Below are 144,179 nucleotides of genomic sequence, written 5' to 3' on the forward strand. Positions count from 1 at the left end.
AACAGAAGTATTAGAATAGAGGCAAAGCAATGAAGAGACATGTTTGGTACAGCATGCTTATGAGAGAAGTCAATCACCCTCAGATACACTAAGTTCTTTTTGCTTCGCGATGACTTCTGATTTGAACCCTGAAGAGGACCATGAGATAGACCTGAAAGGCCCTCATTACACACTTCCTTCCTCATTCCCCTTCCTTAAAACCTCTTTTCTCTTCCAAGAGCTACTTCTTATTTTCAAAATCTACATCCACTTAGTCCCACAAAAGTATATATATATATATATATATATATATATTTAAAATTAGAATCTAATATTTCAATGTGAAAGACATGTAGTATTTCTCTTTCTCAGAACGGGTTACTCCATTTAATGTATTTTCTATTTCCATTCATTTTCTTATGACTAAAGAAAATTCACATTTCATGCATTAATTTATTGCTTCTTGTGCTGGCTGGTTACATTTTCTTGCAACTGTGAATAATGCAGCAATAAACATGGATGTGTAAGCATCTATGTGATAAATAAACTCTTTTGTAGATACCCAGGACTACTATAGGTCAGAGGGAAGCTATAGTTTTAACTTTTTTGAGAAACTTCTATACCAATTTCCATTATGTTTAAATTAGCTTGTACTCCCACTGGCAGTGAATCTTTACTTTTAGGGATATTCTTCCTAGCATTTGTTACTCTTTGTCTCTTGATATGGTTAAAATGGTATCTCAAAGTATTTATAATTTATATTTCCATAATGACTAATCATTTTTGTACTTTTAAAAATATTTGTAATTTGATTTTCTTCTTTTTGGAGCTGTCTTTTAATTTCATTGACTCATTTATTGCTTACCATAGAATTATTTTAAGCATAGAATTATCTGACAGTTTTTTTTAAGTTTTATTTCTTTTCTCTACACTGTTCTGCCTGCATTTATGCCTGCAGGCTGGAAGAAGGCATCGGGTCTCATTATGGATGTCTGTGAGCCGCCATATGGTTGCTGGGAATTGAACTCAGGACCTTTGGAAGAGCAGGCAGTGTTCTTAACCGCTGAACCATATCTCCTGGCCCCTATCTGATAGGATTTTTTTTTTGCCATACAAATAATTCAGCTGTAGTGCTTGAAATAAATTATGGTTTGCCTGAATTAACAGTGATGCTACTTGTCATGTATAATTTATAGTCACAATTTTAGTTAGATTTACATTATCTTAAATATCATCATTCATTTTCCTTATGGCACTAGTATTAGGTCCAAGGCCAAGTATATACCAGACAAATGCTTTACCAATGAACTAGCTTCTTAGTTAACAGTTACTTTAAAAATCAAGATTTTGCTGTTGTTTGTTTTGAACTATTTTTGTTTTATTTTGATTAATTTTATGAAATTTTTATATATGAGTACTTTATTTGCATCATTTATTATTCTTCTTTCTCTCCTCTGAGTCTTCTCATCCATTCCATTACTATGACTATCATTTAGACAGGGTCTCACTGTATAGCACTGGCTGTCCTAGACATCACTATGTAGGTCAGGTTGGCTTTGAGTGGACAGAGATTTACCTCCCTCTGCCTCCTCAATACTGTATATATGCTTTACTAGTTATGTTAAATAGGTATTTTTCTTAGCCAAAGATGCTTAAAATATGACTCTAGTACATCTTATACTATGTCAAACAACATAATGCAACTTTGCTTTTGATATCATTTTAGATCACTTATCAGAAATCATTGTAAATATTTAATATTTTATATAGATATGAAAATATAAAGCTTCTAATGGCTACATTTTATTTTAAGTAACTTTAGTCTTCCAAATTCAATTTATATCACTTCTTCCAAACAGAGACTGAACTAAATTACATTCATTTCATTAGAACAAGAGACATGAATAAATTCACCAGGGAAGAACTATATGCCAAAGTCTGGCATTGAGGTAAAAGACACAGTTATTATTTTATTTTTATGTGTTTTAAATTAAACAGTGCTAAAAAATATGTACAAACTGACTGAATGTAAAGAACAATGCTAGTAAGCCCTGGACTTGTGTGTGTGTGTGTGTGTGTGTTTGTGTGTCTGTGTGTTTGTGTGTACTATTCAAATAGAATTTTCAGTGAGTTAGATACGTTCAGGCATACTATATTTTGTTCTACTGTTCCATAATAGTTTTACTTTGTTTTCTTAAATTTAAATTTAATGTTTTTTGTAGTCCTGACTTGGGCAAATTAATTGGTACATGTTTCCCAACAACATGCACTTCATGGCTGTTAATATTATGGTAATTCTCATAATATTTTAAATATTTCAGCATCATTATTTGATATTGCTACTGTCATTGTGTTAGGGTGCCACAAGTTGTGCCCTTATGAAAGAGTTAATCCAAAAATATTCGCAGTCTGAATTCCCAACCAACATTAAGGTCCCTTTACCAATACTCCATGAAAAATGCTGAAGTTACACAGGTTAATAATCCCACAGTGACCTAACAGTGAAAAGGAAAGTCACATATGTCTCATTTTAAGTCAAAATATTGAAAACAATTTAAGATTGATAAAGAAGACAGATGGAAAGTAACAGTAAGTCAGGAACTAGTCCTCATGCACTGAACAAGGAAAACAACAACCAAACCAAACCAAAACTTAACAAACTTTGAACAAAATAAAGCTTCTGCTTTGGGGAGACCACAAGAGAGATAAGAAAGTGAAACTGCCCAGTTGCTGAAAGGCAAGGTATTAGTTGTCTGGAGAGAGAAGCCAGCTACAACATTGCCTTAGGGTAAAGCATTACTCATAGCAGAGCCTCGTATCCTCTAGGAAGTGTGACAGGGGTGTGGGAGGAAGCAGATGAACAACATGGTGAAAGCAGAAGAGATGTTTTGTGAGATTTTGCCATATCCATAACAGAAATGCAAGCACTGATACAGAAACTCTGTCATGCTATCCAAAGATATGAGTTAAGGTATAAACAGGGGTGCACACTTCCCTAAAATCCCAGCATTAGGGAGGTTGAGGCAGGAGAATTCCAAGTGTGAGGAGAGCTATGTAATGAGCCCTTCTCAAACAACACCACTATGTACAGAAAAACCAAAATATAATGAAAGGCATGACCGAGATTGATCAACAATCCTATCTTAAACACACGCGTTCCATGGCGACAACAACACTGAGTAACCATACCTCATTATCTTAGACCAATCCAGAACTTTCCTAGCTATAGTGGAAAAGACAACCTTAACATACCTCTCACTGGATTAGAAGAGCTCAGAGCTTTCCTAGCTAGAGTAGAAAACTCACTGCCCGTCTTTAAACCTTCAAAGTCCAGGTTGACTCTTGTCAGATGACTTTGTCTTAAGAGTCAAAGATAACTTCAATTGCTACAACCACTCAAACCTACATCTACCATGAGTAAGCATCAACATTAAAACAAGATCTTCCCCAGTACAAACATTCTGTCCATTTTACCATTAGCGTTTTCCTTAGCAACAAAGGATTTCTCCTTCCATTAACATATACGAATTATACAAAACCAAGGATTTTTATGCCGATTGAATACATGTGTGTAATGCATTTTGATCACATTCAGTCCCCAGTATTCTTTTCGCTCTTCTTTTTATATCTTCCTAAACCTTGCCATTTTTGTTACTCCAATGGATTTTTTATAACAGCTATTTCTTTAATCTTACGTGCATGTGTGCCTGAGTGTATGTCTGTGAAATACATGCATGCAGGAGACTGAGCAGGTCAGAAGAGAGGTCAGATTCCCTGCCACTGGATTTATAAACAGTGTGAGCCGCAATGTAAGTGCTAGGAATCCAGTCCAGGTCTCTGCACAAATGAAGAGTGTTCTTAACCCCTGAGCCCTCTCTCCATCCCTGTAGTACCTTTTGAAAACTCAATATTCTGCCTTTGACATAAAAACACAATGCTTGTGTTTCTGAGTCTGTCTTATTTAACTTAACCAAGTCATTTTTAGTTCTATCTAGTTCTGAAATAATATTTTTCTGACTCATAGATGAATAATATTACACTGCATTTATATATCATATTCTTTCCACTTACCATGAATGTGAATAGGTTAATTACCTAACTTGGCTAACATATATCAATTGCAGTAAGGTTTTGACTCACTTTAGTATATACCTGAGTACATATATGAATTATGATTCAATTGTATTTCTTAGATTTGTAAAACTTCCATACATATTTCCAATTTGGATGTGCTAATTGACACTCTCTTAAGCATTGTTTAGGATTTCTTTGTCCTCCAAGACTTTGGCGTTTGTTTTAGAGGCTTGAGTCATTTTTTTTTCCTTTGAGGTGCAAACAGGTCAGATCAGAAAGAACCTTTTGATGGTTCATTCTTCTCTTATATTTTTGCAAGTTTACAGAAGCTAGTATGACCACAGTTAGGTTCAGTTCTTACTAGTGTTTTCTGTATGTGAATGTGTCAAATGAAGTACCAGTCCTCAAGGGGCACTTACCAGGGGAGAATATGAACTGCTCTGTTCCACACCACCATATAATAAAGATTCTCTTCTAGTATGTGTTAAGGTTTGAAAAATGAAGCAGGGATTACTTTTTAAACAAATATCTCAATGGTCTCGACAATGTCCAAATTAGTCCCATAAAAGCAATCTACACTGTGCTGGGGATGAGGCACAAGCACTGAGAAATCACGGTTGCCATGGACACATTCATATCTGTTGAGCCTTCAGGTCATATCCACAAACAGCTAATCTTGTTCCTGCACCCACAAGTCAGGCTTACATTCCCAAATGAAATCAGTTTCTGTTTTTCTCTGCTGAACAACACAGAGAGCTGAATCTCTCAACCTGTGTCCTTCACATTTTCTGTTCCAACACTGATTCTAGCCATTGTCACTCACCTTAACAGTGAAGAAAAGGCTTTGAAATATTTAAACGAAGGTTCTTCCCTTATGAATTGTTAAAATGATTATCTGCAATACCCTCCAAGATGATTTTGTACACATAACACCAGAGAGTAACCTGTGGCAGTCACCAGTATCTGATTGCTACAAGACCATAGATCTTAAATATATTTTTACAGCATGTTGTACTGTAGATCTATGGAATTTATTGAGCCTTTCCTTTTCTGTTTTGTTTAAATCCTCACTAACGTGGATCTTTTCCTTTTTATGTCATGTAGCCTACTGGCTAAGGTTTGGATCTTTTGTTTCTTTGACAGTCTTAAACTTGGGCGTTTGGGGAGATGATCTGTATATTTCTATTATATACCATTGCTCTCCTGCATTGTCCCAAACCACCCACTTCCTGCAACTCTAAACCTGTTTTGTCTTAGAATTATGAAGCTGCAACAACATGTTGGGTATATCTTAACTGACATGTTACCTCATATTTAGTGTTAAACATTTACATATTTTATGTAACTAAGTTTCAAATAGATGCCATTAGTTTTCAAACCAGATTTGCTATTTGACATTTCTACTATACATCCTTGTGATTCTGGCAATCTAAAACAAAACTTAGGAAATGTGTCTTATCATATGCTGTTGGAAAATAAATGGAACAGATGCTAAACCATAGAAAAGACTCATTAAATGCATTTGTTTTCGATTCCCAACTGTCTCTGGCTCAAAAAAAAAAGTGAACAAGTACCATAATGGATTTATCTGAGCATAAGTTTTCAACCTGTGGGTCACAACCCCTTTGGGGGGGGTGTTGAATCAATCTCTCAGAGGGTTTGCATATGAAATATTCTGCATATCAGATATTACATTATGACTTATAACAGTAGCAAAATTACAGTTAGGAATGAAACAAAAATAATAACATTTCTAACACTGTTAATTTGAATATTCTTTCTCTACTTATTAGTTAATCTATATAAGGATTTTGTAAATCTTAATGACAATCTCAAAGAATCAACTCATTTCTTTTTTTTATTGAAAGAAAAAAAAATTCCCACCTCCTCCCAGCCTCCCATTTCCCTCCCCCTCCTCCCACTCAACCTCCTCCCCCCACTCCTCTCCCCCCTCCTTAAATTGATTCTTTGCAATATTATTGTTTTTAGTTTATTTATTTCCGTCCCAGAGTCTGATTGTTTTTTACAGTTTGATCCTTTTGGTTGTTACTTCTTCATTTTGCTCTAGAGCTTTCAGATATGCTGTTAAGTAACTATGAGTTCTCTCCAATTTTTTAATGTAGACACTTAGCACTAAGAACTTGTCTCTTGGAACTGTCTTCATTGTGTCCTAAAATTTTGGATTGTTTGGATATATTGTGTTCTCTACATTTTTTTCTTGACTCATTTTACATTCAGTAGTGAGTTATTCAGTTTCCAGGAGTTTGTAACCTTTCTGTTATTTCTTTAATCAATGTTGATGAGATATGATGCAGGGTGTTATTTCAATTTTCTTGTCTCTGTTGAAACTTGCTTTGTGTCCAAACGTATGCTCAATTTCTAAGAAAGTTCCATGATATGCTGAGAAGGAAATATATCTTTTTGAGCTTGAATGAAATGCTCTGTAACTATTTGTTAAGTCAGTTTCACTTTTGATGTCAGTTAACTCCAGCATTTCTGTTTGGATGACATATTTATCGGTGAGCGTGATACCCCACTAAGTAATATGAGAGTAATCCTAGTTACTCTCAGTGTGTGAGAGTCAATATGTGATTTAAACTGTAGCAATGTTTCTTTTACAAACCCCAGTGCCCTTGTCTTTGAAGCATAAATATTAAGAATTGAAATATCATCTTGGTGGAATTTTCCTTTGGTGTATGTAGTATCTGCCCCTATCTCTTCTGATTAGTTTTGGTTTGAAGTCTATTTTGTTTGATATTAAAAAGCTATGCCAGCTTGCTTCTTACGTCCATTTTCTTGGAATATATTTTTCCAACCTTCTGCCCTGAGGAAATATCTATCCTTGGTGTTGAGGTGTGTTTTTTTATATGCAGCAAGAGGGTGAATTCTGTTTTAGCATCTGCTCTGTAGTTTGAGTCTTTTTATTGCAGGATAGATACCATTGATATTGATAGAGATCAATGACCAATGATTATTGAATCCTGTTATTTTGTTGTTGGTGGTGGTAGTAGTGGTGGTGGTAGTGTGTGTGTGTGTGTATGTACACGTGTGTGTTTTATTTGTGCTTCCCTTTTTTGTTTTTCCTTTTACTACTTTCTGTGGGGCTGGATTTGTAGAGAGATATCATTTAAATTTTACTTCATCATGGACTGTCTTATTTTATCTTTTTATGGCAGTTGGGAGTTTTGCTAGGTATAGTAGTCTGAGCAGGTATCCATGGTCTCTTAGCATCTGCAGAATATCTGGCCAAGTCCTTCTGGTGTTCAGAGTCTTCCATTGAGATGTCAGATGTAATTGTAATAGGTCTGCCTTCATATATTACTTTTGATAATCTTTTAATATTCTTTCTTTGTTCTGTATGTTTACTGTTTTTATTATAATGTTATGGGGATTACTTTTGGGTCCATTCTATTTCATGTGCTGTATGTTTCTGGTATTTTCTTTTTCTTGGTTTTTCAAGACAGGGTTTCTCTGTGGCTTTGGAGCCTGTCCTGGAACTAGCTCTGTAGACCAGGCTGGTCTCGAACTCACAGAGATCCGCCTGCCTCTGCCTCCCGAGTGCTGGGATTAAAGGCGTGCGCCACCATCGCCCGGCTTGTTTCTGGTATTTTGATAGGCATCTTTTTCTTTAAGTTAGGAAAATTTTCTTCAATGGTTTTGTTTAGAATACTTTATGTACCTTTGTCCTGTGTTTACGTTCCTTCCTCTATTTCTAGTATTCTTAGATTTGGTCTTTTCCTAATATCTCAGAATTTCTGTAGGGTTTATCCAGGAATGTTTTAGAGTGAATTTTTTTGACCAAGTTATCCATTTTTTATATTGTGACTTTAATGCCTAAGATTCTCTTGGTGAGCCTTGTTTCTGAGACTCCTGTCCTAAAATTTTCATTTCCAGATTTCCCTTTCTTTGGGTTTTCTTTACCAATTTTATTTCCACTTTTAGGTCCTGAAATGTTTTATTCATTTCCTTCTACTGTTAGTTTGTATTTTACAGGTTTCTTTAAGGGAATTGTTTCTTCTTTAAGGACCTCTATCACATTCATAAGCATCATATTAAGGTCTTTCTTATGTACTTCAGCTATGCTGTAATCCTTAGGTGCTACTGTGGTGAGTTTGCTGGGATCTAGAGGAGACATTTTTTCCTGGCTGTTTTTAAATGTGTTTTTATGCTAGTATCTAGGCATCTGGGTTTGAGGACATGGTAGCTCTAGCTGATGATATCTGTTCTTCTCTTTGTGTATGGTATTTTCTTTCTTGGTATCTGTTGCCTCTCAGATCTTAGGTGAGTATAGTAACTGTTTGTTTCCCAGTAGAAATTTCTTCTAGCATCCTGGTAGTTATGGCAACTGAGAGTTCTAGGTAAAATATTTTCCTAGGTATTAGAAACTAACATTGAAAAATGAGGATGGGCTCACAGGGGGACACTGAGAGTGTCCAGAGGAGGTAGGAAAGTAGAATGTTCTACTAAGATCTGCTTAGTCCCCTGGGAATAGAGACAGAGGATTAGACCAGGCCACAATTTGTAGTTTGTTACAGAGTTGGGCATGAGATTGAGGAACTGGATATAGAGGAAAAGAGCAGGAGAGAGAGAATATTTGAATCTAACCTACCTTTTTCACTGACCTACATACATCTCTGTCATGCTTGGCTGGTGGGTTTCCAGGGTATGACTGCTGTAGTTTGTGTCTGAGAGAAACAGATGAGCCAGGAGGAAGACTGAAGGAGTACATCTGTGAGATCCATTGCAGATGAGGACAGAGAAGAGGCAAGTCCACAGCAGGTTATCTTCCATAGACCCAGGGGCAAGATCACAGCAGGTTATCTTCCATAGACCCAGGGGCAAGATCACAGCAGGTGATCTTCTATAGACCTAGGGGCAAGAGCACAGAAGATGATCTTCTATAGACCTAGGGACTAGGGCACAGCAGGTGATTTTCTATAGACCTAAGGGCAAGGGCACAGCAGGTGATCTTCTATAGACCCAGGGGCAAGAGCACAGCAGTTGATCTTCTATAGACCTAGGGACAAGATCAGGGAATCAAATTTGAGGAAAGAAGGACAAGGTGAAGAACTTCAATTAGCCTTCCTGCTTCTCCTGCCAGAAGTGCAATCAAGCAGCTTCCAAAACATACAATAAACAAGCGAGAGAATTGGCTACTTGAGTAATCACCCAAAGTATCATTTGCAGCATTGGAGCTACCAACTTTAGCTAAGGCCTAGAGTAACTGACAAACCATTTTCAGAGGTAGGAAAATTTTCAAAACCATCTTACCCTGTCTTGGCAAGATTTGACAGTCTTTCCTGTATCTTTCTTATGCTGTCTGGACACCATGCATTTTGTCAGTGGTTGAGGGAAGGCCAGTTTTATCAAGAAGAAAACAACTTCCAAGTGGAGTGTCTTCAGTGCTTAAAATTTTCTCAAGAATAGATAGGTGCTGCTGGGAGCAACTGTGTCTCATGTTAACAGAACCCTAAGTTATTCAAATGCAATATTCTACAGTTTGTTGAAGTTGTTGCAGATTACCTATCTATGCAGATACAATCTCTAAGTATCTAAAGAACCTGATTAGTCAAATGGCTAGTGACCTATAATTCTTAATAGCTATGTAAATAAAAAAATTAAGACTTCATATTAGAATATTAAGCAATCTTTAAACAACTGTGAAACACATAAGGACAGTGATCTCAAAATGTAAACAATGTATAAGTATCTTGATCAGAGGTAGAAATGTACAGTGAAATATAGTAAATACATCCTAAAATTGTATCAATAAACAAAATGTCTTAAGCAGAGGTAGAAGCAGGCATACATACAATATGAAAAAATTAATTTGTCTCAGAGTATAAATATTGTAAACAGAAATAGGTGTATATTCAGTATAACATTTGAATTTGTATCAATATACAAGAATCTATACCAATATATACCTATAATTAATAGCTCACAAGTATTTACTCTATTACTCACTATTATTATTAGTGTGAGTAAACTCATGCTAATCTGCCCATTATCCCATCCAATTTCCCCCTTTTTCTTTTATTCCAAAGATATCCATGAGGCTACATAATTCTCTCCCCAACCCCCAACCCTATTCCAATTATAATCAACCCCTAATTGATGTCCCTAACACTGTGAACAAACTTTGTTGGGGAAGGGGCCATCGTCTTCTAGAATTACTTCCAACTGTCATGGGGACAATATTCTTTCTATGGGACCCTGTAAAAGTAAAATGATTGTTAAGTTCCAAGATTATTGTCTGGTATAATTGCAAATAGTCTCTGAGTATTTGGTAGGTTTTTTTTTTTTTTTTTTTGGTTGCTATTCGAAGTTCTGGCCAGAATGTTGTAAGAAGGTGCTCCATTTCAGCTAAGCAAGTTGAAACCAAAAACTCCAGGAAGTGGTGGCAGAAAAGTGTGAGAGCAAGAAGGGATGGAGCACGTCACAGAAACAAAGTCATCTAAATCAACTAAACAAACCTATGAACACCTAATTTTTGATAAAGGAGCTAAAAGTATACAATGGAAGAAATAAAGCTCATATTAACACACCGAGACTGAAGCAGCAAGGGCAGGACCAGACAGGTCTCTACCAGGTCCTCCGAATATATATTATGGCTTCCAATTCATTGCTTTTATTGAATTTCTGAGTGTGTTAATGGGTGAGTCTCTGATTCTTGTGCCTTCCCTTGGACTCTTTTCATTCTATTTGTTTGTATTGTCCAACTATTATATGTTAGTATTTGTTATATCGATCATATAATAACCCCTGTTTGTTATCAAAGGAGAGACTTCATGGAAGGGGAAGTAGTGAAGAACTGGAAGGAACAGTGAGAGGGTGTTTGTGAGGTATTTGATTACACTGTGTAAGGATATGTTACTGTAATTGATTTAATATAAAGCTAAAGGTCAATAGCTAAGCAAAAAATATAGGCAGGACTTTTGGACAGAGAGAGTTCTGGGAAGATGAAAAGGGAAATCACCAGCTGGATGCAGATGTTGCAGGACTTTCAGGAGGAGAGGTCAAATCCAAAAGCCACATGGTACCATGTAGATAAATAGAAATGGGTTAATTTAAGTTACAAGTGCTAGTTAGAAACAGCCTAAGCTAAGGCTGTGCTCTCATAATCAATAAAGAATTTCTGTGTAATAATCAGATTGATGCTATCAATAATATATGGGACAATAAAAAAGCAATAAATGAGCCACTTGCTTTTACTTGGTCTATGATTACTCATGGGGATAGTATAATAGTCATGGTACTGTAAAATGGGCGCCAGTTCAGTGGTTTGTAGTTGACTTTGCTAATCAAATCATGACAAAGCTTCAGGTGCATATGTATGGAATACATGAATTCTTGGTACAGAAAGTTTATTTTCTGCTGGACTTTGTATTGATGAGATTTTTAATTTAAAAATTAGTTATGAATAAGTTGATTTCCATTAAAAATATATAAGAAGAAGTTGGAAGGTGAAAGTTGGAGAATCAGGAGTTTAAGGACAGCCTAAGCTACATAGCAAGTTTAAGGTAAACCTGGCCTACATGATATCCTACATCAAAAGAACAAGAACAAAAATAAAACAAAATAAAGAAGTATGCATTGAGATGAAATTGTTCAAGACTTTTGAAAGGAGGATCTTAAAAGTAACAAAAAATATTGTAAAGAAAAAAGATATTCAATTCGATTCCATTGGTCAACGTCTCTGTTTTTATGCCAATACCAAGATGTTTTCATTACTATAGCTCAGTAACAGAGCTTGATGTCAGGGATGGTAATGCCTCTGTAAGTTCCTTTCTTGTATAGGATTGTTTTGACTCTCCTGTGTATTTTGTTTTTTCATATAAAGGTGATTATTGTTCTCTCAAGGTCTGTGAAGAACTGTGTTGGGATTTTGATGGGGATTGCATTGAATCTATAGCTTGCCTTTAGCCAGATTGTCATTTTTACTATGTTGATCCTTCCTATCCAAAAGCATGGGAGATCTTTCCATTTTCTAGTATCTTCTTCAATTTTTTTTTCTTATTAAGGACATGTTCAACTTCCTTAGCTATCAGGAAAATGCAAATCAAAACAACTTTGAGATACAATCTTACACCTGTCAGAATGGCTAAAATAAAAAACACCAATGATACCTTATGCTGGAGAAGATATGGAGTAAGGGGAACACTCACCCATTGCTGGTGGGAATGAAAACTTGTGCAACCACTTTGGAAATTAGTTTGGTGATTTCTCAGAAAAGTGGAAGTCAATGTACCTCAGGATCCAGCAATACCACTCTTGGGAATATACCCAAAAGATGCCCAATCATACTACAAAAGCATTTGTTGAAATACATTTATAGCAGCATTATTTGTAATAACCAGAATCTGGAAACAACCTAGATGCCCCTCAATGGAAAAATGGATAAAGAAAGTGTGGCACATCTACACATTAGAGTACTACTCAGCAGTAAAAGCAATGACATCTTGAATTTTGCATGCAGATTGATGGAACTAGAAAACACTATCCTGAGTGAGATAACCCAGACCCAAAAATATGAATATGGTATGTACTCACTCATTAGTGTATACTAGCCATAAAAAAGGACATTGAGCCTATAGATGATGATCCTAGAGAAGCTAGGTGAACCCAAAGAAAAATGTATATAGATCCACCTGGAAATTGGAAGCAGACAATATTGTCTGACAAAATTTGGGAGCATAGGAGCGGGGTGTAGCAGGAAGAGGAAAAGGGGAAGAGGAGGGTAGAAGGGGAATGTTGAAGAGAGCTTGAGGGAATGGGATAGTTGAGATGGAGGAAAAACAGATATTAGAGCAAAGAAAGAGATATCTTGATTGAGGGAGCCATTTTGGGGTTTGCAAGAAACCTGGCTTTAGAAAAGTTCCCAGAAATCCACAAGGATGATTCCAGCTAATACCCTAAGCAACAGAGAGGGTGCCTGAACTGACCTTACCCTGTAGTCAGACTGATGATTATCTTAAATATTACCCTAGAAGCTTTGTCTAACAACAGATGGAAACAGAGACAGAGACCCACATCAGAGCACTGGGCTGAGCTCCAAGGTCCAGTTGAAGAGCAGAAGGGGGTAAAGTATGAGCAAGGAAATCAAGACAATGTGCCTGAGCTAATGGGAGCTCATCAACTCCAACTGGACTGGGAATGAACGACCATGGGATCAAACTAGTCCCTCTGAATGTGGTTGACAGTTGGGACAGACTGAGGGGCCAAGACTGGCACTGGGATTTGTCTCTACTGCATATACTGGCTTTTGGCATCCTGTTCTCTTTGGATGTATACTTTGCTCAACCTAGAAGTAGTAGGGAGGTCCTTGGACTTCCCACAGAGCAGGGTACCTTGCCCTCTCTTAAGATTAGAGGGGGGAGGGGGGAGGGTATGTGGAGGGAGTTGGAGGAAAGTGAAAGAAGGGGAGGAAGTGGAAATTTGGGTTGGTACTTTTTAAAGTAATAAAATAAAATAATAATAATAATAATAATAATAATAATAAAAAGAAAGAGAAAAGACCAAGGGAATAATCAAAATAAAAGAAAACATGAGGAATGAATCAACTTTCAGAGATGATGTCTCCTAATTCTAAAAACTTTCATTTTACATTATCTTCTATAGAAAATATTTCATTATTGAATTTTATATCATTCATGCTACATTTACACCATTTAAATCTCTTGATCTCTAATAATTTTTAATTTATCACAGGAATTTTTTGCATCTATAATCTGATGCAAATCTGTAGATAGACTCATTATCTGCCTTAATATGTTCTTCAATCCATTAAATTATTTAAGTGTATAATTTACTAATGCTTTTCCAAAATAGGCAGCCATTTCCCTATATTATATAATTTTATTGATATGTCATTCAAAAATCAAAGCAATAAACAAGAATTGTTAGCCAATACTGTACTGATAGCAGGCATCTAATATTAATGAGTAAATTATTGAGAACATTGATATTTGTATTTTATATGATATATATGCTAGTATTTTTATTTGTGTTAAATATCTTTGTTTTTTTTTTACTTTTAAAGTTAGTAAGTGTCTAAGGCAAAATGGAAGTTATTAATACCTTTGTCTCAGAGGGAACAAATGACCTTCACTGCCTGCCTTCTCTCTAGGTTCTCTTTTCAACTTTCAATTTCTGAAAACACTGTTATGTTTGGACTTTTCTCTCATACCCACCCATTATTTTCCTAGATAAAATTATTTTCTTTCTGTTTAATCTGTGCAGAAGCTTTGAAAAATAGAATAAAATATAATTATCTTTGAATATCCCTGCATCTAGTGCTGTTATAACTTTTTGTTTTATATGAAATTCTTCTGTCAAATATAGTAGATGTACATAAAGTATGTGATATGTGATGCTTTTGGGTTGATAGGATTAAATAGAAATAAAGCAAGTAATAATGTGTTGTATATAAAGACATATGAAAGACCAAGAGGAAGAAAATGTCAGCTATCTCTTTGTATTTTTATTGATTGCTATAATATAGAAATTAATCTTGAAATAGAAAATAATATGACACTTCTAAGTATGTAAATCAATACTTCCTTTGTCAAGATGATAGGTATACTTATCTTTATTTTGACATATCTAAATATGTACTATGGAAACCCTGTCATGATTACATACCTTTAAGCCACTATGCAATAAACTCATATATCTTTCATTGAGATTTAATAAATGTCAATTTGTTGCCTGTTGATCATTGCTTTACTGGCAGAGTTCAATGCTTCCTAACCAGTGTTAAAAATAAAATTCAGTTCACTTTATTGAATCTTGCCTTGAACCAGTGTTACATCTCACTTTGAGCTTTTATGTTTTATTTTTCATTTATAAGGGAATTTTGATTTTTCTTAAGCATTTATCTTTCTTTCCAAACTAGTTTGAAAATTATTTTGTTTAATTTACACAAATGATTTAAAATATTAAATTCAGGAGTAAAATATAGTATAAATATTTTTAAATACCATCTACCAACTTAAAAACACAATAAAATATTTTTAATAAGGAGGTGAATTATATCTAAATATAACCTTTAAGTCTACACAGAAAGAGATTTATAAAGACACTAGAAGAAGGAAAGAGATTACAGGACTGGTTGAATAAATAGTGTGAAAACAACCATTTTACTAAAAAACAATTTACAAACTCAATGCAATGTAAATCAAAGACCTCATGACATTTTTCACAGAAAGAGAAAAAAAGCATTCCAAAAATAATAAGGAATAATTAAAACTCTGAACAGCTAATGAAATCCTGAGGAACAAAGACAAGCTTTGTGGGAATTTGATTTATAGTTTCAAGGGGAATTACAGAGCTGTAGTAATAAAAACAGGATAGTGCTGACACAAAACCTGACATGAAGATAAATGCAACAAAGCAGGAAAACAAGGCATGAGTGCACTTCACTATATCCATCTGCTATTTGATAAAGATGCCAACATTATGCAATAGAGATAAGAGAGCATCTTTAAAAAACAATGCCTGGAAAATTAGGGGAGAACATATTAAAAATGAAATTGCATGTGTGTGTCTATGGAGATATATATGTCTATATGTATATATGAATGTATGTATACTTATAATCCTGCATAGAAATTTAATCCAAAAAATCAAAGTCTTCCATTGTAAAGTGCTAAATGCTGAAACCTCTAGAAGGAAACATACACATGGCTCTGTACGATACAGGTATAGGAAAGGACTTTCCAAATAGGACTGTATTTGCTCAGAAATAAGGGATAGCAATTGGAAGTAAGACTTCCTAAAACTCAAAAGCTTTTGACATATGCATATATGCATTGATAACAATTAATGGAAAAAGAGTTCATGAAACTGAAAAAAAGCTAGGAGGGTTTGTCAGGAAAAGGGGAGGGGCATGGTGAGTGAAGCTCCTTGTTATTTCTAAATGATCCAATCTCACAGCATCTTTCCAGGCTCTCTGGCTCTTATAATCCTTTCACCTTATTTTCTGTGATCATAGCCCTTGTTTATATTGCATTATATTCATTTTATAATTATTTGACTTTGATGTCTTTGTATATCCTGGCTATTAATTCTCTGTTGGATATAGAGCCTACCAGGACTCTCTAATACCATCTGGGCTTCCTTTTCACTTGACTGATTTTTTACTTTTTAGTTTTTATTTTAATTTTCAAATAATAATACAATGAACTCTCCCCTCCGCTTTTCCTGACAAACCCTCCTAGCAAATACAGTCCTATTTGGAAAGTCCTTTCCTATACCTGTATACTGAGGTTGGTGTCTTGTTATTTTTTGTTATGCTTTGTTAAATGAGTGAGATAACCCAGACGCAAAAAGAGGAATATGGTATGTACTAACTCATAAGTGGGTTCTAGCCATAAACAAAGGACAGTGAGCCTATAGTTTGTGATCCTAGAGAAACTAAATAAGAAAGTGAACCCAAAGAAAAACATATATTTATCCTCCGGGATATTGGAAGTAGACAAAATCGCAGGGCAAAAGTTGGGAGGGGGGCTGGGGAGAAGGGGAGATGGGGAGAGAGAAGGGAGAAGGGGAGGATTGGGGAGAGCTTGGGGAATTAAGATGGATGAGATGGAGGAAAGGTCGATGTGGGAGCAGGGAAGAAGATATCTTAACTAAGGGAGCCATTTTATGGTTGGCAAGAGACTTGGCTCTAGAGGGGTTCTCAGGTGTCCAAGGAGATGTTCCCAGCTTGTTCCTTGGGCAGCAGAGGAGAGGATGCCTGAACTGACCCCCCATAGCCACACTGATGAATATCTTACATATCACCATAGAACCTTCATCTGGTGATGGATGGAGATAGAGACAGAGACCCACATTGGAGCACTGGACTGAGCTCCAAGGCCCAGATGAAGAGCAGAAGGAAGGAGAACATGAGCAAGGAAGTCAGGACGGCATGGGGTACGTCCACCCATGGACATGGTGTGACTGATCTAATGGGAGCTCACCAAGGCCAGGTGGACTCGAACTGAATGAGCATGTGATCAAACAGGACTCTCCAAATGTGGCTGACAATGAGGGCAGACTGAGAAGCCAATGATAATGACACCGGGTTTTGATTCTACTCCATGTACTGGCTTTTTGGGAGCCTAGTCTGTTTGGATGAACACCTTTCTAGACCTGGATGGATGCGGGAGGGCCTTGAACTTCCCACAGGGAAGCGCACCCTGATTTCTCTTAGGACTGGAGAGAGGGGGGGAGAGGGGAGGGAAATGGGGGAATGGGAAGAGGCAGAAATTTTTAATAAATAAATGAATGAAAAAGTATTTAAAATTCTAATATCAATACATGCATAATTAAATGATCAATGTTTTTGCAAAAGGAAAAAAAATAGTACCATGAGAATGCATGTTACCCTGTAAGAATGGCAATTACCTGAGAACAAGAACAACAAATATTGTCAAGGATGCTGGGAAAAAGATTCCTTTATGTGCTGCTGGTATTAATATAACTAGTTCTGTCACTCTGAAAATTAGAATAGAGGTACATCAAAGCCTAAGAGTGGGCTTATTATATAACTCAGTTATACCACTCCTTGTTATTTAAATGATCGAATCAAAGTCAGAATACAATACACATATTTCATGACCATGTCTATTGTGATACTAACCAATGCCAACTATTGATAAATGTACTTCAGTGGATAAATGAGCAAAGAATATGTAACATAAACAGTGGAGTTTTATACAGCCATAAAGAGGAATGAGCTTTTTATTTTTTCAGAGAAATTGATGAAAATAGAGATCAGCAAGTTAAGTAAAGTAAGCTAGCAAGACAAATATCTTATCCTTTCTCAACACTTGTAATAATAATGAAGGATATGAAACCTCAAAGGAAATTTATTTGGGAAAAGAAAGAAATTGAATGGCAAAGGAAATCTAGAGAAAGAGAGAGCGATAGAAAATGAGTATGAACCAAGTACATGATATGAATATGTGAAAATCTAATAAAACCCAACATGTTGCAGAATGAAGTACTGATAACAATAGAAAACAACAGATGAAGAACTATTGAAATTGCTGGAGATTCTCAGTTTTATCAAAGTTTATAAAATATCACAATGAAAGTTATTATTTGACACATGTTGGTAAAACAAAACAACTTGGTGGCAGGCACGAGGAGTGCCCTCCACATGGCCTAAGACAGGGTGCCCTGTGATCTGCTTACTTAAATCTTGCTAGATACCTTTTATTTGAGGAGCTCCAAGGACAGGCGACTTGTGGCAGGACATCCCCCAACCTAAGACAGGGTCCTGGAAACCCTAGGACGGGTAAGGGGAAAAAAAAACCTGGTCCCCACTCTACCTAAGAATCATAAGGCACCCCTCTGTTCCCAGGAGAGGTAAATTGCTTCACCATTCGAGAGAAGGGTCTCTCCTTGTCCCAGTCCCTTCTCCTTTAGCTCTGACACCATGGTTGACTCTGACCTGGTGCCTTCCACTTAATAGCTGCCTGCCTTTATAAAAGGAAGGGAAATCTGTCAGGAGCCGTTTTCTCCTAGGATTATTGCAGGAACCATCACCCTGGGGAGTCTGCAGAGAACCCCACACCCCTAATTGTGTTAGGAATCGTTCTATTGACAGAGCCTACCCCACACCCAAATTGGCTGTTAATGGAGAGCTATCTGTTAGCGGAACTGCCCCACATTGCAAACTATCTAGAGAACTAGGTGTGTCAACTCATGACCTCCTGGCCTACGTGACCAACGTGAACAACGTGACCAATGTGAACCATGCAGCAAGATTCCAGGCCCCTGTGCCCACCCCCCAACTCCTTATCCTATTTAAGCTGTAACCTGTCTCTAATAAACAGAGGCTCTGAAAAAAAAAGAAAAGAAACAAAACAACTTACAAATATGTTATGATAAAGATATTTTATACCAAGACGTCTTTGTAGTTATTTAAATGATCCTCATTAAATGCATCGATTCTTCACAAACTCCAAAACTTCACAAAATTCTGGGAGAAAGAAGCAAAAACACTGGAAAGGCATTGTTTCTTTTATTATAAACAACAGTCTAAAAATTGGCTTCAAGTCATCTACTTCTGGGGTGAATAGAAGTCATATGTGCTGTTATCTGATCATAAAACTGGCACGTGATTTTTTTACAGAGGTTTCACATTTAAACAAAGAACAGTTTCACATGAACAGAAGGCAATGCATGGTAAACAGAATTCCATATTAAATTCACAAAGGACATAATGCATTCAGTGTTAATGTGTTAGAGTATATTCAATAAGATAATTTTCTTTCAAGTTATTTAAACATACTTTCTTTAGAGTGGACATTACTGTATACAATTATTGACATAATATTATATAGTAGGACTGTTAGCTGCACTTCAAAGTTGAGATCAATTTTGGAAGGTCAGAATATCCCCAACTTCAATGAGTTCATATTCAATCCTAATCATGTGACACACAGTGCATGGTAGCAACCACTAGACTCAGTGAAACATCAAATATTTTATCTCACTGAAGAATAGAATAGTTGTCCTAGGTTTAGGATAGTATGGGGCACAAGAGGTAGAAAGCACCTATTTAATTGGAACAAGATGTATTTGGATAGGAGGAATGACTTCTAAAATTCCATGCTGTAATATAGTAACTAAAAGTTGCTGAATGCTCCCAGCACAATGAAATTATATATATACCTACATACACATATAATTATATATAAGCACACATACACACACACACACACACACACACACACACATATATATATATATATATATTAGGTAGCAGAAATAAAAATTACATCTTTGTAAACTATGAACTGTGTACATGCATTTAAATATCATATAATACTCAATAACTTTGTCAGAGTATTATGTATTGGTTTAAAATATTTAAAAGTAGGGTGGAAGAAGGCAAAAGACTATTTTAACATGACACATAGGAAAGAATAATTGCTTGCTTTAATACTTGAAATATCAAGCAACTATATCCTTTATTTAATTCTCTTGTTTAGTCAGGACATGTAACAAACACATCCTAGACCAAGCATTCTGTAGGCGGCCACAAGATTTTTCTTTGGAGACGCACTTAATCCACGAAGTGATACAAATGACTATGAGGGAACATTTGTGTTAAAAGTCCTTAAACATTTATGGATTCCCAGATGTCATTGTGTACAGCCATCTTTGACTCTATTCTGAAAGATGATTAAATGAAATTGTTTAAATTATAACATGTAAGTAACTACTGAGTAAATCATAAACATCCTTCTCATACATCCACTTTGATAAAGGTACCCACCTGAAAAATAAAAAAAAAAAACCAATCACCTAAATAAATATACTAGAACTCATATTCTGGTTCTGTAAACAGAGAAAAGAGATATCAGGAAATACACATTTGATGTAAAATGTTAATTGGTAAGTTGATTATAGATGTGCATGAATCTATTATCCTCTATCTATAGTAATGCATACAAACTCTCAATTTTTATACTAAAAACTGAGAAAGAAAAATTAATTTTCCTTTTATATTTGTTAACTTTTCAGATTCTCAGGATTTACTTTTCATGGGTGTCAAATAATAAGGGACAAGTTTTTGAGGTATGACAGCATTGTCAAACATTATTGAAGGTAGAGAGGCATTTCTGCCTTTGAATGTTAAGATAAACCCTGAAAGAAACATAATTGAGCTGACCATTAAAACCAAAAAAGATCTGACAGATCTGAAGTCTGTTGTTTTGTTTTTATGCTTGGGATGAGCACGATTCCTAAGTGAGCTATATTAATAATGACACTATTTTTCAGAATCTAAAATAATAGAAAATGAGCTTATACAAATAGATGACTTCCAAATCCATCTGTCACATAGAGAAGTAAAATGATGATAATGAGTAACTCTTCTCTAGAGATGTCAATACCTGCTCACAAATCAACAGAGATTGCTAAGGTCTCTTCTTAATGAATTTAAAAAAAATACCACTCTCAGTGAACTAGCAATTGTCTCCAAAGATTTAATATATTTTCCTTGCTGTTTGAGGGATGGGAATCTCTCAAAAAAAAAAAAAAAAACACAGTTATGCAGAGCTGGTTATGTCTCAGCAGGTAACGTATTCTGCTTTTACAAAGAACTCACGTTTTGTTTCCTGTGTGTACATTGGAAAGTTTACAACCAACTTCAGGAGGAAACCTATGCCTCTGGGCTCCATGAACACATATGCCAACATGTACACAAATGTGTGTGCATGCTCACACACACACATACACACACAGATTTTTACAGTAAAAATAAGTCTTAAACAATTAAAAATCAAATCAAAGAAAAAACAACCAACGGATGACAAAAACAATATAACATTTATAGGAGAAATGAATGTAACACTGTTCCCAAAATGTTTAATATTTGATGTGGTTTTGTTTAAAATTTTGACAACAGACTATATTAATTGATATAATGGCACTGCATTCATAAGTTCACAGGGCTATGTGTTTTTCTAGTCTGTTTTTGATGAGTCAAATTAAAAATTATTGCTTAATATTAAATGAAAATGATTTGAGTAATTTTCTCTGTTCAACATACAGAAAGTTATCCAAATGCTTGTGGAGATTGCTAAATGTATGTAGATTTATTATATAATAGTGGGTCTTTTACTAATAACTATGTCTTTCTGTAAAATCCAGAGATCATCACACCATCATTGATGCTAACAGAAACATATTTTGAGATGAATATAGATGTCTTTTAAGGAAAAAAAACACTGTAGTGATAGATAGATCAGTATCTACATGTCAGTTCCTAGTTTGCTTCTCTGTTGCTGTCATAAACATCATGACTTTAAAAAAAAATCAAGGGAAAGGGTTTATTTTGGTTTACAGGCATATAGCATACTACGAAAGAAAGAATCAGGACTGGTTAAAGTTCAAGGCAGCAGTCCGGAAGCAAGAACTGTTAATAGTTGCACTATACTTTCCCCAAAAGAACCGGTGACCACACAGAAGGGTGATTTTCTTTGATGAAGAATCACCATCATATGAACTGTGTTCATTGTGATGAGCTCATACTATTTTTCTGGAAACTCATCACCATTGTTTGCCATTTGCCTGATTAGTGTAGTCGTGTTCCCTTGTTTATCTCACAATGAGCACTATAAAACACAAATTGTGAAATTATCCTGGAAAAGAATGCTAGGTGTGTTTATTTGTTCAATTCTATCGTGTATGCGTGAAACAAATATGTATAAACACATGGGCTGCCACATTAGGAAAGGACAAATGGAAGAAAAACTTTTTCTTCCTATCAAATTACTAGCTGAAAAATAATACGATGTGTCCCTGGAGCACTGACCAGGTTAGCACCAACATTGAAATTAAATTTGACATTTCATGCATGCAGTTTGTCTCTGTGGGTGGAACAAAACACAAGGAATCCTCGGAAAAGAAAACACCTTGCTGTAAGTTCTGCTCAGGTGGTACTCTGAGTAAACCGTGTTTTCAATATAACTGAGTTACTAAAGAGACTCTTGGTACACAGGATGCTACTAATAGATTTGCCCAGTCCTCTGTGACTGTTAGCAATTCCCTACTGTAGAACGACATCAGTCCTCACATCAGCACCATTTAATCTAGGGAAGCAAATATCTTTTCACTTTACAGAACATCAAAGCACTCTACTTCCTTTCTGGAATTCCAGTGATTAGAGGATGACTTTGTCACTCTTCTGTTGCTGTGACTAGACCCCGTGCCCAAGGTGGCTCTCTACAAGAAAGCATTTCATTAGGAGTTTACTCACAGCTGCATAGGTTTAATCCATTATCATCATGACAGGTAGCTTGGCGGAATGTAGGCAGTAGCTGGTGCTGTAGCTGAGAGCTATATGCTGTTACCAGAAGCAGAGAGCAGGAAATTGAGACATGCTCAGTCTGGCACTGGCCTCTGAAACCACAAGACCCTCCTCCATTGACATACTTTCTCCAACATGTCCACATCTACTCCAATAAGGACACACCTCTTAATCCTTCTAAAATTGTGCCATAACCTGATAACTAAGAATTGGAATATATGAGCCTGCAGGGGCCATTCATATTCACACCACGCCCATTCCAATCATGTCCCCATAGTCTTGCAGTCATATAATGCAAAAACACAGTCAATCCAACTTCAAAAGGCCCTATAGTCTAATACAGTCTCAATGTTGTTTCAGATTCCAAAGTTTAAAGTCTCTTCAGAGACTTGTGGCACTCTCTCAAATGTAACCCCCTGTAAAATCAAAGTAGAAAAACAGGTCACATACTTCCAACATACATTCCCAATTACATTAACTTTGCAAAAGTGGGAAAATGGAGCATAGTGAGGAACAGTGGACCAAGGCACTACCAGAAGCCAGCATGGTAAACTACAAATGTTGCATCTCCATGTCCAATTTCAAAGCAGTCTTCAGAGGCTGGGTGGTGGTGGCTCATTCCTTTAATCCTAGCACTCACGAGTCACAGGCAGGCATAGGCAGGTGGATCTCTGAGTTCAAGGCCAACCTGGTCAACAAAAGCTACTTCCAGGACAGGTTCCAAAGCTACAGAGAAACCCTGTTATGAATGCCCCCCCCCTTACCAAAAAAAAGAAAACAAACAAACCACTATTCAGATCTCCATTTCGTCCCAGATTGCTGACTGCAAAATATTTAGCTCTCTTGGAGTGGTTACACATCAGGACTTCAGCTCTTCCTGACTGATATGTCATGACTCTGGCTTCTCTAACATCTTGGGATCTCCAAAGAAATCAAAACCGTGTAGCCTTAGTGTGTGGGTGCACCCCTCGTGGTCCTGAGTTCCTTGGGCTTCCCACAGGTCAGGGAACCCTGATTGCTCTTCGAGCAGATGAGGGGGGGGGGGGACTTGATCGGGGGAGGGGGAGGGAAATGGGAAGCGGTTGTGGGGACGAGGCAGAAATTCTTAATAAATAAATAAATTAAAATAAAAAAAAAAAAAAAAAAAAAAAAAAAAAAAAAAAAACCGTGTAGCCAAGGCTATGAAGTTCTGCTGCTTGATGGAGCTAGAGCAGGGCTCCTTTATTCAACTAAATTTGTATCAATTTTTGTTGATGTTTTACATCACTGCTTAAGTTTTTGCTTAATTCCTTTTATAAGTTGGTAGCTTAGCTGGGTGGGTTCTTGCCCTGAGGTCACCATTGTCTTTATTTCATTTACTCTCAAGCTATTTTTAAACATTTTATCTCCTCGAGCACTGGACTTAACTCTTTTATACTCCCTAGCTCTTCTTTTCCCCCGGAACTGTACGTTTTATCATTGCTCCTTTTCATTGTAGATCTTCATAAGTGTGACCTGTAGTAACCATGTGATGTGGTCAATTCAACGTAGGCTGTCTTGAAATCTCTGCCAAGGCTTCACCTAGCAACTGAAGGAAACAGATACAGAGACCCACAGACAACTATTAGGCAGGACTCAGGGAATCCTGTGGAAGAGGGCAGGAAGAATTAAGGGAGTGAGAGGTGCTAACACACACCACAAGAAAATTTACAGATCAACTAACCTAGTTTCATAGGCGCTCACACAGACTGAACTACTAACTAGAGAATTTGCATGGGACTGACTTAGGCCCACTGCACATATATTGCAGTTGTGTAGTTTGGTCTTCTTGTGGGTCCCATCACTAACAGAGGGAACAAGGGCTGTCTCTGACTGACTCTGTTATCTGCTTTTGGTACCATTTCTTCTTGCTGGGTTGCCTAGTCCACACTTAATAGCAAAGAAGATGCCTAGTCTTACTGCAAGTTGATATTCCATGGTGGGATGATAGAGAAAGGAAGAGTGGGTGATGGGGGGAAGTTGAAGGGAGGGACTGGAAAGAGACAAGGGAAGGAAAACTGTGATAGGATTGCAAAAAAATAATTAATTAAAAAATAAATCTCCTCTGCAAAATCCATTTATCTAAAACTGCAATTTTGTCTCTGACAATTTTTTTAGGGCAGGGGCAGAAAGCAGTCACATTCTTTGCTCAAATATCACAAGAATGATATTTAGGCCACTTACTAGCATTCTTCTCTGAAACCTCTTGATCTGGGCCATTATAATATCCACGACTCTCAGCACCACTATGTTCTATGATCCTATTAGAATAGCCCATTAAACTGTGCTTAAAGTGTGCAACAGCTTTTCTAATCAAACGTACCAATGTCTTCACATTCCTCTAATAAAGCCTATAGTCAGGCCTGTCACAACAATATCTCAGTCTCTAGTACTAACTCCTATCTTAGTCACTGTTTTATTGCTGTGAAGAGACACCGTGTCCAAGGCAGCTCATGAAAGAGAAATAATTTCTTTAGGGATTGCTTATATTTTCAGAGGTTTAGTATATTGCCATCATGGCAGGAAGCATGGCAACATGCAGTCAGTCACTAGAACAGCAGCTGAGAGCTATATCCTGACCTATAGGCAGGGAGAAGGACAGCAAGACATACATGACCTGGTGTTGACTTTTGAAACGTCAAAGCCTACCTCCATGAGGTACTTTCTCTTACAAGGTCACAGCTCCTAATCCTTCTGCTCCTTCTCAAAGAATGCCACCCCCTGGTGACTAAAAATATAAGAGCCTATGTTGGTTATTCTTATTCTAACCACCACAAATGATATCAGGGTCAATCAATGAATATCAGGGTTCACAGGGCATTTCCGAAGGTCATCTCTGTTATTTTATCTCTGAGAAAGGTGCCGAGAGGAAATACAGTTGCAGAAGCAGCAGGACAGTTTGTAAAGTAAAGATAGAGTTCCAGCTTTGGATGTAGCTCAGCTGGAAGAGTACTTATTAGCACCAGAGGCTGTATATAACCATAAGGAACGAATGTTTCTGGATATAGCAGGGTAGCTGCAAATATGAACTCACAGCAGGTATGACAGCATGCAAGCAACCTGTGAAAGCTCAAGCCAGAAAAATTCCAAGATGGAGAGAAAAACAGGTATGATGTCCAAACCTCACTGAGAAATTGTGGAAAAGTGACAGTTGCTGGGAGAAAGACAGTTTGCTTTAAGGGTATCGACCTAGGTAGGGTGACAGAACTACAACAGAAGGCCACACACTCAAGATTATGTAAGCAGCACGTATTAGTCTTGATGGGGCTATAAAAGCAAAAGAGGATAAAAAGTTTGGTGGATGTTAAGGGGGAGCAGATCTGGGCAGAGCTGGAAGAGGGGGTTAAATGTGACTTAAATATTGGTCATGAAACTCTCAAAGAACTAATAAAAATGAGAAAATGAAACAGAAAATCTGAAGAGATCAGTAAAAAAAAGCAACAATATTAAGTAAAAATTTTATTAATGAAAAATCTAGGAACTACTGGCTTCAATATCCAACCCTATCCCCCATTTGAAGAATAAATACCAGGCCTTTTAAAATTTTTAGAAAATGAAGACAAAATGTTTGCAAGCTCTCTTTAGAAAGCCAATATTATCTCATCTAGAAAGAACTTGCTTATTTTTTTAGTTTTCATGCATGGCATAATAATTATTATTAATTACAGTGAACTGCACATTATGGTTTTGATAAGATAAATCTCAAATGCTCTCACGACAAAAACATGTCAAGCATTTAAGGTGATAAATAGGATAATTAACTTTCTTTAATCACTATACATTGTTTTAAAAGTCAACACATTATTTCATATATCATACATAAAAAATAGCTGGTATGTGTGGGAATTTTGGAATATTAATAAAGAAATATAAAGGAACTTGAGGTTAGAAGCTGCATTAAAATTTTCTCGGTGTCTCAGAATATTTGATTATAATAATTTACTATTACTATAAACATCTACTGTAGCTGTTCTATTTCATGAATACGAGTTCCTCACACTTAAGGCTGGTATCCTATATGATAAACATGAGCCCTCAGCATAAGGTAGGTCTCAGTCTAACACTGAGGCTATAGTCTTGAAAAACCTGGATAGTAAAATGCCAAAGAAGCTCACAAGTCTCAATTAGGTCCATGTCTTGCAAAAACAAAGAAGTCTGAAAGTAGGGAACCAATTGGCCAGTCCTACCAGGGAGGCACATTGGCAATCCTCACTCTCCTTCTTCAGCATGCTCCTTCTATAGCCTATCCCCGTTCCCAGGTGTCACAAATAAAGAGCTCAATAAAAAAAAATTAAAAAAAAAGAAAAAGAAAAACTAAATGAAGAAATAGCCACCATGAAGGAAATCACCACCAGTATTTCTTTTAAAATTTAGTTTGATGTCTCTATGTATATTTTTGTTTTTCTTATTAAAATTCTGTTTGGTCAAAGAGAGAGAGAGAGAGAGAGAGAGAGAGAGAGAGAGAGACAGAGAGAGAGAGACAGAGAGAGAGAGACAGAGAGAGAGAGAGAGAGAGAGAAACTGAGAAACCTTACAGGTAAAATAGGCTTCCTGACCAGTTACAAATTACCAAAACCTACAAACAGAAAACAGAAGTTTTTGTACCACTTGGTTCCACTATAAACACACAGAAACTATATTATTTGCAATACTGCTTGGCCAATAGATTAATCATATTTCTGGCTAAGTCTCATATCTTAAATTAACCCATTTCTATTTATCTGTGTATCATCACATGGATGTAGCTTACCAGCATAGTTCTGGTTCATCTGTCTCCTGCGGACAGCTACATGGCTTCTCCCTGACTCTGCCTACTCTCTCTATGTATCTTTCTCAGTCTGGCTTTACTCTGTTAAGCCATTGGCCTAAAGCAGCTTTAACCAATAAAAGCAGCGCATATACAGAAGAACTTCCCACACCACAAAGAAATACAGTATCAAGTAAGCTGGCTCTGATAAGCTATTGAAATAAGGTTACTTACTTATTTTCTTTGAGATTAAACCTTCCTAAATGTGAATGAAACTCCACAAATATTCAAAAAATGCAAAACAGAAATGAACTTTTATTCAGGTGCAGAATGGGTCTGTAAATCAAGAAAAAGCTAAATTTATCGAGTAGGCCTTTGTTGTTTGTATTTACTATAGTACTCACTTTACGTCATTGCATGGCTCTTTAATTACATTTGTTCTTTGACAATTCCACATGTGTACATAATTTATGCTGAGTATTTACCCCTTCCCTTGTTCATCTCCCTATTTCCTATGCTTGCTCTCTCACCTTCTTCTTGTGCTTTCTCTTAGGGTTCATTTATTTTTCTGTTGTTTTGTTTTGTCCACCCTTGATATGAAGGTTTTTGTTTTATCTCATTATATTTTATTTGGTGATGTTTGCTTGCTATATCATAAAAGCCTGTTCTTATCTATCTAATGATCGACAGAAAGGAAGTGAATCCAGATGGGATAAGAGGTGAGGAAGAACTGGAAGGAGTAGAGAGAGGGTAAACTATATTCAGATTATTATGTATGAGGGAAGGATCTATTTTTAACAAAAGAGAATCACATTCATGTCTATTTTGATTTTTGAATCCACTCTCCTTTAAATTTATTTTTTTAAAAAACACTCTTTCTTCACATTTACATACCAATTCCAGTTCCCATTCCCTCCCCACTTCCCATTCCTTCTACCTCCCCTCATTCCACTCCACATCTACTCCTCAGAGAGGGTAAGACTTCCCATGGGGAGTCAAGAAAGCTTTGAGGCAGGACCAAGGCCCTCCCCACTATATCTAAGCTGAGCAAGGTATTGCTCCAAAGAGAATAGGTTCCAAAAAGCCAGTACAAGCAGTAGGGATAAATCCTGGTCTCACTGTCTGTGGCCCCACAGGCTGCCCCAGTCACCTGTCACCCACATTCAGAGGGCCTATTTTGGTCCTGTGTTGGTCCCCTCATTGTCAGACCAGAGTTGTTGGGCTCCCATTAACTCAGGTAAGCTGTTTTAGTGGACCCTCTCTTCTTAATACTGTCTGTTTGACCATGGGTTAGGAGCTGTGTATTGGGACCTGGTAGGATCATCAATGGGTACACAACTGAAAACAAGGACTCTTCTTCTCCCAGAACCTATTAATTGTTAGTAGTGATAAATGGTAGTGTCTCAATAGTCCCTCCTCCTTGCCTGGTGGATTGCTTACAGGACAAGTCTTGCGCAGGCTCAGTGCAGGGAACTAAAGATGCTGAATTCGTGGTTTCAGTGGCTGAGTCAAATTTTCAGGAATTTCATAGCATTTCATCCTACTTTCTGGCAATTTTGTTGGTATTCATCTATTATAACATTCATTTATTAAAGTTCTGGGATCTTTGGCTTGTACTTAGTTTTAATATTAAGATATAAATGTGTGTGACTTGTTAGTTAATAAAATAGTGTGATGTGGATAGTGGGCCAAGTCTTCAGAACTGTGCTTCTCAACCTGCAGGCTGCAATTCCTTTGAGGGTCACATATCAGACATCCTATGTATCAGATATTTGCATTATGATTCATAATGGTTCCAAAATTACAGCTATGAAGTAGCAAAGAAATAATTTCATCATTAGGGATCACCGGCGCATGAGGAACTATATTAAGTGAGCCAGCATTAGAAATGTTGAGAACCACTATTGTAGAATATAAGGTGCTTAGCTGATGTAGTGTAGGTTATAGTTCTTATGTACTGGTAATGTCACACATATTTCATAGACTTGAAAACTTTTCAGAAGACGAAAACTAAGACTTCAGATGAAAAAAGGTAAGAAAACAATTTTCCATAAACAAAGAAAATATAAGAAGGAATACTGCTCTCTTTTATTGAGATTTTTTCATTAAAAAAGTGGCTTTCTTTCAGTTAAATGAAGTCTTTAAGATTTAGTGCAAAAGCTAAGGATTGACAGAAAGTCTTCTGATACACATTTACTTGTTGCATCTGCTCCGCTGGATCAACCCTAGTGATTAATAGAGGCCTTTGTCCCTTGCACCCTGTGAGTACATCGAAAGAGTGCATCTAAGCACTGAGCTTTCACTTTTCCTTTGCTTCTGAGGGCTTTTGAAAGATTAATCTCTAATCATGTCATAGAAGTGATTGAAACAACGGTTTGTTTGCTTGTTTAAGATCTCTTGTATGGGCTGGAGAGATGGTTCAGCAGTTGGGAGCTCTGGCTGTTCTTCCAGAGGTCCTGAGTTAGGTGCCCAACAACCACATGGTGACTCACGGCCATCTGGAATGGGATCTGATGTCCTCTTCTGGCCTGCAGGCACACATGGAAGGAATGTTGTATACATAATGAATAAATAAATCTTTTTTAAAAAAAGATCTCTTGTAACATGAAATTCTGAGGTCTCCCAGACTTCTACAAGAAGTTAGGTGTCACAGCTGTTGTTTTGTTGTCCAGGCACACATCCTGAGACAAGGGAAGAAATGCCAGCTATGTTTATTCTAACCACAAGCCTAGCTGATTTCTGGGGATTTCTATAAACTGGGTGGTAGCAAGAGCGACAGGTTTCTTTTTCTATATCCACCTCCTCTTTGGCAGAAAGCTAATAAGTGACTTTATTTCCCTCCAATTTGAGACTAAATGACATTGTTTCGGAGGCACATATAACTTCTTACTCACGCTATAAACAAAGCATTATTTGCTCAAGAGGTATCTTTGAGGCTGTCTGTTTGTATTATATTTAATCCAGCAGAAACCTCTGCCTGCCTGTCGCTTGCTGAAGTGCTCTCTGCACTGAGGACAGTGAGGATTCTGTCATGGTATTGCTAATGAGGGAACTGATGTAGCTTCTGGCACTGGGGCACTCTAGGCTGCCTTTGTTGGCATGGTACTCACTGCGTGACACTAGAGATGGGGAGAGACCTTAAACAGTACTGCCCTGTGTTGACACTACTACCCATTTCATATGATGGATAGATGTTGGATTTTATACTCCTTTTCCACCCTTGTTTCAATCACTAAAGAGTAAACATTTTGTGTATGTGTTATAGCATATGCCTCTGTTTGTGTTTGTTTGCATGTGCATGTGTGTGGAAATCCTGTGTGATTTTGCAATTGTTTTTCACCTTAGTTTTTGAAACAAATTCTCTCACTGCACCTGGAAATCAATGGTTGGTTAGGCAAGTTGGACAGTGAGTCCCACAGATCTGCTTGTCTGGGTCCACATCTCCCCATTCCTGTGCCCAGCAGTGAAATTGCATGTATATTCTTCTTTGGTTGGTTTTCAAGTTGGGTTTGGATATTTGAACTCAAATCCCCATGTTCACATGGCAAGGAATTATACCCAGAATAGAAAATTTTATATGCTCCATCTTTTATGAGGTCTTAACAAAAAAAATGAAAGAAGAAAAATAGGACAGAGAATTATGAAATATGTTGTTACTTTGTTATTAGAAAACTTGGGATGCTGAAGCCTAGAAATCTCATAAAAAGCTAGCCAAAAACAAATGCTGCCACAAATTTGGGCTGACAGTCTGCTTCCTTCTTGCTCTGCATCAGAGGTACATAAGCACTTCCTATTTTCAATGGAAGGTTTATGCCATGAAGGACAACCATATTTTAACCTCTGCAACAAAGCAATGTAAAATGTAATTAGCTTCAAAACTCTTTAGATTTGTGAGCCTTCAATTTACTCAAGTAAATTGGCTGAGACTTTGAGACATAAAACATATGACTGGGTGATGCATGAGCTGGGGAACAAAGTAATACCCTGAAAATGAGCACAGAAAACGAATGAATGAGTCCAGGGCTGGAACCATGAAACGGCTTTCTTCATAGGGAGAGTCAGCGTATGTTTCTACCTAACACAAATTTTATGTTAAATGACCTTGCTCTCTCTTCCTATGCAACAATGCTCACATTCTAACTAGGTCAAGGGGAAAACAATATGATAGAAGTCACTGTTTGTGACATATGAGAAGCTCTGCAGTCCTTTTTCTGAATGAGCACTGTATCCACATGTCACTTTTGAACAGGGGGCTGTCCTTGAGTAAAAGAGAAGACAGAGAGCAAGAAAATCAGTTCATATAAAAATGCAGATATAGGATCTGGAGAGGTGACACAGCAGAATTGGGACTTGCTGCTCTTGTAGAGGACTAGAGTTTGATTCCAAACATCCACATTGGGCAGCTCACAGTTGTCTTTAACTCCAGCTCCAAGGGACCTGATGCCCTCTCTGGACTCTGTGGACACTTATGCAGATAAACACACACACACACACACACACACACACACACACACACACACACACACACTATATGTACAACTAAAAATAAAGTCTTGAAAAAATTTAGGTACAGCACTCTATTGAAAAGGCAGTTGCCAACTGTGCCTTCTTATTTAAAAGCACAATGATTGAAACTCACAGTTTGCTTAAAGAGTTGCAAAATCTCAATGTCTTTACATTGAGTTTTATGAGGATTTATTTTCTTCACCATTGCCTTGACCTCCTGAACTTGAATATATTCTTTAATATTTGTGGTGATTGATCCTGAATTTCACCTTGATTGAGTTTGGAATCAGAAAGAAAACATGCTTCTGGGCTGGTTCTGGTGAAGATATTTCTAAGAAAAATGAGTTGAAGGATAAAGATCCTCTATTAGAATGGGCAGGCAGAACAGTTGTAAAGATATTCATTGAAAAAGCAATGCTGCTTGCCTGCCCATTTTGCTTCTTGCCAGTGAGCGTGTCTCCCATCTACTCTCAGGCCTCAGTGTCCAACTGGAACAGCTGAGGCACCTAACTTCATGGACTGAGTACCTACCAGATTCCCAGCCTCTCCAGCATGCTGCTGACCACTGTTGGACAGTTCAGCTCCTATTGTGTAAGTCAAAATAATATATCTCCTTCTACATATGCATTTTATGAGTTCTGTTCTCTGTAGACCTTTGATTAATGTTGAATTTGATGACAACTAGATTGGTTTATTTCATTTAACCTTTCCCTCGGGTTTCATATCAGGACTGTAAAAGAGAAAGATTTTTTTTTGTTTTTTTTATTTATTTATTGCTGTTGTTGTTTGGCCTGTTTGAAGAATGTTTTTATTTACCAGTGTCTGCACCGGAATGAAAATGTGTCCCTGTCTTGGTTACTTTTGCATTGCTATGACTACAGTTTCTGAACAGAAAAGTAACTTAAAGGAGGAAGGATTTTTTTGGGTTCATCGGTTTGGGAAAGTTTCAGTCCATCACGGTGGGGAAAGAATACAGGAGTTCAATGGAGTGGGATTTTGGCAGTGTCTCCTTATCACTGTGGCTCAGAAAGCAGAGAACAACGGAACCAGGGGCTGGGTGTCACCTCTGACTATTAACGGCCTTTCCTACTAGCTATAGGCTGCACCAAATAAAGTATCCAAAACCTTCCAAAATAATTCTACCATTTGTGGGGCATGCGTCCAAATCATGAGCCTGTGGAGAATTTCAGAGTCAATCCACAGTAGGCAGTGCCCACTAGTGATTCCAGGTCTGTTATTTCTAAGTCTGAAATTCTTGGAGAGTCTAGAAAGGCAACCATTGTGCTAGGAATCAGACTATGTACTTTCCCTTTAGAGCAAACAATGATCAGAAAGGAATATTGTCTTTCTTGAACTGTCAAGAAAATTCTAAGGAGAGCACTTCAGGTATAATAATACTCTAAATGCGTCTAATGTATGAAAATATAGAACAAGGTGTGAATTCTAAAAGGTGATTGTGAACATCTAAGAAAGCAATGTAGGAACATAAGGATTTTGTGGCCAAGTTACTAGGGAAACAGCATAAGGCGTAGGATCATATTTAAGATCATTCACAGTAGACCTCCATTATTTGGGAGCTGGAAAAAACTAGTAACACACTTCCTATGGGATGTTAGTTACTGTCTTATAGGTTTATTAATTTGGGGGATACATTTGAACAATCAGATCTTTTGCTCATAAAATCTTGCAGTCTCATTTCCTTAGAATTTTGCAAACAAAACACCTGCAAGACATATTTTCTGCCTCCTGGCAACAAACTAAATGATGAAACAAACTGTACTCCTGATGATTCAGAGGAGACACAGAACATAAGCACATTTGCAATCACCTAGTAGCACATCTGAAATTACCTGTGCTCCTATTAGGTAAAAATACAGGAAATGGAATCTAACTCCATGCTCACACTTCCACTGCTGCTATCAGGAAAATGAGATCTCTTACTAAAATAATGAGAAGAAACTCCTGTCCATGAATTCCATTTTCTTTTTAAATTTAATTTCTTTTGACTTCGTCTAATAGGATAGCTCATTTTATTTTACTGTGCCACTGCAGATACTTCCAGGCAGCATAAATACAATTTTCTCGTCCCGCACTCAAGATCTTTTATAAATTCTCAAAATATTCTAGGACATGTAAATGGGTTTTAGTCTATGCTTTATAATTTCTTCAGTTTTTCATTTTTGGCCTAACCAAGCAGGCAAGCAAGCAAATTAAACAGAAAAAACAAATTTCAAAACAAGGAGCTAATTAAGTTGATAAATGGCTGATTATCTAAAAACACAAGCTTGCCAGTGGTGCTTTCTCTTTGAAAAAAAAAGGTTTTGTATTTTTTAGAATTTTATACATGCAAACAATGAAATATGTTCTTAAACCAGTACTCACTTTCCTCCTCTGACTCCTCCATATTCCCCCAAATTATCCCCTTCCCAACTTCATTTCTCCTTTATTCTTTATTATTGATAAGGCAGTAAGTCCATTGATGTTCCCTGAGATCTGCAAATATCAACCCAGCTAAAATTCTGGCACAGATAAAGGAGACCCGACTCTTACTGAACAGATGTAGTCAGTCGATAGTTGTTGAGAGAGGGAAAATCACTGTCTCCTTCCTTTTGGTCTACGCTGAATCTTAATTTGGAATCAATTTTAGATATATTTTATGTGAAGTATCATAATGTTTGTTAAATTACTCTAACTGCAGTCTCTCCTCTGACACCATATTATAAGCAAAACATGGCTGGAAAGCCCACAGGGAATAAAGCAGAGCTGATTACAATCTTATCTATTTGCCCAGCTGGCCACTTCGATTTACTTCTTTCACAGTGTTTCTAATCTTGTGATGTTATAACTACAGAGCTGTTTTCCTGGTCTATTAAGGTTTTATTTATAGTAGAGAATGTTAAAAGCAAAACGATACACTAGCTGATTGAAAAATAATATTTAAAGATAAAATAAGAATGATGACATGAAAAAATCCCAGATAATCCCAATCATTTTCATTTGATCATCTAAAATTTTTGTAAATATATCTGCAAACACTTGAGGAAGGGGAGGAATGACTCAAATGACATTTTCTTCTAGTTTTTTTTTTTTTATCACTGTGGCCACTTAAATGATGAAATGCTCATTTTGGCCCAAGATTTCATAGGGATGTCCGTTCATCATGGTGGGTATGGCACTTGACAAGGCTCTCAGGTAGGAAGAGTATGTGGTAAAGCTGTTCACATGGCTGCTGTTTAGGAAGTGGAGAATCAACTTGGAATCACAGCAATTATAACCTTCAAAGGTCCACCCTTTGAGATCCACTTTGTTCAACCCAGACTTACCTTTTCAAAGTTCTACAGACTAGAGACCATGCTCTCAAAAGAAGAACGTGTGGATGATACTGCAGATTTAAACCATTCTATCATATTTAGAGATAGTAAGAATGCAGGGTGGTGAGAACTCAATTGTTTTGTTAGGCCAGTGTGACGGTGTTGAAGTAAATGACAGAAATTTGACTACAAAGTGGATATTTTGAAATTTCTAGAGAAATGAACCAGAAGTGAGAAAAGAGAGTGTAAGTCATGCCAATTCTTCTCCAACCTTTTTTGATCTCTCCTCTCCTCTCACGCTCCTCTAGTCCTCGTGAAGTTTGGAAGTTGTGGGCTGTGTATGCCAACGGCTAGGTGTGTAGAAAGGAATAAAGTGTTTACATAGCTACTTCTAAAAGCAAATTGCACAATTATATCGCCTACTTGTGGATAAGTAATATGACAGAATAGTGAAATAATGAGAAGAAAGGAACGAGAAAGGGAAGCAGGGCAAAAAGAGATAAAAAGGAAAAAAAATAAGGAACTTTTCTATTAAATTTAAAACTAATTTGTATAAACAAGAAATAGAGAATTGCATGTTTCACTTATTCATTGTAATTTTACCACCATGAATAACAACACCAGTCAGCATTTAATTTGTAATCAACAAAACTATGTCTGAACCATTTCTGAAATATAAAGACATGTTCATATAAACCACTGCAATTTCAGACTGCAGAAGGGATCTTAATTTGTACATTTTTGAAGGCAATTCCAAACACCATTTCAGTCCTGTTTTTATAAGCTACAGAAAATGTTTAAGATATTTCTTTTGTTTCTTTGAATTTTCACTTATTTTTTTTAAATTGTCAATTTTCTAGTCCTACAATTAAGAAAGCAGGGTATTCACTAGGGTTCCCTAGAGTAACAGAACTTATACAATAAATCTCTCTCTCTCTCTTTCTCTCTCTCTCTCTCTCTCTCTCTATATATATATATATATATATATATGTGTGTGTGTGTGTGTGTGTGTGTGTGTGCGTGCGTGTGTGTCTGTGTCTGAATAGATAGATATCTAGATATAGATATACACATATGTACACATATGCACACATATATGGAGCATTATTCGAATGGTTTACAGACTGTGGTCCATCTAATTCAGCAATTGTTGCTTAAGAACTGAAAACTCAAGAACCCAGTAGTTGTGCAGTTGCTGAGGCTGATGTCTCAGATGGTCTTAGCAAACACTGGAATCCCAAAGAAATAGACTATAATGTCACTGGAGGAATAACCTGCTAGTGGTAGCAAGAACAAACAGGGAGAGAGAAAGAAAAAGAGACAGAGAAAGAAAAAGGGGGAGGGAAGGAGAGAGGGAGGGAAAGGGAGAGAGCAAACTTCCCTCATCCATGTCCTTTCTATAGGCCTCAAGCAGAAAGTGTGAACCAGAATAAAGATGGATCTTCCTACCTCAAAAGGTCTGGATTAAAGGTGTATCTTCCTTCCTCAAAGATTCATATTAGAAGTGGGTTTTCCCATTTCAAATGATTTAATTAAGAACAAATTACTCCCACATGTGCCCAGTTGTCAACGTCTATTTCGTTGGGGTCCCCAAGATTCCTCATAAGACACTCTAATAAAACAGCAGAATCTATGGGAGAAAACTTACTCACTATTCAATTTCCAGTTTGCTTTCCTTCTTCCTTTTCTCCATCCTTGGTTTTTCTCAGAATTCTCATGAGGTAGAAAAAAATCTGACTTTGCATTTTATTATAATTTTCATAAATTCTGAATAACTAATTGAATCAACTGAAAGTGATTTATCCCCAAATCCTGAAAAACTTGTCACACCTTCTGAACTTCTTTGGTACATAGGTGGACTTTTCTGTCCCACCAACCCACTCCCAAATTACTACAAAAGACTTATGATTAGTTAAAAATGCTCAATCATTAGCTTAGGTTTGTTACTAACTAGCCCTTACAACTTAAATTAACTCATCTTTCTTTCTTTCCTTTCTTTCTTTCTTTCTTTCTTTCTTTCTTTCTTTCTTTCTCTTTTTTTCTTTTTTTCTGAGACAGGGTTTCTCAGTAGCTATGGAGCCAGACCTGGAAGTTGACCTGTAGACCAGGTTAGCCTTGAACTCACAGAGGCAAGCCTGCCTCTGCCTCCTGAGTGCTGGGATTAAAGGCGTGTACCACGACTACAACAGTTTAACTCATATTTCTTATATGCACTCTATTGTATAGGAGTAGCTTTTTTCAGAATGGCGTATCCATCCCCTGGCTCTTCTGCATCTGGCCTGTGACTCCACCTCTTTTCTTCTCAGTATTTCTTTTTTGGTTGGCCTCTCCTTCCTAACCTCTTCCTACCTAGCTAGTGGCCAGTTGGCTCTTTATTAAACTGTAGACAGAAACTGTGCTTTCTTTCCCTGCCACCCAGACCCAAATAATCACACAGATGCTATATTAATTGCAACATTGTTTTACCAATGGCTCAGGTATATTTTTAGCTAGCTCTTACATCATTAACACATTTTTTTAATTTATGAATTGTGGCCTCCAGGTAATGTTCTGGTATTTTTTTTCCTTCAGAAGCTACATGGTGACTCTTTGACCCTGCCTACTTTCTCATTATATCACTGTTCATATTGTCTTCCTGGCTTTGCTCTGCTAAGCCATTGGCCGAAACAATTTTATTCATCAACCAATAAAAGCAACACATATACAGAAGGACATTCTACATTGTTAAATCAATAGGAAGAATACATATTCAGAGTATACAAATGGATTATCCCACAACATTGATATCTTGGATAACATTCTTACTTAGTATACTTTTAACCCAAATATGAAAAACAGTTTAAAGCAATGTGTGCATGTGTGTTTATCTCATGAATAACCCCTTTCCTAACTAAAGAAAAGCTTTTTTATTTCTTTTTTCATGTGCATGTGAATATGTGTGTTTTCACATATGTACTTAGGTGTGCATTCATGATCATGTATGCGTTTGTGTAGAGGCCCACAGTTAATGACAAGAGTCCTCTCCACTTTTCACCATGTTCACCGAGACAAGGTCTCTAAATTGAACTCAAAGCCAGTTGCTCAGGATAGTCTGGCAAGCTTGCTCCAGGGGTCTGAATCTGAGTGATTAGTATTAGTAATACACATGATTTTCCTTCCTCTCTACAACAGGCCTGCAGACAGGTGCTCCTGAAGTGTATCTCTTCTCTTTAATGGTTCCATCTGGATACATGATACATTTGGCCATTCGAAAACAGCGCTTGTTTAGAGAATCCAGACAGCTCCCCTCTTTAATATGTCTCTTAGTCACCAAGCCCTGAATGTTTTTCCTTTCTCTTCTTAACTCTATTTTCTTTTAATCTTTAGCATCCATTCTTCTCTTTATTGCTCTGGCTTCTCATTGAGACAACCCAACAGTTAACTGAATCTCCTATATTTAATCTGTTCTTGAAAAGCAATTTCTAGTATACAACCCGTTACTTTTCTAAAATACACATTTATAATGTCATTTTAAATTTCTGAGATTATAATATGATTACAACATCTTTCCTTCTCTTTTTTCCCTCCACAATCTCCCATATGCCCTTCTGTGCTCTACTTCAATCTCATGGCTTCTATTTCATTAATTTTATCATATGCATATATACATATATGTATACATGTATAGTTCTAAATATAACATGTATATATACATGTTTTGAGGCCTAATCATTTAGCAATGGATAAGAAAAATGGTGTTCTCTTTACAGGGCAAGACATTCTCCTATTCTCCCCGCCTTCCTCGTTGCCTATAGTTCTTTGTGTAGGTGTGTCTCTGTCAAGGCTTTCTCCCATCTATTTTGCTTGTACATCGGTGTTTTTTCTCATTCAGATCATGTTTAGGCAGTAGTGTTGATGAGACTTTGTTGGTGCAGCTTCTGACATCACTATGAGACACAATTTCACAGCAAATTCCCTGATCCACTGGATTTTACATTCTTTCTGCACCCTCTTCTGCAATACTCATATCATTTACAGTATAATCTATTTTCTGTTAATGTGATCCTCAAATAAATACTGTGGAAACTCTTTCAGCCAATAGCCTTTATGATTATCGTCCATATTAGGTATGGTCTTATTTACTATAAGTGCAGATGAAAAGCATACACAACCTTCTTGTCTGCTAGATTCAGTTTCACTTCCCAATACATACAGAGGACTGTGGATTGCTACTCTTTCTGTGAGTTTATCCCCAATTATATAAACCTTTGTTATACTCCATTATGGGCTATGGAGGAACTGTTTGGTACACCAACAAAATGGTACTCGCCGTCTGGGGCATGGATCTACATAAGACCAAAAAAAAGAAGCTTTAAAAGTGGGGGGTTCCAAGCCTACAAAAATGGGAGCCAAACACAGCTTCTTGGTAGCCGCATTTTTTTCCCAGATAGGCTCTGTTTGCTAGAAGCAAGCAGAGGCATGATTCCTTTATTTTTATTTATTTATTTTTTGTTTGATCTTTTTTTTTCCATTTTTTTATTGAGAAAAGGAGAAAAAAAACAAATTTCCACCTCCTCCCAGCCTCCCATTTCCCTCCCCCTCCTCCCACCCTTCTCCCCCTCCTCCCACCCCTCTCCCCCTCCCTCCACTCCTCACCCCCTCCCTCTCCAGTCCAAAGAACAGTCAGGGTTCCCTGTCCTGTGGTAAGTCCTAGGTCCTCCCCTCTCTGTCCATTCCTTGGAAGGTGAACATCAAAATTGGCTAGGCTCCCACAAAGCCAGCACATTATGTAGGTTCAAAACCCCGTGCCATTGTCCTTGGCTTCTCATCAGCCCTCATTGTTCGCCATGCTCAGAGAGTCCAGTTTTATCCCATGCTTTTTCGGTCACAGTCCAGCTGGCCTTGGTGAGCTCCCAATAGATCAGCTCCACTGTCTCAGTGGGTGGGTGCACCCCTCGTGGTCCCGACTTCTTTGCTCATGTTCTCCCTCCTTCTGCTCCTCATTAGGACCTTGGGAGCTCAGTCCAGTGCTCCTGTGTGGGTCTCTGTCTCTATCTCCATCCATCACCAGATGAAGGTTCTATGATGATATGCAAGATATTCGTCAGTATTGCCATAGGATAGGGTCATTTCAGGTTCCCTATCCTCAGCTGCCCAAGGAACTAACTGGGGACCTTGGCTTGGGCATCTGGGAGCCACTCTAGGTTCAAGTCTCTAGCCAACTCTAAGTTGGCTCCCTTAACTAAGAATTGTGCTTCTGTGCTCCCCTATCTAACCTTCCTTTATCCCAATCCTCCTTTTTCCCCAAGTTCCCCCATTCTCCCCTTCTCCCTTTTCTCTCCCCATCTCCCCTTACCCCCATCCCACCCCACCCCCAAGATCTCAATTTTCTCCCTGGCAATTTTGTCTACTTCCCATAGCCAAGAGGACAACTATATGTTTTTCCTTTGGTTCACCTTCTTACTTAGCTTCTTTGGGATCACCAATTGTAGACTCCGTGACCCTTGTTTATGGCTAGAAACCAATTATGAGTGAGTACATCCCATCCTTTAAGAGAAGGCTTCCTGACTCAGTGTTAGCAGCAAAAATCCTTTAAGTGCCAGCTTCCTGATTCATGCTGGCAGCAGAAACTCTGGCTCTTTTGGGAGTTCCTACACTTAAATGGGGTCTGTGAGCAGTGTGTTGCAAATTGTTTAATGGCAACATAGACTTGCTTTGTCCCTGGAACTGGGACATTGAGCATGGCTTGCAGAGACAATGAACAGGTGAACATATCTCTGCCCTGTTGGGTGGGGTAGAGTCAACAGGAGGGTCATGGAGTTGGTCCTAGTCATGCCCACTTAAGATTTAAAAAAACAGAAGGTCCTCCTGGTCAGAAAATTATTAGAGATATGCAATAAAGACAGATTCAGAAACAAATAAACCTATGAATGGATCAAAGACTGTTTAAAAAATGTACAGAAGCTTAGGAATAAGAGTAAAAGGAGTATAGGCAGTTATTAAAAGAAATAAGTAGTTTAAAAAATAAAACAAAGTCTTTACAGAGACATAAAAGTAGTATAAAAGAGTACAGACAGTCAAAGATTAAAGGATTAAAAACATAAGCCACGTAAATATGAAATATACACAGAGAATCTAGATTATATTTATTATTGTGTTTTCTTTAAATTCTCTATGTGCTGGGAGACATTTGATTCTGGAGGTTGCTAAGCTAAATCATCATGTATATTTTAAAGGTACCTTGACTTTGAAATTTGATTCTAAGGATATGTTACTTTTCAAAAGAGGTACTGTTTTTCTTTCTACCTGTACATTCCTTCCTGGCTAATGTGGTTTGATGGAACAAGACTCCTGAAAGATCTTTGTGAACCCTAAAATTCTTCAACCAGCAAACTGCAGAGAACAGTTTGGAAAAAACATTGTCAAAATTCCAAAAATTATTGTTTATAAATGTTTTTTCATTTAAAGGAGTTTATGATATATAGAGATGAATATTTTACATTGGTATGAACTTTAGTCTATTGATACAAATTTAAGGTCAATTTGCTACACTCTGTGTATGTATTTCTGCTCTTGTTTAAGGTATTGTGCTTATTAACAGATGTCATCTATAATAGTCAACACTTTGTCATGTTAGTTAGGCTTTCTAGATATAGAGAGATAAATTTCAGTTAGATTAGATAGATAATCTTCAACACTTCAAAGACCTATGGAATAAGGCATTTAAAATGTTCTAATAACATAGACTTTTCTTGATAGTAAGATTATCTCCTTCTGATAGTACAAGTCTACTTTAAGAGTATGATGAGCATGTAAGAAGCTCCTAATGGAGTTTGTTAGCCATTTGTGCAAGAAATTGCTCTTGCCTGGACTGCTTGATGGTATGCTGAATGAACTGGACATGCAGAACTCACAGAAAAGTGGCAAACTTTCCAAAAGATGGGATGGTCCTTTAGGGTTTCTGCTTCACAGAAGAAACTGCCAGACATTCTGTAGGACACTGATGAAAGTGCCTGATGAGCTCTGTCAATATAGGTGAAACAGTCTTTCAAATTTTCTGCTTCATGGAAAAGTCTGCCAGATGCTATGGATCTATATGCTGAAGATGGATGCCCCAATTCTACAGAACTTTGGGTAATTGTTCAGGCAGCAAGATGTCTCTGTCAATTCTAGAGTTTTGTAAGTTGCTTGATTGTACTTCCTGTTTAATCAGGTAACATTATTTCCCTTCTCAGATGTCTGATGGTGTTGAAGACTAGATAGTCATAGTTGCAGTTTTTCTTAGTTGTGATAAAAGATAAATTAGATATCAAACTTTAGACTCACAAAGATAGGATACATGATAGAGTATTTCCTTAATTTACCAAACATAAGTGGACTAAATATTGTAACTACAATTCTTGCTTGAAAATTATTTTATTAGATGTAATTTTACTATGTTAAAGTTTTATATGTAATTTTACCATGTTAAAGTTAAATCTTACTTTTTATTTAGACATAAAAGGGAAGATGATGTAGGATATCACTCTATATATGTGTTGTTCTAATTGTTTAATGAATAAAGCTGCTTTGGCCTATGGCAGGGCAGACTATAGCCAGGCTTGAGAAGAAATATATAGAGAGTAGGTAAAGTCAAAGGATGTCATGCAGTTGCTGAAGGAGGTAGATGCCATGTAACTGCCCAAGAAGCAGGAGGTAACAAACCACGAGCCTCTTGGTAAAATATAAAATGATAAAAATAGATTAATTTAAGATATAAATCTTGCTAGGAATACACTCGAACTATTGGCCTAACAATGTTGTAACTAATATAGTTTCTCTGTGATTATTTGGGTCTAGGTGGCTCAGCCATGAAAGAGAAGTCTCTGTTTACAAATAAATTCTTATGAGTTAAAGAAAAAAGCCCCATGTTCTTTTTGTAGCTTCAAAGTCATGACATGGTTTGGTCCATTCTGTGTCTCTAGTTTCATTGCTTACTATTTGCTCCCATTGATTCTTATGTTTTATTTTGTTTTGAAATAAATGATTCTAAATACAAATACTAAATGTCTCTTTTTGTTATGTTTATTATTTATTTCAAGATGGATCAAGGAATGGTTTATAAGACTTATAAGGAAGGAATTCCTTTTAAATAAATAGTTTGAGAATTCCTTACCTAAACTACTACATTTCTTTTGTGGAGTAGAATTGGGACTGTATTGCATGAGATGCCCCACAGAAAATACTTGGGCATTTTATTTCTTTCTTCCATGGCATTTCTACCAAATTTCCTACAACAACAACAGATTAAACAGGCATGCAATGTATTTTTCATGGTGCCTTGTAAATTATCCTCCAAGGTGCTTTATTTAAGTTCTACCCATTTCCAAAACATTTTTTGCCTCTCACTAATCCATGATCAAAGCTTGTCTTTGTTTCAGCATTCTTGCTTCTCTTTGATCTTTCTACAATGAAAAGCATCCCTCTTGACTAAGCTATGGCAATGTTTATATGTCATATCTCAACATCCTTCTGTCTTCTCCCTACTTTCATAATCATTTCTCATGCATACTCCAACAACTTAACACACTGAAGTTAGAAGGAATATCTACTGTTCCATTGTTTAAGAGACTTTGAAGTCTTCCCATTGTAGTATATTAGTTTGAAACAAAACATCACCGAAATAGACTGAAATAATCAATAAGACTCTATGTCACTGACCCCTTACCTGGTTTTCATGCCTACTGACCTTGCTTAGTTTGCTCACTCTTTTCCAGCTACACTGACCCTCTGACAATTCTTTGACTTTAGACACTTTGCATTATGCACAATTCCTTCCTTTCTTTGTTCCTTCATTCATTTGTTCCTTTCTTCCTTCCTTCCCTTCTTCCTGTCTGGAAATTTGTTTCACTAATCCTTAACATATCTGTGTATAGGATGAAGAGATTTCATAGTGAGTAGGTATTTGCTACAGAATCATGAACATCTGGATTTGTTTTGGAGGAAGGGCCACTTGTTTTATTTCCCAGCTTCCCAGTTTTTCAGCCCTAAAATAATCACTCAGAAACTGTATTAATTAAATCACTGCTTGGCCTATTATCTCTAGTGGCTAATTCTTACATATTAGTTTAACCCATCTCCATTAATCTGTGTATCACCATGTGGCAGTGGCTTATTGGTAAAGTTTTGGCATAACTGTATCTGGTGGCAGCTCCATGGCTTCTCTTGTTCTCCTTCTCCCTCCTTGCATTGAGTTTAGTTTCTCTTCCTACCTAAATTCTCCCCTGCTCTGCTATAGGCTCAAAGCAGTTTCACCAATGGTATTTACAGTATACAGAGGGGACTCCCACATTAGATTTGGATTCCTAGCACCTATGTAGAAACATGAAGTAGTGGCCATTTTTTAACCTAGATGCTGGAAGGATGGGGAGTAGAGACATGTAGATTACTGATCAACCAATCTACCTGAATGTATAAACTTTAGCTTTATACAGAGACCCTGACACAATGAATAAAGTTGGAAGCTTAGAAGATAAAGTTGACCTGTAACTTTCACACAAAGGCACAGAAGCACATACATACATACATACACACACACACACACACACACACACACACATATATATATATATATATGCACACATATTCATTTACTCCCTCCTATACACATACACTTCTCTACATCAATCCCAGACAAAAGCTGCTTGTGATTGGATAGAGAAACTCTAAGCTGAGCAAACAGCTATATGATATGGGTATGAAGGCATAATGAATATTGGCATCAGTGAGTTTTTCATCGAGCAAGTAGAACACAATACCAGCTAATCTCCATACATGAGTTTCTTGCAGATGTACATGACACAGATGGAGTTTCCTAATGTCACATTCCAGATGCTGTTCGACAAGGGAACACTGGGAGATGACAAAGAGAAGACCTTTCATCAGGTAGACAGGATGCTGGTTAATGTTGGTCATGTCCTGCAGGTAAAGAGCCACTAATTTGCATATCACTGGCTTAGTTGCACATACAGAAGAAAGAAGTGGGTCATTTCTCTTGGCAAGGGTGGATAGTGAGGGCACACCAAATGGTGTATCAGGACCAGTTGTTTAAAGCAGAACCTTGGTTCTCCTTTTCTGTCTTTGTCTCCATCATGAACAAGTTCAGGCTAGTCACTGACTGTCCTTCAGATCCTTGAGCTGTGTACTCGGGAGCAGGGCAAGCCTGTATCACTGGAAAGTCCTGGTTGTGGCCCGGGAGGACTGGTGACAACACTATGCCCTCCTGCCCTTTTGAGCGATGGTGAAACAATTAGGAGGGGCATTGTAGAGGGAAGGTAGGTGACTGATGTGCCCTTGAAGGGACACTGATGTTTCTCATTGCATTTTGGCAGCTATGAAGTGAAAAATGTGTTCCATTCTATCTTCCCCTCTATGATACCCTACTTTACCACAGGCACAAAGACAATAGCTCAGTCCACTCATAGCTAGAAACCTTCAGACTAAGCCATATAATTCCTTTTCCTGAAAAAAAATAAGTCCTCTCCTCTGTAAATAATATTCACATTACTATTAATATCTCTCTATATGGTTTGTATAGTCACACAAATACTTTGAGTAGGAATTTATTTATACAAGATTTCCTCAACTATTAACCTAAGTTATACTTTATTATTTTATCGTATTTTCAGTATCTTCTTTGATTATACCCAACATTTTAATTATTTATTTGGTTTGAGGAATTGATAGCAATCTCAACAGAGCAAGGACTTTTCTTCTTGAGCTTCATATAGGCACTTTCTAACTACTAAGTAAGTAAGTAATTATATAAATAGACTATCTCAATATAAGATTACTAATGCAAACAATCAGGATTAATTTCTTACCATAGTAGTTTTTCATTATTTAGAATAGAAAATTCCTTTAGGGTAGGGAGGAACAATCTTTCTATCAGCATTTTATTGCAAGCTATGGTTTCCTGTATATTTTTTCAATATTTAATATTTCACAGTAACAATATATGAAAGTAAACTTATTTGCAATAATATCAATGCTATGAAATTTGCCCAAGTAGCAAGGAAAATGCATATGTTTCTAAATCACAAATAGTATATCAGTCATGGTGATAGAAATCCTAGAAAATCCACTCTGAGTTGTTCAACTTCTTATCTTTTATTCAACAAACTCCCCTCCTATAGTCTTTTGGGGCAATTAAAGATAAGTTTAAGATTTAACGCAGACTGTTATTGTCTAAGGCAGACATCACTGCATCTTGAAGTGATAAAAAATGCAATCCAAACATTGTTTCACTGAATGGCATCACAGGGAAATTGCTTTAGGGAATTTATAGACTTAAAAATATAAGAAGTTTGTTCTAATCTTTGCTATTTTTCCACATCAAAACTTCTTATCTTGACTTATTTTAAAAGCAATATCCTTAAACTATGTTAAAAAGAAACATAGTAAGGAAATTTTCAAATGTATACCTGTTAGAAGAGAACTTTCCAAACAAACATTTTCTGATAGATGGTTGCCAATAATTCTCAAAATGGTTTCCTCAAGTCCTTGTCAGATTTTATATGGCATTTTCCTGAATAATGTGAGACACTTTCAAAACAAAGGTATAGCAGCATGTAAAAAGAGATGCAGTTTCTAGATGCTGTTTCATCTGGGAAGAAGAGTAGTCATCTAAAGTTATTTTAAGTGACTGTAATATTTCACTTTTCTGACATTACTTCCCAAACTGTTAAAATGCAAGTTTTCTGTATACTTATCTGACTTTGATTTGATATTGTTTTTCAATGCCTATAATATCTAACAAAATATTATATCTATGTTTTAATATAGTATATATAATTTAGAAACTCTTACATATTGTAATATTTTATTATGCTTTTGATGTCAGAAGATGAAAGGTACATAGTCTAAATGATCTTGAAATAGCATATATTACGTTCAATAAATAACTCCGAAAAGTCATTGAAATACATAATACTCTTATAAAACAGAGATCTAAGAAACTAAGAAATCAAAGGGGAAAAGTCTACTTATATTCTTGGAGTATTTTGTGATAAATTGTAAACTAGTAGTTTAAAATATCTTTAGACAGGCCTAAATAGTTCAAATATTGGCATATGGATTTAAAAAATAATAGACAGTCTGGGAGACTTTGCTTCTGTTGCTATGGCAATATATAAACAACTTAAGGCTCCAAATTTTCTTTTGGCTTCAGGTTTCCTGTCTTGGTAGCTTGTTCTGGTTTGTTTTTTTTTGGGGGGGGGGGAGGGGGGATGGTAGTGAAGCAAATATCATAACAGAATGCAGAGCAAAGCTAATATTCAGTACATTTTCTCAAAGAAGTAGAGGAAAGAGGGATTTTACATAACAAAGACATTCTCTGCAACCTTTGAATGTTACTGCATTGGGGACTTTGTCTCCACACAATGGGATTTTTGAGGAGATTAAAGATCTCATCACAACAATTACAAAATGTGTTAAAAAAGGAATAATTTTATAGATTTAGCCTTTTATGTGCCATTGTTAAATTTATAAGCAAAGCTAACACGTTTGTTATAATTTCATGTGTTTCTGATCTGTTGTTGTTGAACTAAAGTAACTATATTTTAGGAAATATGTTTATAAGTATAGCTATCTAGAAATTTTATTTAATTATTAAGTATTATTAATATTATTAAATACTACTTAATTAGAAAATATATCAATCAAATAAAAATTAAATTAAAAGCATTAGACATACATGCATGTAAAATATCTGAAATTTAATCGTTTGGCTTAGAAAATAAACAATTTCAAGATCATTGATGTAAGTATAAGCAAAAGTTAATTTTAAGTATTAGAAGAGTTATGAAATGGTCAGTGAACCTACATATGAGTATGGCCCAACTAATAGCTGTGTCATTCAAAAATCTGGACAAAAAAAAATAAATGCCTACATGGCTTTAAAAAAAGAAAATAGTATTCTCATGAAAAATAATTGTAGACACTTTTAAGAGATTACACATAATAGAAAACACTGTAATCTGACATGAACAACTTTCAATACCTATAAAAGATACACACATAACATCTAAAACAAAAATTATGATTTGAGACAAATGTCAAGAGTCAATTAAAAAGGAAGAAAAGTACATGAAGGAATACAAAAGCACTAGTATTTTTGTGTTAGTTCTGGCACACTCATAAAAAGCATAACTTTGAAATTAATGAGATTAGTTATTGATAGTGTATGTCTGTCAGCATGGATTTAAAATGCAGACAGATTAATTTGTAAATATATGGTTTACTTTGGAATAAAAATGCACAAGAGTTTCAGTTTGGGATGCAAACACACACAGAAACAGAGGGAGACAGAGACAGACAGACAGAAAGAGACAGAGAGACAGAGCAAGATCTGAGTGGATTCTCCTGACCTGCAGTTTGTAGAGTAACTATGTGTTCCCTGTATGTTGTTCTGTTTTCTCTCTCTGGGGTAGTCACATACTCTTTTGACAAAAGTAGCTACAATTTGTATTTTTGCCTCTTCTTGTGGAAAACTGGTAGAGAAAAGAGGTGAATTCTACAAGGTTTTCAGGCAGGATATTTCTCTGTTTTGATTCTGTAAGATGTAATCCTATTACTTCAGGTAACACCAAAAGCAATCAAATAAGCAAGCACAGAGAAAGTGAGTCAAACAGTTAAATCAAGCAGAAGCAAAGGAATCTAACTGCATTTCAAATGAAAAATATTTAAAACACTCAAGGAGAAAAGCAAAAGTTATAGATTTTCCATTAATTTGGGTTCACATAAATGAAGTGAAATGCAATATTCAACTTGATTGTATTTTAAATGTGATTGATGATCAATCACATTTAAAATTGCTTTAAAATTAGTGTAATGTAATTGTATTGTAATGAGTTTCTAGGAATTAGAATCCTATAGGAACTGCTATGCTAAGAGTAAAAACTATTCTCTCTCAAACCCCCAAGTATCCTGACACCAAGGCAAAAACCCGAAACAAACAGACAAAACAAACAAACAAAAATACACCTCATAGCTATGCTCTAGAGACAGGGATCACAGCCAAATTGATATCTGCATTAGTTCTTGGTTTATGTTTAAGATTATGTATAAGTTACCACATTGCACTACACTGCAGAGACACTGAAGACTTATCTTTCCCTAAGTTTACACAATAACTTTCTCTGAACATAGAAAACAATTTGGGCTCAGAGTCAGATCTTTGGGCAGGGCCTTTAATACAATGACTTGACTTTTATTTAACATTTCAAATATCAAAGTGAGAAAGAGAGAAAAATGCCAAAAGCTAATTTCTAATACCTTCCTCCGTTGCAATTTCCCCAATGATCAGGAAAGAAATAATGAATTTCTCATAGTTTGTTGTCACTGAGGGTACCATATTATCTTCTTCCTGACAGCCAGATGAAAGGGAAAATCTTTGTTTTCCCAGTGAGGACAGAGTCCACTGGAATCACCACTTTCCATAAAAGTTACAGCTCCATTTATTCTTTCAGGAACATGCTTCCTCCATATTCCTTGTTCCTATTGACTGAGAGCTGGATGTCTATTTGCTTATCTTCTGCCTTCGGTTGGATATTCTGTTAAAAAGAAATGCAGGATCCCTCATATAAATATATGTATTTGTATTCTCAAAACATTCTTCTAAGCTTGGATTATATAAACCAACTTTTTTTCTGTGATGAAACCTGGCTCATCTTATTGGTGTTGAGAATTTATACAAATAATATCTTCCCAGGAATTATCTCACTTAGCAGTCAATATTGTAAGTTGGTGTAGGAGGTCCTTCCGTTTGTGTGTTGCTTTCATTGCTTGAATAAAAAGTCTGCCTTGCCCTTTTGATAGGGCAAACTTAGGTAGGTGGAGTAGACAGAAATGGATGCTGGGAAGAAGAACAGAGTCAGGCAGATGCCATGAAACTGCTGTCTGAGACTGACTCTGGTTAGGATCTTTCCTGGTAAGCCATGACCTCATGGTGAACACAGATTGGTAGAAATGGGTTAGATCAGGATGTGATAGTTGGCCAAGAAGAGGCTAGATATAATGGGCCAGGCAGTAATTTAATTAATACAATTTCTGTGTGGTTATTTCGGGGGTTAAGCTAGCCGGGTGGCAGGACGCAGCCCCCTCCTCCTACTACAGTAAGTTTTACTGAAGGTAAAGAATATATATATATATATATATATATATATATATATATATATATATATATATTGCTTTTTCAAGACAGGGTTTCTCTGTGGCTTTGGAGCCTGTCCTGGAACTAGCTCTGTAGACCAGGCTGGTCTCGAACTCACAGAGATGCTGAGATTAAAGGCGTGTGCCACCATCGCCAGGCTGAAGGTAAAGAATATTTATGCTTCAAATTCTGACACAGCTGGATGAGACCAAGGTGCCACTTTCTCTGTCTTTCTTCTGTCTTGTGACTCTGGCAAAAATCTTGTCTCATTTGCTGTTTTAATTTATACATCCAGTAATAAAGTTGAATAAAATTTTATTAATGGAAAGCATTCCCAATTTTTCCATTTGCCATTTTAACTGTTTAATGTTTTCTTTTGCTATATAGAAACTTCATGTGGCTAATAAACATCTTTGCCTTCAAAACAATACTCAAGTATTTTTTTAAAAAAATCTTCATTAGATTAATGTTATTGATAGAGTATTATTATCATTTGGAATAATAAAAATGCACAAGAGTAGGACACACACACACACACACACACACACACACACACACACCGGAGTTATGTCCCTCACTCTGTAGAGTAAAAGTAAAAGCATTCTAATTTACTTATAATTTCTCAGTATCTCTGAGCTTTATAAATGATTGCTATGGGCTTCAGATTTTTATTATTCAATAAGAGGTCAGTAATTTAATATTTATTTTGTCAATAAAATCATCTTAAAGTTGTGTGGTTTTCAAATTTTCTTGAATGAACTTTTGTTTTTTATTTACTCATTATGTTTCTATATTTACATAGATTTTTGATAATTTCTGATTATGATGAAAAAATCTTTAAATGGGATACTGACTCAACTTGCCTGTTATGTAAGAATTTGTGTTCCTTGTACCTTAAGGAATAAAAACAACATTCAAATACTATTTTTTAGACTAGAAATTGAGCATTAAAATATAAATAAGCAAACTCATGAAAAAATGAATAGTCCCTATGTGAGTATAATTAGTAGGAAAACAAGGCCATCTGGAGCTAAAAGGTAAAACTAAAAGCATTAGGGGGTGGGCAATAGCTCAATTGTCAAGAGCTCTCTTAACTGCTCTTGCAGAAGAACTGAATTCAGTTCCTAGCATCTACATCTAATTGCTCAAAACTACCTGTAACTACAGCTTCAAGGGGATTTGATATTCTAGCCTTAGAAGACATCGACACTCACATGTATGGACCCCAACAAAGACACTCATACACACAACTAAAAACAATAAAAATAAATCCTAAAAATCGAAAGATCCACACTATTTGATTTCAAAATGTAATGTAAATATATAGAAATATAAAGCATTAAGTGGAGATGCCATTCAGCTCAAAAAAAAGCACCTGTATGAATGCAATAAAATAAAAAAACATAGAAATAGATATATATTCTTAAGACCAAATAATTTTTGGCAGAGGAAACAAGATCTTACATCTGGACAAAGACATTCTTTTTGATCAATGTTGTGAAATAACTCCATATGCAGAGTATCAACTATCTTTCATATACTTGATGCATATAAATGGTTTCAAGGCTAAGTAACAAGGAGGACTCAAGATGAATGGATCTCCCTGGGATGAAGAAACAGAATATATTTCTCAGGCAGACTGGGAGGAGGTGGGGATAGGAATAGGAAGAATTAAATGATGGGGTGAGACCTGAGAAGAGAGTACTGGGCAAGACTGCAGAAATTGAATGGCATTTGGGGGCAGCTAGAAACTAAAGGCAATGGAAACTCCCAGGAAATCACGAGGGTGACACTAGTGAAGATTCCTAGTAATGGGGACTATGAAGCCTGAACTAACCATCTTATGTAGCTAGCCTGTGTCTAAAATAATTGTCATCAGAGAAGCTTCTTCAAGCATCTGATGTGAGCAGATTCAGAGACCCACCACAAAAAAATAGGCAAATTTGGGGATCCTGCAGAGGATTGTAAGGAAGAAGAGATTGGGAGCCAGAGGGGTCAAGATCCCACAGGAGAACGGCTCACATAATCAACTAACAGGGTCCATAGAGACTGAACCGACAATCAGAGAGCCTGTATGGGTCTGACCTAGGTCCTATGCATAGATGTTATGGTGGTGTGTCTTAGGAGTTCCTGAGGTACTACTAACAAAGGGAGTGGGGAGGATGTCTCTGATTTCTTTGCCTTCTTTTGAGAGACTTTTTCTTATTCTGTGTTGTTCGTCCAGCCTTAACATGAGGGGATGTACCTTATCTTATTATAACTTATTATGGCTTACTTGTTTGATATCTCTGAGAGGCTGCCCTCCTTGGAAAAGAAAGAAGGAGTGGATCTGGTAGGGAGGGGATATGCTGATGAGAGAGGCTGGGAGGAGAGGAGGGAAGGAAATTTTTGTTTAAGATGTAATGTATGAGGGAAAATAAATAAAAAAAATACAGAAAATAATCTCAAATACAAAGTTTTCAAACTATAAAACTAGTAAAAGAAATCATAGAAAACACTACAACATTCCAAGTGGTTCACATTAAACATGCACACATATGAACAACAATAAATAGACTCAGAAGGCTGTGTATTTATATAAGTGAATATATATGTAGCAATATTTATTAAAGAAGAAGAGGTCATGAATCCAAGAGGCAGGGAAATGAGAAAAGTTGGAGGATAAAGAGGGGAGAATTGGAAATAATATAAATGTAGAGCTCATGTATGGAATTCTCAGAAAAGAAATTAAATTACAAAACAGACAAACACAATTACTCAAACCATATAGCTTTGACTTAGCAACAGGGCAAAAAGACATCACAGAGAATGAAAAAAAATTGCAAACTACTATTTTAAAAGATGTTAATGTCCACAATATTTAAGGAATTCAACTCAGCAATAAAGTAATAATTGGATTTTTTTTAAAAAAAAACAATTTCTGAATAGGAACCTCTTAAAAGCACAGTAGTCAATGTGTGCAAGGAAAAGTTCTTAAGGTCATTCATTATTGGAGAGTTCTAAATGGAAACAACAGTGATAAATCATTGTGCTTCCATTAAAAACCACTCTTAGAAGAAAGAAGATAGAAGATACAGCAAGGCTATGAAAAACTGGGGCGTTTACACTGCTTGAGGGAATGTAAATTAGTGGAGTTGGTGTGAAAAAAGTACAGATGTTTTTGTTTTGTTTGTGTTAGTGTTTTTTAAGAGTACTACAAGATTCAGCAATTTCACTGCTGGAAATAGACCTAAAATATTTGAAATCATGTTGAAAGATATCTGTATTTCCATATTCATTGTAGCACTGTTTTCCTTGGGCAAATACAGAGTCATCCTGGGTGTCCATCTGCACATGAATCATAAAATAGAGTACAAATTCACAATGGAGTGATATGCGTCGATAATAAAAACATTGAAATTCTGTTGGTCATTGAAACATAGAGATCTGGAGAAACAAACCAGGTCCCAAGACATAGATTATGTGATTTCTCCTACATGCCTAGCTTAAACAGTCAAGCTCCTAGAAACAGGAAGTAGAAGAATGCTTAACAGTGGCTGGTGAAAGTGAGGGGGATCAAACCAACTGATTAATGGGCACAAACTTACATTTTGATAGGAGAAATAAGCTCTGTGTATATTATACAGACAGTGATTATAATTAACCATGTTATATGTTTCCAAAAGGCTCGACAATCTATCATCTTCAAAGTTGTTGGACATATCTCTCCATGAAAACAAGGGAGGATTTTTTTTTTTATTGGGAAAAGAAGAAAAAAAAAACATAAACAAAAAACAAGTTTCCACCTCCTCCCAGCCTCCCATTTCCCTTCCCCTCCTCCCACCCTTCTCCCCCTCCTCCCACCCTTCTCCCCCTCCTCCCACCCTTCTCCCCCTCCCCCCACTCCTCTCCCCCTCCCTCTCCAGTCCACAGAGCAGTCCGGGTTCCCTGCCCTGTGTTAAGTCCTAGGTCCTCTCCGTCCATATCTAGGAAGGTGAACATCCAAACTGGCTAGGCTCCCACAAAGCCAGCACATTAAGTAGGATCATAACCCCCTGCCATTGTCCTTGGTGTCTCATCAGCCCTCATTGTTCGCCATGTTCAGAGAGTCCGGTTTTATCCCATGCTTTTTCGGTCACAGTCCAGCTGGCCTTGGTGAGCTCCCCGTAGATCAGCTCCTCTGTCTCAGTGGGTGGATGCAGGCCTCATGGTACAAGGGAGGATTTTTAATTTGCATACTACAAAAAAAGGTTAATTCATTTTGTAGGGGGTACATGTTGAAGCACAATAGAGCATCCCAAAAATGTATGATTATTATTAATCAATTTTAACATTAGTGAATTTTAGGGTTCAAACACTATGCCAAATAGACTCATTTTAATAATGCATGAAAGGTTATGTTTGCTGTGATAAATCAACTGACTTTTCAATTACTGAGAATAATTTTAAAAAGTAGTTCTAGATCAAGAAACTCATTTAGTAAAACAGTTTTCAAAGCATATCATGATCATCATCTTCATCTAATCAGGCCAAGGAAACATGTAAGCTAACAGAAGATTTTCATCTTTCCCTCAATTTCTCCAAATCCAACCCTCCAGTCTTATCCCCAGTTTCAGCACATCTCTCTCCAATGGCAGCTCCATAACTTCTCTTGACTATGGCTCCTTTCTCCCAGCATTCCGTTTAGTTTTCCCCACCTACCGAAGTTCTGCCCTATCAACAGGCAAAGGCAGTTTCTTTATTCACCAATGGTATTCATAGCATACAGAGGGAAAGCCCACATCAGCTTGGAAAAGAAGAAGTCATAGTATCTTTATTTACAAATGATTTCCTAGTATACAAAAGTGACTCTAAGATTCTACCATGAAACACCTACCACAGATGAACACTTTTAACAAAGCAGTTGGATACAAATTACTTCATAAAAAAACATTAGTAGCCCTCCTATATACAAATGACAAGTTAATGGATGATAAAATCAAGGAAACAACAGCTTTTATAATAACATCAAATAATATAAAAATATCTTTAAGTAACTCTAACCAAGAAAGTGAAAGACTTTTGTGATAAAACATTAAGACGTTGAAGAAAGAAATGTAGGAAGATACTACAAGATGTACAGATCTTTCTTGCTCATGGATCAGTAGGATTAATATAATAAATATGTCCATCCTACCAAAAGCAATCTATAGATTCAACTTAATCCTGATCATTAACATTAACACCATTTTTCACTGACCTTTTAAGGCAAATTTTCAGTACTATATGGAAACACAAAGACATATTCAACAATAAAATCAACACTAATAACAACAAAAATCCTAGAACAGATTAGCTATAACAATCCTTAATAATAAAATAACAGATGGATGTATCACTATGCCCATTTTCAAATTATACTATAGAATATAATTATACTATAGTAATAAAAATAGCATGGTATTGGCTCAAAACCCATATGTTAATCAACTGCATCAAATTGAACTTTCCTTACCCCTTCATCCATTGATGGACATCTAGGTTGTATTTAATATCTGTTTATATGAATAGAGTAGCAATGAACATGGTTGAGAAGGAGTCTTTGTGGCAGGATGAAAAAAACCTTTGAGTATTTGTCCAACATTTGTATAGCTGGATTTATCTTCCTAGGAACTGCCACACTGATTTTCATGGTCACTGTACAAGTTTGCACTCTCACTAGCAACAGATGAATGTTTTTCCTCTTACTCCACATTCTCTCCAGGTATACCTAACTGTTGGACAGATACCCAAAGAAGGCTTCACTGTGCCACAGGGACTCCTTCTCTACCACGATCATTGCTGTTCTACTCATAATAGATAGAAACTGGAAGCAACCTTGATGTCCATCAATTGATAAAAGAATAAGGAAAATATGGCACATTTTTACAACAGGGTACTACTATTCAGCCTTTAAAAATATGAAATCACAAAATTCACAGGAAAATTGATGGAATTAGAAAAACAAATCATGGGGCTAGAGAAATGGCTCAGCGGTTAAGAGCACTGACTACTCTTCCAGAGGACCGTGGTTCAATTCCCAGCATCCACATGGCAGCTCACAACCGTCTGAAAATCCAGTTATCCAGTTCCAGGGGATCTGACACTTTCATACCAATACACATAAAGATAAATAAATCATAAAAAATTAAAAAAAAGAAAAACAAATCATCCTCTATGAGTTAACCCACATCCAGAAAGACAAAAATAACATTTGTTTATATGTGACTATTATCTGGTAAGTCACAATAATAAAGCTACAACCCACGGAACCACCTAGGTTAGGTATAGATTAAGGGACTAGAGAGGGATGAGGGGATATAGATCTTTCTATAAAAAGGCAATAGAATAGATATAGGTGCATGGGTGAGGACTGTGACAAGAAGATCAAGTCTCAGGAGGATAGAAAAGGAGGGAGAAGAAGTGAAAACAGGAAGACACAGCTAAAATTAATGGCCATTTGAGGGTAATATGGAAATATAATACTGCAAAAACTTCCTAATACATCCATGCACATTTATGTATGTATTAAGGCAATCTAAATTATATCACCAAATAATGGGGGAGGAGAGCCTCATCTTGTCATCTGTTGATACCAAATGATCTTGAGTACTTGGGTTATATCTAACTGAGTTTGTGGACAAAGGGATACCATGGTATCTCTAAACAACTCAGGTTATTGCCAAAAATATAGTTGTCTCTCCCCAAAGTGACATCAAAGCCCTGTTGCTGACAACACCTACACAACTCATTGGATGTGGAAAAGTTGAATTGGTGCTGACATAGAGCCTTTTGTCTATATGTTAGCATCTTTTGTACAGGAAGGTGTTCTGCAGGCTCCTAAAGAAAAAAATGTAAACACCGACTCAGTCATAAATTGGCTTTTGCTCCGCTATCTTCCTCCTACAGAATGTGGAAAGTAATATAATGACCCATAGCCAGACATTTATGTGGACAGTGAGAGACTTTGGAACACTCAGCCCTAAATGAGATGTCACCATCAAATTTCTATGTTCAGGGCTCAGGGAACCCGTGGATGGGAAGGCAGAAAGATTGCAAGGGCTAGAGAGGGTTGAGAACAGAAACAAAACAAGGTTCTCTAAAACAGCAATAAAGATGCACAGATGAACTAGAGAGACTAAGGCTGCGTGCACAGGGTCTGCATCAGTTGGGCTGTAAAGCTGAAAGAGGAGTGGGAACATGTCCCCATCCCTAACCAAAAAACTAACTCCAATTGAAAACATCTTGCAAATGAAAGTTTAGTTTTCTCCAAGGGACTGTCATCAAATCAAGGGCTTTTTTTTCTTTTTTAAATTTTTTTAACCTTATCTTTTATATGCCATTTTCTCTCTTTTTATACTACAAGTCATATATATATATATATATATATATATATATATATATATATAATGTCTTGAAGTTTAGTGCTTTTATGGGATTTCTAAATGTTTAGATGGGTGGGTCTTTGCTTCTCATGCCTTCTCTTTGACTGTTTTTCTTCTTTTGTACAGCTCCAATGTGGTCTTTTTATATTTCACCTGACAGCATATTATTTTATTTTTTTGTATTTCATTATTTTCCATTAGAAGCCTGTTTTTTTCTAAGACACAGGAAACGGGTAGATCAAGATTGAAGGGAAAGAGGAGAAGCACTGGAAAGAGTAGAAGAGACTATACATTAATGAGGTAAATTACATGAGAAAAAAATATTTTCAATAAATGGAAAAAAAGAAAGAAATTTCATATAATTAGGTGATAAATAAATACGGAAATGATGCTCAAAAGTTATGATATAAACAGTGTCTTGAGATGCTGTCTCACAGGAGGAATCCTCTGCTCAATAATTAACTTCATTTTTCTAGGGACCGATGGAATATAGATTTCTGGTGAAAGAAAAGCTAACCCAGCAAGAAAAAGCACTGAAGAATTACAGCACATTTTTAGAAGACACAATGGTCATAGTGAAGCTAATTCATGAAAAAATAATGAACGAAATCCTTTGGGAGCTTTTAAGGAAAAGAAGATAATGGTAAGGTTTTGCTTGTCAGAACAGCTCTTGTTTTCTGTTTCAATTACCTTAAAAGAAAAAGAAGTAATTCACTGCCTTTTGTGTTTTGCTGTGTGTGTGTGTGTGTGTGTTTATATTGTATTTCATGTTTTGTAGTCTATGCTTTCATTTTAAGAATAAAGTCCCCTTTTGAGAATTTCCAGTCTTGCTTAGGTAAAACTAGGAAAAATTAAACTGACATACACATATCTCATGAAATATAGGCCCCATGAAAGTAATAAACTGTAGTCATTATGGAAAACAATATGTAAATTTCTCAAAAATAAAATAGACCAACCATATGCTGTAGCTATACTACTCTTGAGTATATTCCTGAAAGAAATGAAATTTGTATATAGAAAACAGACCTAAATGCCCTTGTGGTTCAATTTCTTTTTTATGGCTATGGTAAGATGATGCACCAAATGTAACGGGAAGAAGAAAAGATTCATTTTGGCTTGTAGTCCTAGGTTATTCATTCGTGTCAGGAAGTCACCACAGCAGGAGGCTGAGATAGCTGGTTATGTGGCAACCGCAGTTAACAAGTAGAGAAAGTTGAATCCTAGTGCTCAGATCCGGCTTTCTACTTTCTCCAGTTCAGAATCCTCACCCCATGGAGTGTACTTTGTCATCTACCTTTAGGGTGGGTCTTCCCATCGAATCAATCTACTCAATAGAATCAGTCACAGGCATGCCTGGAGGCTACATCCTTCCCAAGTGAAGCTGGAGGATTGTCTCTGCAGGGACACTAAGCATTACAACTCCACCTCCTGTCAACTTAAGACCCTTAGTCCTCATGAGCTTATGAACAATTCATAGTGCCAAAATACACTCAGTCCAATTTTAGAAGCCTTTGTAGTCTTTAATAATTTCAATGCTATGAAAAAGTACAAATCTCATCTGGAATAAAAAAGTAACCATTCTCATTCCAAATTGGAAAAATTGACACATATCCAATAATGATCAAAATTTCAGCATGCAGGATCCCTGGCAACTGCAGTGGCAGAAATGCTTCAGATCCCGAGTGGTGGCAGCAGGCCATGTGGCAGCAGGCAGCAGGTCCCAAGAGCAGCCAGTCCCAAGTAGGGATAGTGCATTCAACAGAGTGATTGCAGCAGGCCACGAGAAGAGACAGACAGATGAGCATGGCACAAGACCATGCTGCAGGTCTCTGAAGGTGGCTGGTCCTGGGCAAAGAGACATGTGACAGAGGGCGAGAGACAGAGACATGGATAGGCACACCATGCAGAGTGAGGTTAGAAACTTATTTAGTGGCTTATGGAAGGGAAGCAGAAGAAGAGGAGAAATAGATGAGAGAGAGAGACAGAGAGAGAAAGAGACAGACAGAGAGAGAGAGAGAGAGAGAGAGAGAGAGAGAGAGAGAGAGAAGGGAGAGACAGAAGCTGCCTCTTCAAGAGGGAGACAGAAAAGGAAGAGATTCAGGCTGCAAGCAGGAAGGAGGATCTGCCTGCCTCAGTGGACGTGGGAGGGAGAGGGCATGGTTTGTCTCTTAAAGTGACAGAACAGATCATTACAGTCAGCCTGAAAGACACACACACACAAGTATCAGTATATGTACCCAGCAGGTTATATTTAGGAATATATATGTATGTACAAACACATATATCCATGCAATAAAAAACAGAAGAAAACAGAATTTCTTCATGAATTTGAAGGAGGGTGAGGAGGGGTATATGGAAGGATTGAAAGGAAGGAGGAAATGTTGATATTAAATTACAATCTCAAAATAAACAAAACAATGCAAGAGAGAGAGAGAGAACAAAAGACCCTATAGAAAGCTTTCTTGTAAAATGCATAACTGTGGACCAAGAGTTATAAATTTTCAGGAATTGAATATATATAATGTTTTGGACAAAGATTAATAGAAATTTCCATTTTGATCAATGTTAACAATTACAAATGCCACCAAAGCTAAGCTTTTTCTCTCACCGAGGCAGCAAATATTGTCTCATGGACAAGTAATGATATAAGCAATGATTCATTTTTCTCTTATATTTCTCACATTTGTATACTTCTCTAGCGAACTAAACTTAACCTTTCTTCTGATTAATACTTTTGATCTTTAAAACTGATAACATATTGTGCAATTAATCATGTTAGTTTGGACATCAATAAATACCTTAAAATTTAATTGTGCATATCCTTTCTATATATGTTAGGATCATTTTATTTTATTTTGTCTTAAGCCGCACCACGTTGGGCTGCCATAGGTCATGGGCAGCCTTTTGGAGGTAACTACTGCTGCAATCTTAGCCACGGCAGGTTTGTACATTGGACCTGAGGATTAGAAGTGTTAGGAGGAACAGAGATAAGAATCACAGAGACATAGGATAGTATATGGAGGGAAACTCAGCAAATCCTGCATGCTGAATTCTTACTTCTGAATTCTGAATTCTGAGTTTGCCTGTGTTTAGTTTTCCAAACACTGTTATACCCCAATACAAAAGAAGGAAGAATGCAAATGACCGCATTAATATGACACAAAGGACAACTAGGACAATTACTTGCTTCAATACTTTGAGACATCAAGCCATTAGTTCTTGAGAAAAGCATTTTGTTGTTTAGCCATTGAACCCACCCTAGACCAAGAATCCTGAAGGAAGCCACTCCCTAGGTCAAACCTCTTATTTCAAAAGGCAAGCAGAAGTATGCTTGAATTCTTGGACCTTATGTCAGGGTGGAGTAGATCTGCCTCTATTGGCCATCTTAATGTCCCAAACACCAAGTAACCACCCCTAGGTCAGGGTGTGTAGCCATAGTTGTTGTCAACATCTTTGAGCAAGCTAAAACTCTCTGACCTTCAGACAAAATGGACAAGGCTCATGTTCTTAGGTCTCCATATTATTTCTCGTTTAAAAAGGAACTCTAGTCATTTATGATACTTCTCAGAACCTAATCCATTGACCAGGTTATATATATATATATATATATATATATATATATATATATATAAAATTTATTTATTTAATATATATATATTTTATTGTGCATATATTTTCTATATATGTTAGGTTCATATTCTATATGTATGTATGCACACATGCATGTATGTATTTCAGGTCTACCTCTCTGTTGAAAATTGAGTCACCGGTGTTCTACAATGATATCTTAATTAACTCTACCATTGACATTAATTCCTTTAAAGACATCCTTTCAAAACTATTTATTGAGATATTTCTGAAACATATACTGACAGCCAAGCATGCATCAAAATTGGTTTATTTATGCAGAAAACTGAGAAAGTATGAGCCCACAAGTTAATACCACATTAAAAATGAGCATGTAGTTATTTAACGTGCTAGTTGGTACTGTGCCTTTCAAACAAAAATAGAGGAGGATAAGTAGGATATGCAAAAGCATGGTAGAGATAGTACTATTCTATGTAAATGATAAATAAACGCCTTCACTGATAAGACTATAATTGAGGAATCAATACAAAGAAATTAAAACAAGTCATGTTTATATACTTCAATAGGTCCCATAGTTTTCTTTTTATTTATTTATTTATTATGTATACAATATTCTGTCTGTATGCCTGAAGGCCAGTAGAGGGCGCTAGACCTCTTTAAAGATGGTTGTGAGCCACCATGTGGTTGCTGGGAACTGAACTCAGGACCTTTGGAAGAGCAGGCAGTGCTCTTAACCACTGAGCCATCTCTCCAGCCCCGGGTCCCATAGTTTTCTACTCAGAGAATCAAATGGCCCCTATGATGAGTGCCTGGCATAGTTACATCGTTGTAAACAAAAGACATATGGTTTGATATTTATTGGAAAGAAACATTGAAAGTCATCATTTATGGCCAAATCTGAGATAAAATAACTACATGTAGCATTGAGGACAATGAAAAAGGTACTTACGGTGGCTTGAATAAAAATGGCCCTCATAGAGTAGCACTAGGACATGTGGCCTTGTTGGAGTAGTTGTGCCTTGGTTGAGGGAGATGTGTCACTAGGGGCTGACTTTGAGGTCTCAGATACTCAAGCTAAGTCAATGTCTCATTGTCTTCCTGCTGCTTGTGGATCCAGATGTCGAGTTCTCAGATATCTCACCAGTAATAGTTCTTGTCATACTGTAAAAAACTACCAAGTCACATGGCAGAGTGTACATAAGAAATATGGGTCAATTTAAGATGTAAGAGTTAGCTAGGAACAAGTTTGTGCTATTGGCTGAGCATTTATAATTAATAAGTCTCAGTGTGGTTATTCGGGAGAGAATGCTGGAGCACAGAGAAACTTTGCTAACGGGATCAAATCTATAGTTGCTTAAATATACTCTACTACTTATCTGAGATCATACCCTTTTTGTACCCATGAAGGAACCATCAAAGTATTAGAGGATTTGTAGGTAAAGTACCATAAGAAAATCTTTTTTCTCCCTTCTCTTTTCTCTCTTCTCTGCTCTGCTCTCTTCCTCTCTCCTCTCTTCTCCCAGCTCTAGAAATTATATGTTTCGTGTAAAATGATGAAAAGTATAACTAAAATTTATAATAATAATAACAATCTGAAAGCTCAAAAACAATTACTAAACAAAATTAATACAAACAAACGTGAGTGGAATTCATTAAATGCTGCAGTGTGTGTGTGTGTGTGTGCGCACGCATGTGTGTGCACTTGCATGTGCACTTGAGTCTCTGCAAATACAACTTGCTCAGTCTGTATAATGTTACTTGTATATATGTTTTCAGTGATGACCATTTGGTATTGGATAATCAATTGGTGTGTTCTTCCCTACAAAAGACTATTTTCTCCTTAGTTGCCTGTAGTTCTTTGTATAGGTTTGAAGCCTCCTGAGCTTTTCCCATTTCATGTTGACAAGTCTGCTGGTGTTGTTCTTGTTTGAGTCATGTTTAGGCAGCAATGCTGATGAGACTTCATGGGTGTAGTTTCTGACATTTCTAGGACACAACCTCACAGTAAATTCCACAGCACTTATAATGATTTAGCCTGATCTTCCTGATATTCTGAAATGATCCTTGAGGCTGAGGAACAGGAAGCTGTGTTTAGATGTATCATTTGGAGCTAAAGATTGCATGTCTCTCTGAACCTGGAGCTCAGTTCAGTAATGCTGGCCAGAAAACGAACTCCAAGGATCTACCTTCCTCTGCTTTCTACCCACCACTGGAATTACTGCCAGAGTTGCTGTACCTTGTCTTTAGGTGCTTAGAACCCCAAATTCAGGTCTTCAAGAATGAGTGGCAAATGATTTACTGAGTCAGTTATCCACTAGTTCTAAATAACAAAAATATTTGAACTTGGAGATAACATAATGAATTTTGGCTAATGTATATGTAATAAGCTAAGGTATAATCATAGTATGAATAAAATACCTTTACTGAGATGTGAATGTAGGGTTAGGATGATTAATAAGTGTTTTTAGTGAAAAGTAAATTTGATTAGAAGGAAATACAATATTAGTATAATATATATTAGGAAAAATGAGTACGTATTCAGATTCTAAATTTAGAAATTAAAGATTGATAGTTACTATACTCTTAGGTTATTTAAAGATGTAGAAGCAGATGAGTTTATTTGGATGACAATAATGAAAAAGTACTCTATGTGTTAGGATTAGGGCATTTTAATTTGAAAAAGATAAAGGGGCAAAGAAGACTAGGTAGGAAGTGCTAGTCTGGAAGTTAATATGAGAACTGTGTGAAAAAGTATGAGAAAGGAGGAAGAGAAGTGAACAGCTGTTCAAAGATGTGTTAATAATCCTTTTGTCAAAATGGACATTGTTCTTCACAGGACAGCTACTGCTATTGGGAATGAGAAGTAGATATTTAATTCCCCTTCAGATCAAGTCCTCTTTTCTCTCCGGATGCCTTAGTGTAACTGGACTGCTCTACACTTCCTTGTTCTAATGCAACAGTGCAGCAATGAGATTTTAAAGGCCCAACTGATCACCCCTAAAACCACACTTCTCATTCTGTATACCCACGACCTTCTTCAGTACATTGTCATCAAATTATTCAGAAAAAAATGTCTAGAGGGAGGCCAACATTCAAAGAAAGGAATTGTGCCTTCTTTCTACTCTAACATAAGCTCTCACGAGCTCCTAATGACAGTTTAAGAGAGAAAAGATTCTTTGAAATCACATTAAAGTTAAAGAACAAAAGCTCGTGGACTAAAAGTTTTAAGTTTAAATGGTAAGCCACAGAATAGAGATGATTTTACCACACCGAGAGTTCTTTTTACTTAAAACATGTCAATTCAATGAGTTTACTGTATGAAAAGAAAAACTGGTAAGGGTTCTGATAAGAAGTTCAATGCTGATTTTCTTGAGGAGTGTCTGTCTGGGAGAACTTTCCTCTCCCCACTGCCTGAAAACCTAGTGAACTCATAGAGAAAGCAATGCATATCATCACAATTGAGGAATTTCAAAACAAGTGCTTTTGGGTCAAGTGCTGGCTGGTAGGTTAGTAATTGGTGAGGACGGGCATCAAATCTGATGAAGCTTAAAGTTTCTTTTCATATAGTGGAATAGAGAATATTACTATACATTACTTATACCTATCAGACATGTGGAGGGAATCTGCAAGCTGGCAGAGGTCTATGGTCATAAGGAAAACATCCCCACTTAAGGTATTGAAATGCCATCTAAAAAGATCTAAGCCAAGATAACAATGTGATATGCCCAATTTCTTATACTAATCCTGGAAGTACACAATCCTCTTTCTACTAAGTTAGATATGGAGAGGTTCTGGGCCACCAATCCTTCCTGTACAGAACAGAGAACACCTTCAGAATATACTACAAATACAGATCTTCTGACTTAAGGACCAACTAATCTAAGCTCTGCTGGAAACTCTTTCTCTCTCTACATCTGGTACTTACAATAAAAAGCTGTAAGAATCTACAGAGGTCTGAGCAGTGATGTGCATGTCTTTAATCCCAGCATTTAGAAAGTAGAAACCAGTAGTTCTCTGAGTTAGTTAGAGGTCAGCCTGGTATACAGAGCTGCCAGGCCTCCTTAGCCTTATTCCCCAGGGGAAGGTGAGTGTGCGATCCACCTGTTCTGTAGCTCCACATGCAGGACAATCAGACGCAATAGGGAGTCAAGTCAAGGCAGGAACTCGGTTTATAACTGTGAGCATCAGCTTATATGGGTTAAGTGACATCGTGTGATGTGGGGGTACCTCCAGTCAATGAAGGATAGCCAAGCCTTCCCTCTGGCTAGAGGGGTGTCTTCTTGGATTTTGCTATTTTATTCTCCACTCAGTAGCTTTAAGACTATCCTTCAAACTCAAGCCAGGCTTTTCTTTAATCCCAGGCCTTGGGTTACAGGCCCTGAGATAATTTTGGTTCAACCCAGAGCAACTTCCAGCACATTCAGGGCTACACAAAGAAACTCTGTCTCAGAAAAATAAAATAAAATAAAAATAAAATCTCTGCAGAGGAGGATCCCTTTACTTTTCTCTCATTTTATCAGATGTCAAAGATTGATATTGGTAGGATCAAGTAGAAGGTGTATTTCTCACTAATAGCTACTTAACAGTGGCAGCCAATATCAATAACACAGGAGCTTAAAAAAGAGACACACCACTACTGATGCCAGATGTAGAAATGAATCGCATACAATTTTAGACCACTTTAGAGGGAAAGGTTGACCATATCTAACCAAAGGAGAAACATTATCATTAAATACAATCTGATATTCTATGGAAAGAGAAATACATAAATTGAGTTAGAATCTGAAGAAAGTATTCTCTCATTGTATAGTTGATTTTTGCAATGGAATTTAAGATTATTGTTTGAAATTGTCATGCATGAACATAATGTGTTTAAATAAAATCCTTCACTGACTCCATTCTCTCTAATTCCACCTATACTCACATAAAAACTTTTTTCCTACCAACTTCGTGTATGTTTTTTTAAAGCCACCGAGTCCAGACAGTGCTGTTGTTAATATATGAATGAATATTGGGCTATACATTAGACCATCAGAAAGTCTTCGGGAACCATATATTTAAAAGCATAAACAAACAAACAAACAAACAAACAACAAAACCCTGACCCTCACCAGGAATCATCCATTTTCAATAACACCTCAACTAAAGGTTAGTCACTTCTCCATGCATGCTGGAAATTTGGTTTGCTTGGTTTTATGTGGACATTGTCCATGCAGCACAAGCTACAATTAAGTTCATGGGTAAAATGGAGAGTTTAAATTAATGTGATTACAAAGATTCTTTTCCCTAAGGAGAGCCTGGTCTCTTCACATTATGGGGTGAGATAATATGTTTTAATAATTAAAAGTTTTTCATGTATTTTACATCCTGACCACAGTTTTCCCTCCTTCCTCTCCTCCCATTTCCTCCTCCTCTCTGCCCTTCCATCCACTCCTCCTTGGTTTCTGTTCTGAAAGGGGCAGGCCTCCCATGGGTGTTAATGAAGCATGGAATATCAAATTGAGGTAGAACTAAGTAAGCCTCTCCCTTTGTATTAAGGCTGGGTGAGGCAACCCAGTATGAGGAATGCGTTCCCTAAAGCCAGTTCAATTGTTAGGGACAGGCCCTGATACCACTGTTGGGAGTACCAAAGGAGACCAAGCTACACAGCTGTCACATATATGTAGAGGGCCTATATTGGCCCTACATAGGCTCTCTAGCTGTTGATCTAGTTTGTTAGCTCCTATGAGCCCAGGTTACTTGTTTCTGTGGGTTCTGTTGTGAAGACCTTTTCTCCCCCTGGCTCCTAGAACCCTTCCTCCCTCTCTTCAATGGGATTCCTAGAGCTCGGCCCATGCTTGGCTTTGGATTTCTGCACTTGTTTCCATCAGTTACTAGATGAAGGTTCTCTGATGACAACTGGAGTAGTCACCAAACTGATTACAGGAGATGGCCAATTCAGGCACTCTTTCAACCATTACTAGGAGTTTAGCTTGGGTCATCCTTGTGTGTTCTTGAAGGATCCTTGGCACCAAGTTTCTCTCTGACACCGAAAAGCACCCTCAATCATGATATGTCTTTCATTGCTCTCCCCGTCTGTCCCATACCCAACCAACACATTCCCTCATGTTTCAACGTCCTCTCTCAGTTTACCTTGGAGAGCTCTTCTAATTCCCCTTTGCAGGGAAATCAGTGTGTCCCTCTTTGGACCCTCCTTGTTATCTAGTCTTTCAGGGTCTGTGGATTGTAGGTTGGTTATCATATACTTTACAGCTAATATTCACTTATGAGTAAGTACATACCATGTTTGTCTTTCTGGGTCTGGGTTATCTCACTCAGGATAATTTTTTTCTAGTTCCACCCATTTGCCATTTTTCTCATGTCATTGCTTAATACTCCATTGTGTAAATGTGCCACATTTTCTTTAGATAATATTCTTAATGATTGCTTATATTCTTTGAGTTTCATACATGCATACAATGATAAATGATTATATTTACTTTATTTCTCCCTACATTTTTTCTATGTTCCCCCAAATTCACTCTTAATTTCTTCTATCCTTTCCTTCTTTCATCCCTTCTTTCCTCTCACTATCCCTCCCTCCCTTCTTTCCTTCCTTCCTTCCTTCCTTCCTTCCTTCCTTCCTTCCTTCCTGTCTCCCTTACTACCTTTCAATAACGCACTATGTTTGTCTAGCAATGCCCATATGGTCATTGGTGTGGGGTATGAGAAACTGAAGAATGACTGCTCCTCCCCAAGCATCTATTTACATCTGGGTCTATAATGAAGAACAATTTGTCAGTAAGGGGTAAGGCCTAGACAACACTCCATCCAGTAATGTTGGAAGCCTGCCTGGTTTGATCTTGGGTTGGGAAAGTTTGTCAAAGCATGTCTGCAACTTCAACTCTTACTTGAGTCATGAATAGGAAAATGTAGTTATTCCACAGAATCCCTAAGATGAACATATCAAGCAGAATTTGGGTATATACGTTCCTATTCCTTGCAGCACAGAATGAAATAAACATCTCCTCCTTTCCTCTTCTATATAATATACATTGGAAAGACTAATAAAAACACAGTGAATAAAAAAACAATTGTTTGTTGTAGGATTCCCCTCTGTATGCTGTGAATACCATCGGTTAATGAAGAAACTGTCTTGGGCCTGTGCAGGGAATAGAGATAGGCAAGGGAAACTAAAATGAATGCTGGGAGAAAGAAGGAGGAGTTAGTGAGAAGCCATGTAGCCCCACCGGAGACAGATGTTGGAACTTTACCTGGTAAGCCACAGCCTCCTGGTGATACACAGATTAATAGAAATGTGTTAAATTAATATGTAAGAGTTAGCCAGTAAGAAGCTAGAGCTAATGGGCCAAGCAGTGATTTGATTAATACAGTTTCTGTGTGATTATTTTGGGGCTAAGTAGCTGGGAATGAAACAAAAGGCCTCCTCCAGAATTTGCTTGCTAGTTTTATATAAACTTGGAACAAGTTAAAGTCATTTGAGAGGAGGAACCTCGCTTAAGAAATGCCTCCATATGATCAGGCCGAATACAAGCCTATAGGGTATTTTATTTATTAATGATTGCTGGAGGAGGACCTAGCCCATTGTAGGTGTTGCCATGCCTAGGCAAGTGGTTCTGGGTCTATAAGAAAAGAGGCTAATTAAGTCATGTGAAGAAAAGCAGCACTCTTCTGTCATTTTTGCATCAACTCCTGCCTCCAGGTTCCTTCCCTGTTTGTGCTCCTGTCCGGACTTCCTTCCTGCAAAGAACAGTAATATGGAAATGTAAGGCAAATAAACCCTTTCCTTTCCAAGTTGCTTTGGTCATGGTGTATTACCGTAACAATAGTAACTCCAAGAAAATATATAAAACAATTATAAAAGATGATTGACACTGTCAAATCTACAACATAATTTTAAAATTTTGTCTACCTGCTTCTCCCACCCAATAATATCTTAGTACTCATTGATTTGGATATCAATCTTAATCCTCCAGAACTTAACTTTATCATTCTATAAATACACATTGACAGGTCAGAGAGCTGCCACAGTATGCAGAAATACTAGCCATGCAAGGGTAATGACCTGAATTTGATCTCCAGATCCCATAGTAGAGAGAAAGAAGCAACTCATCTCCAAACATGCATCATGATTTATGTGAGCCTACACTCATACACACATACCATACATATGCACAAAAGAGTAATAAATTTAAATTTGTTAATATGTATAGAGTTAAATATTCTAATGTAAGAATCATTTTTTATAAGGAAAAAATGATGGCTTGGTACACAAAATCAAACTAAATGATGCTATTTACAACACAAAACAGACTTGAGTTACGCAAAATCATCTTGACATTCATAAAACTGATAAGCAGTGACATCAGTTAGACACGCATGCTGAGTTGGAGATCCCTGGCAGTTGCTCCATATCGCCAAAATTTACTTTCTCCATCTATAAAAAAAAAAGAATCATGTAAATGAACACATTATGTAGAAGATCATATCAGATTACCTTCACAAGTACTCAATTGCTTGAGTTAATGTTGTCAGGTAATTACAGTGTCCACTGCAAGCAGGAAAAGAAATCTAGTTATGTATGCAATTATAAGCTTGCATTTTCCAATTTGCTATCAAACACAAGTAGATGCAAAAAGAAAGGCAAAGATGAGCAATCGTAGGTGATTTTTTTTGTCTAGTTCTTCATGTTTCAACATCAAATAATTTTTAACTATGTGAAATCTTTAAAATGATTTTTCTTATATAAATCTACAAAATAAAAGTAGCAACTAGGCAATGGATATTATAAAATACAGTGGGGAAGGTTCATAAAAAGTTATTAAGAATTTTTAAAGTATGAAATGTGCCCTTCAATAATTCTTTTGTGTATAGTATAAGTATTAAGCTTAATTACACCTTTTTTGCACAGTTTTATAAAAACTTTATCAGCTAAAATGAAAGTCCTTGTCCCAAGTAACTGTTTCAATATTCAGTTTGCATGATTTTGGCATGTATACATATTTCATATATGTGATAACATATATTATTTTTATTGACATATTTCAGTGAGGATATTAGCATAAAATAATTGTTATGATTGCAACATAAAACTAGTGAGGCTTATTTTTGTATGGTACAAGTTAACTGATATTAAAATCTTCTTCAAAATCTGGTGAGTATTTTACACTGAGAGCACATCTCAGTTTAGGACAGTCAACAACTATTCAGCTCTCGGTCGTGATCTGTAACAATATTTACCATGTCTCATGTCAGAATCACTGAGATAGAAGTATTTTTACAAATTTCCAAAGTTAATTTCTGTTTTGAAGTTGCTCAGAGGTTTTATTAGTCTAAGTATTTTGAACTTAATCACTTCTGTTTTTCTAAGGGTTAGTTATCTGTCTGTGTGTGTTTCTCACTTTTGTATGCATGCCATGATACATGTGTGATAGAGGTCAGAGGACAAGTTAAGATAGCTGATTATAGTCCTAGTCTATATGAGTCTCAGGGATTGAACATAGGGTATGCAGTAATGAATCTTTCTACCCATTGAGTCATTTCATCAGCCCCAACATACAACTTTTAAAAAGAAAGCATTCTATTAATTCCTTATTTTCCAATTGACTTCAGTAACATTCTTATAATTCCAGTCAACTTTACATTGGTAGATATCCATAATTTCAAATGTAACACAATCATGCACCACATAAGATGAGATGTTTTCTGAGAAATATACCATTTGTGATTTGTTACTGTGTGATCAGCAATTTCCATTATCCTAAATCAACCAATTTTTATCAATCTTTTAGTACAAAGAAAAATATGGAGAAAACAGAAGATGTATAATACTTCTCTGAGCATAAAATAAGTGCTGTATTTTATTAAATAATTTTAAAATAATACATTTAAAAATAATGACAAAATGTGCCATAGTAAATATTAATAAAACAAAATGGCACTATCAATTTTACCAAATATTTCCTTTCTACCCCATTTCTGAAAAATGCTCTGTGAATTATTTTTAGGTTATTCAACCATTTTCTTACAAAACAACAAGCTATACTACTTGAGCCAACCTAAAATCTCTTTTATAAAGAATGGTTTTAATTCCTTTTCCTAGTATTGTTTCTTTTTATTTGTTTGGGATATATAAGCACCTTAAAATACATCATCAGTCTGCCTAAAATTTGTGTATCCCGAATTGTAACTCTAATGAGCCCAAACAAACTCCTTTTGTTTCCTAATAAATGTGCTTCTTCTCTTAAGAGCTGAGAGTTTCCTGCACTGGAGGCCTACTCAATATGTCACAACGATGAAGCTGAATGAGAGATAAAGTGCCAGGCCTCTTTAGCCTCATTCCCCAGGGAAAGGTGAGTGCACCGTTCACCTGTTCAGCAGCCACACAGTGTAGGACAAACAGGTGCAACAGGGAGTCAAGTCAAAGTAGGAACTCAGTTTATTACTGTGAGAATCATTTTATTAGGTTAAGTGACATCATGTGATGTGGGGGTACATCCAGCCAATGAGAGGTAGCCAAGCTCTCCCTCTGGCCGAATGAGCATCTACCTAGATTTTGCTATCTCATATCTCCTCGGTAGCTTTAAGACTATTCTTCAAATTTGTGCCAGGCTTTTTTCCCTTACAGGCTTCGAGGTACAGCCCTGAAATAATTTTGGTCCAACATCTGCCCTTTTTTTATTTGATACCCCACCTCCTACCCCAGTTACCAAGATAGAATAACCCACTAGGGAGAGAGTATGGGTCAGGGCCACCCCTTTCCAGAGTTTTGGCATGGATACCCTCAAATTGAGAGTTCACCCATGGGGTGAGATGTATCAAGCCTATCATAATATACTCAAAAGGTCATGAGTTGTAACTGCTGTATCTGTTTTTGGAATGCTTGTTTCAGCCTTTGGAGAACTCATGGGCCAAAAAGACAGATTAATAAACAAATGGCCAATAGAACAATTAGGGAAGAGATGAGTGTGGTAAGCCATGGGACCAATTAAACCAGGTCTTATAGGGGGTCCTTGACTTAAATAAATCGATATATTTTCTTAACTCATCTAGGGTTCTTGTAATTATCCTGGAATGGTCCACATAGAAACAATACTCTTCCCCAAGAGCCCTGCAAATTCCTCCCTGTACCATAAACAGCAAGTCCAAGTCTCCCCTATTTTGTAAGGCTACCCTTGCTGAGGAATCCAAAGACTTTTGTAAATAATGTAATGCATTCTCTGTGTTTTCTAAGGTTGCCGTCAATTGTGAGTGAATTATTCCTATGTCTTATCATAAAATCACCAGGGATGAGATGCCCAGGGCAGTCCCGGCCACCACTAGCCCCATCAATGTGGTGACAGCCAGGGCCATTATGGACTCTCTCTTATGCCTTTGGGTTAGGAATTCTTGTGTGTGGTAAAGCACACAAGGGAAAATTAACGCAAACAGGCGAGTATCATTATGTTGAATGAGCAGTGTGTCAGGCAGACAAAAAGTAACCCCTGTCTCTTGGCAGATCCAAAAATACCCATGATCTTTGGGCACCCTCCATGAAGCTATAGACCCATTACAAGTTAAGAAGAGGGTGTCTGCTGTATGAGAAACAAGTTGCGTTCGACATCTGCCAAAGGGGGATAGTCAGTCCCGATTATTGCCCCATTTGGGGGTTTTCCCATCTATAAATATTGGCTTTATCTAGTATTTCATAAGAGCTATTTACCCCAAAAGCTTCAAAGTAGGGAAATAGTGGCTGTAAGAAAAGCCAACAGACCTCAGTGGCTTCAGGGTAGGTAAGGTTTAAAGCCAGAAAAGCCCCATCTTATAAATGGCCTCCATCAAATAAGGTGAGGCTTCTAATGCCCCTACATTTCTAGGTGACTTGGTGAAAGATACCTTAGGGATAGATGATGGGTGGGTAAGGTATGTAAAGACCCTCCTCGGATGGTCCTCAGGAAGTATCTCTATTCGAAGCATGATCATATCCCTTTTGATATAGCCTTAATTCCCACATCTTTATAGATAACCTTTATAGGTCCCTTTTCTTCCCTTGATCTGTAAACCTTAGTATCAGAGGGTTATATCTAAATTGAGTTCATCTTCCATATAGGGCGTTCTGGGATAGGGGTACCTGGGAGACCCTAGAGATCATTATAGCTCCATGTTGTTTTATCCAGTGTTCAGTCCCAGTCTGCTCGCATTCCCAGGAAGAACAATAGCAACCAGGAGACCCCATCCCCAGCAGTTTCTAATAGTGGAGGTAGTCCAGTTGCTTCCTGGGCATGCATAAAAGGGTAATATGCCAAAGGGCATGTCTCCTAAGGAGACAATTTCCTCTCAAGGCTCGTCTGCACATGAACAATAAAGTCCGGAAGTGGCTCCCTGGTTTTTGCATTGTGCAAGCTATAGGTGATTCAGCGGGTCCCTCCTATAGCTTGGCCCAGGCCTCCAGGCCTGCATGCTTAACTTGGTCTCAATATGGAGCCACAATTGCAGCTTGTTGGACCCCAGTGGAAAAGCCTTCCCCCATACCAGTTAGCATGAGATAAGTAATGGAAATTGGGGGAAGAGTCGGCTGCTCTATTGGACTCTGCCCTTGTGCGACAGATCTCCTTAAAGAAGGCCGTCCGTTTAACATATTGGGATCCCCCTGAGTAGCCTTAGCCAGACCATACCAGTCCTTGGGGACTCAAGGATGGTACGCTACCTCTTGAAGAAAGGTCCATCCTCAGCCACTACCTTCCTCAATTATTTCAGGTCCTTAGCTTCCCAAGGATACCAGGTTATAGGGTGATTAGGGCTGGGGGCAACATTGACTGGGAAGGCTCGGGGTATGTAAACCTTAGCCCTATAGGCCTCAGCATAAGTAGGGTTTGGATCCCCAGGAGGCTCTGCCCCATGTTTCTGTGTGAGAGCCCCAACTTTGCAGTTCTTCACGGAAGTTGGTATGTTCATTTCCTCCTAGCAAGAATGTAGTCCCCTTATTTGTCCTCTTCCCCTCTCCCATTTTATCCTATACAGGGTAGCTGGGGGCATAAGGAGGCAGATACTCCTTGTCATAGACAATATCTACTTTCCTTTTTGTCTTTGCCTCTGCCTGCCACTGTATTCCTTCTCCCTGGGACTGTTCTTCAGTTAATTGCGTCATTTTGATCTTCCCTCTTGTCTGTCTCCTTCTCTCCATTCTTTTGGTTAATGGTTACTTTTGGATTCTTCAGACCTCTCCAGATCTTTGACCTTTTCCTGCTCCTTGCCTGTCTCCTCCCCTGCCCTTCTAGCCAGTTGGTTATTTTCAGATTCCTTAGACCTCTCCAGGTCTCTGATCTTTTACTTACCCGTCATTGGGAGAGGCAGAGCAGCAGGGTGAAAACATGCCTTAATGGCTGTAATAGTTGTACAGAATCACAATGGTAGAGATCTGTAAAAGTATTTTTTCCTTTCCCTGGCCAGAGTCTCCACCCAGTTCCACATGTCCCATGAGAAAAGATTCCCTGTGGGTACCCAGAAGGCTAGGGTAATTATATCCTCCCATACCTGAATTGCATTGTGGTCTGACAATTCTAGGCCTCAGAAGAGTAGCATATACCTCAGCACCTTAAGCACTGGATCATTTTGTGTGTGTGTGTGTGTGTGTGTGTGTGTGTGTGTGTGTGTGTGTGATGTTGCGTTACCCATTGTGGGGTCCCACTCACCTTGGCCAACCACTTTGCCTTGGGATCAGTCGCCCCACGTTGGGCACCTGGCAGCCTCCTTAGCCTTATTCCCTAGGGAAGAGTGAGTGAGTGTGCTATCTGCCCATTCTGCAGCCCCACGATGCAGGACAATTAGTTCCGTACCCAGGATGCAGAAGAATCAGACGCGATAGGAAGTGAAGTCAAAGCAGTAACTCAGTTTATTACTGTGAACGTTAGCATATATAGGTTAAGGGAAATCGTGTTATGTGGGGATACCTCCAGCCAATAAGAGTAGTCAACCCCTGCTTCTGGCTGGAGGGGCATCTACCTAGATTTCGCTGTCTCATCTCCCCTCCCCATGTAGCTTTGAACTATTCTTCAGACTCGAGCCAGGCTTTTCTCTGTTCTGTAGGCCTCAAGGTACAAGCCCTGAGATAATTTTGGCCATCAAATGAAGTATATATCATTCTTGGGAAAGTAAGAAAGTGAGATGCTTTCCTTAGAGCCTGACATTTCCAACTGGGTCTCCATGTTCTCCTTATGTTTACTAACAGAAGGCAGGCAGAAGTCTTAGGATAGATTTTTATCTGAGATCCTACAGGAGAAAGAGTTTACATGTGCTTCATTCGGGTTCTGTCTGTAAAGAATGGTTGAAAGTTAAGCTCAGTAGAAATATTATGGAAATATATAATTGGGTGATAAAATTATGTCATTTGTCAGGGCCAAAAGGATTTTGAAAGGGAAGCATTCAATAAAGAATGTACACTTTTTGAAGAAAAGAAGCTTCTTTGATGAGGGGGAGGGGTGAGAACTACACCCAGTTGTGGTGTACAGATAAATATTAAGAATACAGACAGCAATTATACTGGTTTGGTAAGTAGTGGTGCTAGGTTTCCCTGTAAATTGGATAACTTTAGGTCATGATACTCAATCATTTATATAAAGAGTTATAGGTAGTTAATGATTACTGAGAGAGGGAGAATTAATCTTCCCCAGGTGTGAACTCCTTAATTGGATATTTGATACTGTGGTTATCTGAAGGCGTAAGTCATAAACAATGCCACACCAGTTTGGAATTATGATTAATAGGGTGGTATTTATTTAAAGGGGAAAAAACTTACAGATCACCGTCAGACCTCTGCGCAACCAGGAAGGGAGTCTAGTTGCTGGCAGAGCAGGAAGTGAAGAGAGAGAGGAGAGGGAAGTGGCCGCTTTTTTAAAGGGAGAGAGACCACGCCCCAATGGGCTGGTATCTCAGTGGCTATAGGCTGGAGGAGGGAGGACCTCCCTCAACAGTTATCCAACAACTATGGTTTTTATTAACACTAAATGGACTCACCAGGTTGTATTTATGTGTTTATTCATTTGAATATGCCTATATATACATATAAATGTAATAATAATAATTAAAAGAAGATAAATGTATTTGAGTGGGAGCCAGATGGGGATGTAGGAGAAGTTGGAAGTATGACAGGGATATAAGTAATGATGTAAAGACAGTTCATATATATGAAATTAAAAACAAAGAAAGAAATAAGAAAGAACTCCAATCTCCAAAGGACTCAAAAGAATGGCTTTGGGGGAGCCTAGGCAGTTTGGATGCTCACCTTAGGAGACCTGGATAGAGGTGGGCGGTCCTTGGGCTCCCCATAGGTCAGGGAACCCTGATTGCTCTTCGAGCAGATGAGGGAGGGGGACTTGATCGGGGGGGGGGGGGAAGGGGAGGGAAACGGGAAGCGGTTGTGGGGAGGAGGCAGAAATCCTTAATAAATAAATAAAAAAATAAATAAAATAAATAAAAAAAAGAAAGAAAATGCTTGCACTGCCTCAGAAATCAAAAACCCCAAGCCACGGAGTTATACAACTGAATTATCAAATTATATGTGCCTCCCTGCTGCTGAATTTAACACTTAACTGGAAGAAGGAAGCAAGAACAGTTTCTTATCAAATTTGAATTCTTACATCATTCTAGTTACCACACAGAGGTTAATTATAGAGTTAAATTGCTTTTATTGATTAAATGTAAGAAGAACACATTTTCAGTTATCTTATAGTGACCAGAATAATCATGGGCCAAGACTTTCAGTTGAGAGGCATAGGTTGATTACCCCTACTAAACAAACTTATACACAGAAGTAAAATAATATGCTTGCCCCAGATATAAGCAAATAGTATTATGAATATTTTCATTGTTTTTGAAAGTCAGATATTTATAGGCTATTCAGAGAAGTCAACTTGTATTATCAGTATTTTTGTCTAGCCATGGTTACAAGTAATGGATATAGTAAGTTTGCATTGGACTGAGAGTAATTTCTTTGACTTCATGCATGGTTGTGTATGAAAAACTCACATTTAATTTTTCATCTAATAAAGAAATAACCTAAAGAAATTGAAAGAAAAAATAGCCTTATTTATAGTTATAAAAATTGTTCCTTTTTGACTTGTTCCCTTCCTGCCCACCTTTGTGGGCACTCATTTGTGACTCCTCAGGTCCCCAAAACCTCTCATCCAAAAACCTTTCAGTTCCCTCCATGATGCTGGCACCCTTGGAGGCTACCTGAGTTTCTCTTTGCAGTCTGCCTCGGTTAGGCTTTGTCTCAAAACCTTACAGTTGCTTGCTAAAGACAGCCACCTCCTCCTGGACCCTCATCTTCCCTTTGAAACTTCCAAGCCTCCTCCCAACAAGGGATACAACAGAAACTCAATCAAAGTGTTAGCTTGCTCAGAGAACAAAGGCTTACATCCAATGAAAATAAGGATGAGATGGTGGTATTCTAGGTCACATCAACTGATACCTTGATGCTAGCATGACACGCTTTGTGAACTCCTGTTGTGTCACTTGATAGATCTTTGTTATTATATCTAACTGCATAATGGATTTCCCACCGACAAAAATTATCCCCTAAAATAATTTAGAAGGCCTGCTGTTCTTTAGCTTTCTTCTAAATCGTGATAAATACAATGAGAAACAGTTTGGTTTTTAATTTGATCCACTTAGCACTGGATCTCTGCAAATGTCATTGGGATTTCTGAACAATTTACCTTACATCTTGTGAAATCTGTTATAACAAGGCTCTAGTGTATGTGCTATTCAGATCGTACAGTTTTGTACAATTAATAGAACACTGTGATTCTTTTTACACATTGTGATTCTCTGTAGAATAGGCCAGAAACACAGGACCCTTTGGCCTTTACTACAGTGATGGTGGAGAATTTACACAGATCTGGTCTCATAATGAAGATGGGTCCTTTCATATGAATTAGAACTGCATTTTGGTGTTCATCCTGAAAAGGACAAGCAAGATTATACTTTTCAGGTCTTGGTGACATTAGGATCATGCTATTTAGCTCTGATGGAGATGCAACATACAACAATGAAACTAAAATTACAATTACCACATTGTTTAGACACTCCATTGTTTTTGCAGGTTCCTTATGCTTATTTTCACTGGATATATAAGCCTCCATTCTCTGAGCAGGATAACACATTTTACTTAATTTGCTTAGTTCCTGTAGTGTTTTAGAATTTGTTAGCTTGTTGGGATGGTTGGGGAGGTAGACTAAGAAATAAGAGAGATGGTACCTACTGTTCAAGTCAGAGGACTCTCATCTTCAATAAATAAGTATGCAGGCCTAGGTGTCTCACATCATCAATCATCATGTTTTCGCCTTGGACCTCAGCGTCCTAGCCCATGGAAGCATGCTGATGAAACAGTAGACTGTGTGTATACACATATATAACCCAACATTATATGACGTGTTCCATGTAGTAAACCATTAGTAACCAACTTCCTGCTACTTAGGTGAACAACTGCTCCAGTACTGAAAAACTGTATTACAACTCATAATAGCCTATGAGATGTGATAATTTCCTATGCTTTACACATAAGGACTGTAAAAAGATCTTAGGTACTTTGTCCAAACGAACAATTTAGAACATAGAATTGACACTTTTAAAGGAGTAGCCACCCATTCAGAACAAGAGAAAGTAAAAGGGATCTTTTATGTATTGTTCAAGTAGGATGAAAATTTTCCCTATAGTTTCAACATTTTTTATCAGACATAAACAAGAGAATCTCCTGGGTCCCAAGCGGAAACAAAGATATCAGAAGTTGTGTATAGCCAATTATACAAATCAGGTAATGACCACTAAGTGACCTTACAGAGCTAACAAAGTGATAAGATTGGCAGTATTGAGGGCCTAGATGAAGGTGATTCCTATGAAGTTCCATTTCCAAAGCTGTCAACAGTGTTATGAGTTACCTTCAGATGTGAGCAGCCCCGGGTAGGCTTAAGCAATGCAAACAACTTGCTTGTTACAGTATAAGTATTTTGGAAGTTTTCTCCCATTTCACAATGCTTCATTGTAATATTAAAACACATTTGAGAAAACAGAACCTTTGTGAACACAGAGCAATGGTGAGCTAAAAATCCAAGTGATAAGCAGATAGATAGATAGATAGATAGATAGATAGATAGATAGATAGATGATAGAAAATAAAAAAAAACATATAAGCAGATGACAAAATGGCAACCCAAACTTTGAGAGAAACTCTCAACTGTACTTCTCAGACCGTTCCATTTTCTCTCCGATTGAAGGTGAGAGGCATGAGCACAGTGTATGCCACCCACCCCACTAAGAGAAGCCTAGAAAAAGCCTTCAAAAGAGTTTTAGGAAAGGAAGTAGATGGAGGGAAACAAGGAAGGATTTATACGGGAAACCACTGACTCTGAAACAGGTAGGTTTCTCCTACCTTTTCCTGTAAGAAAGTCTTCTTTTGGAATAATTTATTTTTTAAAGCTTTATGTTATGTGTATATCTATGCATATGTGTGTGGGTTTTTACATATGAATACAAGTGATTGTAGGGACCACAAGAGGGAATTGGATCCTCTGGTGCTAGACTTAAGGGTGATTGTGAGTGTCTGAATGTGGTTGCTGGAAACTGAATTCTGGATAAATGGTAAAGTCTATCACAAAATAAATTTTGTTCTCTCATCTCCTTACACCACTGTTTCTTTCTATCACTTTTCATTTATCACAGGACCTCATATGTGAAAAGCACTAAAGTGTTATTGAGTACCACCCCAGCCCTCAGTAAAACTTGAAAGGATTTGTTAGACTAGGGTTTGAAAAAGCACATTTAAGTTGACCTCTTTAAAGCATTTTATAACTTTAGTACTTGATTTGAAAAAAGTTACATTTTTTAAAAAATGTCTGAGCAATTTTAAATTTCATAAGGAATTTATCACTTTCTCCATGATCAGTGAGTGCTTTCATTATATAGATTTATAAAGGCTTTAAGAAAGAAGGCTAGAACATTATTTCAGACTGATGGTCAACTAACAACCTGTAAACACTAGTTTGTTCCTCCTATTTGTTTTCAATATATTGTTATTACACTGCAAGCCAAGAGAAAGAAAATGAATTAGCTGGAGGCCCAGGAAATGTGCTGGAATAAATCTTTTTTCCAGTCTTTTTCTTTTTTTTTTTTTTAACCTACATGCCCCTGAAGTAGATCCATAGCCAGAAATTGAATTTCAGAATGCTTTAACTTCAGCAAGCACATTCAATTCTCTGCCTCAATAGAGAGGAAATGTTTTCAAAATATTGTTTATTTATAATCCTTCTCAAAGAAAGTGGTAATATTGGTCCACTCCAATTAATTATATTTGTTTTTTGTTATTCTTTGAAATTTGAGAAGAATTTGTAGCAGTTCAGATAATATCTCCTATTAGAGATACCGGTTGATCAATGAAAAATAATAATTGTGATGATCAAGATGTTTGGAATGAAACCAAATAAAATTCAATTGATTTTTAGAAACTGAATTGAAGTAATCATTGGCTTTATTCAGCAAGTATATCAGTTCAGGAAGCAATTCATGATGTACTTTTTTCTAAAATATATCCTGGATGTATTTTAAGATAACCTGAAGTTACTAAATTTCTGAATTTAAATTTCATTTCATGGAATTGCCTAGTAGTATTTGAAGTTGAGAATACTCTTTAAGATTTTTTAGAATTATCTGTCAGAAATTCAGTAAAACATATGGAAAGTAAAGCAATGATTGTTCCTAATAACAAATAGGAGAATGATTCTTTCAAGTGGGATTCAGATATTGGTAATTTAGAAATATATATTTAGGCTTATTATTTCAATCATTTAATTTGTCTATTGTTTTATTACCATCCTCTATATCATTGCATGAATATAGAATGATAAGAAAAAACGCACTCAAATGGGAAGCTTAAAAGGACTAGCTTGATTTTAAACAAGTTAAACTTTTCATTTCCATTATGCCTTTAGTCAAATGCAGAAATAAACAGACAAGCAAAATGCATTCTCAATAGTACAAGGTTGGCAATTCAGCTTAAGTGATAGCCATGTTGCATCCACAAGGCAAACAACCAGACTAATGACAGCACCCCTACATATGTTCTTCACTCCACATGCCGTTTGGAAAAAGCATATAGTGAGTACACTGGAAATCATACTATTTTCCATCTTTCTGTTCAGGAACATTTGACCATAAATTCACAATTTCAGAAGAAAGCATAGTTCAGAATGGCCTTTGATGTATGTACAAAATGTTGATTGATTGATATTTAATACCTAAGATATTCAAAGGAACTTTCTTTCTATGTAGTCCTGTGTAGTCAGATGCTGCGTGTTCATTTCCTGGCCGCCCAGACCTGAAATAATCACATAAACTGTATTAATTATAATACTGTTTGGCCAATAGCTTAAGCATATTTCTAGCTAGCTCATTAATTTGTGTCTTTTCTCTCTCTGTTCCAGAATACACAGAAGAAAAAGATTTACCAGAATGAGTCTTATGCTCTGGCTTCTTCATGCAGTGATAGATGTAATTGAAAAACAAGCCTAAATAACACTCATCAGGACTCAAATATGACCTGTATATGAACCACTTACATATGTGTACATGTCTTTAAGGTAAATTTTGTAACATTAAATTTCATTACATCTTTCATTCCTATAAATGCTGCCATACTTCTCTCTATAGGTTTTATGACAGGCTTTATGTTGTCTAGTTGCATTTGAGTATATATTTTAAACTGAAATGTTGCAATCAAATGTGCAATCTTTCTAAATGCACTACGTGAAAACAGGTGCATAAGTGTATTACTTTATCTTATTGTGAAAGTATATATGATATTATTTTGGCAAATAGTGCTTTAATATGGAAAAAATTTTGCTTCTATTTAAATCTTTTCTATTATGACCTCTAAGCTTCTAAGTTACTTTTAGAAGAATATTCTATAATTTCAAGTTAGAAAGTAATTGTTTCATGATTGCTCTTAGTGCTTCTATCACTAAATACTGCTTTTAATCTTAAATAATAATGACTTATGTAAATTATGAGATATAGATATGTTTTCCAAGACTTAACTCAGTTTTTGCAGTACTGTTGAATACAAAGGCTTTTTGGAAAAAAATATTTATTTAAAATGGTAACTTACTATAGGCCTGATTCTTACTGGTCTACAAAGTGGCACTAGTAGGTTCTTCCTTAAGATCCCTTACTTCAGTAGCCCAAGGTAGCAGCTAAAATTTATAATTCCATGTATGATTTCACTCCTGTAGAGTGAGCCTCAAATGCAATATGCTGCTGGTTACCAACCTTTTGAGAAGTTCCATTATCTACTAACCAATTTCTTTACTAATGCGGCTCATATTATGCCATCTCAGTTATTAAAACTTAGTAACTGAACTTTGTAATTTAATAGGGCTAGATGCCTATGATTTTGCATGTTTAAAAATTCAATTGCAGGTAATTGCTGTCTTTCTGGTTTGATTTTTCTTTAAAGCAGATGTTGTATGTGTATCCATCTGGCCCTTCATTCATTTATTCGGGGTTTTACTTCTTTCTAAAATATGTGTATCTTTCTAGAAAACTGGGTTTTTTTTTTAGATATTTTGGCTGCATAAATATGAACTTCATTATTTAGTGTTCTAACTAACGTATTCATCTGTATAACTACCATCTAATTGAATACATGCTTACAACATCCTAGGATGTTACCTCTGTTAAGTTCTAGTCAATGCCTCTACTCCAGTTCTAACCACTCTTTGCTTTCAGTTATTAACATAAAAGATTAGTATTGGGCTGGAGAGATGGCTCAGAGGTTAAGAGCACTGCCTGCTCTTCCAAAGGTCCTGAGTTCAATTCCCAGCAACCACATGGTGGCTCACAACCATCTGTAATGGGGTCTGGTGCCCTCTTCTGGCCTTCAGGCATATACACAGACAGAATTTTGTATACATAATAAATAAATAAATATTTTTTAAAAAAGATTAGTATTGCCGTTTATCAATTAATTAATTTATTCATTCACTTCGTGTTCATGCGTGTTGGTTGAGATATAAGCATCTCAATATTTTATTACTAAAAAATCTATTTTGAATGCCAGTATTTATAATTTTTATGTTAATTAGAAATGATTTAAAATTTAATTGAAATATAATTTATAATTTTCTTTCTCTTCCAGCCTTTTCCACATTGCCTCTTTCCAGTTCCTCCTATGATCTTCCTCGCAAATTCATGTCCTCTTTTTCTTGCTTGTTGCTGCATGTATTTACAAATCAATATACCATCTGCTGATTTTATTTAGTGTTGTGTGTGTGTGCACGTGCACGCGTGCGTGTGTGTGTGTGTGTGTCTGTGTGAAGATTAGCAAACAACTGTAGAGCTGGTCTCCCCTTTCATCTCTATATGGGTGCCGGTCATCCTGCTTTTGTGGCAGACACTTTTCTCATTGAACTATCTCACCAGGTCATTACTTGTTGTTGGTATCCATGCATCCATTTTTGAAAGACTTTGTGTTATTTTGTTTTCCTGGTATAATAAGCCCAGCTTTCCTAAGTATATTTTGTACAATCACTTCTACAGACATACACCTATTTATCACCAGGGTTTCTATAATTTTTAATAAACTGAAAGCCCTTTATATTTACACAGGAGTGTGAATGTTATTGGTTCTTTCAAAAAGTAATAAAAGAACATTAAAGTGACATTTTTAACTTGTTTAAATTTGAACATTCTCTTGGGAAGCTAGTAAGGTTTCTTATGAACTAACTAATGTTGTATTTAATTGATCTCTAAAGATGGTGAGTAGTTTTTTTCACACACAAATAGGTCAATATCTTGGAAAAGTGCTAGTTCAAATATTTTACATTTCAAATGTTTTGTCTTATTATTAGCAAAGTATAATTATTTTATGAATTCTGTTCATGGATCACTTTAAGATGCAAAAGGAAAATTATTTCTCATTAGTGGTTATACATAAAATGCTAACATATTGCTAACTTAGAAAGTATTCATTAAATACTGAAGTGAGGAAAGTCTCTTTCTGCAGCATGTTATTCTTTTATTATTATTTAGATTTATTCCGGGATCCCCTCTAGAGACAAGTCTCTTGCCAACCCTAAAATGGCTCCCTTAATGTAAATCTTGGGCAGTAGAGTAGAGGGTGCCTGAACTGGCCTTGCCCCACTATCACACTGATGATTATCTCGAATATCACCATAAAATCTTTGACCAGCAACAGATAGAGATAGATACAGAGACCCTCATCAGAGAAACGGACTGAGCCCCCAAGGTCCAGTTGAAGAGCAGAAGGAGGGAGAAGATGAACAAGGAAGTCAGGACCATGAGGGGTTGGTCCTCCCACTGAGACAGTGTGCCTAATCTAATGGGAGCTCACCAAATCCAGCTGGACAGGGACTGAATGAGCATGTGATCAAACCTGACTCTCTGAATGTGGTTGAAAATGGGGGCTGACTGAGAAGCCATTGATAAAGACACTGGGACTTGTTTCTACTGCATGTAATGACTCTTTGGGACCCTAGTCTATTAGGTTGCAAAGCTTCCTAGGCCTGGATGTAGGGGGGAGGGCCTTGGACTTCCTACAGGGCAGGGTTCTCTGCCCTCTCTTAAGGAGGGAGGGGGAGTGGGGGAGCGGGAGGAGAATGGGAGGAGGAGAGGAAGTGTAAATTTTTGAATGAAAAAAATAAAATAAAATAAAACAAAAAATAGATTTATTCTGTCCTATGAGTGTGTTTTGCATGTGTAGATGTATACCACATGCCTGCCTTGTGCTCTTGCAGGTAGAAGAGGCCATTGGATCCTTTGGGACTGAATTACACATGGCTGTGGACCACCACATGTACGCTGGGAACTAAGAATCTCCAGAATATCGAAGAGTGTGTTTAATCCACTGAGCCATTTCTCTACACCCCACAACATGCTATCCTTAAGTAAAACATACCATATATAGCTGAACATCTTACACCTTAATCTAGCTGAAAACATTCTCACCTACCTACTTCCTTATTTTTTCAAAGGTAGGAAGATTGCAACAGAATAAAAGCCATTTTTTTTGCACTATTTTGACAGAACCAAGTGAGATCTCCGTACTAGTCAAATGGAAGCATTCCATTTTTCATAAAACTATCAAGGACTTTCCCTCTCATAATTCATTTCATATTTTATTTTGTAACTCATCTTCTATTTTATACTTTCTCTCAGGACAGAAAAAAAATCACCTCTAAAGGAACTAAGGTTCTATCAAATTACATGGTTTAGAACTGTATGTAAATATAATTGATAAATATGACACATTTTTATATGTCCTGTTTCTTCTAGTGCAGTCATATTAAGCTACTAACTTCTAAATCTCCCTATTTTTGAGAGTCTCATATTAAGACTCAACACATTTTGTCCTGTCACAAAAACAAATAAATCTAAAAGAAAGAATAAACATTAGCCACAAAGATTTATTATTATTTTTCAACCTTGATCACAAGAACTATTTCACCTCAAACAGTTCTTACATTTAAAAAAATTGTAAAATATTTCAGGGAAAGTTGACCTTTATTTTCAACTGTCTTATGTTGCAATAATTACTGTAATTATGTCTTCCAGCCTTGTAAATAGCTGGATGAAAAAATTCAATTGTATCTAGACTTCAGCTTCTCATCTTGGTAATTGCTTATAAATCATATATCTAAAGAATGTGCTTATGATGAAAAGAGAGTGTCTAGTTTGCTCTTTAAGTTGTTGTTTACTTAAATAAAATACACCCAATGTTCCTATATCTTTATCAATAATGCTAAAATTTAATTAGAAATCAACTCTGGATGAATAAGGAGGCATGATTCAGCAAATAAACTTAGGGCCAACTATGTACCACTAAGCTGCCTTATGTTCAGCAAGTACAACTCCTTTTGTTCTTAGCTTTATTTGTAATTTAAATTTGGATAGATATACTATATCGAAAATTTATATTTTTTGTTATTTAATGGATGTCTTTATATAATAGTCTAGGTATAGTAACTCACAAAAATAAAAAAATAATATAAGTAATCAGACAGTATTCCATATGTAACCTGGCACACTTTATCCACTGTGGCAAAAATGTCAGCTGAACAGTGCATATACGGGTATAGTGAGTGCCTTTCTTTTTGATCCTTTCAGTCAGCCTTGCTCCATTTTCAGTTTAGGGAATTCCTGATTCTAAGATACAGTAGGCTATATTCTTAATGTATTTTCAGTTGCTAAACCAATCTTACAGTATCTCTAGAGGAACATCTAAGGAATAGCACAGTTAACACTTGTCAAAGTGTGCATGTAAAAGTCCATTCTCATCTCAAAATACACAGATATTAAGAAGATGAACATTTCAGATAACATTTTTTTAAAAAAATTTGGTGTGTGTTAGAAACTTCTTCAGTGGCTCTTTCCAAGTCATTACAACCAGAGTAGCAGCAATTTCAGTTTCAAAATGACTTCTTTCAGTTATACCTCCTTTGTAATTCGAGCTTAATGACATGTAGTTGGGTTTTCTACTTTGTCAGTGTTAACATCACACAGATGTTCATTTGTGGAAAACACAGCTGCCTATCCAAATGCTCTTCCATCCAAATGCACAAAGATATCAGTTAAGTAAAGACACATACAATCAGAGGTTTTATCTTTTTAAATTATGACATACATGAAATTTTGATCTAAATGGACTCAAAAATACCCTCATACTTAATAAGATTTTCTTACAAGTAAGGAAGAATCAGCTATAATATTAAGAATATTTTATCTCCAGCTTGGAAAAGAATTATAATAGGCAATAAATTGACTTAAGATATTTTGCATGTATCACTGTATTGAACTGTTGTGAATTAAGAATCATGAAAATTTCTTCAAAATACACTGCAATGTGTATAGGTTAAATTGGAGGTACTTTTATGACTCTCACTCAGAAGACACTGGATGAGGTGTGTTCACTAGACCTATATAGTATTAACAATACTCCTTTTGCACAAAATGTCAACTTTCTACTAACTTCTCAGCAGTAGATTCCTATACCAATTGAGCATCTAAATTTTTATATGGATTAACATGGGAACACAAATAGGTCTTTTCATGACACCATCTTAATTCTTATAATGTATAATCATTTGTCCACTAGGCTCTTGGATACTCTTAGAAGGTCTCCTGTCTAGTCCAGGAAGTATTATAGAGGTGTAAGGATTAAAATTAGCTCTTATGCTCTCTCTAGCTGGGTTGTCACTGTATATTGCATTGACTTCTTAATTGTTCTGTCCCCACATATTACCACATTTTATATCACTCGTCAGAAAAGAACCTGAGACATTTCTGCACAAAACTCGATCTGACCTAAAAGACACACTGTCTGAATTTCAACTCTACATTTTGTGACATGATATCAATATTCTTGACTGTTAGGTCAAACCTAATCTTCCTAGGAGTTAGGTGGATGAAACCTAGAAGTCTATTCTGGAACACAATAAAAAGACTGCAGAAAGAAAGAAAATTCTGTCCTGATATTATTGAACCAGTAAACCAATACCAACTGCTTCTTAGTATGTGAGAATAGCCCTGTTGAGTTGTCTTCCTACTGAGCATGCTACAGATACTAATACTAACTGAGACAGTCCTAGAACACCCTGCTTTATGCTGAGAGCTAACATATTTTCCTCCTTGATAATGAGAGCAAAATGCTTAACCTTTTGTGCAGGCTGCCAAAAACCTTAGAGCCAGCTTTTATACTTAATTAAAACAACAATGGTCTTTTTTTCCTGATTTATACATTGTTTGATGCAGTCTCAACAGTTTTCTTTTAATTCCTCATATTATCTTTCTGAAAATTCCATATTGTCTCACTTGGAGTGAGAAAGGGCATATGGACTTCATTCCGAAATGTACCTAATTATACCCATGTGATAGCAACTTTGGTAAAGGAGAGTAGTCTGCATACTACCAAAGGAGACGTGCAAACATCAAACCAGCCACAATCCCTTTGACCTACAATAAAGTCCTGCACGCAAAACGTGCTAGTGTAATGGTGACACAAATTTTGTGGGAGTAATCAACCAATATCTAATTTTCTGAAGGGTCTGGAAACAAGAATGAAAATATAAAAATAGAAATATAGACACCAAAGATTAGAATGTAGATATTTAGGATATAGGAAGAGAGACATATAAAGCTGTGGACCTAAGTAAACTACCAACAACTTTCCCAGCGGATCACAGATCAATCATTCACGGGAGCTATTTTCTCGGGTGCCTGGAAAACCTCCATCAGCATAGGTCATTGTGCTACTGGCTGTTTTTATTTACAAGGCCAGAGCTTCTCCCTGCAAAATGAGAGTAGTTTCCTGACCATCCCTGATAAATGACAGATGTGAACTGAGTTAACCTTTAGGAGACAAAGATATGTGACCTTTGGGTTAGACACTATCTCTTTTATGGAAAACTAGCGCCACCAGAGAAGAGGCATACGACTCCAGTTTATACCTGGAGGTACGAGGAGACAGTGGACAAATACAATGGTGTAATTGATGAGCTCTGATAATGGAGGTTGTAAAGTATGGCAGTCAGTATCGTTTTTGAGATAGTGTGAAAAGCTTTCCACTGTCTTCTAAGTTCTCAGCCTAAGGAACCAATTAATATTAATTTATTAACCTTCTAGTATTACTAGAAGCCCCTTTTCTGACTCATTGCTAAAGACATCTGTTTTCTCACAATTAGTGATTTTCATTGTAATCTCCTCTGAAACATATTTCACGATGGCTGCCTAGTTACTCATTGACATTAGCACACACTCCCCTTTAGGGTCTCTGCTGACCAACCCAAGTGTCAGGGCAAGGTTGTAAAAATTCCTTTGCTAGCCTTGCGGTGGTGGCGCACCCCATTAATCCCAGCACTTGGGAGGCAGAGGCGCCCCAAAACCACAGAGAAACCCTGTCTCGAAAAACCAAAAAAAAAAAAATTATTTTTTTTTGCTCAGAACTAATGCTTGGTGCCCTTACTATAAAAGGTGGGTTCAGAAACTAGTGGGGGCCACAGCCTAACCAACACCATCTCAGGCTGTGGTCTCAGCTAGCTGATAAGCTTCTGCTTCTGTGTTCCACAGAGGGTTTGTTTGTTTGTTTTTTTTTTTTTTTAAGTTTGCTTCTGGTTTTCCTAGGATCTCGATTCTGGAATAAAGTTTGCTTCTGGTTTATTAGACTTGGTGGTGTTCTCATCTTTGCGTGACCACCCTGGACTCAACATACTCCACGAATCAATTCCTGACACTGCTTGGTGACCAAGAAACAAACACTAGATTATAGCCTATGCACAGAGGTTAAAGCCAACTATTACTGTTCAAGAAGAAGAAGAAGAGGAGGAGGAGGAGGAAGAGGAGGAGGAGGAAGACCAAAAGCCTAAACAAACAAAAAAAAACTACCAAAACTAAAGCAATAAAATGACATTCTGCTGTTTTCATAGATCAATCCCTTGTTCAGAAATCATCAGAGAAGCTTCCTCTTGCAGTAGATAGGAAAAATACAAAGACCCTACAGGAAGTGGAGTGAGATACCTTGGAACATTCAGCCCTGAAGAAGATGCTCCTTCAAATGCCTCCCCTTGGTGCTCATGGAGCCCAAGAGAAAAGGAGGTGAAAAGCGTGAGAGTCAGAGGGGATGGGTAACAGCAGGAACACAGGGTTTCTAAATCAACATGATTTATGCACAAGAGAACTCTCAGAGACTGAGGCAGCATGCACAGGGTCTTCAGGGGTCTGCAATAAATGGAATCCCAGACCCGAATGGGGAAGTGGACTCATGACTTCTTTTCTAATCTAGAAGCATCTCCAATTCATAACCACTTGCAAGTGGAAACTTAGTTTCTTCCAAAGGAGTCAACATAAAAGTATGTTGAACATCTTCAGATGGCCAACAGAAAATGAACTGAATGGCAGGCAACATTGCAGCTTTCTTTTCTCATAATGTCATGTTGGAGCTCTTCCTTTTCTTTAAATTTTATTTTATCTCATGATATTTATGTATTTTTATTTGAATTGTACATATTTCTCTCCACTTTTTACCCTACAGGTCCTTTGCATTTATATTGTGACTTTCAGTCTCTGTTTCTTATGTCTTCTCTTGGTTTATTTATTTATTTATTTACTTTGTCCCAATCTGATATGGTAGATTTTGTTTTACCTTAGGATATTATATTTTATTATAGTTTATTTTATTAATATCCTTTCGAATTTGTTTGTTTTCTATGAAAGAGAGAAAGGGAGTGGATCTGAATAAAAGGTGATGTGGGGAGGAGCTGGGAGCAGTAGAGGGAAGGGAACCCATAATGAGGATACATTATATGATGGAAAAAAATCCATTTCCACAAAAGAAAAAAAAAAGGAGTTATATGAAAGTACAGGAAATCATATAGTTTTTGATAATTTTTCTGATCAACCTCCTTATTGTCCTTAATATCACATCATTAACAATTAATTCATTAAATATCTTTGTTGTCTGAGTTTTTTGTCCTTTCCAGTTCTTGTAGTCATTAAATCCCAAAGAAATCACACAGAGGTCTACATTAACTATAAACTCATTGGTTTAGTAGCTCAGACTTCTTATTAACTCATATAACTTATATTAGCCCATTATTCTTGTCTATGTTAGCCACATGGCTCGGTACCTTCTTCAGTGAGGCAGTCACATTTTGCTTCTTCTTTGGCTGGGTAAGGACTGTAGAATGCACTTTCTTCTTTCGAGAATTCTCTTGTCCTCATTGCTCTGCCTCTACTTCCTGCCTGGCTACTGGCCAATCAGCATTTTTTTAAAATATAGTTGACAGGATATAGACCATTGTCTCACAGCATATCTTGAAATTGTATGTTCACCTCTGCTAGGCTGGGGTCACAGAGAAAGAAGGAAATATGACAGTGATAGTCTTAACATCAATATAGTGGCAGAATTAAGTATACCTCATGAATAACCTATTTAGTGATGATGTAATTTTATTGATTATCACAGCTAAGTGAATATTGAATTTCCAATCCAAGACAAGGTTACTTTAAGTTGATTATAACTATCACGTATTTGAAAAAAAAAGGAAGCCTTTTTTTTTCATGAAAGCATCTGAAATTGTACTTTTATCATGATTTCTTCTTTCATCTCAATTTCATTTTTGTCTCATGAATGCTAATGATTTGAATATAACTCCAAGGAACCTAGATCTTTATTAAAATTCAATGTCATATTATTACCAAGGGAAAAAATAAAAACTGTCCTTGGTGAAAGCATTTTTAGAGGACTGTTTGACCTGGTGGTCTGCTCAGAGTCAGCATTCCCCACGTGGCTTGTTATTTGAAATGTTCAATGTAGTTGAGAGACTATGTCTAATAGAGATAATTTATTCTCTGGGGTAATAAAATGCTATAATGTGAAAATAGAGTAGAGATATTCTAATAGCCCAATAATCATAAACTGACATAATGAAGAAAAAAAATATTACATCATCTTGCAGAAAGCTGTAGTTACATCATAACCATGGAAGATAATACGAAGAACCAGAAACCATAACACATACAAGTAAGAACTGTGTTAGCGTACTTGACAATCTTCAAGTTCTTAGAATTTTCTAAAGATTAGATCAGGTCACTGAAAAGTATTAATATAAATGATGTTTATTTTTAAATTGGTAGTTCATGTTACGCACATTTTAATATATTTGAGTATTAATTCAATTTGCAATCATGTGGTTTTTTTATAATTTGCATATGTTTAAAGAATATTTACCTAAACCTCGCTAAAACTCCACGGCATGCTTTCAATATTGCTACTGCTGTTGAAATACCAACAAAATCGTAGGGAACATAGTTATATCTAAATAGAGGAAGGAAATTGTTTGCATGAGTGCTTGTCCTTTGTGGGGAGCTTAAACATATACTCCACCATGACCTCATAAGACGCAGCACATTGCCTCTTTCTTTTTGCTCTTTCAGCATTGTGCCCAGAGGAAATAGCATCTGCTCAGAGCTCTGTTGTTTCCAGACTGCTGAGGAAGGTCTTCCACTAAGTCTGCAGTCTAGCAAAGCATATTGTGTGCTCCTTCAATTAAGCTAGCAGCCCATGTAGTCTCCACGTTTAATGCTCCAGTAAGAATTGCAGTGGATATTGCACTGGAGACAAGGGAGCCATCTCTTTCCCATAGAAAGACAGAGTTAGAAAGCAGTCTGCCTGCTTTGTGGAGTAAAAGGATCAGAGAGGCTCAGAGAGAGAGAGCTGCCCCAACTTTTAGGACCTGCTCTACAGCAGAAAATTGTGTCCATTCATCACAAGGATGTCTGGCCTACATCAGAAAACTGATAGGAAAATGAGTCATAATAAAAATATAAGACAAGATCTTTAAGATGCAAATTTCCCTACATATACCAGCTGTGCACCACGGGGACTTGAGATTTTCTCCTTCACACAAGGATGTCTTAGAAAAGCTGCACTGTCTGAGTCAGTTTTCCTTCTCATCATTCCCCTTGATAAATCTTCAAATGAAATTGCTTGAAAGGTTTAAACACTTTCATCATCCGACCCCTTGCGCTCCGTTTCTCATAGTCTCCCTTGTCTTTTCTCCTGACACTAATATATTCCAGATACTATAATGGCCCAAAGCGTGCCCACTTAGCCAGAACATTGTAGATGCTGACCTTAATTCAGCTCCAATATTCTACAGTAGTTATAATCATTCCCTTTTGTCTGCTTAAGAATTCTTTAAAGTATGAGAACGTTTAGTTCCCAAATACTCACTGCCCTCTTATGCATAAATAAATGGTTGTCAAGTAGGTTTTCTTTCTTAGTGACAGTTAAAGGTTTTTAAGACAGATGGTCTCATTAGCTTGAGATATTTAGAGGCATCTATCTTTTCCCTAACTAATTGGCAGCTCACCGTTTTTTAAAACAATATTATAATAGAGACAGGCAAAGTTATTCCACATAAAAACTCCTGGATTAATACTTTTCAGTTTGAAGTTTTTAATCTGAGTGAGAGGAAACTTTATGGATTGTAATTGGCCTTAAGTAGGTCACTAAAAGATGGTGCTAGCATCATTCCATTTGCTAGTTTTACTTATCTTTTAGTTTTATTTAAATAGATTATATCAAGTAACTATAAATCTCAGAGTACCATTGAGAAGAGTAGAGAAAAAAATTTACATATGTGGCATTTATGGCCTTGAAGACAGGCTAGTTTTATACATTGTTTTCAAAGTAAAGGTCTCTACAGTTAGGTAGACCAACTGGCCTCTTAAAAATGCTTTCACTGTGATGTTTTTTCTGTTCCTGTTACTTGGTCAGCAGGCATGTTCCCTTTATTACTGTACCATATAAGCCAATCATATACAAATTTTAGTATAGAAGCAGTACACCCTAGAAGAATTTCTATAATAGCTACTCTCACAGAAAAGTGAGTTTAAAATGGTAGATGAAAGATATGGTCCTCTTCAATGTTGATCCACTTCAGAAGAACTTGGAACACAAAAATTACAATTACTTCAAATGACACACTTCACAGATATATTTGCATGCTCATGACCAAGAAAATTATATTTATAGAAAGCCAAAGAGGATTTCCACTTACATAGTCAAATTTGCTATGTTTGTGGAATTTCCAGATTGGTGATCAGGCCTAGATTTAGCTTTGATTTTAAAATACATGCACAATGACTTAGTATTTGCAGAATTCATTCAGGCAAATAATGAACCAGATGAGGCCTCTTTGCACCTGAAGTTGCTTTAACACAAAAAAGAAAATATAAAAAAAATGTAGTGAGTAAAATACATTCAATGACTCATATACCAATGGCCTGTCTGTGTGGTATATATATATATATACATTAGCAAGTCAGGTAGAAGATTGTCTTGCTCAAAACATCTGCTATTTTGTTTTTGTTGTTTCTGCAATAAGATATCATATAAAACAAGCTAGTATCAAGTTTGTTAAGTAGACAAGACTGGCCTAGAACCCTTATTCCTTTTGTTTCTACCGCCCAAATCCTGGAATTATAATCCTATGACACCAGTTGCTTTGTAAGAGGTGTGACCTTATATACAATCATTATTTAAGCTTCTAAAACATTGTTTCTCTTTTTAAAATGGTGTTAGAAACTGCATTCTTATTGCCTACATATACTTTTGAATAGCTCAACATGCCAATATGATTAGTTCAATTCATCAAAATAAATTGTTAATAACTATCTTTAGATGATTGCATATTTGTGAAAAGTAAATGATCTTTTTAGGTGATTTATAGTCAGGAAAACATATCCTTTTATATTTACTTAAAAGTCAAGAGACCTAAAGCAATTTCAAAACTGTGCAGCAGTGTTAACGGCTATACTCATGAAAATCAATGGGTCAGATGCACGGATGGTAAGCTATACCACCAGCAAATTTAGCTTTTGCCTCCACCCCCAGTGTTAATGTATTTCTGATCAGAGCCCAGTACCAGAACACATGCAAGTCACAAGAACAGTTTACATGTAAGGGGTGGAAGCCACTCTCACACATTGTTAAGGCAAGCTGAGGCAGGAGGGTTGAGAGAACAAGTGAGGTTTTCATTTGATCATATCATTTTTGTATGTTAATAGGGTGCTTGTACAAATGGTACTTTCTCCATAGCAACTGTTCCTGCTCTTCAACCTTTTACAACTAAAGCCTTGGATATCGGAGCTTTCCTACACCACTGTAAATACTCTTCTGTTAGTACAAACGATCTTACCAGAGCATTTCATCTATTTCCTGACAGTGTCAATAGATTTGGGGTCAAAATTCTTTATATCCTTGGGAAAAGAACTCAAAGACAGATGCAGAGGAGACTCAAGCAAGAACAGTTATTGAGGCAAAGTCAAGGTACACTTTCAAGAAGGAAGACAAAAAGCTGTTATGTTAAACTACCCAATGTCCAGAATTCTTATAAATGGATGCTGTTATGGGTTGGAGGCAAATTTTGTGCTAGTTTATCATAGAACTTCTTGGAATGGGAAGAATATTTCCAGGAATGAGGGAAGAGAGGAAAAGGTTTGACCAAACATTTAACTCTGGGAATCCATTTAGAAATATCATGAGCCAGATTTTCATTTTCCCTGTTTCTCTCAGAACTTTTACCTTTCATACGCTCATAAGAATGGCCATCAGGGCTAAGATTGGCATTCTCAGATTTACCACAACAGCAACCCACTCCTTATAACACTTTCCTAGTTTCTTTTTTTTTTTTTTTGAATTTTTTTTATTGAGAAAAGGAGAAAAAAAAAAACAAGTTTCCACCTCCTCCCAGCATCCCATTTCCCTCCCCCTCCTCCCTCCCTTCTCCCCCTCCTCCCACCATTCTTCCCCCCCCCACTCCTCTCCCTCTCCCTCTCCAGTCCAAAGAGCAGTCCTGGTTCCCTGCCTGGGGTAAGTCCTAAGTCCTCCCCCCTCCGTCCATGTCTAGGAAGGTGAACATCCAAATTGGCTAGGCTCCCACAAAGCCAGCACATAAAGTAGGATCAAACCCCCATGCCATTGTCCTTGGTGTCTCATCAGCCCTCATTGTTCGCCATGTTCAGAGAGTCCGGTTTTATCCCATGCTTTTTCGGTCACAGTCCAGCTGGCCTTGGTGAGCTCCCAGTAGATCACCTCCACTGTCTCAGTGGGTGGGTGCACCCCTCGTAGTCCCGAATTCTTTGCTCATGTTCTCCCTCCTTCTGCGCCTCATTGGGACCTTGGGAGCTCAGTCCAGTGATCCAGTGTGGGTCTCTGTCTCTATCTCCATCCATCACCAGATGAAGGTTCTATGATGATATGCAAGATATTCGTCAGTATTGCTCTAGGATAGGGTCATTTCAGGTTCCCTATCCTCAGCTGCCCAAGGAACTAACTGGGAACCTCAGCTTGGGCACCTGGGAGCCCCTCTAGGGTCAAGTCTCTTGCCCACCCTAAAGTGGCTCCCTTAACTAAGAATTGTGGTTCCGTGCTCCCCTATCCACCCTTCCTTTATCCCAATCCTCCTATTTCCCCAAGTCCCCCCCTCCTTCCCTTCTACCCTTTCTCTCCCCATCTCCCCTTACCCCCATCCCACCCCACCCGCAAGATCCCAATTTTCTCCCTGGCAATTTTGTCTACTTCCCTTAGCCAAGAGGATAACTATATGTTTTTCCTTGGGTTCACCTTCTTACTTAGCTTCTTTAGGTTCACCTATTGTAGACTCCGTGACCCTTATTTATGGCTAGAAAACAATTATGAGTCAGTACATCCCATGTTCATCTTTTTGGGTCTGGGACACTTCACTCAGGATAGTGTTTTCTATTTCCATCCATTTGCATGCAAAATTCGAGAAGTCATTGTTTTTTACCGCAGTGTAGTACTCTAGTGTGTATACATTCCATACTTTCTTCATCCATTCTTCCATTGAAGGGCATCTAGGTTGTTTCCAGGTTCTGGCTATTACAAATAATCCTGCTATTTTTGTGATACAATATTCTGACGAGAGAAACTTGAGAGTAACTGGATTGTTACAACTGACAGTTCACGGAGGCAAAGCAGCAGGTGCTGACAACAACAGGTCACACAATTTCACATCTACCGTCTCGAACACACAATGAATAAATGTTGATCTCGAATTTCCTTTCTCTATTTATTCAATACAGGATCTCAAAGAATGAATGGGTAGGTCTTCCAATCCTAATTAATGTAATTATAATAATACGATATGTTTACGGTCAGAAGTCCATCTCCATGGGAGTCTAGATTCTGTCAAATTAACAATTGACCAAAAACATCACATTTATTATCTTGTCTCAAAAGAACAATTTATTATGTAATTTCTATTCAGAAACTGCATAGGTCTTATTAAGATTTATTCATTTATAATGTAGGTGTTTGTATATTATTCCATAGGATTTATATTTATTTCATCATGTTTTTCATTTGGAAAATGTTTTTAGTTTTGGTTTTTCAAGTTATAAATGACTTAATAATGAATATATCTCTGCTTAGAGTTTGTTGGCTAATTTCTTTCAACTTAATTCTTATGTTAAACTCATCAGGGAAAGCGTATGAATAATTTAAAGACACTTAACTAAAAATGGAAAAGTGCTACCAATATGTAGTCCTAATTTGGACTTTAAATAAATAGCACTAAAATAATGCTTCTCTGGGAGTATTGTCAGTTTCCAGAAATATTTTTGGTAATGATTTTGCTAGTTAAGTTTGTCAACTTGACACACATGAGAGTAATCTAGAAAGAAGGGAAGGGTAATCTGGAAAGAAAAGAAAATCTCAAAGCCTTCATCAGATTGGCCTGTGGGCAAATCTATGGGTGTCTTTCATGATCAATGATTGATATAGAAGGACCAAGTCTATTGTGGACTCTACCACTTCCAGGCAAGTAGTCCTGTCTGCCTCTTTCATGGTCCTCCTATGAACCAATTCCAAAGATTTCAGAACCCTATGATTAGATACAGTTACAACAAAAACCCGAACTCCAGTTTTAAATTCACTCTCAGCCAACATTCTACTACTGAGGCAAGGTACCAAAGTTAATCAGTTCAAAAGGAAATAATATTTGATTTAAAACAGAGCTTACCTGGGCATGTTTTGTGGGTCTAATGGCTGAAAAAATAGAAGAGATATGAAGGAACTAATACCCCAATATCCCCCATGAGGGATGTTCTGAATGATTCAACTTCCTTTCTGTAAGCCTCATCTCTTAATGGTTTTATCAGATTCTAGTGATACAATCAGCTGGAGATGACATTTTCAGCACATGCGTCTTTGGGGAGTATTTTTGAACCAAACGATAACAGTCTGATTCTGTAAGAGTCATAAAAGATTGATATTCTGGTCTGGTTTTTGAAAAGGCTCATTTGCTGAGTGCATCCACTTAATTTTCTGTGTACCAGACCAAATAATTGCTTCTCTTTCTCTCTTTTTTTTTAAAATGAAAATAATAAAGCCTGACTGCTTATATCACAATTCATGTAAGTGGCTATAATGAATGACCAGGACATGAAATGTTCGATTAACTAGTTGGACAGGGCAAGCTGAGCATAAGGATGACATTCCCAAACTCCCGCTCTTAGGAGGTAGAACTGTGGCCAAAGAAACTGAAGCATGTTACACTCAGGCTAAATATTTCAGAATTTCTCTATTCACTCGTTAAGCGAACACTGACAATCTAGCTAACCTTCATGACCTTAAGGCCGGAGAAGGCTGCTGGATGAAGAGTCTTGTTTTCTTAATGTCTATCAGTCAGACATCTATTCTACCAAAATCATAATGAACTGTGTAATGAAGGGTAAATAAGGATTTTTAATGTTAGTCTATTTGCTCATTGATTGGAGCAGTCAAGCTTTTCTTAATTTGGCGTTATTTGACCTGGTTATCAATTCTTGTTATGCCTAGATGCCATTACTACAGAAAGTTAACATTTTTGAGAATTTATTTTTGTGGCTGAAAAACTTAGATTCCTATTTGGGAGATTATGATAAATAATTGAAATGTTTTCTACAATGCCTATTAAAGAGTAAGATTGACATCCAGCATTTCTTATTAGTAAATATTTGTAACTGAATCGCTTAATTATTTTCAACAGCTTTAAGACATTTCTAAGATTATTCATTTTCTTCTCATAAAAGAGAAAGCTAAGAATGCTATTTTTCATTAATCATCCCCTATCAGCAATAATGATTCCTAGAATTTTTCTTCATGCATACTTAGAGTTCAGTGTGATTTCTGTACATTTCCCCTTCTATTAAGTTTCTCTTCTATTTATTAATGTGGAGCTGCATGACTCCCTATGCTATGTGATTATGCAATCTTAACCATAAAAGTCCATTACAAAAATAAGCTCATCAAATATTGTCCTTTTGACTTCCTGAAAATACTTATATTTTTATTATTTATGATATTTGACTCATCACCAACATTGTCACAAAAAATTACAGCAAAACTCTTTTCCATTCATAAGGACTTTCCATCAGTTTTTATGTGGAAAAGGAAGCTTTCATTTATATATCCATTCTACCCTTTCAAAATAAAACAAAACTCCTCTGGCTTTCTCTGTCACTAGGTGACTTAGCCTCTTGTTAAACACAGATAGCGGCAGGAAAATCTTACGAGGTCACCTATTCTGTTGTTTAAAAGTTTTATTTGCCTAGGGAAAAATCTAAATATTTCAATACCCATCTCTCTGGAGCAAAGAAACTCGTCATTTGGCCTTTACTGTGATCTCTGGAGCAAATAACGAATGTCTGTTCCAGTTCCTCTTGTGCATTTTTAAACTGCTGCTGAAGGTGGAATTTGTTACAAGGACACATATAAGTTTAATAAAACCCGAGGCAGAAACTTAGCAGGAAGTGGATCAATCCAATAAGATGAAAAGATACAAGAAAAAAGAGCAAAACCAGGATAGCTACTTTCTGGCTATCATTTTCATTTTTTCTGTGTTTGACCTGGCACTCTTTCCTCAACCGAGTGGCAGCAGAGAAAGACTGCCATGCTCTCAGAAACAATTGACCAGTGAATTGTGGTTGCATGGATCACAAGGTAGGGAGGATATACTCTTGTAGGTAAGAAAGAATTAAAGCAAGGCATTTTCCCCTTCCATCTTCATCTTCTTTTTTATTACTTTTAGGTACTGTGAATTGAACCCAGGGCCTCACGGAGGTTAGGAAAGTTTTCAGTCATTAAGCTATATTCCCATACCATTTTTAAACTAAAATTCTCTTTAGAGCCTTGTGTGTTTCATACAGAATATGTGATCATGTTTCCCCCTTCCTTCAACTGTTCCCAGATCCATACATCTATGTGTGCTTCTCTGTTCTTCTTTTTTAAACCCATCAAGACCAGTTTGTACCGCCAAAATATTCGTGACTGTGTGATCTTATATTGGAATATAGTTCAGTTACCAGGTTCTATACTCATAGAATACTGTTTTATAGTCTCCACGAATTAACGTTGGCCAATACCCTCATGACTAGGGGAATGTTTTATGCCCAAGTTTTGTTTCTGTGCTGGGATTTGATTTGGCTTGGACTTGCATAGGCCTTATGCATGCTGCCTCAATTGCTCTGAGTTCATGTTTGCAGTTACCCTGCTGTGTCGAGGAGATGCAATTTCCTTGAAGTCATCCACCACCACTTATCCTTAAAAATATTTTTATGAATATTTTTAAAGTTATTCGTTAACAACTTCACATATCTATACAATGTATCTCAATCATATGCTACCCAAATCCTACCATGCACTTCTCCCAGAATCCTTCTTAGGTGAAAACGAAGATGCTGAAAACGCTGAAGGAGTTGCAGGGAGAAGCTAATTACAGGCAACCAGACGCGGATAATGCTAAAAAAAAAAAAAAAAAAAAAAAAAAGAGGAGCAGAATAACAAAGTTTACAGAAGTAGTAAACAAGGAAAGGCGTTCATATATTATCGCTGTCTGACAATACCGGAACCATAAAGCACAAAGGAGCATCGTGGAAAAAGAGAAGGCAACCCCATTATCAGGGAAGCGGTCAGGAACAATGACAAACTATGTTACCGAAAAGTATCTTTCTGAGTATGAGTCAGGGACGAGAAGCTGAATTATCTACCTGTAGTTCTTAGGAACTACATTTCTCTCAAATTAGTATTTTGAAGACAAAAAGCCCTAAACGTGACCACAGTTGGAGATTGCAATGGAAATTAACGGAATCACCCTTGCTTGGGTCTAATCCCAGAAGACTGACATCCTAATAAGAAGAGAAAGTTACATCTGAGCCCTGTACCCTGAATGCAGATGAAGGCTATTTTGTCATGGTAGCCTTGGCAAACTGATAGTGGATGATGGAATTCAACTATTTGCGTTTAATTTTCATTTTTTACTAAACAAGCATAGGCTTCTAACTCAGAATAATTTTAGTAGGTAATAAACAGGATAACTGGCTTAGAGCTGTAAGGACAAAAAACTTCAATGAAATGGATCCATTCAGAAGATGACTGTTGCTCTGATATGTATTTGTTTCAAAGACCAGAGTTACACATTTCAATAGAGATGACTATTTTTGTGGGAGAGATTAATTCCCTTTCTGTTGGTCAATTAATCTCCTAAATTGAAAAATGCTGGTGGACCCAAATCAGGCGTTTTCATCAAGGAACTCAGTACAAATAGTTTCAAATTAATTATTCAATAGAAATTATGTCATCATACAGTGATCCCACTTATTCAAACTGGGACTATGCATTTAATACAAAATGTGATTAATAGGCCAACAATCCTGAATAGATGAATTAATTGCACACTTAATCAGAAATCCAATTTTAAGGACCTCTAAATCAATACATTATATTCTAAGCTACCCTTGATACAGGGGATGCATAAGTTGTTTAAGGTGTGGTTATTATTTTAAATTGTCCAAAGTTACTCCAGAATTAATCATATTTTCTGGTACTCTCATTCTTTCACATGCTAAAATTATTTTATGATTTTTTGAGGATTTCACTCATTGTATTTTGATCATAATAACTCCCCCTTCAAATTCCTCCCGAACTACCCTCCATCCCATATCCACCCAAACTTTGAGTCCTTTTTCTAAAAAGAAAGAAAAAACCACCACCCACGGGCTTTCAAAGAGCTGCTTATATATTTTGAGTGTGTGGCCATTGATGGAAATGACATCAACCTACTAGGGACTATGTCATTAACGAAGCCAATTCTCCCTCTCCAGGAAGCAACCAGTCACCAATATTTCTTCATTATTATTAAATCAATAGCTACCAAAGATACTGGTGTATACTGAGCCTTTTGTTTATTTGCTTGTTCTAAAAAATGTTTATGTATTTGAATAATTCTACCATGCAAAAATCAAGGTTTTATTATTACTACTATATTCCATTAGTCAGTTTCTGTCTGTGCAGTTGTGCTGAGGTAGGTAGACAGAATACTGCTGATAGACCCCCATCTTCCCAGAATCCTCACAAGCATACAATATTTTCAGCTACAGTAAGCTGTATTATGAAAAGAATGCGTGAACTGGATAACATATAATGGAAGAGCAGTTTAGGCATTGTGCACAAACTGAGAAAAAGATGAATATAGTTATTGATAAAATGTACAAGAAAGAACTTTTGATGATTGAGGCAGATTAGAGGCAGATGCACAGGAATTGTTGACTGAGTTAACTGCAAGGTTTAATTGAGATTTACTGCCATGTTTCTGAGTTGGGCAACTGTAATATTTACTTCTAATTTGCCATAAACCCCCACAACTTATTGACAGTTACCTTGCTTTGTGTAAAATCATAGGAAAAATCAAAAACAATTACTGTTAAAAACCTCTTTCTGCTTTGAAACAAAATTGTCCATTTGCTATCAGTCGACTTGTAAATACACTCAGCATGAATACCTAACTGCCTCAATAGCCTTTCATCCTGACTGTTTGAGCCTATCATTCCCACAACTCTTGCCAATATTTTAAAGCTGACTGAGGTAAATTGCTGAAATTTTGGTTGTTTACTTAATTCCTTCAAAGCATGATCTTTGGATTACATCAGAAAAAGGTTAAATATAAAATTAACAAAATATCCTTCAAATGTAATCAGTGTGAACAATTGCTGAATTTTTTTAATTTCATGATTAACTTAACAAGATACTAAATAATATCCTTTTTTTACTTTTGTGTTCTATAAAAGCAGTATTTTTAATACGGAGAAATTTCATAAGTCTAAAATTTCCAGAGATATGTAATCATAGCTCAATAGATTTTTACAAAGTGTTCTTTTCTATATAAAGATGACTCCATTCCAGACATTCCAGAAAGGAACATCGCCAGCTCTGTCCGTCGTTTCTTGGTACACCCCGTTACATGATGACAAAATTAAAGGTCATTACCACTCTGACTTTACTACGTGCTCTAGTCTGCTTTACATTGCTGGGATAAACATCATGACCAAAACCAACTTGGGAAAGAAAGAATTCTTTTGGTTTATGATCCATTATCACAGGAAATACAGGCAAGAACTCAAGACAGAAGCCTGGAGACAGGAGCCAGAAACGGAGAAGGATAGCTGCTTTCTGGATTGCTTCCTCTAACTGGCTCAGCTACTTTTCCTATATAGCCCAGGTCCACCTGCTCAGCGATGGAATTGTCCACAGTGGTCTGAGCCCTCCCCCTCAATCAGCGATCAAGAAAATGCTCCACCGACAAGCACGTAGGCTAATTCAATAGAGCTGATTTCTCAGCTGAGGCTCCCAGTTCCAGGTTTGTCATGTTGGTAATGAAACTAACTGTAAAAATCCTATAGACTTGCTCCACTTTTACAAATTTATAAAAGTGGATCATGTACTTTCATAAAAGCACCGCTTTGCTCTTCAATTTTAACCATACTTTATCTGTGGGCTTCAACTCATGGAACTGTATATCAGAATACTTTGTTCACTGTGATTTTTACTTAGTAGATTTTTGTACGAAGAAATTTGTAGCGTACCCTTTGTACCAATGTGATTCTATTTTAGTGCTATTGTAAAAATGCTATTAATAACATTGACATACATTTTATAGAAATCATATTACACACTTTTATTGCACATGTCCAAGGGGGATGCTGGATCATGCTTGATATACATTGTCAAGCAGGACTTTTACAAAATAGTTGTAACAATGTGTTGTATTATGAGCGGCGGGGCTGCGTCCCCGGCACCCGGCCGCCTGCACGGCTAGCTTTTACCCGAAATAATTACATGGAAACTGTATTCTTTTAAACACTGCCTGACCCATTAGTTTCAGTTTCTTATTGGCTAGCTCTTACATATCGATCTAACCCATTTCTATTAATCTGTGTAGCCCACGAGCTGGTTTCCCAGGAATGATCTTAACCTGCGTCTGCCTGGAGTGGGAGAATCATGGCGACTCCCTGACTCAGCATCTTTCTCCTAGCATTCTGTTCTGTTTTCTCTGCCTACCTAAGGGTTGGCCTATCAAATTGGTCTAGGCAGTTTCTTTATTAAGAAGAAATCATTCCCACATCAACAATGTATCCTTTCATCAACAGTGTGTAACTGCATTTTACATAAGAAAAAGTTGATAAGGTCTGCATTTTCAGTTTGGGCAGCTCAAATGTGTGCATGTAAAATTTCATTATAATTTTGTCATCTAATGGCAGATGACTTTCTCATATGCTACTAGTCATTTAGATTTTCATATTTTTTAATAATTTAGTGAAACTGTTGATTATTTTATTGGCTTAAAACATTTAATCACTGACACTTCCTGGCCATCCTACAGGGGCTATACTGCCCAAACCGCCTCTCTCTTCCTATCCCATTCAGCTTACATCCAGATCCCCACACCCCCTGTCTACCTACCTCCCTCCCTCCCTCCCTCCCTCCCTCCCTCCCTCCCTCCTTTGGGGCATAGCGCCTCCCTGCCCAGCCTGCTAGGGCGCTGGGACTGAATCCAAACCGGGAGGACAAAGGGGTGGCCGGTAGCTCTTTGTTCCCATAGCCTGCCCACAGCGAGCGGGGTGGGCCCTTTGTTTGCGAGCTAACCAAGCAGCACTGAGTTTCGATCTGGGCACCGAGTGAAACATCATTGTGGTGAGTGAGTGCTGCGGCAGCTGGGAACATACCTCAGCCCGCCCACACTTCCTGGCCATCCTACAGGGGCTATACTGCCCAAACCGCCTCTCTCCTCCTATCCCATTCAGCTTACATCCAGATCCCCACACCCCCTGTCTACCTCCCTCCCTCCCTTCTTTGGGGCATAGCACCTCCCTGTCCGCCTGCTAGGGTGCTGGGACCGAACCCGAACCGGGAGGACAAAGGGGTGGCTGGTAGCTCCTTTGTTCCCATAGCCTGCCCGCAACAAGCAGGGTGGGCCCTTTGTTTGCGAGCTAACCAAGCAGCGCGGAGTTTCGATCTGGGCACCTAGTGAAACATCATTGTGGAGAAACATCTCTGGGGAGTGACATCACTGGGAAGGTACATCAGTGGGCAAGAAGACCTTATCCTGTAAAAGAAGATCCAAAGGGGAGTATTGGGAGGAAGAGATGGGCAGACGCCAATGCAGGAATTCTCCCAACAATCTGAAAAACAAAACGAAACCACCAGAAGCCAGTGACCCCACAACAGGAGGACATGAACACCTTAATCAAGAAGAAGTAGAAAAAACTGACTTCATGAAAGTGATTGACACCCTTAAACAGCATATAAAAAACGCCCTTATAGAAATGGATGAGAAGTATAATAGAAAGTTCGAGGAATTGAGTAAATCAGTGAATGATACCCTAGGAAACCAAGGAAAAACAATCAAGCAGATAAAGGAAACAGTTCATGACTTGAAAACTGAAATGGAGGCAAAGAAGAAAACACAAACAGAGGGCCGGCTGGACATGGAAAATCTAGGTAAACGAATAGAGACTACAGAATCAAGTATAACCAGCAGAATACAAGAGATAGAAGAAAGAATCTCAGATTCTGAGGATAACATAGAGAAAATAAACACTCTGATCAAAGAAAACAGCAAGTCCAACAAACCCTCATCACAAAACATTCAGGAAATATGGGACACAATAAAAAGACCAAACCTAAGAATAATTGGAGTAGAAGAAGGAGAAGAAGTGCAGCTCAACGGTACAGAAAATATACTTAATAAAATTATAGAAGAAAACTTTCCCAACCTGAAGACAGATGTACCTATGAAGGTTCAAGAAGCATACAGAACACCAAATAGGCTGGATCAAAAGAAAACATCCCCTCGCCATATAATAATCAAAACACAAAATATACAGAATAAAGAAAGAATATTAAGAGCCGCAAAGGAAAAAGGCCAAGTTACTTATAAAGGTAAACCTATCAGACTTACACCTGACTTCTCTATGGAAACCATGAAAGCCAGAAGGTCCTGGATAGATGTTCTCCAAAAACTAAGAGACCACGGATGCAAGCCCAGACTACTATATCCAGCCAAACTTTCATTCACTATCAATGGAGAAAACAAAATTTTCGAGGATAAAAACAAATTTAAACAATACGTAGCCACAAATCCAGCCTTACAGAAATAATAGAAGAAAAATCACTAACCAAGGAGTCCAACAATGACCACAATAACTCAGACATCTAGAGAATCTTCACCAGCGCAAATCAAAGAAGGAAAACACACAAACTCTACTACTAAAAAAGTGACCGGAGTTAACAACCACTGGTCATTAATATCACTTAATATCAATGGGCTAAACTCCCCTATAAAAAAGCACAGGCTAAGAGATTGGATAAGAAAACAGGATCCAACATTCTGCTGTCTACAAGAAACACACCTCAACCACAAAGACAGGCACCTACTCAGAGTAAAGGGCTGGGAAAAGGCTTATTAAGCAAATGGACCTAAGAAACAAGCAGGTGTGGCCATACTAATTTCTAACAAAGTTGACTTCAAACTTAAATCAATCAGAAGAGATGGAGAGGGACATTTTATACTCATAACAGGAACAATTCATCAGGAAGAAGTCTCAATCCTAAATATCTATGCCCCTAATATAAAAGCGCCCACGTACATAAAAGAAACATTACTAAAACTCAAGGCAGCCATCAAACCGCACACACTAATAGTAGGAGACTTCAACACTCCTCTCTCACCAATGGACAGGTCAATCAGACAGAAATCTAACAGAGAAATTAGAGAATTAATGGAGGTAATGAAGCAAATGGACTTAACAGACATCTATAGATTATTCCACCCAAAGAGGAAAGAATATACCTTCTTCTCTGCAGCTCATGGAACCTTCTCGAAAATTGACCACATACTTGGTAACAAAGCTAACTTACACAGTTACAAAGAAATATTAGTAACCACCTGTGTCTTATCAGATCACCATGGATTAAAGTTAGAATTCAACAACAATGCTACCCCCAGAAAGCCTACAAACTCATGGAAACTGAACAGTCAACTACTGAACCATACCTGGATTAAGGAAGAAATAAAGAAAGAAATTAAAGTCTTCCTTGAATTCAATGAAAATAAAGAAACAACATACTCGAACTTATGGGACAATATGAAAGCAGTCCTGAGAGGAAAGTTCATAGCACTAAGTGCCCACCTAAAGAAAACAGAGAAAGCACATATTGGAGACTTAACAGCCCACTTGAAAGCTCTAGAAAAAAAAAGAAACAGACTCACCTAGGAGGAGTAGAAGACTGGAAATAATCAAATTGCGGGCTGAAATCAACAAAATAGGAACACAGAATACAATCCAAAGAATCAATGAAACAAAAATTGGTTCCTGGAGAAAATCAACAAGATTGATAAACCCCTATCCAAACTATTCAAACGACAGAGAGAGAACACGCAAATTAATAAGATCAGAAATGAAAAGGGGGACATAACCACAGACACAGAGGAAATTCAGAGAGTCATTAGATCTTACTACAAAAGCCTGTATGCCACAAAACTGGAAAATGTAAAAGAAATGGACGCTTTTTTAAATAAATACCATTTACCAAAACTAAACCAGGACCAAGAGAACAATCTAAACAGACCTGTAAGTCGTGAAGAATTAGAAGCTGTTATCATAAACCTCCCCACCAAAAAAAGCCCAGGACCAGATGGTTTCAATGCAGAATTCTACCAGAACTTCCAAGAAGACCTAATACCTATACTCCTTAATGTATTCCACAATATAGAAACAGAAGGGTCATTACCAAATTCCTTTTATGAAGCCACAATTACTCTGATACCAAAACCACTCAAAGACTCAACCAGGAAAGAGAACTACAGGCCAATCTCACTCATGAATATCGACGCAAAAATCCTCAACAAAATACTGGCAAATTGAATCCAAGAACACATCCGAAAAATTATCCATTATGATCAAGTAGACTTCATTCCTCAGATGAAGGGCTGGTTCAACATACGAAAATCTATCAATGTAATCCAGCATATAAATAAACTGAAAGAAAAAAACCATATGATCATTTCATTAGATGCTGAAAAAGCATTTGACAAAATTCAACATCCATTTATGTTAAAAGTCTTGGAGAGATTAGGGATACAAGGGTCATACCTAAATATAATAAAAGCTATATACAGCAAGCTGACAGCTAACATCAAATTAAACGGAGAGAAACTCAAAGCCATCCCGCTTAACTCAGGAACACGACAAGGATGTCCACTCTCTCCATACCTCTTCAATATAGTACTTGAAGTTCTAGCAGTAGCAATAAGACAACATAATGGGATCAAGGGGATTCGAATTGGAAAGGAAGAAGTTAAACTTTCGTTATTCGCAGATGATATGATAGTGTACATAAGCGACCCCCAAAACTCCACCAAAGAACTTTTACAGCTGATAAACAGCTTTAGTAATGTGGCAGGATACAAGATCAACTCCAAAAAATCAGTCACCCTCTTATACACAAAGGATAGGGAAGCAGAGAGGGATTTCAGAGAAGCTTCACCATTCACGATAGCCACAAACAGCATTAAATATCTTGGGGTAAATCTAACCAAGGAAGTGAAAGATCTATTTGACAAGAACTTTAAGGCATTGAAGAAAGAAATTGAAGAGGATACCAAAAAATGGATGGATCTACCTTGCTCTTGGATTGGGAGGATCAACATAGTAAAAATGGCAATTCTACCAAAGGCAATTTATAGATTCAATGCAATCCCCATCAAGATCCCATCAAAATTCTTCACAGATCTGGAGAGGACAATAATCAACTTTATATGGAAAAACAAAAAACCCAGGATAGCCAAAACAATCCTATACAATAAAGGATCTTCTGGAGGCATTACCATCCCTGACTTCAAACTCTATTACAGAGCTACAGTAATGAAAACAGTGTGGTACTGGCATAAAAACAGAGAAGTTGACCAATGGAATCATATAGAAGACCCGGATTTTATCCCACAAACCTATGAACACCTCATTTTCGATAAAGGAGCTAAAAGTATACAATGGAAGAAAGAAAGCATCTTCAACAAATGATGATGGCACAACTGGGTGTCAACCTGTAGAAGAATGAAAATAGACCCATATCTCTCACCGTGCACAAAACTCAAGTCCAAATGGATTAAAGACCTCAATATCAGCCCGAACACACTGAACCTGATAGAAGAGAAAGTGGGAAATACCCTACAACAGATGGCCACAGGAGATCGTTTCCTATGTATAACACCAGAAGCACAGACATTAAGGGCAACATTGAATAAATGGGACCTACTTAAACTGAGAAGCTTCTGTAAAGCAAAGGACATGGTCACTAAGACACAAAGGCAACCTAATGACTGGGAGAAGATCTTCACCAACCCCACAACAGACAAAGGTCTGATCTCCAAAATATATAGAGAACTCAAGAAACTAGACTTTAAAATGCTAATTAACCCAATTAAAAATGGGGCACTGAACTGAACAGAGAATTCTCAACAGAAGAAGTTCAAATGGCCAAAAGACACTTAAGGTCGTGCTCAACTTCCTTAGCAATCAGGGAAATGCAAATCAAAACAACTTTGAGATATCATCTTACACCTGTCAGAATGGCTAAAGTCAAAAACACCAAGGATAACCTTTGCTGGAGAGGCTGTGGAGGAACGGGTACCCTCATCCATTGCTGGTGGGAATGCAATCTTGTGCAACCACTGTGGAAGTCAGTGTTTCGGTTTCTCAGGAAATTCGGGATCAACTTACCCCTGGACCCAGCAATACCACTCTTGGGAATATACCCAAGAGATGCTTTATCAAATGACAAAAGCATTTGTTCAACTATGTTCATAGCAGTATTATTTGTAATAGCCAGAACCTGGAAACAACCTAGATGCCCTTCAATGGAAGAATGGATGAAGAAAGTATGGAATATATACACGCTAGTGTACTACGCTGCGGTAAAAAACAGTGACTTCTCGAATTTTGCATGCAAATGGATGAAAATAGAAAACACTATCCTGAGTGAGGTGTCCCAGACCCAAAAAGATGAATATGGGATGTACTCACTCATAATTGGTTTCTAGCCATAAATAAGGACCACGGGGTCTACAATAGGTGAACCTAAAGAAGCTAAGTAAGAAGGTGAACCCAAGGAAAAACATATAGTTGTCCTCTTTCCTAAGGGAAGTAGATCAAATTTCCGGGGAGAAAATGGGATCTTGCGGGTGGGGTGGGATGGGGGTAAGGGGAGATGGGGAGAGAAAAGGTAGAAGGGAAGGAGGGGGAACCTGGGGAAACAGGAGAATTGGGATAAAGGAAAGGTGGATAGGGGAGCACGGAACCACAATTCTTAGTTAAGGGAGCCACTTTAGGGTGGGCAAGAGACTTGACCCTAGATGGGCTCCCTAGTGCCCAAGATGAGGTTCCCAGTTAGTTCCTTGGGCAGCTGAGGATTGGGAACCTGAAATGACCCTATCCTAGAGCAATACTGACGAATATCTTGCATATCATCATAGAATCTTCATCTGGTGATGGATAGAGATAGAGACAGAGACCCACACTGGAGCACTGGACTGAGCTCCCAAGGTCCCAATGAGGCGCAGAAGGAGGGAGAACATGAACAAAGAATTTGGGACCGCGAGGCGTGCATCCACCCACTGAGACAGTGGAGCTGATCTACGGGGAGCTCACCAAGGCCAGCTGGACTGTGACTGAAAAAGCATGGGATAAAACCGGACTCTCTGAACATGGCGAACAATGAGGGCTGATGAGACACCAAGGACAATGGCAGGGGGTTTTGATCCTACTTAATGTGCTGGCTTTGTGGGAGCCTAGCCAGTTTGGATGTTTACCTTCCTAGATATGGACGGAGGGGGGAGGACCTAGGACTTAACACAGGGCAGGGAACCAGGACTGCTCTGTGGACTGGAGAGGGAGGGGGAGAGGAGTGGGGGGAGGGGGAGAAGGGTGGGAGGAGGGGGAGAAGGGTGGGAGGAGGGGGAGAAGGGTGGGAGGAGGGGAAGGGAAATGGGAGGCTGGGAGGAGGTGGAAACTTGTTTTTTGTTTATGTTTTTTTTCTTCTTTTCGCAATAAAAAAACATTTAATCACTTTATTTTATATGATAAAATTTAATTTGCTCCTGTTCTATGGTTTTAGCTTTATTTTCGTGAAAGAAATAGGCATGTAACTTTATGTACTCACAGAAATTCTACTCAGCTGCTAATAAAACAGTCATGTAGGCTCCATGAAATAGCTAGAGAAGTGTTCTTTGTTCTGTAATGCTTTGGGTTTGGGGAAACCATCTAGATCTGAAGCAGCTTTTAAAATGTTTAATTATAAATTCAATTTGCATAAAGTACCCTGAATATTCAAAATTTATAATTATTTTACCAGTTTGGTAAATTGTATTAAGTTTATTTCTTACCTTTAATGAAAAATTTAAAGTTAATTTTCATAACTTTATTTATAATAACTATTATAATTAATGATTTTATATCTATTTTAAAAGATTTAATGCTAATATCTTTTCTTCTGATAAGATCTTTCTGGCAACTGTAATTCATTAACTTTGGAAGCCAAGGAAAGTTACTGAGACTTAAAATTCAGTCTGGTCTACATAGAATGGGATAAAACATTTTATCAGCTCTGTTCACACAGGGACCAAGAGCCAGATTACAAAACTACAAGATTAAGGCCATTGAAACAAAAGTGCTGATCAATAAAATGGCAATGAAATGAGCAGTTTTCAAAAGAAGAAATACATTGGCTAATGATGATTTTTAAAAGTGTTAGCATCTGTAGTCATAAAGGTAATACAAATTTAAGCTACTTCAGTATACCACTTCTTTCTAGTTAGAATGACAACCAAGAAATAAGATAACAAAGACTGAAGATGACTTGGGAAGAGAGGGACCTGATTTACCTATGTAATTTTCTCTATTATTCTCCCTATAAAAGGAATGCAGGCATTTTTCATCTGTGAGTCTCAACTCTAAAACACCATTAATAAATGTTACTTAAAATAGTGTTTAATAACACATCAAGAAACAATTACAGAATAAAGAAATTAATTAGGAAAAATATTCCAAGGACAAATACCCTGAGCCCTCCACCCATCTGTCTGTATACTTTGCTATATCAAATGTGAGAGAATTTATTAATGCAACATTAACAAAATTCAACAGGCTATTAATGCCAGCAAAATTCACTAAAGAGGTTCTTTACTATCGATGCTGTCCTTATTATTTTGCTGGTAAAATAGCTGAAATTTTCTTTTATTTCCATTGTAATTAAAGTCTACTTCAGGCAGGTCTTCTTTTAAAAACAGTAAGAAGTTTAAAACATGGATGAACAACAAGATAAAGTTCATATCTTGATATTACTGACTTAGACACTATTTTCCTGAAACAGTGGTGGTAGCATCAATGGGGTTGGTAGTGATGATAGTGGCACATGTGTACAAAATTTTGCTTTGTATTAAAATAAAGATTTTTTTTTCTGTGCAATTGTCATAGGATAGAAGCATTTGGGAAGAGGGAATTATCAGTGGTGGAATTGCCTTCATCAGGTTGGCTTATCCGTATGTCTGGGAGGAATTTTCTTAATTTATGATTGAGGCAGGAAGGCCTAGCCTATTGTGGACTGTGCCAGCCGTGGGCAGGTGATCCCAGGTGTATAAGAAGGCAGCGGAGTAAGCCAGGGGGAGTCTGCCAGATAGCATTCCCCCAGGGCCTTAACTTCACTTCCTGCCTTCAGATTCCTTCCTTGACTTCCTGCCTGGACTTTCCTTGATGATGGACTGTAAGCTTTAAGATGAAATGCAACCTTTCTTCCTGAAGCTGGTTTTGGTCATAGTGTTTATCACAGGGATGGAAAGCAAACTAAGACAGAGGGGTTCCGGAAAATGGAAATTTCATCTCCAACAGGGAATTTTGTCATAGTTATTCAAGCTATACACAAAACAAATCTTATTCTGTGTGTTGTTGCGGTAGTGTTGTGCAATTAACCCTTACCTGTAACATTAACTCTACACAAAAATAGCTAGTTTTAAAAATTAATTAATTTATTCAGTTATTTATTTTACATCCTGGCTACAGATTTTCCTCCCTCATCTCCTCCCAGTTTCTTCCCCTTCTCTCCCCTCTTTTCCCACCCTGTAATCCACTCTCCTGTTTCTGTTTAGGAAAGAAGAAGTGGCCTACGAATATCAATCAAGCAGAGTATATCAAGTTGTAGAAAGACTAAGCCCCTCCCAATGTATTAAGAGTGGTAAAGGTGACCAAGTATGAGGAGTAGGGTCTCAAAAGCTAGTCAAAGAATCAGAGACAGTCCTGTTTCCACTGTCAAGAGTCCCACAAGAGGACCAAGCAACACAACTCTCACCTATATGCACAGTGCCTAGGGCAGTCCCTTGCAAACTCCCTGGTAGTCAGTTCAATCTCTGTGAGTCCTGATGAGCCCAGATGTGTTGATTCTGTCAGTTTTCTTGTGGTGTCCTTGACCCCTCTGGCTCCTACAGTCCTTTCTCCACCTCTTCTGCAGTATTTCCCGAACTCCACCTAATGTTTGCCTGTGGGCTTGCTTCTGTTTCCATCAGTTGCTGGATGATGCTTCTCTGATAATAGCTGAGTTAGGCACCAATCTGGTCACACTAAAATAACTTTAAAGTGGAGATGAACGTTTTCCTCAAAAAGTTTCAAATAATCAGAGACTCTGTGACATAGTTCTTTACATGGAAGTTAAATACAAGCTATATTTCGCTTCTTCCATATTGTTCAGCACACAGCACTTCCATGTTTTTGCCAGGAAATAATGATTGATATTCATAACATATCAAATTATAAGGTGAGTATGGAACATCAATAAAATAGAATTTTTTTCTGTAGGTAAAAATTGTGTGTATAAGTGTGTGAATGTGAGTGTCTAACTAATACAGTGGTTCTTAACTTCCTAATTGCTGCGACCCATTTATACAGTTCCTCATCTTGTGGTGATCTCTAATCATAAAGTTATTTCTTTGCTGCTGCATAACTATTTTTTATGCAGTTATGACTCTTAAATATCTAATATGCAATCCTTGTAAAAGTCATTAGATTTCCAAAGGGGGTGTGACCCACAAATTGAGAGCTGCTGTTTTGCCCTGCCTCGTTTCAGATTATAAAAACATTTAGAACAGAATTTTCAAGATAAGGGGGTTATTGGTAAGGGGAGTTTACAGAATACAAGTTTAATCTTTTTCATTTTCCTTAATATACAGAACAAAACTATTTTCACTGAATTCTAAAATATGTTCTTCAACTAAACCTGGTACAGGGTAACTATGAATAAATCTGAATACAAGAAAATAAGTGTTTTTAAATAGAAAAGGTTGTCTCATCTGCCGCCTAATCCCAAATCACCAGAATTTCGCAAGTGCTCTCTACAGAATCCTGTCGTGTATTCGGCAATGCGGTAACACCAGCAGAATAAAACTGAAACAGGAGCATGAGCAAACGCTTGCTCAGACATAAGCCTATCTTATTGTCACTACAGTATTTTGAATTTTGCTTAATTTCCAAGACTTTTTTCCCTTTGGTGATAAGTTCATAAACAGACCGTTGTAGTCCCTGCGCTAGCATTTTGGCATCTCTGAGTTGTTGCTTTAATACATGCATGCATCTGGTATTTTCATTCATCTGCATCTTATTAATGTCTGTTGAGACTGTGATGAACATATGCCAGTTTGTTATTTTAAGTTTTGTTAAATTGATAGCAATAGTTTTGGAATGCAAAAGCATGTAAAGAATATTTTACCTCATAAAAATTGCAACTTATTAGGATTACAAAATTACCATGCATGGAACTAAAAATGTCTTTGAGTTTTCAGGTTATTAATACTTACACAATTATCTAAAGGTAATGAGGGAGAGAGCATCTTGAAAGAAGCCATTGCTGTAACTTACATGCAGATGTATAAATATTTCCTTATTAGTCTGCTAATTATCTTTAAACTAAAATATAGTTACATTGCCCCCTTCTTTTTCCTACCTTCAACCTCAACACAGAGAGGCTACATATAATAAATCCACAGTCAACATTATCTTAAAAGGAGAAAATCCCTCAGATATCCAATTAAAATCAAATACTAGATACCGATACCCATATCCTACTCTTTTCCAACACAGTGAGCAAAGCAATAAGAAAAAAGAAAATTAAAGGAATACAAATCTGAAAATGAGAACTCAAATTATTTGCAGATGACATAATATTGCTCATATGATCCCAAAATTTCACCAGAAAACGTCTAGAAATCTAACAACTTAAAGACAAGAAAATCAACAGTGTGATATGGCACAAGAATCAATGTGTTTTTATACCAATGCAATAAAACAGAATTTTGACAGAGACCAAAAACAAGCATTGTTCCTAGGGACGCATCTTCAATCATGGGGCTGAGGAAACTGGATGCCCACATGCAGAATAATGAAATTAGACCTGCATCTATAGCTGTACAAATAGTCACTTCAAGTGAAGACCTCAATTCAAAGACCTCAATCTGAAACGAGTTTTGCTAGAAGCAATCATAATTTCTACTCTACAAGATATAGATGTAAATAACTTCTGAATAGAACTCTAATTGTCCAGGAATTAAGGCCAACAATAGACAAATGAGACTTCATAAAACTGAACACTTCTATACAGTTAAGAAAGCAAACAATCCAGTAAAGAAGAATCTTTGCTGTCTGTGTACCTGATGGGGGATACCTATCCAGAATACACAAAGCATTAAAAAAAAAAAAAAAACAGATTCAAGGGAACAAATAACCCAATTAAAAAATTGGGCTAGAGAATAAAAACAGAGAATTCACAACAGAACTAATGAAAAACGGTTAGGAATACCACAAAACGTGTTTATCACTTTTAGCAAGCAGTCAAATTCAAATGAAAACATCTTTGAGATTCATCTCACCCAAGAAAGAATGGCTAATATCAAAGAAACAGCCGGCAACAAAGCTGGTGAGGACTAAGGGAAAAGGAACATTCATTGTTGTTGGGAATGCAAGCTGGGGCAGGCACTCTACCAATCAGTGTAAAGAATTCACAGTATCTAAATATAAGTGTACCATATGACTCAGCTATACTACTGCTTGGTACACACCCACTGGACAGGAAGACCTATTCTACAGATACTATCTCATTAATGTTCATTGCCACCTTGTTCACAATCACTAGAGAATGGAAACAACCTAGTGTCCTTCAATAATTGAACAGATAAATCCAGTGTGGTTTCTTTATACAATAGAATACTATTCATCTTTAAGAAATAATGAAATTATAAAAATTTCAAATACCTGAATAGAATTACAAAAAAACATCACTTTGAGTGAGATGACCCACACCCAGAAACGCTAATGCTGCATGTTGTCTCTCATCTATGGTTCCTAGTTCCATTTCCTCGGTTGAGCGTATATAACTGAAGCAGCCATAAAACCCAAGAAATATAGACACCAAGAGGGGGCGTCTTGAGAAGTGAATACCTGGATACAGGTGGTATGAAGAGGGAATTGGACAATGAAATTATGCTTCTTTGGCTGATAATGTTCCACCCCAAAACCACAGAATACCTAACGAAAACCTCAGTATTCTGCATAAGAAACCTATACTCAAATTGTTTTTCGTGTAGTCCAAAATAATCCCTCACCTAGTAGAGTCAATTGCTGTTGCCCTTGTTTGCCTCTCGGGTGACGAAGGTAAAATTCCTCTTGCTGAAGAAGTGACATCCTTAGGACTCAGAAATCAGATGAGTGGAACTGCACCTAATCTGAAAGTAAGTCTCTCTCTTGCATTTTAGCTCGCATAGCACCAGAAATTGCTATGCAAGTTGCCAAGAGAGGGAAGCAATCAATAATCCTATCCACCTGTGATACATGGAATATAACAATATTCAGTGTGGCAAGCTACTCCGAAAGGTGCAATCGTAGCACCTATATCTTGGCAGTAACCAACAGCTGTCTAATTTGACTTAAGACCTGTTCAACAGGACAGAGATTATGCCTTCTATTATATGATACCCAGGGTTAATGTAGTCAGGGATCTTAGAAAAGCATCTTGTCCACTGAATTTTTTTTTTTGAAACTTTAAACGTGGAACTCTTTCAACTAGAATGGTAGTCAGCAAGTCTTCAGGACTTGCCTGTTCTAACCCCTAAAGAGGGTAGAAGGTTCAACCTCCAAATCTAGCTTTTTACCCAGGGGCTAAGAAGCTGAACTTAGAACTTCGTGCTTGTGTGTGTGGCAAGCGTTTAACCCCTGAACCATACCCTCAGCCTCCAGTGTAAATACTTTTAAATGTACATCACTGTTTTGCTTTGTCTTTTCAATTGTTTTGTTATATAATTGCACAGTCATACAATCGTATGATAAAAATGCAAGAAACAAAGACAAAAGAGGAAATGGTGATTTTTCAGAATGTCTATTTATAAAACGACCCTCTAATTATTCAACGTCAGAACTCACAAGGCCATGTGTAGAGACCCTAATTCATTCTTTCTAAGTTTGGGTTAACAGGTTTCAATAAGCATTACAATGTGTTTACAGGCAGTTCTTTGCACTCTTTGATCTTTGGGTTGCCAACGTAACATTGCAGACTTGGAGCTGGTGTATTGATTTTGAAATCAAAAGCAGACTGATTTTCCTGCTAGGTCAGTTGTTTTGTGCCACTGTACTTTCAGACATAGCTTTGAATTATGTCTCATTCTGAAAACATAACCTTTCAGACACAGAAAAAGAAATCCTTTTATTGTCAACTCTAAATATTCTGTACAAGTAACTGCAGCAGGATATTTAGATGTAATTGGCGTAGTTCTTATTCTGGATAAACAAACACCAGAATAGCACCTGACTCTTTTGCAGGCCTCAAATTGAAGGCTAGAGACTCTCAAATCCTAGTGACTCATTTTTGGTACCAACGAAGTGTGATAATATTCCTGGACAAGTTCTTCAGCTTATGCATTAAGCTCACAGTAATAACGGAATAAATTGTCCACATAGGGCACTTTTAATTTATGCTACCATGTGTGTGATCTTAGTAGCCTCACATTGAAAACATTCTCACTAAAAGAAGAAACATGGGTTTAAAGTTGAGATAAAATGCATGAAGGTATTTTACTGTCTTGATTTTTCCTCAACAGAATTGATCAGTAGTGAAAATTACAACAGTGTGTCGGTGTACTATCCCTTTAGGTGGTGCAAAATTCCGTCATTGCCTTCCCTAAAGTTCTAAACCTAGTCTCACACTACTGTAAAATAGAATCATTTTTCCTGAAGACATAGCAAACACACAAAAAGCAGGTTTTTTTAATTTTTATTTTATATTATTTTTATTGATTTTTAATGAGCTCTACATTTTTCTCTGCTCACTTCCCTGCCTCTCTCTTCCTCCCTTTAACTCTCACTCAAGGTCCCCATGCTCCCAATTTACTCAGGAGAGCTTGTCTTTTTCTACTTCCCATGTAGATTCTACGTAAGTTTCTGTTAGGGTCCTCATTGTTGTCTATATTCTCTGGGATTGTTGTTTGTAGGCTGATTTTCTTTGCTTTATGTTTAAAAACCACCTATGAGTGAGTACATATGATAATTGTCTTTCTGTGTCTGGGTTAGCTCACTCAAAATAATGTTTTCAAACTCCATTTATTTTCCTGCAAAATTCAAGATGTTATTTTTTTCTGCTGTGTTGTACTCCATTGTGTAAATACACCACATTTTCCTTATCCATTCTTCAGTCGAGGGGCATTTATGTTGTTTCCAGGTTCTGGCTATGACAAACAAAGCTGCTATGAACATAGTTGAGCACATATCATATTTAACAAATGGCACTGGCATACCTGGATATCAACATGTAGAAGAATGAAAATAGACCCATATCTATCACCATGCACAAATTGAAGTCCAAATGGATCAAAGACCTCAACATAAAGACAGCCACACTGAACCTTATAGAAGAGAAAATGGGAAGTACACTTGAACACATTAGCACAGGGAATCACTTCCTAAATGTAACACCAGCAGCACAAACACTGAGAGAAACAATTAATAAATGGGACCTCTTGAAACTGAAAAGCTTCTGTAAAGCAATGGACATGGTAAACAAGACAAAACAACAGCCTACAGAATGGGAAAAGATTTTCACTAACCCCACATTAGACAGAGGTCTGATCTCCAAAATATAGAAAGAACTCAAGAATTTGGTCACCAAAAGAACCCATGATCCAATAAAAAAATGGAGTACAGACCTAAACATAGAACTCTCAACAGAGGAATCTAAAATGGATCAAAGACACTTAAGGAAATGTTCAACATCCTTAGTCATCAGAGAAATGCAAATCAAAACAACCTTGAGATTCCATCTTACACTTGTAAGAATGGCCAAGATCAAAAACACTGATGACAACTTATGCTGGAGAGGTTGTGGGGTACAGGGGACACTCCTGCATTGCTTGTGGGAATGCAAGCTGGTACAATCCCTTTGGATGTCAGTGTGGCAATTTCTCAGAAAATTAGGAAACAACCTTCCTCAAGACCCAATAATAGAACTTTTCTGTATATATCCAAAGGATGCTCAATCATGCCACAAGTAGCAGTTTTTAAGTTGCCTTTGATATCTGAAACAGCAAACTGGCGTAACATATTTATTAAAATATAAAGCTGGTTTACTGGAACTGGAGAGATGTCTCAGTGCTTAAGAGACTGACTGCCCTTTCAGAGGAATTAGGTTTGCTTCCAGCATGTACAGTGGCTAATAATTGTAACTTCAGTTCCAGGTCATCTGATGCCCTCTTCTGACCCCTTGTGAGCACTGCTTAAATGTTGTACACTGAAATTCATGCGGCAAAACACCCACAGGCATAAAATAAAACTTGGTTTATCTTTTTTTTTAAATATTTATTTATTATGTATACAACATTCTGCCTCGATGTATGCCCGCACGCCAGAGCAGGGCGCCAGATCTCAGTACAGATGGTTGTGAGCCACCATGTGGTTACTGGGAATTGAACTCAGGACCTCTGGAAGAGCAGCCAGTACTCTTAACCTCTGAGCCATCTCTCCAGCCCCCTATCTTTTATATAATAAAGGTAAAGTCAAAACAAAAGATATAATATGTTTTGTTTTTATTTTTTGTAAAGGAGATTTTTCTTTAAAATTTTTTATACAATATATTTTGAAGATATTCTTCACCCTCCTCCACAACCTACCAAATTCTATTACAAACCCACCTAATTCATGTGTTCTGTTTCTCTTTGTCTAAACACACACACACACACACACTCACACACTCTCTCTCTCTCTCTCTCTCTCTCTCTCTCTTTCTCTCTCTCTCTCTCTCACACACACACACACAAAGCGAGAGAGAGACTCCCAATTTAAACAACAACAACAAAACACAAAAAGACAAAAACCACCAAACCACAAGAACAAAAAAATGCACAGAAATTTACAATCCGATTTGCAATGTTCAGCCACTCCTGAGCATGAAGCTGCGTGTGGCTGATGTACCCTGTGCCACCACACTGGAGAAAGCTAATTTTCCCTTTCCTAGCAGGCATCAATTACAAGTAGGTGTTTGGTGAAAGTTGGAACTTTGTGCCCACTTTCCCTTTTCTAGGCTGAGATTTTGTCTGACTTGAATTTATGTAGGACTTGCACATTCTGTAATGGTCTCTGTGGGTTCATATGGGCGCAAATTCTGCGTTGCCAGAAAGATGCTGTTTCCATGGAGCCACACATCACCTCTGTCTCTTGAAAAGCCTCCGGTCTCCTCTTTCCCCTAGGTTTCTTACCCTTGAGAACAGGATTTAATAAAGACAACTCACTTAGAGCTGAGAACTTGAAAGTGTCTGATTCTCCACACATTGTCCATGTGTGTGTGTGTGTCTGTGATAATTATACTGCAAGAAAAAACTTCTCTGAGGAAGGTTTAGCATTAGATACTGATCTTAGCGTTTAGCAATATGTCATTAGGATAATATCATCACATCACTCTAGCTTTAAAGCAAACTATTTCTTTTGCAATGCATGCATGGAAAGAATGGATATGCTGTAAAGAGGTACTTGTGCTTCCCTCCCTCTTTGGCTATTAGACTATTGAAAAAATGGGTATGCTGCATGCACACACACACATACACAAGCACACACCCCAACATCTTGGGGCTGGAGAAATGGAGAGATGGCTCAGAAATTAATCTGCTGCCTTCCCAGAGATACCCAATTCCATTTCCAGCAACTATATTAAGTAGTTCCAGATCTAACCAAAGTCCGCTCATGCATTTTACAGTCACCCACACACATATGGCAATACATAAATAAATACACATATACATAAATGTTTAACAAGTCTAAAAATAAACTTCAAACTTAATCTCACAATGTAGATCAGGCTAGCTTTGAGCTTACTGTACAGCATAGGCTAGCCTGAAATTAAACTCTGCCTTCCCAATACAGACATATACAAATGCATTAGCAAGTCTACTGAAGGTGAGTTTCACTGAGATTTCTTACGTGCCTGGTTGTATATCGTGTATACAATAGATACAAACAATATTTTCCAAAGTGCTGTTTAAACAGTATATAAATATGACTTCTAAGAGGAGACCTTGATAGAAGTTAGGGCTTCTGTTTTTACCACTAGACAGTACTGAGAACGCCTGGCTGCATATGTCTAGGCTACAGAACTGAGGTTCTCTAACTGCAGCAGACTACTGCCAGACATATAGACCAGGTTTCTTTGAACCTTTCCATCTAAATAGGACTCCAATTCAGTGGAGATAGAGGATAGAGACCACAAAAGCAATGCATAGGGACCAAGAGTAGCCAATTGTTTTCATTGTATAGGAAGATTTTCTACGTAGCCAGAAATAGTTAAAATATTTATTATATTATCTGCAGGTGTTTTTAAAAATCTTCAGGCATTGAGATGGAATAAAGCTTAATTTTTCCTCTTTGTACAAAACAAGCACTAAATATAATTTCTCACGTTTCTGTGCTTTTTACTCTGCCTATTAATACTAAATGTCTTTTTGGTTGATTTAAGTCACAGCTGGTTCTATTATAGACCATCGTATGACTCAGAAAGAGTGGAAGTCAATACTTAATATATAACTTGAGGCTGGGAATAGTAAGATAATAGTATATATTTATTTTTCCATTTATAACGACTCAGTGTCTCCACTCCATAATTTTCTCCATGTATAGATGAAATGCAGATAATCAGGCTAGAATGAGAAACATGTCTGAAATGGATCATCCATAGCAACAACCTGGTGAATATTCACTGTAGAATGAACAGCCTGTGCTGACTGTTCCCCAGGAGACAGGAGACATCTCCAAATCATTCATGGAAAAGTAGAACTTTTAAATCATTTTTTATGAAGTTGAATGTTAAGATGTGTATATAGTTGGCACTGTTACTTCTGTTGGGAGTTTGAAATAGAAAAGGATAATGAAAAGATATATGTTGCTAATTTGTATTGCTTTTTATTGTCCTTTATAGCAGTCACCAATAGATAATATTGACAAGTGGGTTAAAACTTTCTGCAAAATTTGCAAATGATTCTAAACTGACTGTTAAATTATATATTTACAGCTTTTTTGCCAGAGTATTATTTTATCATATCCCCTAAAGATCATCTTTCTGTTATTGATATGTGGCTTTATATGTGTTTATGTTTAAATATATAAGAAGACTAACTAAATCAAAGCTGTTTACAAAAAAATTACAAAGTTACAAAAATACTGAAACCTCTTATGCATTTTATTCATTATTTTATTCATTAAGTATGGACACAAGTCCATACTTAAATGCAATTATTAGAATTTCTTTGTCAACATAATAATTGCCTCCATCCTGAGAAACATACAGGATACTATGTCAGGACACTGGCTAACATTTCTTATCAATGTTCACTCATATCAATGTTCACTCATATAGAGATTGTATTAGCTAACCTCTTGCTGCTGTGATGAAACACCCTAACCAAGGCAACCTAAGAAGGAAGGGTTTATTTGGGCTACAATTCCAGAGGAAGAAGAGTCCATCACAGCAATGAAGGATGGCAGGAGGAAGGCATGGCAGCCAGAACAGGAAGCTGAATGCTCACGTGCTCAAATGCAGACTCAAGACAATGAGAGTGAGCTGGAAACAACACAAGGCTTTTGTCTCACAGCCCAGCTCCAGTGCTGTTCATCCTAAAATTCCCCAAACAGCGTCACCAACTGGGCACCGGGTGTTCAAATATCTGAGGTTATCAGAGACATTCTCTTTCAAACCACTACACAGACAGTTAAAATGGACAACTTTTACTGTGGGCTGATAGATCTTTTTTTCAGATAGTATATTTATTAGAAATAAAAGGAGGTTTAAATTAAATTACTGATAATTTTTGCATTTCATTTTTATTAAATACAAGCATACATTGAGTGACTACTGTGTAGCAGGAAATCCTTGAGTGCCAGATTTATAAGTGGAAAAGGAAATTGTAAAGATGTTATTTGAGGTTAGGACCTTCTAAATTATAATTTTCCCTTCCAGCTCAACAGGAAATAATACAGTAAGAACAGAAACAGCATCTTCATTCTAGTACCCCAAGTCCCGGCTCCTGAAAGAGTAGAGTGCCACAAGTTATACCCAAACCAGATATGTGACACTTGGGACTCAAGTCTCAGCTCAACTCACTGGACCATCAGGCTAATTTGTCTGTATATTCACATTTCTTAGCCTCAGCTCATTTCTGTACATTGCAGTGTTGTTGTAGGAAAGATGGAAGTGGACTAAAACGACTCATTCTCACCAAAACTGTAGTAAATGGCATCTTCTCTCTGTCATTTTAGGTTTTGTTTCTTGTGGTTTCTGGGATGTAGGATTCAGAATCAGAAGTCCAGTGCCTTTATTGGCAAAATCTCTCCTCCTGATTCTTGCATGTGATGTTTTATGTTTCCATCACTTTGAAAATCTGCGTACTCTGTAATTAAGACTGTTAATAATGCAAAATTGTTAGAAAAGTGCAGATAGCATCACAGCTGTGAGACTGTAATATGAATCTCATTTACTTTAAAAAATAGCTATCTAGAAAATTAAACCTTTAGAAATCATGATGTATTTTGAGATCAAAATCCTGCTACATCTACAAGACATGGAGCAGAATCATCAGTCTCAATTTTTTAAGTACAAGTTTTCTATTTCTGTAAGGAATGTCGTGGGAATTATGATCAAGAATAGTGAATCGGTAAATTGCTTCTGTAGGCTGTTCATTTTTACAACATTAGTCCTACAGATCCATGAGAATGGGATGCCTTTTTATCTTCTAGTGTCTTTCTTAATCTTTTTCTTTAGAGGTCTTAATTTTTCATTATAGGGATCATTCACCTCCTCAGTCAGGAATATTCCTAGATGTTTATTTTGAAGTTATTGTGGATGTGTTTCCACATGTTTTATCTTCAGCATGCTTGTTATTGATAAATAGAAACATTAATTTTAAAGTTGAATTTGTATGCTGTCACTTTGCTAAAAGTATTAACTGTTTCTAGAAGTTTTCTGCTAGCATCTTTGGGACTTTATGTATACTATGATATCATCTACCAATAGAGGTAATATGACTTTTTCTTTTCCTCTTTGAATCCCTTTACAAAATCAGTTGCCTTTCTATACACTAATACATATTAATATTATATATTCATTCTAACATATATATTATTAAATTATAGTAAAATTATATATGTGAGTTTACTATATACACATAGTCATATTTTATATATATATATATATATATATATTTGTATTTTTGTCACAGAAGTGGATAATGAAGCCCAAGTGCCATAGATTATTCAAAGTCTCCTGTATTAGGCATGAAAAGCCTCCCTTTGACTTGTTCTTAAAGGGAGACAAAGAAACTGCTGTAACGATAAAGGTTCTTGCCCTTGGCCTTACTTGCCTCTCAGAACTTGAAGGTATGACCTAATTGCTGAATACAGCACGCACTTTTGCCATAAGACTTGGTGGAAGCAAACTGGAACTCACTTACAAGGTTCCCCAGTGAAACCTAGATCCTATAGTATCAGAAGGTGCCATGCAAGTTTCTGAGGAAGAAAAACAATCAATAGTCTCACCCAGCCCTAAAGTCATTGATTGGGCAACCAAAATATCAATGATGCCATAGTGATACTTTTACCAAAGTGGTAGCCAACAGCTGTCTAATTGAACTGAAGACCCATTCAATAGGAGGTAACTCATACCTGGTACAGTAAACCTCGCCAACTACCAATGATTAGAGAAATCATGGACTCTAGGGGAAAATGTGCTACTACCATTTTCTCAAACTGTCAGTTCCTAACTGTATTCTAAATACTTCTCCTTAGACCCACAGATAAATATTGTTCTCATGCTTCATTGAATAAACGTTTGCATTTTGCAGCAACCAGAGGCTCTTATAGAGACTCTCAAGTGGTAAAATGCAGAAGATATTGACCCTCAGATGTTTAACCACAGTTGGAATAAGGACAGCCCAACCCTTACACTTAGGGCTCAGGAAACATTGTGGAAGAGGGGAACAGAAAGATAGTGAGAGCCAGAGGATCAAGATGGCTACTGCAAGATGGTGCCTTCTGGATATGACAGGGAACTTGCATCTGTGGAATATGGCAGTATGGTTGTTTACACAAGACCTCCACCATGATAATACCAACTGATACACTAGCACTTACAGAAAATTTTAAAAGACTCCATTCCTAAGTGAAGAGCTATAGGCAAATCGGTGGCTTAGAAAAGAGAATCAGCCTTATCCAGGGATGAAGGCCTTGAAAGGTTATCAATACTAAGAGATCAGCACTAAACACATATACATATGAGCAACACTAAACTGAATCAATTAGACACATACAAATTGTGTGACACTATTCCTAGGGAAATAAAGATAGTATCAATCTCTAATGTGTTAAACCAGTGAATTTTTCTTAGGATTACTTGTAGGAATAAAGGGGAAGTATAGATTACAGGAGAGAAAGAGACCTGGTCAGTCGTCCTCATCAACTTTGACCATGAAACTCAGTATAGACAAGTTCAACAGAACTGTCATATACAGGCTGCCCGTGTATGCTTCAGCATTGCCAGGGCATACATTTTATTTTCATTTCATAGCTTACAGGAGCAGACATGACTCATTCCAACATGGGTGACAGCTCGTGAAAACCTGGTGTGCACTGCACAATCTCCAGATGTGCAATAGTGTGGAGAGTGTTTTATCTTGAAAGCTCAGTTGTTCTGAGCCTCTTCTAAGTAGCTTGGCTATCTTCTGCCTCCTTCAGGTAGCTTGATTTGTCTGAGAGTCTTCTAGGAACTTCAACCCTTCTAAAAATGTTCCTCAAGAAGTCTTACTGCTTATATATACTTTGGTAGGGAGGGGACTGGTGAACCTGCCCAGTTTCTAAGACATTTTGAGGTCATTGAGTTGTTTGCTTCCTTAGCATAAAGATCTTACCTAAAGGATGGAATGTTTTCCTCCTCCTGAACATTGTATGTTTTTATGAGCTCTCTCCAAGATGTAATGTTTTAAACTTGTAGGAGACTGCTGCAAAATACACACACACACACTCACACACACACACTCACACACACACATACACACACATTTGTATGTATTATCTACAAAAGCATTGATATGTGCTATTATATATGTGTGATAATAATTATAGAATAGATTATGAATTTGAAGGAGACTATAGGGGAGATCAGAAATGAGTTGGAGGAAGAAGAGAAAGTACTGAAATGATATATAGTATTCATATATGAAAATCTTTAAAAATAAAATATTAAATAATATTTAAATTTTAGACTTTCTAAAACATTTTAAAATTTAACTTTTAAAAATTAATTATTATGTAATCATAGTGTTTGGCAATGTCTATATAAAGGCATATATAAACCTAATATATACAAATAGTATATATATATATGTATGTATAAAATTATATTGCTACATGGTACCTGTCCATATAGTTTTAAGAATTACAGAGACAACAATATTTCTATTTTAATTAGCAGTTAATGAAAAATGCAAATGGGGTAAATAATCTACAAATCTTGTGTGAGAAAAATAATTCTGCCATCTATAAGCTTATAATATACCTTTACTTAGTTTTAGTAGTATTGTCCACCATATGGTTGTACACTTTTCCCACCTGATTTAGATATTTAATATGATAACCATGTATAAACATTCCTGTTCAACTTTAAGTCAGCTCCTAAACCTTCCCATAGATATTGCTCAACCCTTAAATATATCCTCTTCAGTTCAACAAGAGTTTCAAGCTATAAGATCTTGGTGTCACATTAAATTCATTGCTTTCTCTACTGTCCTATACTCCTGAAATAAAGAATATTTCTTGAAAGAAAATATATATATCTGACCACAATTCTGTTATATTGAACTGAGCTTTTGTGTTTTGTTTCCATAAGCACAGTAATCTTGATGTTGGTCTATGTCTCCCCGAATATGCCACAGCATACTTTTAAATTTAAGCTTTATGCTTTTAAATGGAAAATTCCAAGATTTATATGTGTGTGTATTTATTTATTTACTACATCCCAACTGCAGTTTCCCCTCCTCTTCTCCCAGTGCCTCCCCTACCTCTCCTCTCTCCCTACCATCCACTCACAGTTTACGTATGACTTTAATGTCTCCCATTCACCCCATCATTCCTTCTTGTAATCATAATGACCGTTCCTCACTCCAGCCTCTCATTGTAGGGCATTCCTCAATGGCCAATTCCTCTCTCCTTAACTTCTGAGGGTTGCACTCAGATGGAGCTAAGCAGACCTAAACTGTTACTTTTGCCTCCCTCTCCCAGTTGTTTCTCTCACCTTGTAGAGACTCATCCTTTTTACAATGGCGATATCAATGAACATGTTAACATGGAAGGAGAGAAAACTCACTGGGTCTTATCACTAGACAAACAATTACGGCAACTAATAACTGCTGGAAGGAGGAATTCTTTCCCATGGATGAGCCCTCTAATTGGTTGTCCAATACAGGGCATTCTACCCTGAAAAAATATAAAAACCACAACAGAAAGGGACCCAGCAGGTTGTAATTATATGTATTTGTGCACACACACACACACACACACACACACACACACACACACACACATAATGATAAAAGAAAAAGAGGCTATCACCTTGAGTGTGAGAGGGAATGGCAGGGGTTCCAGAAAGAGCAGTTGGGAACAGCTGGAAGGAGGAAAGGGAAGGGGAAAAATATGGAAACCTACTACCTTATAAGTTTCACACACACAATAAAGGGCTTAAGTGGAGTTACACTTCACAGGGTTTACCCCTGTATTGACTATTACATATAGTTTCCGTTGCTGTGCAGGAGATGGTTAATTTTTGCGGTCTTGCTCATCTAATTTCAGTTTTGGTGCCGAGGCTTTTGGGACTCATCCAGCAACAGCAACAACACATTTTGCTTGGATCATTGTCACCCACTAGTCTCCTGCTTTCCTTTAGCAGATGTTATTTTCAGGTATGAGGGTTTTATCTGGGGAGATACATGAATGTAGTTTTATCCTGTCTGTGGGTCTCTGGTTTCCATGGATGCATTTATTAAAATATCTCATTCTCTGTTACTGTAGTAACTGTTATTTACTATATAGCTATTAAAAACTAGTCACTATACAGTGCAGTAGTTATAGCGAAGTTATTTCTATTAATAATTTAATGCCTTATATTGCATGATTATGGCCCTTTCTTGTAAAGACCCACATTTGGGGAAGCTTAAACATAAAGTGTTAAATGTGTTGAATCTGAGTAACTATCTTCTCTGGATCAACTAGTGAGTGCTATACCAGGTTTTTAAAGGTCTCTTCCTCTTATCCTAATTCAGAAATGTGTTGTTTTGTGTCAGTTTCTTGTGCATCACCATCTCAATTTTCTGGGTATCCTTATGTGAACTCTTTGTGATAGGTGCCTATTTTTCCTGTGGATTATATGAAAGTCTCAAGAAAATGGTAAACATGCCTAGAAATCAGATATAAGTTTTCTTTTTTCATTTTTTTATTTTATTTTTATTTATTTATTTATTTTTCAAATATGCATATAATTTATTTGGCAGTTTAAACAAAGTCAGTCTGCAAAGATAGATATACTGATCTGAGTATCATTCTAAAATGCTCATGTTTCCACAAGAAATTTAAATAATATTGCTATATGAAAGGGTATGCTTCCTGTTTCATGTTTTTATTTTTATTTTTTTTTGCTTTTATTTTTTTTTAATTTTTTAATTCATTAGACAATGAGGACTACTGAGAACTCAAGAACAATGGCAATGGGTTTCTGATCCTACTGCACGCACTGGCTTTGTGGGAGCCTAGGCAGTTTGGATGCTCAACTTACTAGACCTGGATGGAGGTGGGGGTTCCTTGGACTTCCCACAGGACAGGGAACCCTGATTGCTTTTCGGGCTGGGGGGGGGACTTAATAGGGGGAGGGGAGGGAAATGGGAGGCGGTGGCGGGGAAGAGACAGAAATCTTTATTTTTTTTTTGAAAAGAAAAAATTTCTGCCTCCTCCCAGCCTTCCATTTCCCTCCCCCTCCTCCTATTCCTCTCCCTCTCCCCCCACTCCTCTCCCCCTCACTCTCCAGTCTGAAGAGCAGTCAGGGTTCCCTGCCCTGTGGAAAGTCCAAAGTCCTCCCCCCTCCATCCTGGTCTAGGAAGGTGAACATCCAAACTGGCTAGGCTCCCACAAAGCCATCACATTAAGTAGGATCAAAACCCAGTGCCATTGTCCTTGGCTTCTCAGCAGCCCTCATTGTCTGCCATATTCAGAGAGTCCGGTTTTATCCCATGCTTTTTCAGTCACAGTCCAGCTGGCCTTGGTGAGCTCCCAATAGATCAGCTCCACTGTCTCAGTGGGTGGGTGCACCCCTCGTGGTCCTAACTTCCTTGCTCATGTTCTCCCTCCTTCTGCTCCTCATTGGGACCTTGAGAGCTCAGTCCAGTGCTCCAGTGTGGGTCTCTGTCTCTATCTCCATCCATCGCCAGATGAAGGTTCTATGGTGATATGCAAGATATTCATCAGTATGGCTATAGGATAGGGTCATTTCAGGTTCCCTAACCTCAGCTGCCCCAGGAGCTAACTGGGGCGATCGCCCTGGGCACCTGGGAACCCCTCTAGGTCCAACTCTTGCCAACCCTAAGATGGCTCCCTTAATTAAGATATGTGCTTCCCTGCTCCCCTGTCCAACCTTCCTTTATCCCAATCATCCCGTTTCCCCAAGTTCCCCCCATCCTCCCCTTCTCACTTTTCTCTCCCCATCTCCCCTTACCCCCCTCCCATCCCACCCCCAATATCCCAATTTTTTGCCTGGCAATCTTGTCTACTTCCCATAACCGGAGGATAGCTATATGTTTTTCTTTGGGTTCACCTTCTTATTTAGCTTCTTTAGGATATCAAATTATAGACTCACTGACCTTTTTTCATGGCTAAAACCCAATTATGAGTGAGTACATCCCATGTTCATCTTTTTGGTCTGGGTTACCTCACTCAGAATAGTGTTTTCTATTTCCATCCATTTGCATGCAAAATTCGAGAAGTCATTGTTTTTTACCGCTGGGTAGTATTCTAATGTGTATGTATTCCACACTTTCTTCATCCATTCTTCCACTGAAGGACATATTTGGTTGTGAGTTAGCATTTAACAGTTCAGTCCAGTCTAGTTAAATTTTCTTATCTCTTTATCAACATACCTAAAACACAACCCCACACCTACACACACTCACACACACACACACAAACACATAATGTTCATAGAGATGTAATCTATTTTTTGAGTCATCATATTTATTTTCATATATTATCAAGTTACATTTAAATGGGGAAAATAACATTTTGTTACTTCTACAAGTCTATGATTATGCTACTCTTTTGAAAATCATTACTTTGACTCAGCTGAACTATTAAATTTTCAAATATAAACTGAAAAAAATTAATTTACTGAAAGCTCAATGTGAGTTCCACAAGTGACTGGCTCAAGTGGAATTCTTAAGAATCGTTTGCTTAAATAAAGTCTTGAAAGATTGTCTTATGATAGATAAATTTTCTTGTTAGAACTCATATAATAGGTTTATCTTATCAAGCTTAATGAAAATTGAAAATGTCATTTCAAAAGCTGAAAATCATTATATTGAATTGTTAACCCCTGTTATTATAACTGGAGTGATTTTGTATTCCAGAGTTTTAGTTGAAACTTGATGCAAGAAAATGTGGTTATCAGCCAATGCAGATTTTATATAGCTATTTGAATATCTATCTTTAGTTTATACTTCAATAGTCCATTAGAACATGAGTATCCACTTTGAATTGACCTCAATTTCTAACAGAAAGTATTTCTCCTCTCTATATTAAGTTGCTTATTATTGCAGGGTACAACTTATATTTTTCCTTTGTATATAAGTGATATTAAAAGATGTCATAGCCAGTATAATGAAATATACCTGCGTTTTCAACACTTAGTTGATGTAGACAGGAAACAGTCCAAGGTCACTCTCAGACAAGAGTTTGAGGTCAGTGCCATCATGGGTTGTATGAAATGTCTTAACAACAACAACAAAAACCCACAAAGCTATGAAAGAGACATTATGTTTTAAAGTGTTGCTTGATGGATATTGTGCCTTTATTAACCTTCAATCTCTGTGATACTGCCTAGAGGAAGCCAGCTCCCTCCTCTGTAGTCAACTATATTATATTTAGACAATACTGAAATAGAAGTTATCTAGTTATCAGCCCAGTAGTCAAAGTAAGGCAACAATTAACAAATGATCATTGATGACTCCACTGATATTTATCTACTAAAATAGAAGTAAATTCGTTCACTTTCTATAAAAGAATATTAGCTGCTGGATAACTGTAGAACATATATTTAAGTTGAGGATTTAAAATGTATTTTTATGCCTTGTATTTTACTAATGTAAATAAAACCTCACACTATTTGTAATGTTGAATGATATACTTGAAGCTTGCCCAGAAAGCCTATCTAAACCTAACTGTTGTGGTTGCACATATATACTGATGGTGATGATGACAAGAGAATGCAGAAGCTAGCCAGGTGGAGCAGAGAATACAAAACAGCAGTGTCATGCCTTACCTTCCTTGTTGAAGGTAAGGATTCCAGGAGGAGTATGGGTTCCTGTTTCCTTGTAATGTTTTGTCCTTAAAGAGTACCACAATCTAGAGACTGCTTATGACTGAAAAGGAGAGGAGACAGCTGGACACTTTGTAGATGGACCTGCTGAATGGACCAGCTCATCTCATTTTTAATAGCTCACCCATGTTTCTCTCATAAGTACTTCAAAATGTCGCCAGACTAGCAGATATAAGAGCTCTTCTTTCTCAGAGCTCCTCTCTGTCTCTGTCTGTTTGTCCCCTCTCTCTCTCTCTCTCTCTCTCTCTCTCTCTCTCTCTCTCTCTCTTTCCCTCCACCCTTTCTTGAGCTTCCATTTATGAATGTATAATAATTTTCTATCTAAAACTCACATGCTATTCATGATTTTTATACTATGAATCTGAGATTCAAGAGAGTGAAAGCCACTGTCTGGATGACTTTGGTGGCCTTCTAGTTAACAGAGACCTCAGACAACCAAGCCAAACTCATCATGAGTCAAAAAGGCTCTATTGCTCTCAGACTTAGTAACCTCAGAAGAGTTATAGTGCAAATTAATGACTATGTTAATTTATTCCATCACAGCAATCATGTAATACTATCTAAGTAGCCAAATCATTGTATTGTAGCTTTACTAAAAACAGGATTTTGTCAATTATACCTCATTAAAGATGGAAGGAGTAAAATTTCAGAATTATTTATCCTTTTATTAACTGTAAATTATTTTTCATCAGGAACACATCAAACACTCTTAATAGATATTGCAATAGAAAGGAAAACATTTTTGAAACATTTCAATTAAGAACTGTCTTCAATAATTCGCATTCGGTTTAGAAATAGTCTTGATCCTCTAAGAGGATAAAATATAAATAAATAAAGATCATTTGTATGAATATTGTGGATACCACTTGGTTCCCTAATTTGAAAAAGTAATGAATAGGCCTATAAAGTGTGAATGCAAGCATTAAATAGAAACATAAACATAAGTATGGTAAGTAATGGCTGCTGCATTATTAATGAAATAAAAAATGGAACTTTTTGTTGCTACCAGGAGAGGAAATTTGATTGTTGATGTAGGTGGTAATTGTTTTCCTATCAGCTTATCAGTTGGACTGAGTTTCAGAATTAATGTTCTAAATAAAGTCATGCACTTGATTAAATGGAAAGAAATATAAAAGTAAAAAGTACATTAGTTTGGGCATCTGGGAGCCACTCTAGGTTCAAGTCTCTTGCCAACTCTAAGGTGGCTCCCTTAACTAAGAATTGTGCTTCCGTGCTCTCCTATCCAACCTTCCTTTATCCCAATCCTCCTTTTTCCCCAAGTTCCCCCCATTTTCCCCTTCTCCCTTTTCTCTCCCCATCTCCCCTTACCCCCATCCCACCCCACCCCCAAGATCTCAATTTTCTCCCTGGCCATTTTGTCTACTTCCCATAGACAAGAGGACAACTATATGTTTTTCCTTTGGTTCACCTTCTTACTTAGCTTCTTTGGGATCACCAATTGTAGACTCCGTGACCCTTGTGTATGGCTAGAAACCAATTATGAGTGAGTATATCCCATATTCATCATTAGTACACTATTTACATTATCTCTGAAATGTTTCACTTGGAAGTAACAAATTCTTTCGTATGTGGGTGTCTTGAAAAGCAAGTGGGCTAGTCTGAGCCACGAGATCAGAAACTGAGTTTCATTCATTGTCTTCAGCCAAATATAACTACAATCGCTTCCATCTCCTTTTGTACTAATAGATGTTTCAATAATTCATAGGTCTCTCATCAAAGCTCAGAGAACAGATTTTCTGCTTTGAGTTAGAAGTATGCTTTATGCACATAAACAAAATAATTTCAATGTATATGAAAGTCCTGGGAGGTTATATTTGCATTTGAAACAAAAAATAATGTCTCACATTTTTTTTTGTAAAAGAGAAATAGGTTTTATTTTATCAAAAACATGCGAAGAATTTCAAAAGGCTCAGTAGATTCAGTTAAAAAGAATTTTATTTATTTACCTACTTTTTCAGAAGCTGAGACATATTGTGTTTCATAGAAACAATATTTTTCAGTTTTGACGTAAATATCAACACTTCCTTGGATTTATACTTGTTAGTTTTGTTTGTTAATTTTGTGATATTTGAGGGGACCTAAGGATCTTGAACATACCAAGCAAGTCCTTCTCAAATGGGCTGCATTGCCAACCCCCCTTTCCCTCCTTTTTTTAGTTTAATTTTTAAATTGTAATTTTTCACATAATCTATTTTCATCATATTCTTTCCCTTCAAGATCCTTTCCACTAAGATAGTGACTGTATTGACCCCTCCTCAAAGGACAGGAGGTTACTTAGTGGAGACATCCCCTTAGCCAAAATCCTCGCTTCATCTCCTGCTTTGTCAGTGGCCTGTAGCTGTGGGCAAGCTTAAGAAAAGGGGTATCTGTTTGCCAGTTGAGGGCCTTAGAGAACTGATTATTCGCAGAAGATACGTCCTGTCTCTTCTAGAGGATGGAAGCCGCTGCATCTGATGTACAGGGACATTTGATGATGTGAGTGAGATCTCTTCCAGACAGAATATCCTGTCCAATGCCTCAGTCCTTAGGTCTCTTCTCAAAAAGATCTTCCAACATTTTGGCCTCCCGCTTCTTCATGATAGCAGGGGCTGGAGCCACCTTCTTCCTCTTGGCATTCATTTCTTTAAGCATCACGCTCATCTGGAGGACACAGGCAACTATGTGAATTGTCAAGAAATCCCATCTCAGCCACTATCAGCATCTTTGTTACTTAATAGGTTTTAGCTTGTACTTTTCTAGTTAGAAAATGTAGAAAATAAATTTGGTTCTTGAGTCATTTTGAAGAATAATTAAGTCATAAATGTCATCTAATTAGCACATGATACATGTTGGTATGTTTTCCCTGAGGCTTGTGCTTTGAGTACCCTTTCATATTTCTATACAACTATTTTTTATATCTACTTTGGAGAAACGTATATTACGCACTTGGCATTTTTGACCATTGACTTGCTAATGTTCCTAAGATTTGGTTATTAAACCCTTATTAGGTATGAGATTTGCAAACATTATTTATTCAATTTGTATATTGCCTTTTCATTTACTGTTTTTTTTCTGTTGTTAAGAATAACATATTTCATTTAAAGGCTAAATTATGAAAATAATTACTTTTTATTTGTTCTTATTCACATGAAATAATTGAATTGTGCATAAATGAAGTTTACTTACTCTTAATAATTATTACATTTGTATTTATTTTGTTTACATGTGTTTGTTTGTGTGGGAGTGCACATGCTATGATGTACATGCCAAAGGGCACATGTCGAGGTCAGAGGACAACTTACAAGAGTCTACTTTTTCTTTCTTTGGACTTAATGGGATTCATCTTCACCTCTAAGTTATGTGGACAGTGTCATATTGGGAGTCAAAGTGTGATGCTCTGGGAGGTGTGTGTGTGTGTGTGTGTGTGTGTGTGTGGTACGTGTGTGTGTGTTCCATGTATATTGTATAGATAGATTGATAGTGATAATATGGATACAGACATACACACTTATTTTATATGTACACCTTTCTCTGCAACAAAAGCAACTAAAACCTATCAACAAAAATTCCCAGTTTGTGAAAAACCTCTCCACAGTAGAGGACATCATCATTTGGAAAAATTGGCAGCCTACAGAATGGGAAGATTTTATCAACTACACATCCAATTATGTTTCAACTACATGTCCGATAGATGACTAATATTCAAGGTATATGAGGAACTAGATATCATGAAAATAGATAACCCAAATAGAAAATGGGGTACAGATATAAACGGTGATTTCTTAAAGGACAAATTCAAACAAGAAGCACTTAAAGAAAAGTTCAACACAAAAATCATTAAAAAATGCAAGTCAAAAAACTGTTGATGTTTTATTTCACACTAGTCAAAATGTCTAAGATCATTAGAACAGGAGACAGTTGATGCTTACAAGGATGTGGAGAAGAGAAAACACTCATTCAATTGCTGGTGAAAGTGCAAACTTGTACAGCAACTATGAAAATCAGTGTGGTGGTTTTTCAGAAAATGGGAATCAATCTACCTCAGGATCCAGATATACCACTCTTGGGCATATACCTGAGAAACTCTTCTTCCTACCACAGAACACTTGCTAAACCATGTTCACTGCAGCTCTATTCATAATAGCCAGAAATAGTAAACATCTTCTATGTGGATAGAGAAATGTGCTGTATTTACCCACTGAAATATTACTCAATGTCAAAAAAATGAAATCATTAAATTTGCAGGTAAATTGATGGATCTAGAAAAAAAAATCATTCTGTGTGAGGTAACCCAGATGAAAGGTAGAAATAATATGTATTCGATTATATGTAGACCTTGGATATTAAGTCATTAATAAGTAAGCTACCATCCATATAACCACAGAGGTTAGGTGTAGGGTTAGGGACTGCAGTGGTGCCTCTTCCTATGAAGGGGAAATAGAATAAAAAATTGTGGGTGGAGGACAACAGGGGATAGGTGTCTGAGATGGGAGGTTCAAATGGGTATGGGAAGAAGGGGAGGAGTGAGAGAGGTGCTATGTGGAGGGCGAGATAAACTAAAGGCCGTTTGCGGGGTCATATAGAAACCTAAAACCGTAGCATCTTCATATATACATATACTATGAGATCAGTCTAAATGAAATCAAAAAAGAGAAAGTACCTGGCTTATTTCACTTATAATGTCCTTTATCTTGATCCATATTGAATAGAAAATCTTTTATTATTTCTTGTATTTTTGATAATGGTAACCAAAATAGGTATGAGAAAGTATCTCATTGTGATTTGATATTTTCATGTCTGATGACTGTATGGTTTGTGTTTTGAGCAGCTTTTTATAGGACTATTTTTCAGATCTTCTCTAGAGAAATAAATGTAAGATCTCCTGTTCGGGCTATTTACTTCTTACGTTTTATAAACTTTGAGCATTAATTTCCCTTAATAGACATGTGACAAAAATTTCTTAAAAAAAAACACTTGGGCAGCTGAGGATTGGGAACCTGAAATGACCCTATCCTAGAGCAATACTGAAGAATATCTTGGGTGGGAGGAGGGGGAGAAGGGTGGGAGGAGGGGGAGAAGGGTGGGAGGAGGGGAAGGGAAATGGGAGGCTGGGAGGAGGTGGAAACTTGTTTTTTGTTTATGTTTTTTTTCTTCTTTTCGCAATAAAAAAAAATTAAAAAAAAAAGAAAAAAAATTAAAAAACACGAATGAGTGTATTCCAAAAGCTCAAGCTATTTTGACCCTAAAAATAGAAGAACCCCTATCTCGAAAAACCAAACCAAAACAAAACAATACAAAACAAAACAAAGAAAAAGAAAGAAAGAAAGAAAGAAAGCCAGTAGTAGTATTTCTCATGTTCTTTGCTTACAGTTCCTGCCTCTATTCTCCTGCATGAGTTCATGCCTTGGCTTGCTCTGATGATGGACAATAATCTGTACTATAATCTCCCCCTTTGCTATGGTTATGGTATGTAGTAATAAGGGCAGCGGGGTTGTGTCCCCAGCACCCCGGCTGCCTGCTCAGCTAGCTTATGCCCCGAAATAACAACACACAAACTGTATTCATTTAAAACACAGCTTGGCCCATTCTCTTCTAGGCTAATTCTCACATATTAATTTAGCCCATTTCTAATCATCTGTGTATGGCACCCCAAGGTGCGCTTACCAGGAAGATTCTAGCCTATGTCCATCCTGGGTTGGAGCTTCATCCCGGGAGCGGGGCATGGCATCTCTCTCAGGCGTCTGCTCCTGAGAGGAGAGATGTAGAGACTGAGCTCACTTCCTCTTCCTCCCAGCGTCCTGTTCTGCCTACTCCTCCCACCTATCTTTCAACCAATAAAATGGGCCAAGGCAGTTCCTTTATTAGCCAATGACCTTCCTCCATCAATGGTATGTATCCATTAGAGTGCAAACTAAGACATACATGAACTATATGCTTCATACCTCAGATGACATAGATCCATATACCGCTACGTAAATAGGAATTTCTGTTTCTATGCATGCATTGATATAGGCAGTATTTCACAAATGATCACAGAGTAGAATGTTGTGCTGTTCCTGACGTATCACTTATTCTCTCTGCCCTGTTTGTTATTTCATTTTAAACCCTATCTGTTCAGATGTTGAGCAAAATTCACATAGATAACACTATACATATTTTAAGTAAATAGAGAAGGATGAAATGATATATAAAGATATAAGATGTATAAATGATATACTTGTAATATTAGCTTAAAAAACTGTATTTTTAATATTTGTTCCCATGAAAATGCAAAATTATACAGAAAAATAGCTACTTTTACAATTTAACCAAAAGAATATATCAAAATGTAAGGAATAATAGGTGAAACATATGCTCTATTAGTTAAATCTGTAACTCACTCTTGGTAATATTATCATTTCAACGCCATTATCTTAGTGGGTGCTCCTGCCATAAATATATGTATGGTGTCTTTTCTGATCTAACTGTTATTAAACTGCCTTTTTATAGCTTTAGACATCTAGGTAATGAAGAAATTTTTACAGATTTTAATAACAGGCACAAATCATTTAATTGAGATTCAGAATCTGTCAAAAATTTTCAACAATTTTAATAGTTGAATCTCAATGGTATAAATCTTTGTCTTTGAGATTTATGCCTTGGATTATAAACTTTATATTTTACATGTGTTTTCCTGGATGCATCTTTAGACACTTTGATTCACTTATATTCATTTATCTAATCAGTATTGAATAAACAAAATATTGATTAGCATTCAAAATTTACCAAGAAATTTTTTTCTATGCAATCAGTGTACTTACAAAAGGTCTGTGAGTTTTAAGCAGATTTAAGTCTTGAGTAGGGCAAACAGTGTCTCCTCTCACAGTCCTTATAAGATGCTTATATACAGATGCCTATAACAGATATGAGGATATCATTTATTACACCACTGCTGGAGCAAGAAAATTCCAAGTGCATTATGAAATTTAAATTGTATAATTTAACTTTGGTTCTTTTAAAAGTGTCTTGTCAGTGAATGAATAAAATGTGATCAACTTAAAATTTAGAAAAAACAAACTTCACTAAGATAAAGCTTACTTTATTACAACAGGTAATGAATACTTTTAGAAATCATTCATGTGGTAAAATAGAAATGAATAGAGCCTAATTAATTTTGCTTTAAAACACACATTTATATGCTTAAATTTAGACAAAGCAGGAGACTGTCGTTTTAGAAATAACTGAAGTAAGCCAAAGATGAGATATATTTGTAGGAATCATTAAATTGCATAGTTGTATTATTAAAAATTTCACCAAGGAGACTTAGTGATTTCCTCATTGTCTGCCAGCTGACAAAATCCAAGGACTGAATGATTATGAATTCCCTAAATTTTTAGTGAGATTTTTATCAATGCCTTTCTTTATCCATTCTCATTTTAATTTCTCTTGCATTGTCAGTTTTAATAAATGTTTTGGAGAAAATGGCAAAGCTAATTCTGTAATAAATTCATGACACTGTTAGATGAGAAAGATATAATATGAAGAAGACACGAGTGCAACTCATCAGAACTGACCATTTCTTTTACGTGAATTGAGTTTCAGAGTACTTTTTCAACACTTAGTTTCATTGCCTTTGCATTTAAAGGTGCCTATTTTCAGTTACCATCATATGTTTAGAGCACATATTTGATATTATATTCTAAATAAGCCCTAAAATACAAAGGAAATAAAAGTTCTTTTTAATTGTTTGTCACTTCCCATTTCATAAATTTTGCAGTTACTTTCTTACATAATATTTATTTGATTCTGTTCATTTTGAATTTTAAAATATCCATTATATGGCAGATATTATGACAGGTGGTCAGTATATGATATGCAAACAGTAAATTTCTTGACTTGTAGAAATTCATAGGCAATATATAATTGTTTATATATATGTGTGTATGTGTAAATGTAAATTAAACTTACCTCTATAAGTTTATGTAAATGTAAATAACATGCCATTTACTACAATTACTGGAAATCGTAAGTCTTCATCAGTATTCATGGATTACGTATTATGCAAGAAGAGATTTTACTGCAAGCACTTCTGACCATCACAATCAGACTTGAATTACTGAGTTAAGGATGCTGTATAAATGGTACAATGCAAGATGAGAGATCTGTAGGTGCCCACCACTGTAATGGCAGGAACTTGTTCTGTAAATCATGAAGAATTTTATAAAGCTGAAATATTCATTGCACAGTCATTCGATGCATTAGTGCATACTCTAGGTGCTGGATGTGCACTCAATACATAAAGCCCATGAAAATTTCAGTAATAAGTTACACCTGTAAAAAAAAGAACTTTACAGAACTGGAGTTTGCATATTTACCTCTATCACATTAAGAGTAGCGTTTGAATATTATTAATACAGAGAAAGAGAGTCATGGTAGTATTCAATATTTTAGAAGTAGATAACAAGAATAAAATTTGAAAATTTCCATAAATTAATAAAGCTATGTATATTCCTGAGGTCCATTAAAATATTAAAATTTATAGAATACATGATGATCGCCTTCATCTGGGGGACACAGGGATAATTCCGCTAGTCTCTTAGAAAATCAACAGGTTCAGTTTTAGTCAACCCAATCATAAAATTCTTAGCTGATACATAAGCATCTTTATCTTTAAACTAATAGTAGTACATAATAACTCTGGGCTATATTGATGAGTCCAATTAAGGGTCTTTTAACATGAGCTATCCAACCACATGTATTACCAGTATTTTCTCTTTGTAAAGGAATAAGGTTTTCTTCTGCAGTTTTCATCACAAAGCATTGGTGACTTAGGCATCCATCTCTTACATTTCAGTAAATGTTTTCATACCAAGAGCAAGAAGCAAGAGTAATGAAGAACTTCAAGGAAAGCTGCATAAGCAAGAGCTAATTTAATAAGCTGTAAAATGGATAAATACTTAAGTTGATGAATATTTAAAACTTCTGGAACTTAAAGGTCTAAAGTTTTAAAAATATTGTTATTATGCGTAGCAGCTTGTAGTCTATACATTTTCTCTACACCTTCCGAGATTCACCTCCCAGTCATCCTTACTTTGCTTAAATCTTTGCCAATCATCTCTTTTGACTGCTTCTGTTATTTCAAGCCATTATTGCAAAGGATTACTCAAGAGCATCATTCGCAACAGATCATTGCTGCACACTATGAAGCACTATTTATTTCTTCTTCTCCAATAGCAATTATAGATTTACTTCTTGGTGACTTAATTTATCAGGAAGTCAATATCAGTTCCCACCTGAGTCTTATATCTCAAGTTTGGTCTTAACTGCTTTTAGAAAATAGTGAAATCATTCTAGCAGGACAACTGAGCCAGCACATATAAGACACAAATTTATTAAACCACTATGAGTTTGATCACAGAGGATGGGAAGGGATGAGGTGGGCACAGGGATATATTCCCTCCATCTAGAATGAATGCTTTCCCAAATGGTATCTTAAGAGGCCGTACTTTTATTGATATGAATAAAAATCAACAAACTGGTGAGATCAAGTCTGTTCTTCAGGTTGCATTAGTTGACAATAACAACACACACTGTGGATTAGGGCAGTCACTTAGATTTACATTCCACATATTAATAGCAGAAGGCAGAGACTTTCTCTGAGGCTATTTACTGTTTTTTTTTGCACTTTAAAGTACAGAAACCTGCCACAGTGGGTCAGAATGACCTGGATGCCTGTTAGTTCATTCCTCTTGTTTCCCTGTAATGAAACATTTTGTGACCTTGTTCCAGTTTTTTGTTTGAAATACAATTGCAAAGTCACATGTTTATCTTAAGAATGTTATTTTTATTTAAAACTTTTAATGTTTTCCTTATCTTTTAAAAATTTTATTTATTTATATTTTCCTAGCCCCATCACAATTTCTCCTCCCTCCCTCTTCTCTACCCAGTCCCTTCCCCCAAATCCTCATCCTCCCCATCTGCTTCTCCTTTCTGTTCAGAAAAGGGCAGACTTCCCATAAATATCAGCTGGCTATAGCATATCTAGGTGCCATAAGACTAGGCCTCTCCTCTCCTATCAAGGCTGTACACCACAACCCTGTAGGAGAAAAGGGTCCCAAACCAGGTAACAGAATCAGAGACAGCTCCAGCTCCCACTGATAGGAGTCCCACAAAAAGACAAACAACACAAAAGTAACATATGTACATGTACACAGGGCCCAAGTGAATCCCAAGCAAGTTCTCTAGTTAACAATTTAGTTTCTGTGAGCTCTTATGAACCCAAGTTACTCGATTCTGTGGATTTTCTTATGGTTTCCCTGACTTCTCTGGTTCCCACAATCATTCCTCTCCATTTTTCAGAGGATTCCTTGAAGTTTGTCACCTACCTACTCCAAGATTTTTAAGTTGGTCAGCTAACACAGGTTTCAAAAGTGTTTTATTTGTCTGTCTGTTAGAATATTGTGGCCACAGTATGATTGTTTTATATCTATGTGATTTTGTGAGTGCATTTTCATACTATGCTTGCTTTATGTCTTTGTGTGTATGTGTGTTTAATTTTACAGTATGCTTGTTTTATTTCTCTGTGTATATGTGTGCGTTTTTTAAGATCTGTAAAAATTATAACTCCAGATTACAACAGTTCTAGAAAAATACAAACACATGGGTAACCTCCATTTTGACCCTACTACCATCTTGGGTAAGAGTACCCACCTTTGCTAGTACTTTTTGACTTATTAAAATATTCCTTTTAACCTTCTTACATTTACTAGCATTAATAAGCTGTAACTCATTGGGTGAAATACATGTCTATAATAGGTAATGGTACCCAATTTTCAAGATCATTTATAGATCTGAGAGTATGGAATTTAACAAAAGAGCTTGTAACACAGAGACATACCATCTCTTGCAGTATCCTACTGCTCCTCCAAGAAGATACATGGTTGCAAAGGACCTTCTGCCTGAGGCTTACCTCTGGGTATGACAAAGCCACCTAAAGAGCAAAAAGTGGCTTTCAACCTCTTCAACTTCCTGGATGCCACCCAGAGAATCTATCTCATCCTGCCAAGACAGGTAGAATAAATCATCCCCCACAGGAAAATATTTGGGCCACTTGTACTCAGCAGTTAATGACAAGCACTGCTTCTTTGCTTCTTGGTTGGTGTTCTCCAAGGACTAAGGAGAGACTTGGGATTGCCTGCATAGCAAAAAAAAGAAATTTATTTCTCCCCATTTATCCTCCTTAGATCAGTCTAATAGCATTTGATGATTTAAGGTTCTGATAGCTCATTACTTCATTTTTTAAGTTTCCTGCTTAAAAAAAACAGACAGATGTTCCTCTTTAACAGGCTTCAGGTATATCTTTAGAAGTTTAGAGTTTCCAATTCCCTCTAATTGTCTTCTAAAATGTTCATCCCTTTTAACCTAAAGCAATAGCCTTTTGCTATGACACGTAAATCTGTTCCAGTTCTCTTACAGATACCTGCAGGT

The sequence above is a fragment of the Microtus oregoni genome, unplaced genomic scaffold (assembly GCF_018167655.1).
Source record: "Microtus oregoni isolate MIOR12 unplaced genomic scaffold, Mior012 000024F_ref0000369, whole genome shotgun sequence".
Classification (NCBI taxonomy): Eukaryota; Metazoa; Chordata; class Mammalia; order Rodentia; family Cricetidae; genus Microtus; species Microtus oregoni.